General features: G+C 39.9%; 4 protein-coding genes across 7 annotated transcripts; 2 read left to right on the top strand and 2 right to left on the bottom strand.

The window, feature by feature from the left end:
* Positions 1 to 14,669: 14,669 nt before the first annotated feature.
* On the bottom strand, positions 14,670 to 58,483 carry LOC132157722 (zinc finger protein 665-like). Of its 3 annotated transcripts, XM_059567047.1 has the most exons (4): positions 58,363 to 58,483; positions 18,351 to 19,120; positions 16,548 to 16,717; positions 14,670 to 16,391 (listed from the first exon to the last, which is right to left on the bottom strand). In XM_059567047.1, exons 2-4 carry the CDS (start codon positions 19,095 to 19,097, stop codon positions 15,332 to 15,334), a joined length of 1,977 nt encoding a protein of 658 aa, XP_059423030.1. In that variant the 5' UTR covers positions 19,098 to 19,120; positions 58,363 to 58,483; the 3' UTR covers positions 14,670 to 15,331. The 3 variants fall into 3 exon arrangements, with proteins under 3 accessions (XP_059423030.1, XP_059423085.1, XP_059423146.1); XM_059567102.1 differs by lacking the exons at positions 14,670 to 16,391; positions 16,548 to 16,717; positions 18,351 to 19,120 and adding exons at positions 40,523 to 41,653; positions 42,123 to 42,320; XM_059567163.1 differs by lacking the exons at positions 14,670 to 16,391; positions 16,548 to 16,717; positions 18,351 to 19,120 and adding an exon at positions 40,523 to 41,653 and having other exon boundaries at positions 58,363 to 58,479.
* A 910-nt stretch (positions 58,484 to 59,393) lies between these two features.
* Positions 59,394 to 62,690, top strand: LOC132144624 (GTPase IMAP family member 8-like). The gene is made up of 3 exons (XM_059555214.1): positions 59,394 to 59,962; positions 60,906 to 61,505; positions 61,639 to 62,690. Exons 1-3 carry the CDS (start codon positions 59,746 to 59,748, stop codon positions 62,688 to 62,690), a joined length of 1,869 nt encoding a protein of 622 aa, XP_059411197.1. The 5' UTR covers positions 59,394 to 59,745.
* Positions 62,691 to 62,698: 8 nt separating this feature from the next.
* On the top strand, positions 62,699 to 65,489 carry LOC132144497 (interferon-induced very large GTPase 1-like). Its single transcript, XM_059555139.1, has 3 exons — positions 62,699 to 62,956; positions 63,077 to 64,233; positions 64,577 to 65,489. Exons 1-3 carry the CDS (start codon positions 62,699 to 62,701, stop codon positions 65,487 to 65,489), a joined length of 2,328 nt encoding a protein of 775 aa, XP_059411122.1.
* Positions 65,490 to 79,139: 13,650 nt separating this feature from the next.
* Positions 79,140 to 94,907, bottom strand: LOC132095457 (zinc finger protein 239-like). Of its 2 annotated transcripts, none has more exons than XM_059500510.1 (3): positions 94,742 to 94,907; positions 80,672 to 80,869; positions 79,140 to 80,203 (listed from the first exon to the last, which is right to left on the bottom strand). In XM_059500510.1, the coding sequence occupies exons 2-3, from the start codon at positions 80,748 to 80,750 to the stop codon at positions 79,338 to 79,340; spliced, it is 945 nt and encodes a 314-aa protein (XP_059356493.1). In that variant the 5' UTR covers positions 80,751 to 80,869; positions 94,742 to 94,907; the 3' UTR covers positions 79,140 to 79,337. The 2 variants fall into 2 exon arrangements, with proteins under 2 accessions (XP_059356493.1, XP_059356575.1); XM_059500592.1 differs by lacking the exon at positions 94,742 to 94,907 and adding an exon at positions 90,513 to 90,978 and having other exon boundaries at positions 80,672 to 80,917.
* Between the last annotated feature and the right edge of the window lie 25,093 nt (positions 94,908 to 120,000).

Below are 120,000 nucleotides of genomic sequence, written 5' to 3'. Positions count from 1 at the left end.
TGCGTGTGTGTGTGTGTGTGTGTCTGTGTGTGTGTGTGTGTGTGTGTCTGTGTGTGTGTGTGTGCGTGTGTGTGTGTGTGTGTGTGTGTGTGTGTGTGTGTGTGTGTGATGGAGTGGTCTGAGGACAGAAACACACTCTCACCTGTGAGTACCAGAGCGGTTCACAGTCAGACTGATGGAAGAGAGTGAATCTGTCAGCAGGAACTCTGAATTCAAACCCGTCTCTGATCTGAATCTCATCACACGTCACATTCACACTGCGATCCATCATCCAACACTGACACACACACACAGAGAGAGAGAGAGAGAGAGAGAGAGAGAGGGATTTCTGTGTCAAATAAACTTTCAATTATTGCCAACTTTCTTTTTTAGATGCACATTTACAATGATTGAAGAATGTGTTGATGCATGATGCAAAAATCTCCAAGAAAACAGTTATTCATGTGTGTTATGGCACTCAGTGTTTTTTACAATCTCTCACCTTCCACCAATGCAAAAGACCAGAAAATACATACAAAGATGGCTGCTTTTGTGTTCTACAGAAGAAAAGAAAGTGATGAGGGTGAGAACATGGGGAAAAAAAGACAACAAGAACCTTATGCAAACTCTTTCGTGTCAAGTTTCGTTTTTAACCATGGATCCCCATTCAGAAGCTGAATAGTAGCCTACTATCCGTTCATGTGAAACGGAAGCACACAGACACAAACACGTGGTGATAGTTTCATAGACATTCATACATTCAGTCTCTTTTCTCACGTCATGTCAGATGTGAAAGAACTCTGAAAACAATTCTTAGAGAGTTACACGACTCCAGCAGAAAGATGTGGTAAAATAAAGTCATGGAGTCTGTGTGAGGACGTGTCCTTCCGCTATCTTTACAGAGATCGCAAGTCCAAAATAAAGCACAAAACAAACACAAACCACAACATTAATAAACGTGTGACCACTACTCTTGATATAAAACACTTTGTGTTGTGTTTTAACAGGAAATGGTCAAGTGGTTTCCTGCCTCACTCATCTACTCACTCATGATCACACATTATCTAAAAATAAACTGATGCTTTAATTCTTGTAAATCCGGCTCACTGTCAAAAAGAAGACGGCGCAGAATCCAGATTTACATTGCATTCACAAACAGATTTTATCATAATCAAAAATCACGCACCAGTGCAGTGCATAGTCAAAACATTTCAACATCCTTTTCTCCTCTTATAGTTGTTTTAGAAACCTGTTAAGCAGATGTCGCTGCATATTGAAGAGTAAGATGTATTGGTACCTGCAGAAAGAAGCTCGTCAGATCATCAGTCTTTTACAGTACAATACATGAGTTTAACACAGCAGGGATTAGTATTCATTGTGCATGAATTAGTTTAATGCAGCATTTAGTGGAGAGATTAGAACAAAGCAAAGGCGGGAGCAGCTAAAAATGGCGTCCTGGTGTTGTGTGGGTGGTGTTTCTAGTAAACCCGCATGCATCACGTCCGAAGATGCACGACCCTAAGCAACTCTGGCTGAGCAGATCATGAACCGGAAGAAGCTTGATCAGATTAAAAAAAAATCCATTTGAGGGACAACAGTTATAGAATCTGCAGCATGGTATTTTAGGTAAAATAAGAATTTAAAGGATTTTAACACTGTTTGCTTAAAGTTGTGTTTGATGAGAAATAAAAGCAGTATCAGAAGGTCATGAGGAATCACTTGTGACATTAAAACTCATTCCGGTAACACTTTACAATGAGGTTCTGCTAGTTAATGATAGTTAATGTATTAACTAACATGAGCAAACAATGAATAATACATTACAGTATTTATTAATCTTTGTTAATGTCAGTTAATGAAAATACAGTTGTTCACTGTTAGTTCATGTTAATAATGCATGAGTAAATGTTGCAATTAACATTAGCCAAGATTAATAAATGTTGTTTTCATTCTTAGTTCATGTTAACTAAAGTAGTTAACTAATTAACATTATTGTAAAGTGTTACCCAAATTCCACAATAAAGCTCAAACACAGTTTGTGCTTAAATTACATTTACAAAATGAGCCTAAAGAAAGCCTTTTTAATTAAAGTTAAGGTACACATGTTTAATAAAGAAGGTAATGAAATAAAAATATTCAGTGAAATTAGAAAAAAAGTGATTGCTATTCAGTTAATTTGTTCGAATCAGTTAATTTTTTTTTTTTTAGTTTGTCTGAAATGAGTTTCGTTAGGGGCCTTTGTGCACAAACGCGGCCTGTAAAGTCAATGCTGGGTCACTGCAGCGGGGCAAATAATATATATAAGAATAAGAATACTTTAAGAAAGTTATTAAAATACAATAGAATAATATATTAAAAGAGATAATTGAATACAGGAAGAAGAAAGAATAATGCATAAGTGGTAGAAATCATATAAACCAATAAAAACCTACTGCGCTGCTTTGACACAATTTGCATTGTAAAAAGTGCTATTTTACTAAAAAAATAAAATACAATTGAGTCTTTCTGTGTTTGCTGTTTGCCTGACATTAGCACTCTGATCAGGCCTGGTGTTAGAAGTGTCCTTCATCCCTTTCTGGGCCTGCAACCTGACCCACCTGATGTACAGTAAGACTGAAATTAGTATTGATAAAGTTGATTAAAATAGTCATTTCTTGGTGAAATGCTTAACTGCATCTTGTTCATCTGCTTGAGGGTTAATGTTCGTGATATGCAGCAAAGAGTCTCAGTGTGGTGTTTTCTCACTCCCATATTTGGCACTCTTCCCAGATCTGATAACACAAACAGTTCAGAGTATGTTTACCTGTTGTTTTAGTATGGTTGAACTGGATCACTGAAGGTCAGAAGCAAAGACATCGGTTAATAGAATGGGATTAAATACATAAAGGATATTTGTGTGGTTTAACATTTAATTATTGCAGGTTTGCGTCATTTTCCAAGTTGCATTATTTTTCTTCATTTTGAGGAATACTGAATCTGTGTTGTTGTTTTATTTTAGTTTTTTTAGTGAGTGAGCTGAATTAATGCACATTCATATTTATTTTATAACTACAGTAACATCTGATTTCTCTCAACACGCGGACAGGACAGCTGTCAATCAATAAACGCCACTTTATAATCACTCGCGATCTCATGAAAGTTTGGTGATAATTAAATTCTCTACGCTGCACAATGACTCGCTTATTTACAACGCATCTAGTTATGATGAAATGATTCGTACTGAACTGAACACCTGAACAACAACAACAACAACAAAACAGCTTAAAAGCTCATTCTAACAATTCGTTTCGATTCTCATTCACAAGCTTGTGATTCGATTTGATTACCGATTCGAATCAATGTAGATTATTTTGGATATTTTTCGGGTACAGTACATGCCAAACTTTCTCAAGGAAAATAAATGCTGTAAAATATACATGAGAGTCATTTCTTACTACATTAATATAATATTGAAGGTTAATATTACACTTTATTAAGTTTTTAAAAAAATAAAGTTACAATTGCATAATAATTTCTACTTTAATTCATTTTTTTTATATATAAACCAAATGGTGGCTGTAATGAAAACGTGATGGGATTTTCTCAAACATAAATTAAACATTGAAGAAGAGTAAAATTTATAAGGAATATGTTATGTGTTATGTTATATATATATATATATATATATATATATATATATATATATATATACAGAGCTGGGTAGATTACTTCTGAATTGTAATCAGCTACTGATTACAGATTACATTCAAAAATTTGTAGTCAGTAATATAATCTCTTAGATTACAAGTTTTTGGTAACGTAATCTGATTACTTTTGGATTACATTTAGATTACATTTGTGCTAACCCTTATTTGATATCACATATATTCAGATAATCTTGTACTTTTTTGAAAATATATTAAAAATATATATACATCTAATTCACCAAAAAGAGCCACAATAACTTCTTTTTTAAGTGCAATGTATGGACAGTTAATGCTTACAAAATACTAACACTAATTTACCTTGCTGTTAGAGTTTGCTATAACACTGAAAAAAACTAAATCACATCTTGTGATTTTAAGGCATATTTACTTATAATAAAGTAAATTTAGAAAACAAATATTGAAAAACATGAAATTCACATCAATATCACTACTAGGTAGAATATTTAATAAAAAATAAATAAAAAAACACTAGAAGTGAATAAGACTGTGTCAATTAAAAACATCAAACAATTAAATTGCAAACATGAATTTTGAATACGACTAAACTCACACAGCAAACTATTTTAAGTGCAAAGTAACAATGAGGAAAAGACAAACAATAACAACATTACAAAAATTAATATTAAAGAGGATGAAACTCACAACAATAGCATTGCTAATACAGGGCTCGACATTAAGCTTTGACATGAGCTTGTCCTTCGGACAAGTAAATCAATCATTCACTTGTCCGAGTAAAAAAGTTACTTAAAAAAGTTTTTTTTGTTTGTTTGTTTTTTGGCACAAATGTAATTTATTCTGAAACCGTCTCATCAGTGCTCTATAAACTATTACTTTTATCAATATATTTCTGATATTTCCCTTAAATTGATTGCGGTACACTTTTCAACTTTAAAAAGGAAATTTTTCCTAAACTGATTAAATGTAGATGTGTACATTTACATTGAATTCTTACATGTGATCAATACATTAAGACATTATGGTAATAATTATGTTATTAAAATGAAATCCGTATCAACAAACTGTCCAAATGCATAAATCATGTTTTTAGATTAATGTTTTACTTTTTTGACATACAAAATATGAAATGTTGGAAAAATGCAATGATACTGTTAAATATGCCACCAGTACGTGGTGACAAGTCACTTTCTTAATGAGTGAATAATTGATTCAACCGATTCGTTCAAACGGCTGATTCATTCAATAAATGAAGCAAGTAACTGTTTTTATAGATGGCTCACTGAACCATTGACTCGTTCAAAAATGAATCTTTTAGTAACAAAAGACTGTTGTGTGTTGCTCAGAGATGCTCGACTGTGCTGCTGCGCCTTAGAACTATTTCAGGGCCTGGACATACTCGCTGTATTCACATGGGTTGTTGTGGTGGACCCGAAGATAAGGTCCACTGGGAGCCTGGGGTGTCTACCAAACATAAGGTAGTATGGGCTATATCCAGTGGAGTCATGTTGCTAGCAGTTATATGCATGTGTCATTGAATCTACGTACTCATGCCACCGGGGCTTTAGATGCAGATCCAGTTTTCCCAGCATGTTCATTAGGGTACGGTTGAACCTTTCGGTGGTCCCGTTGCCCTGGGGGTGGTAGGGTGTGGTGTGGGTTTTAGTGGTCCCAATACACTTGCATAGCTCCTTCACTATTGCACTTTCAAAGTTACGGCCTTGATCTGTGTGTAATTTAGCAGGGAAACCGAAATGGCAGAAGAAATTCCTCCACAAGACCCTGGCCACTGTGACTGCCTTTTGGTCCCTGGTGGGGTAGGCCTGTGCGTAACGAGAAAAGTGATCCGTAACAATGAGCACATTCTCCATACCACCCTTGGACTTCTCCAGCTTTAAGAAGTCAACACAAACCAGTTCCATGGGGGCACTGGTATGGATACTGACAAGGGGAGCACTGACATTGACCGTGGGAGTTTTCCTAAGACAGCATCTCTCACACTGTTCGCACCAAGCCTTGATCTCCTGAAACATTCTTGGCCAGTAAAATCTTTCCCTTATCATCTGTAGTGTCCTCTCAAATCCCAGATGCCCTGAGTCATTGTGAAGGGCTGTTTTGACAGTTTCACGCAGCCTCTCTGGCAGTATTAGTTGCTCCACCACCCCTTTATGGCTGCGGTACATGATCCCTTTTTTACCACTAACCTCCTCCCCTTTTTTAGGAGGAGGCCCCCAGTGGTGCCCACTTTCATCCTCTCGCTGTGGCTTGGTTTGTGGTTCTTGCTCTTAAAGTGGAGGATGGGACCGATAACTGTGTCTTCCTTCTGTCCCACTCGAAGCTCCTGTGTGGTCATAGCAGGTAGAGCCTCCATCCCCACATCCACATATGCCTCACTGGCCTCCAGTGACTGACCGCTTTCAGGCTCCTCTGTGACTGCTGCTATGTACTTTCCTGAGCCCTCCCCAGGCTCCTGGGTGGTATGTGCCTCCTCATGTCTCTGTTCACCTGCCCTCACCTGTTGCGGGCATGACTGCAGGGTCTCCGCCACTTCCTGATTGGACATATACGTGAGAGGGCGTCAGCATTAGAGTTGTCCTGTCCCCTCCGATACAGGATGTCAAAGTCAAATATGGAGAGATGAGAAACCCATCGCTGACCTGTGGCGTCGAGCTTGGCTGAGGTCATTACATATTTCAGAGGGTTATTGTCGGTCAGAACAGAGAACTTGCACCCGTAGAGGTGGTCATGGAACTTATCTGTCACGGCCCACTTGAGTGCGAGGAACTCAAGCTTGTGTGATGGATACCTCGTCTCAGGTGGGCTTAGGCCTCTGCTCGCATACACAATGACCCTTTCCACTCCATCTTGTACCTGGGCTAGCACAGCACCAAGCCCCATTCCTGAGGCATCAGTCTGCAGCAGAACGGGTTGACTGTAGTCTGGATAGCCAAGCACTGGTGCATTTATCAGCTTATCTTTTAAAGACTGAAAGGCCTCCTCACAGTTGACAGTCCACAGAAATGGCAGGTCAGGGCCTGGGCTTTTCTGGATCCCTCTTTTCTTCTTTCTAGGGTCACCGGAGGTAAGGCGGTATAATGGAGCAGCCAGGTTAGAGTACCCTTAACATACCTCCTTATAGTACCCCGCAAACCCCAAAAACCGGAGCACTTCCATACGATCACTAGGCCTCAAGGCCTCCTTGACCTTACTGATCTTCTCTGGGTCTGTCTTGATGCCCTCTGCTGACACCCAGTGACCCAAGTACTGCACTTCCTTCCTTACAAGCTGGCACTTGGAGGGTTTCAATTTTAAACCATGCTTCCTAAGTCTATCAAATGCCAGCTGGAGCCTCTCTAGATGCTCATTAAAGGACTTCGAGAAAATTATAATATCGTCAAGGTAGATAAGTAGATGGGTGAAATTTAAGTCCCCATAACAAAATGTCATCAGCCTTTGAAAGGTTGAGGGTGCGTTTTGCAGCCCAAAAGGCATTCTATTGGCCTCAAACAGTCCCATGGGAGTGCTGAATGCTGTCTTGTACTTATCATGTTCTGCGACCTCTACCTGCCAGTAGCCCGATGTAAGGTCTAGGGTGGAAAAGTACTTTGCTTGCCCCAAAGCCTCTAGAGCTTCCTCTATCCTTGGCAGAGGGAATGCGTCCCGGGTGCTGCAGGCGTTGAGCTTCCGGTACTCGATACATAATCGAAGTGATCCATCGTTCTTGGTCACCACCACCACAGGGGATGCATACGGACTTTTACTGGGGCGAACGACTCCTGCTGTCTCCATGTCCATCAATAACCGCCTCACATCTTGCCACTGGGAGGGGGGTATTTTGTGGTACGGCAGTCGGAAAGGCCTCGGGTCAACCAGCGGAATCTCATGCTGTACAGTTGTGGTGTGACCATAGTCCATGGGATGCTGGGAGAACACATCTGCGTTTTTGTCCAGCAGATCCTTGAGTAGAGCACGTTGGTCCTCACTTTCAACCGCTGCTTCACTTAGGTCAACCCTGCAGCTAGCCACCACTTGGTCCAGACTTAGACATGCCCCTCTGTTCCCAGCTTCGCCATGCTTTTTATCTGGGAACTCCACCACCTTGTCCACAAGAACTGCGCTGGCCATATTTGTGTGTCTTTTGATTGTAATGACTCGCTGGGAAAGATTCATCACTCTAACTGGAGCACAACCTCTTTTCACATTTGCAAGCACTTTGGCCACCAGGATGTCCTGGGGGAGCGGCAAGGAGGGATGGCCTTCTATCAGGGCTGTATAAATCTTCCTTTGGGGACCAGTTTTAATCCTACACATTAAATCCATCTCTTTTCCACCAGGGATGTTTATTGTATGGCCAGTGTAAACAGCAGGGCCTACAACGTCATGCATTTCACTTTGCTCGGCGCTTCCCACCCTCAGTAAGGCTGTGTACCACTCTGGATGCTTCTCTTTGACCTGGTACAGAAACTGCGGGCCATAAGCTGCTTGAAGATGGGTTCGGGAGGATCGAATGACATTGGTTCCCACCAACAGAGGGACTGACGATCGATAGTCGGAATCCGGAACGACGAAGGTAGGTATAGACTTGAGCTCTTTCCCCAGCACTTTAAGGTCGATGTGTAAGACGCCCTGATACGGCACGGTCTGACCTGCTGCACCCTCTATTTGTATTTTAGAAGGCTGTAGTTGCTTCATTTTTAGAGCTGGGTGGCTCTGCCAGTAGTTGTGTGTAATACTGGTGATCTGCGAGCCAGAGTCAATTAGAGCCCTGCATGCCTTTCCATTGACTTCTACTTCCCCTTCGTTCCTGGGTCCCACTAGTGGTGTTTCCCCTCCTTCAGTGCAAATCCTCTTGACAGGTGGGTGGGGCCCTTGCTGTGTACCCATGGATGCCCCCGCTGCCATGGGTACTAAGCGTTTAAATGTTGAACAGAGTGCATGTGTCCGTCAGCAGGAACCTTAGGCTGCTGGGCTTCAGCTGATCTGGAAGCACTGCTCGACACACTCTGGCTGTGTGGCCCGGCTCTCCACACCGGTAACAGACAAAACTTGTACTCTGGCTTACTTTTCCCTTTGCTGGTTGGACAGATAATGGGGAGGAAAGGGGAGAAGAGGTCATTCTCGACTCTAGTTGTGACAGCTTAGCCATTTGTTCTTCCTGAATGAGATCTAACTTCTTAACCATTTCTGTCAGCTCTGATAATTCAGATGTGTGTTTTGGCCTATCTATCTTGGTGTTTCCACCCCCTCCTGATGCTACATGCACCTGAGCATATGTTTTCTTTGCTGCACTACGCATCTGAAACTTCTTAGTTTCTCTAGTTAGACTTCGGAGCTCTGCCTGCAGCTCTCGGAAGCTGAAGAGCCTGGGTGCCATTGGTGCCATTCTGGTGTACACCTCCTCGTCGGAGAGGCCTCTCATGAACTGCCGTGTTAGTTTGCTATCTCGATCCAGGAAGGGCTTACCTCCTCGTTGCTTCTCCTCTACTGTTCTCAACTTTGCCTCCAGTGCTATAGCATAAGAACAGGCAGACTCCCCTGAATTCTGGCTCCGCTCGTAGAAGTCAGCCAGAGGATCTAGGGATCCTCGAGTGTCACTGTATTCGGCCCGCAGTTCCTCCAGCGCTTTCTCAGGGGTCTGATCATGTGGAGGTAAGTTAAGGATGAGATTTCGGGCTTCATCCCCCAGGTGTGGCACAACAGTGGAGAAGCGGAGGTGCATTGGGAGCTCTATTGCCTCCAAGAGATATTGCATGTCGCGAATCCAGTCTTCCACCAGTATCTTACAGTCTGGATTTCCTGTGAAGACTTGAACATTTTTCACCTGATGAGTTTGCTTGAAACCTCCATAGGCTGTCATAGGAAGGCACTGGTTGGCGACTGCTCGAGCAGGAGGCATGAATTGTGTCACGTGTGGATGGGCATACTGGCCGGCAGATGCAGGCACAGGGGGGGCTGGAGAAGGGTGGTATGGAGAATGAGCGTTAACATGCATGTTGAGGTGGGAAGCTGGAATCAGTGTCCGTTGAGGAGATAGCTCAGGAGGAGCATCAGTGGCTGCCTGGTCTAACGCTACCCGAGGGCTGTGTTGAGTTATGTATGGAGCCCATGCATTTGCAGATGGGGCTAGTGGGGTGACTCCACTATAGCCTGGAACTGGAGTTGTGAGAAATGTGGCCTCAGGGGAATGCACTTGAAAGGCCTGCTCAGCAGCTACGTGCTTAACCGTAGTATTCATCACTGGTGGGCTCGGAAGACAGATGGGGGATATGAATAACTTGGGTAAACCTGGGGGCCAGGCCTAATAGGCTGGGCTGGATGTGGCACAGCAACTGGGTAGGGTTGGAGCGACTGCTGCACAACTGGCCTCTCAACAATGACATGATGTAGGGAATCTTGCCAAGGCATAGCTTCTGAGGGCCCATGTCTACTGCGTTTGCGAACAGAGGCATCAATCATCATATCTATCTGGCCACCTGGTCTTGCATCTGGGCTGTTGTCGAAACAAAGTGGCGGTACCTGCCCTGAGGCCCCAGGGCCTGTCAACCTTCGTGCATGGGCTGGCGTCACATACTGGTCAGCACAGGGCGCGTTCATAGGGGCTGGTGGGCCAATGGTGACATGCCCCACTGGCGTCGGGAGACTAGATGCACTGGTGGAGGAGCACTGTATGTCTTGTGGGGAGTTTGCATAGGTCTGCGACATCTTAAAATTACAATGTGTTTACTATGTGCAAGCAGGTTATGTAATGTAATGCAATGTAATTAAGTTCTAAGAGATGTTGAATCTATGTAAAATAATGCAAACCCATATAAATAAATTTGTTCTAAAGTAAGCTATATGTTTCAGTGAGGTGAGCACAATGAAAAACGTAACCAGCTTATCCAAGAAAGTTAACTGCTCCTCAACTAAAATTAAAAGTTTAAACTTAAACGGTTTAAACTAAAGTCTGAGTATTAAGCAGATGCACAGTAACCTTTTTCAGTAGTTTCCCAAATCTCAAAAGAAAAAAGAAAAAACTCACTTTTCAATAAATTTTTCAAATAAGTTTTACATCACAGCAAATATTTAAAACAGTTAAATAACAGTTAAAGTACCCAGCAGACTTTAAAGGATATAGCTGTGAGGGCAGATATGTAACCCCAAAACCACCAGTCCTGTTATGAATTTCAGTTTGTTAATATAGTTCAGTATTCAAACCACTGGCTGTAGAATTCTCTTCCTCTTCGGTCTAGAAATGCCACAATCCGGGTCACGGCACCAAAGATGTAACCCTCTTTCTCTCTCTCCACACGCTCACTGGACTCTAGCACCTCCGTTGCTCTGCGTTGTGTTATATGTTCGTGGGTGGTGGTAGAAAGCGGAGACTCAGACACAGAGTGGTTCAGGATTGTGGCTTGACCATTTATTCCACAGCACGGCATCTATAGCGTTGACAACATGAACTCAACTTAAGTTTTAAACCAGCAAAGTATAACATATTTCAATGCATATGCAATTCAACAGTAAGCTTGTGCTGCTTGTTTTATCATACATTATCCACCATGCATTAATCACATTTAAAAGGAAAAAAACAAACCATTTCAACTCTCTATTAATATGCATTTAGGTCTTATACAGTTTAAAACACAAAATATCTTAATTAACTGATCTTTAGTGCGAAAACAACAACTATATTTTACATTGATTTTCCCCACTACCATTAACATGGCTTACCTATAGCGTTGACAACATGAACTGAGGAAAAGATGACGCAATACTCCTATATCAACGCTACGGTACATCACGAGGCCCAAACAACGCTAAAGGCACTTGAATCTGTTTTAATTCAATAGCGTTATGGGGACACCTTGTGGACAACCCAGATATATATACAGCCTTACACATATAACAAGGAAAATGCATAATAGAACATAAATATTGATAGATTAAAGGTTTGCAATAATTTTATAATTGTATCTTAGCAAATCGTAAGTGGTAGGCTAATGAAGCCAATTCGGTGGGGGACATACCCTTACAAAAAAGTGCTATAGGAATCTTATATTATATAGGAATCAAAATATTATAGTAATCTTATATGAATACTAGGCCTATAGTAATCTGGGACATACTACAGAAGTACGATAAGACTACTATAGAAATACTATAGCAGCTTTAAAATATTATAGAGGTATTACAGAACATCACAGAAGTATGTTATGTTCTGTAATACCTCTATAATATCCTATAGAGCCGCGATAGTATTTCTATAGTAGTCTTATAGTACTTCCATAGTAATATTTTGTCCCAAAATACTATTTTCCTAAGGGTAATTAGGCCATGCATAACCAACACATAGACGTATATTTTCCGTCATTTAACGTCGGTCATCATCATTGATGTATTTTAAATTGTTTTCGTACTTAGATATGACGGCCAGAAAAAATTAAGTTCTGTTAAGTTTTTGTTATGTTAAGTTTTTCAGTGCCATTGACTCCCATTATTTCTCTGCGTTTTTCTTCAGTTTTCAGTCCATAATGGTGGCCACGCCGTCACGTCATGGGGGCAACTGTTGCTATGGAGCGTTCTATTGAGTTTCGCCTCTTGGGCTTCTATACTCTTTGGTGTTGCTTTCTCCGCGAGTCTGACAGACTTCACTAGCCTCAACTGACACGACCTTGATACTGTCAATACTGTTATTAGTCACCCTTTACAATGAAAGTAATAAAATCTGAATCATTCTCGCCAAATTGTGCTGCCCTATTAATGGTTTTTTATTAAAATTTTGATCAGGTTACTTGTAAAATTCTTTCACTTGCCCCTTCACAAAATCCACTTGTCCCGTCGAGCCCTGGCTAATATATAAAGACCATGTCCAGGTCAAATGTTTCATCTCAAAACAATTGAAGTGCATAAGGTAGTAGCTAACAATGAAGAAAAATCAACATTACAAAAATATATTAAAGGACATGAAATTCCAAGAAATAACTTTGCTAGGTCAAAGATTTCCATTGACAGCAAATTAATCGGTGGTAGTCAGAGTTTACACTGAATAGTACACTTTAAAAATGAAATGTCTGACCCTGATTTCTTCTGAGCGTGTTTCTGACACCCCTCCCCCTCTCCACCGGAAAAACTCGAAGAATCACGAACGTATAAGTGGCAGGTTTATTAGGAAAACATGAACGTTAAAAAAAAGACATTTAGGAGAATCAATGAATTGTGAACGACTTATTACCATTTTGCTAATAATATGTAATCGTGTAATCCATAAAAAAGTAACTGTAGTCTGATTACGAGTATTTTAAAAAGTAGTTTACTCTAATTACAAGTACTTGAGTTTTGGAATCTGATTACGTAATCCAGATTACATGTAATCCGTTACTACCCAGCTCTGTGTATATATATATATATATATATATATATATATATATATACATACAGTATGCTCAATGCTTTACTTAACAGGCTATGATGGTTTATGATTAGGATTGCACTCAAAGTTAGATACTAAGTGGTGTGTGTTTGTCAGTATCAAATAAAAGTAGACTGAGAGAGTTCAAGAAGCCGAATTGTTTACAGTGAACCCACTCAACCATTCTTCCTGGAGACTTAGTATACAAGGCATTTCCTTGAACTAACATCCTGGTTTTATCTTCAGTGGTCTTCTATCACCCCACAGCTTGTGAATGCTCTGCTGTTTTCCTCTTCACTGAGTAATTAATGGTAACATTCACAGCCAGACTGCACTGTGTACATTTTCTGATCTGATGAGTCTTGGTCCTCAACACATTTAAGGGTGACTTTTGGTGATAATGGTAAACTTCAGTGATCGGAAATATATTTTTAGCAGTATTACTATACGTAGCAAAGCTATTTATTTGATTAACCTGTTAACCTGACAACCCATTATGGGACTCACAACTGACTAACTTATAATTGTAACAGTTTCCTACTTCAGTGTGTTACAAATCAATATTTTTCTTTGGAAAGAAGACACTTTGGGATTTACTTTTTATCAACCAGATTTGATAATGCTCAGAAATATTAAAAGTTATAGACACTGAAGTGCCTTGAATTGTTTTTTTTTACCACACTTAAATATTTTTTTTAGTTGATATAAAAATACATGAAATCAGCCCTGGAGCAATCTAGAAAAGTAATGGGTTGAAAGCCACATGTCACATGAGTTTCTATTTCAAATCTGAATAAGATATCATGGAAAATGAGAATCCTGCAAATATTTTTCTGAGACTATGTCTAGACCCCCCACCCCCCAAATATAAGAATATATTTCCAATAGTATTGAAGGCTTTTACAAACTATTTAGTCAGTAAACATACCACTGCATAGTTTGCATACTGCATAGACAGAAACTTAGACATCATATAGGTGATTTATTTGAGCACTAGAAAAATACAATAAGAATAATTTGAGTAAGAAAAATAAGAATAATAAGAAAAATAAAAATGATTTAACTTTGTTTGCCAATTACAGAAAATCATGAGATTGCTAGAAATGCAGTATTTACAATGAATTACGACGCAAATAAGTGCTGATGTGCTGATGGCCACTTATACAGATGGTAATAACACAAATGTGCCATACAGTAAATAATCCACTCTCTCTGTTCATATAGACGCGTTCACTTTGATAGCCGTGACCATTCAGTAATAGCGAGCTGATTTGGGCTGATTTGCACTCGAACAGATGGTAATCATGCAGATACATTCACATTCAACATAAAACACACTCTCACATATATTAAAAACTGTTTAAAATTAAAACAAAGGAAAAGGCGATCGCTATAAGTTCCGCCTTCATCAGCTGACAGGTGCGTCAGAGCGCGTCACGAGGGAGCGCCAAAATTCTTTTTTTTTTTTTCTGGTGGATCGTCTCATTCTGTTTGTGACACTGTACGCTGCAAAACCATGCCATTTTTTTTACTACCAAGTCGCAGTTTCCGACCGTGAGTTATTCCATAACGAACACAAACAGTTCTGTCGCTGAAGAACTGAAACATAAACAAAGGAATTATGATCCATATTACAACGTTATTGCTTCGTTGGACTAAACGTGCTTCATGGGATGTCTTTCAGTGGACCCTTACCTTTCTAACTAAACTGGGATTTACAGCTGTGGATGTGTTTATGACTTGTTATTACGACGGATCTGGTATGTACAGCGTTTTCATTGTTCATGTTTGTATGTGTACTGCTTACACAAATGTAGCAAATACAGTCTTTATCGGCTTTCGATTGAAAAACAGCGATATGTCATCGATGCTTGAGGCTTAGATCTTTATAATGATATATAGTTTGTCAAGATTAAATTTGTCCCGTTTCATTTAATCTATTCGTAAGCACTGACACGTGCGAGTTGAGAGGCGTTCAGGACCCCCGCTTTCTGGTGTGGGCTAACAGGTTAAAAGCATATCAAGCATTTAATTTTCTTCATTCAAAGGAGAATTAGTTTTCCTCATGTTGTTCCTCATTGTTGTGCCAGTTTTCAGACCATTTCCGACTATAATCCTGTCTTCTTCTTTCTCAATGACTTTTTATACTCAGTTAATTAATTGAAAGAAGTTAGACGCCACCTACATCTATAGGACAAAACAAGCTATCATATAGTAGCACAGCACACAGTGGAACTAAACGATGTTCCTCCAGGACCCTGGTGCTACATGACAACAACAGAAACTGTTGCGCAGCCTCTCATTGCTTTCTGGATTTGGTACAGTCATGTGTACACTTCTCATCTTTGGAAGGGTCACTTCCATCCGACTTCTTTTTAGGAATCAAATGAATGACATTGTGGTCTGACCGGCCAAGCGGGGGTCTGCATTCAGATCTATAAGCCCCTGGCACATTCCCATAGCACTGATCCAGGGTGTTACTGTATCTGGTTGGGCATGTGACATATTGCTCCAAGTCTAAGAGATGAGTGATGTCACAGTGGTTGAAATCACCCAACAAGAAAACAGGACCACCAGGATACTGCTCCAGAACATCATAGTAAACAGCAGCGATGTCTCTGGCAGCTTGAGTCATATTAGTTCCTGGAGGAATATACACATGGATGAAGGTAAGTGGAGGCGCATCCTCAGGGTGGTCATGTGGTATAATGGACACAACCATTAACTCATAATCTGGAGTAATCATGATGTTTTCCACCTCCACATCAGTCGCCCAGGCCTTATTCACAAGCATCATCAATCCCCCTCCTCTACGTTTCTGAGTTAGCCGTGCATCACGATCAACCCGGTAAGACCTATATCCCTCGAAGCTAATGCTGGGCGAGTTCCTCTTCAACCATGTCTCTGTGAAGAACATGAGATCGGAATTAACGTTTTCCACATCTTCCATCATTTCTTGGAGCTCCTCTATTTTGTTCGGAAGAGAACGCACATTAGACATCATTATTTTAGGAAGGCGGAACTGAAATTTCTTTACTTTTGTTTTAGACTTGTGTGGTGGTTTCCTCGGAAAAGCAGGTTTCCTCTCCTGGTTAAGGCTCCTGTCTACAGTTGAAGTAGCCGTCTTCTTCCGTCTTTTGTTCTTGTTGTCACCTGATTCGTCTTTGCCTGTGGAACAATTCTTAGTTACTCCTATGTCTTTTGTGCATAAGAGAATAAACTCCTGTGTCTTCGTGTCCTGATTTTGGCTCTGTTTATACTCCATACAGATGGTGCCTCGTGTGTATATTTGAGATCCAAACATCTCCTGAGCCAAATCAATGTGACATTCCATTTCAGGGATTTGATTGAGCATCTCTCTGAAAGATAAAAGTAGAGGTGATGAAATCCAGCAGTGAGTTGAAAAATACAAGATCTACAGTATTATTATTGTGTTAAAGTAAGCAGTCTTACTCATGTCACATACTCAACATACCATTTACATTAAAGGTTCAGAGAAACACCTATGTACTTACTGCAATTCATTCATTGGCATTTTTAATTTCTTCACAGTCTCAAGGATTTCTTTAGCTTTTGTCTTCAGATATGTGCTAGCTTCAGTCTGATGTTTGTTTTTAATCAGTTCTTCACAGTTATCAATCAGATCAGGAAATGTTAATATCAGCCCAAAGATTCCTCCTGCGGCCTGCAAAGATGTCAAAATGATATTTATATATATATATATATATAAATTCCCCAGAATTCCCAAGCAAACATTAAGAAACCATGTGGGGGGAAATATAACGTGTAGAACCACCTTTAGCAACAATTATTTGAAGGAAATTTTCTTTAAGAGTTTATCAGTCTCTCACATCATTTTGTGGCCCACTCTTCTTTACAACATTTCTTCAGTTAATTAATGTTTCAGCGCATTCATCTGTGCACAAAAATGTTTGTGCACAAATCTAAAGATTTCTTTGTAGCATCAACGGGGTTAAGGCTTAGTTTTAGACTTGGCTGTTAGATTATATCATGCTCTCTGCCAGATATCTCTGTAAGTTTACCCCTCTGTAATTATTCCTCCCTTCTTCTTCTTCTTCTGTCTCGCTCCCTCCTCCCTTCTGTGTTCTCTCTCTCTACCTCAATGTATACACACATATACACACATGTATATTTCCTCATGGGTTCAGATATTCAGAGAAGGACGGGGGCTATAGGCCCGAAGGTTATTGAGTTTAGACTGACTGAACTGTATAGTTCAGTTGAGATAAGTTATCTTTGTGCAAGTACTGCACAATCACTCCAAGTGCTCACTCCAACTCACCCCATCACTCAGCCAAGTGCTCCTAATATATCCAGAATTTCCTGGTCATACTTCCTTTCTATATAACATACAGATGTAATCTACATCCTATGGGCACTAGAGGCAGCAGGAAGGAAAACCCTTTGTTTGCTAGACACTCCTATATGATGTAGTGTATAATTATTATTGGATAAACTACTGCATCACCCCTTGCAATGCAACTATATAATGTGTGGATGTAATAATAAACCTTGAAGATGAAGTTTGTGAACAGATAAAATGGCTTCATGTTCATAATTCTTTCGATGAGCTCATGCAAGAACTGAGAATAGTTGGACGGCATCCAAAGATAAAGAGCTGAGAAATATATTATCTTAACATTGGCCATTCCACCACCTTTTCTTTTCTTCAATTATTCAGATGTTGATTTGCTGCTGTGCTTGGGCTCGTTGTCCTGTGGCATGACCAATTTCAACCCACCGTTACCTGAACAGATGGCCTCACATTTGTCTCTAGATTATTCCTGTATAAAGTGGAGGTCCTCGTAGTCTCAATGACTGCAAGTTTCTCAGGTCCTGTGTCTGCAGAACAAGCCCAAATCATCACCTCTAAACCACCCCTGGACTAAATCTGTTGGGACTGTCTTCAAGGCCGTTCATTTTTAAACAATTCTTCTTACTGTGGAATGGTGAATTTAAAATTGTTGGGTCAACTTCTCTGCAGTATTGTCTGTTGTCCTTTCTTCTTGGTGTGCCATAGATACACACCTGAGTGCTCCAGACCACCAGACTGCCAAATGCTGCTAATTACTCTTTTAAATACTGGAAGTAGGACGGATTCACTTATTTCCTACCCACCTGGTTTCTGATTGTTGGTTTATTTTTGACAAATAAACTCAGTTTTTGTTGTCAACTTAGGTTTTTATTGGTCTATAAAAGTTGGGGAGGACTTCACAATTGTTATTTGGACCCTGATGATGAAAAACATACCTATACATATATGTGTATGTGTGTGGATTATATCTATGAAAAAATACCTGGCCTGTTCCCTTTAACACCGCTTTCAGTGAAACATCAGCCATTTCTTTAGAAGCTTTCACAAGAAGTGGAGCATAATATTTTTGTCCTTTTGTTGCTGCTGTTTTCAGAAAGATGGCAGAATATCCAAGGTATGCTATGAAAGAACTGACGGTGCGGAAGAATGCAAAGTCTATATAAAACCCTAGATATATGTGATTTGTATACAGGCCATCACTTCTCAAGAGGTGTCTTAGGCGACTGAGGGGCAGATCTCTACCACTGCGTTTGGCCAAGGCTCTCAGGATCCTCGCTGTGATTTCACACTGCACGTCATCGGAGGATGACACTTCAAACCCTTCACTCTCACACTCCTTCTGGAGTTTCTTCTGGAGCCTTTCGATATTGTTCTGAATCTGCCTGATTTTGTCAGCAGTCTTCTCTGCATTTTTCATTTTTTCACTAGATTTCCATTTCTCCACAAGTGTAAGTATAAGACTAGTTGCAGTACCCGCTCCGACTGTGATTCCAGCTGCCAGTGCCAGTGAGGGTGCAGCCAAACCTCCAGTCAGAATTGTTGCAATGCCTGTCCCAACAAGAGCGACAGACCCAAGCACAGTAGCTGTGTTTCCCACCAACTGGCCTGCAGTCATCGCCTCCCTCATGTCCTCCAGCTCGGTGGCCAAAGCCTTGAGATGATCTGCACATTGCTCCTGATGATCAATCCAAAGGAAGAGCTCTTCACACAGTTCGTCTGCCACACCCATTGTACAAGAGGAAAATGGAGGAACTGGAATTAGAAAAAACGGTGTTGTTTTGATTCTGAAAAATACAACTCGAATTCTGGAAATGGTGGGACGTCTTTAAAATCGTAAAACAAAAGTGCTGTAAAAACAGCAGTGATGGCATAAGTTTCAATATATTTGATTTAATGGTTTTAACAAAATAAATGTAAATATAAAATAAGTCTGATGGTGATACAATGGAAAAGCTAGTTATTCAAGCAGAGTCTCCATCACAAGAAAGACTTGAGCAGGACATTTCTCATTGAGAGTTTTTACTCTATTTTAAACACTCAGCAGAACATAAATACATCAGTAATTAATCACACACTGTAGTTTAAAGAAAAGTATTATTTGGGAATTAGTAAGTTAAAAATTCAAAAAAATTAATTAAAATTCAAAAATGGCTTTTACAACACAGAAAACAGCATTGTCTTGACTTGATGCCGATAACACAAAACAACTACAACGTTTGAGAGTCAAAGTAGAAATGGCAAATTTGTAACATGCTGAAGACTCATTTTCGCATTTCAGAATTTAAAAGAGTTTAAAAAAATCTTATTTATTTATTTATTTTTTATCAGATATTTCTTTTGAGTCATGACCCATAACTTTCATTCCCTGCTGTCTTTACTGTTTTTGCAGTTTGCAGTTGCAGGTTTGAAGAATTACCCACATTGCTGTAAAAGTTAAACCAAGTTAAGATCACCTTGTTCATTTTAGGACATCCCTAATTCACCTATAACATTTGTGAGATATAAAACATAACACAAAACATGCATTCAGAATAAACCATGACTTTCTAAGCTTTATTCTGGAAACATCCCACGAATCAGAAATGATTTATTTAAATAAAAGTCAAATAAGAAATAAACGTAAATGTAAAAGAGTCAGACCTGAGGAAAACTGTGTTCCAAACAGCAAACTGAGTTTTCTGCAGGATGTTATATTAGAGATGTGTCTTGTGTTCTTGAATTCTCTTGCTGGACCCTTGCATGGGATTGATTTATTTAAGTGTACTCCTGTTACGCAAGACACATGTCAGCCAATCAGAAAGGATCTGAGTGCTACAGAGATATCCGGGCCGGGGTCTGCTCTCCTTCCAGAAAACCACATGACTTTCAGGACAAGGCCACAACGGAGGGGTGGGGAACAAATTACTTCCTCAATCTGTGTATATGACCTATGAATGTGCATGCATAACTTGTCTTATTTTAATGTGAGAAGGCTGGATATTATTGTCATTTGGGCATGTTTTACACACATGAACACTGAGCACTGTGATTCTAACTCAGAGGTGTATCTGAAGCTGTTTTTAAACCAGAATTATTAAGAATGTTTTCTGCAGACATTATAAGAACATTCCACAAATTCTAATGACAATATGCAGCGAGTTCATGAACATAATTTTAAAAGTGTTTGATTCTAACTCTTGCTTAAACTTTGTATAAAAGTTAAGTGCAAACACAAACACACACACACACACACACACACACATACATTATAACACAAACACATACATACATTCAAACACACCCACCTACACACACACACACACACACACACACTCTTTATGTATGTTTTATGATTGCTGAATGTTTTCCCCTAACATTATGAGGACATTCATAATAATATTTATGTGCTAACCATTTGAGAACATCATTGAAAAAAGAAAACATTAAACAAAAGCGTTCTATTACAGTTTTTCTCGACTGCTTAAACACTATAACCAAGCTTTGGAACTAAAATTTCAAGACCATAACACCATTTATTAAAAAGCACACCCGATTTATCTAAACTATAAACTCTATTCCCCTTTTTGACACATGAATCAGATTTGTTGAACTGTCACTGCAAAGCTCCCTTCACTTCTCATTGCCTACATCATGTTGTCATGTAGAAAGCACTAGCATTCAATACTGTTTCCTCAAGTCAGCAAAGCTTGAGCTCAATCAGCTCAGATACCCACGTGAAAACACTAAGAGTCAACATTTCTCACACACCAATCAGAACCTTCAATAGATAAATCATTTCACTAACGTTCACAGTTTATTGTTATTATTGAAAACCTTTTTATTAACTAAATTAGAATCCATACAAAATGTACATATAATAACGTTGTCTATTAAGAATATTGGAGGAATTAAACAACACTGACATATTTAATCATGGTGATGGTTTTCCTAAAAAGTAGCTATGCATAGTGCAATTGATTACAATAAGACAACACTTGCGGGCAGTTTCCTGGGGATAAATACAAAATGCATATTCAGTTTTCAAAATAAGACCAATCTGTGAAGTTGCCAGTATAAAGAAAACATATAACTCATTGCTATACTGTAATGCTTATTTAAACTTTAATTATGTGTTAAAAAGAGACTACAGCACATGTATGCAAAACATAGAGCTATATAGTGGATCCATCCAGGTTTCTGTGCTCTGCAGCAAGGATTGTCTCAAAAGAAACACAGAAAAAAACAGAAGCTCAAAAACCCAAGGGTCAAGAGCCCAACTAAAGCAAGCAACAAATGTTATTTCATCAACATCTAAACATCTGTTCATTCTTAATAAGAACTTATTACAGTAGATGCATCATAGAAATAAAGGCAAACAAGTTAGTAATGCGTGAAGCTGCAATGCAAAACAGTCACTTCCTGATAAATGGCACCAAATATCACCGAGAAAAGCCACTGTATACAATGATTTTCATATAAAATCAATGACTCGCTTCTTCTGAGCGCCGCATGCACCCGAAGCGCGCGCGCTAAAGCCTGTCAAACAGCGCCTGATTATTGAACTAAGTTATCTTTTGCGCTAATACTGTCAGAACACACAAGGTTTACATGCAGACTCACCTTCAATACCACCAGGCCCGGGTTTGACTAACAGCTGAATTTTGTTTCTGTGCTCGACTCGTCCTGCACACTCTGCTCTGTGCTAAAGCTCTGCGGATCTGCTCCACAGTCAGTGAAAATACACACATTGACTTTACAGCAAACCTATTGACTCCGCAGCCGATCCGCAGTCGGTGGAAATCCGGGGTCAGTCGGTTATGTCTAAAATGAAAGTAAACAGCTGAGAAAAAAAAAAACACACGTGCCTGTATAGCAGATGCAGGTCTTAAAGGTACAGTAGGCCTATTAAATATATAATATATTTCATTTATCATTATTTACTCACTACATTGTCCCAAAACTGTATTAATTTCTTTCTTGTGCTGAACACAAAAGAAGATATTTTGAAGAATGTGGGTACCCAAACAGTTGCTGGTCCACACTGAATTTGATAGTAGCAGAAAATACTCTGGAAGTCACTGTGGACCAGCAACTGTTCCTCAAAATAGCATTTATGTTCAGAAGAAGAAAGAAACTGATTCAGGTTTAAAACCACTTCTGAATGAGTAAATGATGGTATGAAAACAAAACACTATGACAGAACTGACAGACAGCTGACAGAATTTTTATTTTGGGTGGACTATTCCTTTAACGTTAATAAAACAACAAAACACAAAGAGAAAAATCACTCACTGCTCTTGACTGAAGAAATTTAACACAGTTGCTTTAGGAATCAGTTTATATAGAATGCTCTGCTAAATACACATATTGTACCTGAAAATAAACAGGTTTTTTTCACACACAAGCAGAGAGGGCCTGAGGCAGGAAGTGCTTCAGCAGATGTGGCATAAACGAGGGATAATGGTGCTCATTTGGCTCCCCCTGCTGGTGCCTCGGCAGTGATGTACTCGAAGTGCCTCTGAAACTTGCTGACAGTGTTGGGTAGCTCTTTGAAATATTTTTTTTGTTTAATATATATACAAAGACATCACAAACTTTAACATCCCGACTTGTTCTCATACTGTGCAGTTTATCATTATAACAACATAACACATGAACAGTCTTGCATTTCTCTTGTGCTGCAGTTACATGCCAAAGATAAAACTCTTTTTTAACTTTTCAAGTTTAAGCTTGGTTACTGGTTTAGTCATAACATCAGCTACCATTTCTTCCGTGGGGCAATACTCAAATGTCACTTTACCATCACTGAGTGCTGATCGAATTAAATGATACGTTATATCTACATGCTTACATCTTTGTCGACAAACTGGGGTTTTCGACAGAGCAATGGCACCTTGGTTATCTTCAAAGATTTGTACTGGCTCAAACAAATTATCATTTTCCATGCTGTTCAACAACTGTACAAGATACATGCTTTCCTGTGTTGTTGCGACCAGTGCCATGTACTCAGTTTCACATGTAGAGAAAGACCATTTTGAGTAAGACTAAAACAATATCCTGTCGTACTCCGCCTGTCATTTAGATCTGATGCCCAATCAGCATCACTGTATGCTACAAGTTTAAGATTTTCTTGTTGTTTCACTGTAGCCCAGTGTTGTTCATTTGGATCAGACAGATATTGAGAAAGTTTACTGACAATCCAGCTTAGATCAGGTCTAGTACATGTCATCAGATAGATCAAACTACCCACTGCCTCACGATGCTTCTCAGGATCAACAGGATCATCATCACTGTTCTAGTCAAGCTTTTGCTCACATGGTGTTGATCTGGGTTTACAGTCTGACATATTGAATCTCTCTAGTACCTTAAGAATGTACCTTTTCTGATTCATTTTTACGAATCCTTCATCCTGATGAAAATCAACTCCTAGGAAATATTTGAGTTTTCCCAGATCTTTCATTTTGAATCTAGCTGTCAGCGTCTTTTTCACACAAGTCACTTCACTTCACTTCAACACATCATTGTTACTGGCAGCAATTATCAGATCATCAACCCAGATAACTACAATCACGTTCTCTTTTTCAGTTTGTTTACTGTACACACAGTGATCAGCTGAATTCTGGACAAAATCATTCTCACTCAGGTTGTCATGTAACATTTTGTTCCAGTTCCTACCTGACTGTTATAAACCATACAGTGATTTGTTCAACTTACAGACTAGTTTCTTACCATGTCTGACTTCACTTCAAATCCTTCTGGCTGTTCCATGTAAATCTCACAGTCAATTGGAGCATGCAAATATTCAGTTTTTACATCCATCTGGTGGAGGTCAAGATGGAACTGAAGTGATATTTGCTGTTGGTGAGAAAGTCTCTTTGTAATCTACACCCATTACTTGACTATAGCCTTTTGCTCCATATCTGGCCTTGTACACGTCAATCTCATCTGCATTGTTTTTGACAGCATAGACCCATCTTTCCCCCACTGCATGTTTACCTTCAGGTAGCGTAGTTAGAGTAAATGTGTAATTTTCTTTAAGGGAATCCATTTCAGCTTTCACGGCCCTAGCCCACATCTATGACTCACTTGATCTCATATCATCCTTGAATGTGTGTGATACGTCACGCACTCTGTAAAAGAAGTCCACATTGGTCAGAATATGATCATCACATTCAACATCAGAAACGTAATCTGGCAAATATTGAGGAGCTGTTTCTCTTAGGGTAACACGTACTGTGATCATCTACTTCTGTCTGAGAACCACCCTGATCTTTAGTCTCATTCTGCGGTTTATGAGTCTCTTCTGGGGTCTGATCAGTCACATTTTCTTTTGACTGGGAGGATACTGTAATGACACGGAAGTCAGCACTGGCAGCCAGGTGCATTATGGGTATTTGTTTAGCATTCAATTATGGGTTAATTTAAGCAAGATGGTTGAGTTCTTGTGTTAGTAATGTTATGTGTGTTCATGTCCAAGTTAATTTGAGTTGATTTGGGTTCATTTACTGCCATGTTATATAAAAGGGTGACTGTCACCGTCATGGAGAGAGATGTGTAGAGGAGTGACTTGTGATATGGCCTTGCCTGTGTAAGTTTGAATATTGAATTCAGAATTAAAGAGTAACAGACAATACTGCCTCCTGTTGGCTGGTTTATTAATAACTTTGCTCACAGAGACACTCACGGTCGTGCGGTGTATGGGACGCGAGTGCTCGCTCTGCCCGCTAGCGAAAGTAAGTCGCGACGTATAGATGCTAGCACTCTGCTAGCCGTTAGATTAAAAAAACAGTCTAGCTTAGCTCTAGTCAGCCCACGTTAATAGAACAACTGCTAGTTGTTACATTGGTGTCAGAAGTGGGATTTAGGCCGTTCAGAAGACGCCGTTATGGAGCAAAGTATAAGCAAAATAGAGCATGCCCTCAGAGAGAACCGCATCAAGCTAGAGCACCTGACAAATGAGTCGACGCGGAGAAACAGGGCTCCGCACTGGCCTGATGGCGCCAGCGTTCCCCGGACTGTGTATCGCTCTCCTTGGCATGGGCAGAATGAACCTCTGACTATCACACCAACACACCAAATCAGTGTCCAGTTCGGCCTCTTCTCACGATCACCTGCAAGGCTGCCACGATACAGCAGGTTGACGCCCCTGGAGCCCTACCTGGCCCAGGTCGATCTGGCTGCTCTCATGACGGATGGACCCGCGAAGAGACCACGACTCACTTGGCCCTCGCCTTGGAGGGTCCTGCACTTCAGGTCCTCATCGATCTGTCCCCTGAAGAGCGGCGTGATCTCCAGGCCCTCACCGCTGCACTTAACAGCCGCTTCGAGCGAGCTGAGGAGGTGCTGCAGGCTGGGCCGACCACAGGTCGAACTCCGCTACAGCGCCAGCTGACGAGAACAGCAGAACGAGAGCTGGACGGGGTCTAGCCTCAGGAGGAGGAGGTCAGCTGTGCTCAACCAATGAACCCCCGACGGAGGTCGAGACTAGACCGCTGCTTACGCTGTGGAGAACCGGGGCACTTCGCCAGGGACTGCCCTGCCCCGAGTCCCCAGCCCCGGGCAACATCATCCCTGGGAAACGACCTTGGAGTGAGGCAGTGAGGGGACCCTCACCCCATTCTTTGACACCCCTCCACAATGACTGCCCTACTGTGGGGCGTTGTGGGCTTACCAGAGGATTGTACCTTGACTGTGTTATTGACAGACAGCCCTGCAGCGCCCTGGTGGATACGGGGTCCACCATTTGCTTGCTACGAAAAGGATTTGCCAGGGACGGCCAGTCCTCTTCCAGATCTGCAGGGACTCAAGGGGTGCTCCAGGGGAGTATTGCAGCTCAGACCAGTGCATCCCAGTCATTATCACCGCATGCTCCTTTCACCCATCCATCACCTGAGACTGTTGCTGCTGTTGAGGAGTTGGGGCGGCGAAGCAGTGAGCATCTGAGCGTGCTGTAGCAGGAGCAGCTGCAATGCCTATTGAAAGACTTTGTGGACATTTTTGCCGCCTGAGAGGAGGACTGTACTAGGACAGCTTTGGTGCAGCATCACATTGACACTGCTCCCATTCGCTTGCGGCCCCACAGACTGCCTCTCGCCAAGCGCCAGGCTGCTGAAGAAATGATCCGAGATATGGCAACTAACGGCCCTGGACTGCACCTATGATCATGGTGTGGAAGAAAACGCCCTTGCGTCTAAATTCGGTCACCCGCAAGGACTCATACCCACTTCCATGCATTGATGACTCATTGGATTATGTTGCTGGATCCTGTTGGTTCAGCTCTTTGGACTTGCGCAGTGGGTATTGGCAAGTGGAGCTGGCGGCGGAGGCCCGGCCCAAAACTGCATTTACCATAGGGCAAGGACTGTGGCATTTTAAGGTGATGCCCTTTGGGCTGTGTAATGCCCCAGCCACCTTTGAGAGGCTGATGGAGCGGGTCCTTAAAGACATTCCCCGTACCCGCTGTGTGGTCTATTTGGAAGATCTGTTAGTCCATGCCAGAGACTTTGACCACGCTGTCCACAATTTACAGCCATCCATAATGCCGGGCTGCGGTTGAACCCGGCCAAGTGTAACCTGCTCACCCGCCAAACGCAGTTCCTGGGGCAAATTGTTAGTGAGAGCGGGGTGGCCACTGACCCAACAAAGGTGGCCACAGTGAGGGACTGGCCCCCACCAACCAACATCACTGAGTTGCGGAGCTTCTTAGGCCTGGCCTCCTATTATAGAAGGTATGTCAGAGACTTTGCCACCATCGCCAGCCCCTTACATCAGCTGACAAATAAGGGTCGGCGATTCGGTTGGTCCGAGGACTGTGCGGCAGCCTTCCACCAGCCAAAAGCTGCTCTCATAGATGCTCCTGTTCTGGCCTACCCTGATCCCAACCAACCTTTCCTGGTGGACACTGATGCCAGCAACGTAGGGGTTGGCACCATACTCTCCCAGAAGTGGGAGACTGAAGAGCGAGTTGTGGCCTATTATAGCTGCAGCCTCAGTCGTCCTGAAAGAAACTACTGTGTCACCCAGCAGGGGTTGTTAGCTGTGGTCCTGGCAGTCCGTCACTTCAGGTCCCTACCCCCTGGGCACCAGGTTCACACTGAGGACCGACCACGCTAGCCTCACCTGGATGCTGAACTTCCGCCAACCAGAAGGTCAGGTGGCAAGGTGGCTGGAGATCCTCCAAGAGTACGACTTCGAGGTTCAGCACAGTCCAGGGCGGCAGCATGCCAACGCTTATGCCCTCTCCAGACATCCATGCCTTGCTGATGAATGTCAGTATTGTGCTCGCCAGGAAGAACGAGATCTGGGCCCATCGTCGGCAGCAACAGAGCCGGGTGGCAGTGGTGGAGATGGAGGGCCATTCACCATCGAGCAGCTGAGACAATAGCAGGCGAATGACCGAGTTCCGGTGAAGGTGAGGGGTTGGCTGGAGGCTCGAGCACGTCCGGACTGGCCAGCGGTGTCCTAACAGGGGCCTGAATTCAAGTCACTTCATTCTCAGTGGGGAAGCCTGGAGCTCCACGATGACGTGATCTACAGGCGGAGGCAGGCACCCAGGGGGGGGGGGGGATTGACCGTCTGCAACTCCTGGTTCCCCACGCTCTGCGGGCAGAAGTCCTCCATTGGGTTCATGGGGCAGCTGGAGCTGGCCATTTCGGGAACTCCAAAACAGTGCGGCGACTGTGGCAGCGGTTCTACTGGCCGGGGTGTCTGCAGGATGCAGAGCTACACGTTCACTACTGCGATGTCTGCACGGCACAGAAGGGACCCAGCCAACACTCTCACGCGCCGTTGCAGCAGTACCTAGTAGAGCCACCCATGGAGAGGATCGGGACCATTTCCCATCACAGAGGCCGGCAACCGCTTTGTCCTGGTAGCTATGGACTATTTTAAGAAGTGGCTTGAAGCATATGCGGTGCCGGATCAGAGTGCTTCCACATCGGCACAGCCACTAGTGGATGAGATGTTTGCCCGTTTCGGGGTGCCGGATGAACTTCACAGTGACCAGGGGCAGAACTTTGAAAGTCGGTTGTTCAGTGAGGTGTGCCAGCGGCTGGGGGTAAAGAAAACACGAACCACTCCCCTCCACCCTCAAAGCGATGGACTGGTTGAGCGGTTCAACCGCACCCTGGCCACCCAACTTGCCATCTTGACTAGTCAGCACCAGAGAGACTGGGACCAGCATCTGCCCCTGGTCCTGTGGGCATATAGGACAGCAGTGCAGGAGTCAAGTCAGTGCACAATGGCAGCGCTGATGTTTGGGAGGGAGCTCCGCACGCCGGTGGACTTGGGGTTCTGGTCGCCCCCCCGAGCCGGAGATTGCTGGTGGACCAGAACAGGACTACTTCCAGCGATTGAAGGAGCGTCTGGGCACAGTCCATCAACTGGCCAGGGAGGCTCTAGAGGATGCTGGAGCCCGCCAGAAGCGGGCATACAATACCCGGGCCCACGGGCCTACCCTTAAGCCAGGGGACAGAGTGTGGGTGTTCTGCCCCCAGAGAAAGCGCGGGTTGTCACCCAAACTGACTCATCAAGGATCGGTTGGCACCGTACCACCCACTGGCCCCAGAACAAGAGAATGGTGGAGGCCAGGGAGGCTCCCCACCATCCACTCCCAGTGCTGCAACGGACAATAACGGACTCAGGGTTGAGCCTGGCGCTGGGGGTAAAACGTCAGAGAGGCCGAAGCGTGTTCGACGTTGGCCAGGACATTTGTCGGATTTTGTTGTGGGAGAATAGGGTTGTGGGGGCACTAACCCTCTTGGGGGGGGGGGTTATGTAATGATCCGGAAGTCAGCACTGGCAGCCAGGTGCATTATGGGTATTTGTTTAGCGTTCAATTATGGGTTAATTTAAGCAAGATGGTTGAGTTCTTGTGTTTGTAATGTTATGTGTGTTCATGTCCAAGTTAATTTGAGTTGATTTGGGTTCATTTACTGCCATGTTATATAAAAGGGTGACCGTCACCGTCATGGAGAGAGATGTGTAGAGGAGTCACTTGGCTGTGTAAGTTTGAATATTGAGTTCAAAATTGAAGAGTAACAGACAATACTGCCTCCTGTTGGCTGGTTTGTTAATAACTCTGCTCACAGAGACACTCACGGTCGTTCGGTGTATGGGACGCGAGTGCTCGCTCTGCCCGCTAGCGAAAGTAAATCGCGACGTATAGATGCTAGCACCCTGCTAGCCATTAGATTAAAAAAACTGTCTAGTTTAGCTCTAGTCAGCCACGTTAATAGAACAACTGCTAGTTGTTACAATACATATCTCTCCCCATGGAAATCATCATCTGACATTGAAATGTCAGTCTGTGTCTGGTGTTCAGTAACACGCTTTGTCACAAATCTCACAAGCCTGTGCTTGGGAACTTCTCCTGTGTCTGGGTAATAGACCAGGTATACAGGGCTGTTTTTGTCATACCCTACAAAGATTCCCTTTTCACATTGTGCATCTAATTTCTTTTTGTCCTGCTTGTATGCATAACATACTGAACCAAAAACTCTCATTTTTGAAAGATCAGGTTTCCTCCCTGTCAGTGCATTGTATGGGGTTTGCCGTATTCTGTCAAGTCAAGTCACCTTTATTTATATAGCGCTTTAAACAAAATACATTGTGTCAAAGCAACTGAACAACATTCTGCCATTGTAGCACCTATTGCAAATAACTGCAGCAGTCATTACAGCATACATCCACAACATTTAGGTAGATTGCGCTCTAGGAGCATACATCTTGCCATTTCAAATAGCGTTCTCAAATTTCTCTCAGCGGTCTCATTATGATGGGGTGAATATGGTGGTGAAGTCTCATGTCGAATACAGTTCTTCCTTAATAGAGACTGAAACTCATTTGCCATAAATTCTGTGCCGTTGTCTGACCTAATACACTTTATAGTTCCATAAGGGGCTGTATCAGCGAGGAACTTTTCAGTAGCTTTTACATTGTCACTCTTAGCTTTTAGAAAATACACAAACACTGAACCCGAATAGTCATCAGTAAATGCCAACACATACTTGAAACCGTCTTTAGCTACCGGATCAATTGGACCAGCTAGATCTGTGTGTACTTTCCAGTATTTCCAGTGCAGCTTTAGCTCTTGTGACAGGTTCCCTGTTTCTACTTTGAACAAATTTACCTTGTGTGCAAACCTGAAAGTTTAGGTTAGATTTATCCATTTTTCCCTTTGATTTTCATTCATCTCAGCTACATCCTGCAATCTGGAAACATCATCATAATTGCAGTGGCTGAGGATCTCATGCCAGGTTTGAATGTCATAACATCCGTTACAACTATCATCGTCCTCGCTGACAGTGTTCAGATAGTACAGTCTGTTGTATTCTTGAATGTGAAATTTAGTACTGCTCTTGTGGATGAGTTCATCATGTGCCTGTTGGAAGTTGAAGGAAGTTGATCGCGTCTTCACCTGTTTTCCCTCGTTGTCAATCAGACACACCTCCGCGTCACCTCTTTTAAGCACCACTCCGCTCGCTCTGGTCCCATCACCCAACTCAAACTTTTTTCATTTTTCATTGTGCGATGTCGCACCAGTATCAACCATTAGGCCCTTTCGTTGTGTTGTCCTCTTTATGAGTGGCTTGTTTAACATTGTCTCTCTTTTTGCGTCTGCAATTTTCATCTTTGTGCGTCAAGCTTTTACAGTAATTACACCACAGTATTTTGTGATTTTGGGCCAGACAAGTACGGGCTTAGTGTCCCTTTTGACCGCAGTTATAGCACGTAAGGTCCGAGTCTGCTGATGTTAGTCATTCTCTCCCCCTCCGTCCAGGGACTGAGGCACTCGCTCTCATTACGTTATCATCACTCGCACTGGTGTGAAACTTTTCCATACTTTCAAAACTTCTCAACTTGGTTTTGAATGCTGCATACGTTATGCTTTAATCACTTTGTTTAATATGGATGCCGAACGGTTTAAAGGATACTGGCAAACCTTTCAAAATCATCGCAATTAACAGTCCATCACTGAGACTCTCTTCTGCTTTTCTCAGAGCTGTGATTGCGGTTTCTGCTCAAATAATATAATCTGTGATGCTGTCATTTGCCATTTTCTGCAGCGATGTAAACTCTGTGTACAGGCTGATTATTTGCCAGCATAATAACCTCTCAAAATCTTTGGAGCTTTCCTACCGTAGTCCGCTGCATCTCTCATTACAAGAGACAAACTTTTACCATCCAAATACTGAATCAGTACACGCGGGAGGCTTTGAAAAATCGTTTCCTTTAGGCCTAGCAAACGCATGTGGCCTAGAAATTTTGTCTCCCAAAGTTCATAGTTCTTTTAATCTCCGTCGAAATACAATCTTTTCCATCGGTTACCTACTTCTTTCCTGGGCCCATAACCTGTTGGCGCAGCAATTTTCGTGAATTATAACCGGTTATTTTACTAAACTATATGGAGGAAAAACACACAGACATCTCTCTGTATTCTGTTGGACCGGAAGCACTTGTTTTTATTAGGATAAATCCATTTATGGATAGCAGGTCACATACACGTGACATGAGCAGTATGAGGGCACACATCACAAACTTTAACAATGCTTCACTGCCTTCACCATCTTGATCACCTGCACCTGCAAATAAACCTGTTGTTATTCACTTACCTGAGTGTTCATGTGTGTTGCTGACAGTGCTGGGTAGCTCTTAGAAGTAAGTTTTTGTTTTATATATATATGTGTGTGTGTGTAGCACAAAATCAGTCCTAAGTCTCTGGGGTATATTTGTAGCAGAAGCCAAAAATGCATTGTATGGGTCAAAATTATAATTTTTTTTTGTAATGACAAAATGTTCCATTAAGACATTTTGTACATTTCCTACAAACTTCATTTGAACAACAAGATGATTTTCTCAATATTTAGATTTTTTGCTCCCTCAGATTCCAGATTTTCAAATAGTTGCATCTCGATCAAATATTGTCCTCCTAACAAACCAAACTTTTGGAAAGATTATTTATTCAATATTTATATGAAATATTTCTGTTTAATCAGTATTATACTACATCTCCCTTTGTGCTGATACTTTCACAGAAATAACATACGTCACATTTAAGAAGACAAAAAAATGACTTCTTCAATAATAATACATATTTAATATGTATGAATACATTTTCCATTAAAAAAAGGATATATACAGTACAGACCAAAGGTTTGGACACACCTTCTCATTCAAAGAGTTTTCTTTATTTTCATGACTATGAAAATTGTAGAGTCACACTGAAGGCATCAAGGGCTATTTGACCAAGAAGGAGAGTGATGGGGTGCTGCGCCAGATGACCTGGCCTCCACAGTCACCGGACCTGAACCCAATCGAGATGGTTTAGGGGTGAGCTGGACCGCAGACAGAAGGCAAAAGGGCCAACAAGTGCTAAGCATCTCTCGGGGAACTCCTTCAAGACTGTTGGAAGACCATTTCAGGTGACTACCTCTTGAAGCTCATCAAGAGAATGCCAAGAGTGTGCAAAGCAGTAATCAAAGCAAAAGGTGGCTACTTTGAAGAACCTACAATATGACATATTTTCAGTTGTTTCACACTTTTTTGTTATGTATATAATTCCATATATAATTCCACATGTGTTAATTCATAGTTTTGATGCCTTCAGTGTGAATCTACAATTTTCATAGTCATGAAAATAAAGAAAACTCTTTGAATAAGAAAGTGTGTCCAAACTTTTGGTCTGTACTGTATATATATATATATATATATATATATATATATATATATATAGAGAGAGAGAGAGAGAGAGAGAGAGAGAGAATGACTACGTGTTATCCCTATTCATTTAAAATGCAAAACGCAGTACTAAGAAAATACTAACAAAATCTGTAAAATTAACAATACAGCTCATTCTTGTTTTTATACGGATAAATACTACCTTATTCATAGAGTATTTTTTTTTTCTTATGATAAAAAAATAATGGCGATAATAATTAAGGAAATCCCCAACAGATGGGGCAACTGGCTCCATTACTCACATGGTAAAAATAAAAAAAACCCTGAAAGAAAGAAACATGTTTAAAAACAATGAGTTTAATGAGTGGAAGCAACAGCTGCCAAACAAAAAAAATGTAATATTGAAGTAAAAGATCCTCAATTAAATAAAGTACAAAAACTTCATTTAAACTTTAACTAACACTGTTATTTAACAGGTATTTGTGAATTATTATCAAACACCTTAATTCGCTAAATAACTATATAAATGAATAAAGTCAAATGACTTGCAGCAACTGAATTTTCATGGCCACAGAATATAAGTTTCTTACAGAACGAATGTTTTAGAGCATGTAGCTAAATCATTTCGTAAAAGGGACATTATTCACAAACAGTGACACAATCAGAAACTCATGTAATCTGTGCACAAGAGTTTTATTAACTAAACACTAACACAAACGTCTCGGTTACGTACGTGACCCTCGTTCCCTGATGGAGGGAACGGAGACGTTATGTCGAACGACATATGGGGTCTCACTTGGGAGGCCAATCATCTCTGAATTTAAGAGAAAACGCCAATGAAAATTGTCTAGTGGATTAACACACCTGAGCCACTCCCCGAGCCACGGGTATAAATAGGGCGACAGGTGCATCCACTCATTAGGTTTTACGCTGAGGAGCCGAGAACGTGTCCCGGCAACAGCGAACGGTTCAAGGTTGTGGCATGGGGACATAACGTCTCCGTTCCCTCCATCAGGGAACGAGGGTTACGTACGTAACCGAGACGTTCCCTATCTGTCGGTCACTACGAGTTATGTCGAACGACATATGGGGTCCTATGGAAAACGCCACAACCTGAACATCGTCACAACCCTGTGGCGCTGCAATTGTCGACAAGCCCTGGCGTGCCACAAAAGCTACGCTTAAGGTCGTAACCTTCCCAAAGCCCCAGCGCAAATTCACTGACCTTGGTACCGAAGGGGCCAAAGAGTGAGTACATCGCTGCTGGAGAAGGCCACGCTGCTGTTCCGCCCACATAAGTTAATGGAAGGGATTTCAACCTTCAGAGAAAGATTGCTTCAAATCTTCCCTATTTGTTCTTTCAGCTTTGGCAAGACAATGGGGAAGCGAGCCTAGGAAAAGGTCGCTACGGAGACCACATCCTACCCGTAGGGAGGTGACATGTGGATATACTGATATGGACTGACCCAGGAGGCAGTACTACATATGGAAGGGGTCTCTGAGGCAGGTCCTACCTTGGAGTAGGGATGGAACGGCTGCCAGAAGAGACTGACAGAAGGGGTCTGTCAAGGGAAGACACGGGTTTGCCAAGAGGGAAACCTTACCGTGGAAGAATACCCATATGGGATTACCCGTAGGGAACCAAGCCATATGAACACCTAGCCCAGTACAGGGGCTGACCGGAACTCCGGGCATGCTAACACCAGTACTGGGCCTGGCGACAGACTGCTCCGCCAAGTCTGACTGCCGAGGGTGCTGGAGGATGCTCGACCAGGGTACGCCAACCGGGGAACTCTACTGGGAGAAGAAAGGCGCTCACATCCCCGTGTTAGGGGGAATGGCGCAGCAAGCGTGACACCCAGCCAGCCCTTCCCGCCAATTACCTGTTACCCAACACACGGGAAAAAACTGGCTCCACACGGAGGTTGTAAAACCTCGCAAAGGTGTTAGGTGTCGCCCAGCCAGCAGCTTGACAGATGTCTGCCAGAGAGGCGCTGTGCGCCAGTGCATAGGAGGAGGCCACACTCCGTGTGGAGTGGGCCCTCACCCCCAGGGGGCACGGCTTGCCTTGGGAATGGTAAGCCAAGGCGATGGCATCCACTATCCAGTGGGCCAACCTCTGCTTAGAGACAGCCTTCCCCTTCTGCTGACCTCCAAAGCAGACCAGGAGCTGCTCAGAGCTTCTAAAGCTCTGGGTGCGGTCCACGTATATGCGAAGCGCTCTTACGGGACACAACGACGCCAAGGCTGGATCTGCCTCCTCCAGGGGCAGCGCTTGCAGGTTCACCACCTGGTCTCGGAAGGGAGTGGTGGGAACCTTGGACACGTATCCAGGCCGGGGTCTCAGGACAACGTGAGAGTAGGCCGGCCCGAACACAAGGCACTCTTCACTTACCGAAAATGCTTGGAGGTCCCCGACCCTCTTGATGGAAGTGAGCGCGATCAGGAGCGCTGTCTTGAGAGACAGGAACTTAAGCTCAACTGAATCCAGCGGCTCAAAGGGACCCCTCTGAAGTCCCGCCAGGACAATAGAGAGGTCCCAGGAGGGAATCAGGGGTGTCCTAGGAGGATGTAACCTTCTGGCACCCCTCAGGAACCTAACGATCAGGTCATGCCTCCCCAGGGACCGGCCGTTCACTGCATTGTGATGGGCTGCAATGGCAGCCACATACACTTTCAGGGTGGAGGGTGACAGCCCACGCTCTAACCTTTCTTGCAGGAAAGAAAGCACGACTCTGACCGGGCATCTCCGGTGGTCTTCTCGGTGAGAAGAACACCAATTCGTGAACAGACTCCACTTCAGAGCATAGGCCTGCCTCGTAGAAGGGGCTCTAGCCTGAGTGATAGTGTCTACCACCGCTGGGGGCAGATCACTTAGGTCTGCCGCGTCCCATCCAGAAGCCACACGTGGAGGTTCCAGAGATCTGGACGCGGGTGCCAAATGGTGCCAAGCCCCTGAGAGAGAAGGTCTCTCCTCAGGGGGATGCGCCAGGGAGGGGCTGTCACGAAGCAAAAATCTCGTGAGTGGATGAACCTGTCGCCCTATTTATACCCGTGGCTCGGGGAGTGGCTCAGGTGTGTTAATCCACTAGCCAATTTTCATTGGCGTTTTCTCTTAAATTCAGAGATGATTGGCCTCCCAAGTGAGACCCCATATGTCGTTCGACATAACTCGTAGTGACCGACAGATAGGGAACTAGTCTAACACATTTCTGAACCAATAGAGATCTACACTTTCGGAGTGAAAGTTTACGACTCTTTGTCTTCGCAGCATGGTATTTTGTATATTTAATGGCATTGGGTGTTGATGCAAAACTACTAAAGATTCTCAGAGCATTATCATGTAGTGTAGGTATCAACATATGATGTACACTCTCACTTAGATCATCAAAACACAAATTCAAAGAGACCACACAGATTATAGATGAGGTTATTTTAACTAGTGATCTATCATAATGCATGCATAAAACAGTATACAATACAAAAGACAATATACGAGAACAGTAATAATATACACAGTGACCTGGCGATATGAGTGTTCTTTCAGAGAAAGTGTTTTTTCCTATGAATTAACTAGAGAAGAGTCTTTTATGGGCATTATGGGTGTGTCCTATGGGGAAAGGTAGTGAGAGCGAGGACTCTCGACATGCCATTGGGTCGCAAAGTTCATCTGGTCTGGTAAAGGTGTCCAGGATGCCATGGTAACAGAAAGATCCTAACTTTAAAATATTATCTAATCTGTTTGATAACCATGATCGTTTCAGTTATGACAACATTCAGGACAAAAGCTACTTCAGAAAAGACTCTACCATTGACTAATGCCTTAGTTACTTTTATTTGCCAAATTGAAGTAGCTTCTGTTATTCTGTTTCCCTCATCAGCAGCTCGCACAGTGTTTCCTAACTAGAGATAAGATACAACTTTGTAAGATAGGATAAGAATCCTAAATCAAGTTAAGACTTGCTTCTGTAATACGAATTTGAAACAAATCCTAATTTAACATATATCTTAAGTTGAGACCTGAGATAAGAAGTTTTCTGTAACCCGCCCCATGGGATATCATTTATATCATGAAGCAAAATGATGTACAATAATAAACCTATGTGACATTGTTCTTTGGGGAGAAACTTTATCTTTGAGTTGATCTGAATCTTGTTGAATCTGCTGGTTTTGAAGATGAACTTTATTCACTGTGAAAACTTCAGATAATGTTTCTTTGTCTTGTCACTGGTAATGACAGATTTATCCAGATGATATTTCACTGCTTGATCCATTATTGTGTCACATTTGGTGAGGAAGCAGCATCAGGGGCCTGTTTCAATAAGGAGGTTCAACCAACTCTGAGTTTAAACTTGAACTCTGAGTTGACTTACTCTGAGATGGGAAACTCTGAGTTTTCGGTTTCAGAACAGCTGAAATGAGTTAGTTCAATAAACTCGAAGTTGACTGACTCTGAGTTAAGCGCGTGCACCGTGACTATAAAAAGCCATTATCAATGGAGCTCAGATATTATGATTCCCCATTGGCAACAGCATCAGAGAAAAGGAGGTCTGCATATTTCTCACCAGCAGAACTGGATGTGCTTATGCAAGCATATGGAGAACTTGAACACATCTTTAAAAAAAAAAAAGCAACACTGCTGCAGCAGCAAAGGAGAGAGAGTTAGTTTGGGAAAAAATAACTGCTCGAGTCAATGCTTAAGTTGACTTTTTTTTTAATATATACAATTTGGGTGTAGGCTAATTAATTAAGTAATCAGAATAGGCTACTGTAATTTCATGAAAGACTGTAAAACAATTGTATATATATAAAAAAGTTGATTTAAAATCTAATTTTAAAAAGGTAAATTTTTAATGTAACCTCCCTCTACACACACTTTAGGTCAATTCAAGGATAATTCATGTAATTGTAGCCTATATTGTTTATTTGAAAGCATTAGATGTAAAGTTTCTTGTCTGTCCTTATTGTTCAAGTGGTTGAGGTTGATTTGGGATGTAGAAATTAATAAGTACACTGCATTAGTAAGTAGAAATAGTAATTATTACATTAATCCAATTACACTGGTTGAAGATGTAATTTGTAGTTATTAATTAAGAGCTATTTTATATTAAATTCCCAACTGTTTTAATATCAGAGGTGAAACTGGAAGAACAGTATTTTATTAAACCTATTAATTTAATTTTCATGTATAGGTGCAATCCTGCAGGCATCAAAAGAAAGATAATTAAATCAGGTAAGCCTTGATATTTGCTATAGTGTACCTATTTGACATATTAAATAACTAAATAGCATTCAGTGTCTAGCAGTGCAGCAGCATTTTTGACATTGGTCTAAATGTTCATTCTCTTTTGACTACTCAGCCAACAGAAAGAAGGCAGATGCTCGCAAAACGGGGGGAGGACCTGCACCACCACCTCTGACTAATGCAGAGGAGATGGCCCTGAGCCAGAATGCTGGACGGCCAATAGCTGAGGGAATTCCTGGAGGGACTTCATCTGAGCCAGTCACTCCAGAAGATTCAAGTGCCTTCATAAAATGTAAGAGGTGTACCTACAGTATGTGTAAAAAAAAAAATGATATTTACTTTTGGTGATATTTCTTATTCCTATCCTATTTTGTGATAGTTTTTTTGTTGGTCCAAACAGATTCTGACGGTAATATCTGTCTTTTGGAGCCTTCTGTCCCAACAGAACTACAGGAAGTTGTAAGTAGCCTATAGTCAATGCACCATAAATAATTACAAAGTGCACAGATGAACACAGTTCAGTTACTTACAGTAAATGCCACAGTTTAATTCTGTAGAATTTTACAAATAGGCTACACTATGTAACTCTAATAATGTATTTTCAGTTGCCAGTTAAGGAGTTATATAGACTTCTTCTCATTAATGGGGTATTCCTCAGGATCTTGTACTTGTAGGGCAGGGTGTTGCTCCCCTCTAATCATGGCAATATTATGGAGAACAACACATGCCACAAAAATGTTACAGGCCCTTTCAGGGGTTACCCTGAGGTGATGTAGGCAATGGAAACATGCTTTCAACAGGAGTATGGTCATCTCCACCTGGGCTCTCGTCCTGCAGTGTGACACATTGAAGCGCTGCTGGGGTCCTGGTTCAGGTTCTGGGTAAGGGGTAATAAGATTTGGTCGGCATGGGTAACCCCTATCTCCCAGCAGAAGGCCATCAATCTCTCCTATAAGAAAATTCATATTGTTTTAGTGCTGCATAGAAATTCTTCTGTAAGTGTGTAGTGCATACATTGAAATATGTGTATAGGACATACATTTACTTACCCCTTTCCAGTCTGTTGCTCAGGGTTGACTCTCGATATATTCTTGAGTCATGAACAGACCCGGGCCACTTTGCCTCCACATTTGTGATTATATGTGCAGCATCACATATGATCTTGAAAGTGCAAAGAATGACACATTTACAGTACTGTGATGTAGTCTATTACCTTTTGAAACAGTAGGCTGTCAGTATATACCTGCACATTAATACTGTGGATTGACCTCCTATTAACATAATCTGCTTCATTTTCAGAAGGTGCAATGATCGGAATATGTGTGCCATCAATGCATCCAACCACATTTGGAAATCCTAAAGGGAATTCTGATTATTAGGTTACTTCCAGTTGTCACAGCAATATATTCTAATTGAATGTCTTTTATCAGTCTCATTTAAACCGATTTATACACCACTGACCTGCAATCCTGTAAAACTCCTCTTTGATGACTCTTTGTGCCCAGGAAACACCACAAAAATTTGCAGAAATCGTTTAAGAGCGAGGCACACTTTCCTGACCGCGCTGCAAACAGTAGCTTTACTAATATGTTCTGCATCTCTGATGTTATACAGAAAACTACCATTTGCAAAGAAACGTAAGGCAACGCAAAGAATCTGTTCTGATTTAAGAGCACGGCCGCGGTGTGTGATGTTTCTGATGTATGGATGGATGAGATTATGGATGTATTTTATTGACTGTAAAGAAAAACTGTACCGCTCAAATAAAAATGCATGGGGATATGACAAACAATCCACTATGGGCCTCAAAATCCTCTCCCGACGTAAATGTAACTCCCTACGAATTAATATAGCCTCTTCGTCAACCGGATGGTCCATAAAAGGACATGCCATTTCATTCCCTTTGATGCCTCTGCGTAACTGAAATGTGCGCAATGAATAAATGTACCGAAAGAATGAATGAGGTGTTTAAACACCGCTTCCTCTTTTAAAAAGGGGAGGACACCTTTAGAAACTCTGGGTTTAACGAAGTAAACCTGCTCCCGACCAGGTTAGGTTCACAGAGTAAGTTACCATAGTAACTGACTCTGAGTATAAGTTACCTCTCTTTCAAAAACGGGCTTGACTTACCCTGCTTTCTCAGGTTTGACATACCTCCCATTCTGAAACGGAAAACTCGGAGTTTGCCTCATTTCAGGGTTAACCAACTCAGAGTTTTCACTTAACCTCCTTTCTAAAACAGGCCCCAGATCTGAAGATGATCTACTAACTGTGTTTGTTTTTTGTATGATTGTGTAGAGAAGATGAATGTTTGAAACACTTCCCACATTCAGTGCAGAGATACGGTTTCTCTCCAGTGTGGATCATCTCATGTGTTTTCAGATTTGATGACACACTGAATCTCTTGTCACAGTGTGAACACTTGTAAGGTTTCTCTCCAGTGTGGATCCTCTCATGTGTTTTCAGGTGTCCTGATCGACTGAATCTCTTGTCACAGTGTGAACACTTGTAAGGTTTCTCTCCAGTGTGGATCATCTCATGTGTTTTCAGGTTTCCTAATCGACTGAATCTCTTGTCACAGTGTGAACACTTGTAAGGTGTCTCTCCAGTGTGGATCATCTCATGTCTTTTCAGATGTGATGACACACTGAATCTCTTGTCACAGTGTGAACACTTGTAAGGTTTCTCTCCAGTGTGAATCTTCTCATGCAGTTTTAAATGGTAAGATGTAATAAAAGTCTTTTCACACTCAAAGCACATGTACTCTCTCACACCAGTATGTATTTTCTGATGCACTTTCAAATATTGTATTAATCGAAAACTCTTTCCACACAAATTACATGAATGTGGTTTCTCCTTTGCATGAAGTTTCAGGTGTTTTGTCAGGTTTGAAGACCACAAAAATGTTTTCCCGCATTGATCACATGTGTGTGGTTTCTCTCCAGTGTGGATGTTCATGTGTTTCATAAGAGTTGATGACTGTGTGAAACTCTTCCCGCATTTATCACATGTGTGTGGTTTCTCTCCAGTGTGGATGTTCATGTGTTTCATAAGGTTTGATGAGTATGTGAAACTCTTCCCGCATTGATCACATGTGTGTGGTTTCTCTCCAGTGTGGATGTTCAGGTGTATCTTAAGGTTTGATGATTGTGAGAAACTCTTCCCGCATTGATCACATGTGAACGGTTTCTCTCCAGTATGAACTCTCATGTGTAGCTTGAGAAAAGTTTTGCGTGTGAAACTCTTTCCACACTGAATGCAGGGGAAAGATTTCTTCTTCATTTTCTTTAAATCTTTCTGTTGGGGTTTTTCTCCATATCTGACATGATTTTTCTTCTCAGATTCACTCAATTCTTCTCTCTCCTCATTATCTTCAATCAGCTCTGAAACAAAAGTAAAAATGGTACATTTTCATTAACTTGTTAAAAAAAAGTGAAAAAAAAAACAAATTGAAAGGATATAAATTTGAAAAGCATGAAGTAGACAACTGAATTACAAAATTTAGATAATTTTTATGCAGTTTTATCAATTATATGTCCCTGAAAATGTTCATGAATGGGGTAAACTGATCTTTAAATTACTATTTTAAAAATCGTGAGGTTCCATGAACTGTTTAGTCAATCTGAGTAAGAGATAAGAGGGAATGTTTATGGAAATCTGAGATGTTGCTGTGAATCAGTTTGGTAAAACACTACTTGTTTGATTTGTGCTGGTCGGAAAAAGTCATAGGACGTGTCCCTTATTATCTGATGCTTTAGCAAAATTATTGAACAGCTCTAAACACAATATAAAACTGCCTGAAGCTTTATAACCATCAGCATTATTAATGAAGATTGAAGATTAAGCACCAACCTGTTTGTTCTTCAGTATCTTCAGTGTGTCTCATCTCCTCTCTTTCCTCTTTAATAAACTCAGTCTTTACAGATTCCATCTCCTTTTGATGATTTGAGGCTCGTCTTCTCTTGTAAACTGATGGAAATATTCCTGCATTTATTGGTGAATTGATGAATGTGAGAATGTTGTCAGAGGAGTTTCACTGAACATGAATTTCTGTGTGTGGAAGAAAATAAAAATTAAATCAGAGGCATTAAGTGTTATCTCTTTCAGACCCTCCAGGATTTCGCGATGTTGTGATTTGCAACATCAATGCAAATTCAACCAATCCCGGCGAATTCGGGGCGGTGTTGCAATTTTAACCAATCACCGCAACTTTCCCTTAAATTTGACCAATCATTGGCGTCGTCATTGGAGCTGACGTCGACAAATTACCTGCCGCTTTACTTCAGTGTTAAGAAAAGCAGCATGTGCGAGTCAAACGTTTCACACTTGCCGAGCAAAATAACAGCAATAGATCGCCAAAAGCAGTACCATGGCATTCTGCATGAAAGCGGGGGGAAATTATTTTGCACTGCATTCAACATTGTGTTAGAACACAAAAGGAAATCATCAATTGACAAGCATTTTGCCACCGCAAAGCATAACATGAGATGTGCAGAAATACAGGAAGGACGTCAGACGACGAGACGGATCACAATGACGCAGGCTGTTGCATCAAGGTCAATTGCAAGCTCTGAAAAAATTAAGGTGAGTTATTTTAAATGTACATGCATCGCTAATGTTAAAGTTGGTATATATTATCATGTAATTGCGCTGATGTGCATATCAATAGCTCTCTCCCTGTCTCTCCCCCTCTCTTTGAAGAGAGAAAACAATTATAACATTATAAGCAGGACTAAACTAATGGAAATGATAGTCAGTATATTAATGGATATCTCTGTACGTGTATGATTTATTTATGAGAGATAGAGAGATGGATGTAGATACATACATACACCTACAATACCATCCCTGAATGTGGCTGATGTATTGTTGTTTTTATTATTTTCTGTTTAGATTTGTTTAAATTGGGTAGCCACATGTACAGCTGTAAATATTCCACTCTCAAAGAGTGACCACCCTGTTTTGAGGAAGTTCCTCAAAGAGAAGGTTGTCAATAGTGGAGCGATTCCTGGGAGCCACCAGCTCCAAGAAAAATACTTGGGTGATGTCTACCTGCAGGAGAAAGAATCTCTCAAGACTAATCTAACCAAAAGGTCTGTTGCAGTCATTTGTGACTAAACTCCAGATATAGAGGGGAGATGTGTACTGAACATTTGAATTGCACCACTAGAGAAGGATGAGTCTGGAAGAATTTTGGCGTACCTTGCAGACACAGTGTTCCTTGAGCAGTGTAACCACTCCACTGTGTCAATGGCTGTTAGAATACAGCATTGATAATGATGATGTCATTGTGTTTAACACTGATAATGCAGCCTATATGAAGAAGGCCTATACTGCTGCGCTGAAGTCCTTATTCCCAAATTCAGTGCATGTAACATGCATGGCTCATATTATGAAGCTTGTTGGGAGTGCTTTTCGGAGACCTTTTGATCAATTGAATTCATTCATGCGGAGTTTCTCGCAAATGTTCTTCCATGCTGGCTCACGCAAAAGAAGATATCTTCAATTCATGACAAAAAATCTACCACCAGGAAGGAAAGCAACCATGGCTCCAAATCCATGTGCAACTCGATGGAACTCATGGTTCACTGCTGTACAATACCATTCAGAGCACTTCGAACTATACAAGGAATTTATTGAGAAGGAAATTGATGTAAGTGGCATTCTCTTTGCTCATAATACAGTATTACAAATATATTCAATTCAATTCAGTTTTATTTATACAGCGCCATATTATATATATATAAAAAAAGTCTCAATGGCGCCTTACAGGCAAATATACATTTCAGTTCCACCAAAGACATACATACAACACATACACAGAGAAATAGACAAAATATCCAAAATGATGAATGAAATACTATGTGTTTTTGTGATTGATTGCCTGAACATAATTTTGACTCAATTGATTTTTTCTATTCAAAGACCTGTGGAAAAACCACACCCCAGTCAGTGGAGAGACTCCATGATATACTCCAGGATCCAAATATGGCTGAAAGTCTATAGGTCCAGATCAGCATCATGGCAGATAAGTGCAGTGTTAATTGGACTTCTGGACTTATAGTCACCAAAGCTTTTGACTACCTGGAGGATCTGCATATGAAGTTAGAGGCCAACAAAGAGCTCAGCTATGAAACATGCGCAGAATACTTTGAGGGACTTGATCTATATTTTGCTAAAAATGCAGATCCTGAACAGAGTGGAACAGGCATACATCAATGCAGAGGACAAACTGAGCAAGTACATTTCTGATGGGCAACCTGCCATTAGTTTCCTGAAAGAGGTCAGGGTCTTTGATCCTCGTCACATTGCATTTATGAGTGATAGTGTGTCCAGCTACGAATCCATCCCAGGCTTCAGTGATGTGCCTAAAGATGAACTGGATGCTAGTGTTGAGCGATATGGTCATTTTTCAAATCGTCATATCGTCAGCCCGTGAGATCGACGATACACAATATTATCGAGCATGGGTGGAGCAAGAGCGAGACTCTTTGTTCTTGTCATAGCATAACTATTGGGTGTTTTAAACTGCGCAGGTGCGCGAGAGAGAGCCTATGGAGTCACCAATAATAAAAAAAAAATACTTTCAAACATACGGACTGATTTAACTAACGTTAAATATAAAAATACTGTATTTAAAACAGCTAGTTCATACATAGTCGGACGCAACTGTCATATCGCACGTCCGCATCTGCGCAGGGAAGTTATCAGTCTAAATGTTCTGCAAAATCAGTCAACGGTGAAAATCAATAGCAGATTTCATTTAAAGTCCAACAGTTAAACACTAATATTGGGCATAAACGAACATTTAAATATAAAGTATTTAAAACAGGTAAGTTGATATATTTGTAGTAAAGTTGAATTGAACTGCTGCATCAGTCATACAGCGCTCCGGACCGCGCGCCTCATGACCAGCTCGACGCACCGCCACAGAAACAAGAGATGCATTCTAACAAAACTGTGGCATTAAACTCAGTTAGTGAGGGCTCGTTTAATATATTGCACATACAGTATATAGGCCGTTTAGACTACTTGTTAAAGTGCAATGAAATACCTTATATCTGCAGACGATGTACGTCTGTTAGTGGATGGAGACTTTGTAACAGCCAAAACTATGTATTTTGCATGCATCACATTATAGTGCGGTAGTGCGGTGTGCATGAAAATAATAACAAGGCGGCAGATTGAACTTATTATCCATAGTGGTTCTCACGTAGTCCTTCTACGTCATCACCACATAGTGTGTTTTATAAGTTAAGTGATCAGTCTTTAAGAAAAGGACTACGTGAGAACCATGCACTATGGATGATAAATTCGCTCTGCCACCTTGTTAATTATTTAACAAGGGAAGTCGTGGCCTAATGGTTAGAGAGTCGGTATCATAGTACTGAGACTGCTCTTCTTAGAGTTACAAATGATCTGCTCTTATCTGATCGTGGGTGTATCTCTCTATTAGTTTTATTGGATCTTAGTGCTGCGTTTGACACAATTGACCACAACATTCTTTTGCATAGACTTGAATACTTTGTTGGCATCAGTGGAAGTGCATTAGCATGGTTTAAATCGTACTTATATGACCGCCATCAGTTCGTAGCAGTGAATGAAGATGTATCCTATCGATCACAAGTGCAGTATGGAGTACCCCAAGGCTCAGTACTAGGGCCGCTACTCTTCACGCTTTATATGTTACCCTTGGGAGATATCATCAGGAAACATGGTGTTAGCTTTCACTGTTATGCTGATGATACTCAGCTCTATATTTCTTCGCAGCCCGGTGAAACACACCAATTTGAAAAACTAATGGATTGCATAGTCGATATAAAAAACTGGATGACGAGTAATTTCTTACTGCTAAATTCTGAAAAAAACAGAGGTGTTAATTATAGGACCTAAAAACTCTGCTTGTAATAACCTAGAACACAGTCTAAGACTTGATGGTTGCTCTGTCAATTCTTCGTCATCAGTTAGGAACCTAGGTGTGCTACTTGATCGCAATCTTTCCTTAGAAAGCCACATTTCTAGCATTTGTAAAACTGCATTTTTCCATCTCAAAAATATATCTAAATTACGGCCTATGCTCTCAATGTCAAATGCAGAAATGTTAATCCATGCATTTATGACCTCAAGGTTAGATTATTGTAATGCTTTATTGGGTGGTTGTTCTGCACGCTTAGTAAACAAACTACAGCTAGTCCAAAATGCAGCAGCAAGAGTTCTTACTAGAGCCAGAAAGTATGACCATATTAGCCCGGTCCTGTCAACACTGCACTGGCTCCCTATCAAGCATCGCATAGATTTTAAAATATTGCTTATTACTTATATAGCCCTGAGTGGTTTAGCACCTCAGTATTTGAATGAGCTCCTTTTACATTATAATCCTCTACGTCCACTATGTTCTCAAAACTCAGGCAATTTGATAATACCTAGAATATCAAAATCAACTGCAGGCGGCAGATCCTTTTCCTATTTGGCGCCCAAACTCTGGAATAACCTACCTAACATTGTTCGGGAGGCAGACACACTCTTGCAGTTTAAATCTAGATTAAAGACCCATCTCTTTAACCTGGCATACACATAACATACTAATATGCTTTTATTATCCAAATCCGTTAAAGGATTTTCAGGCTGCATTAATTAGGTAAACCGGAACCGGAAACACTTCCCATAACAACAACCTATGTACTTGCTACATCATTAGAAGAATGGCATCTACGCTAATATTTGTCTGTTTCTCTCTTGTTCCGAGGTCACCGTGGCCACCAGATCCAGTCTGTGTCCAGATCAGAGGGTCACTGCAGTCACCCGGATCCAGTATGTATCCAGACCAGATGCTGGATCAGCACCTAGAAAGGACCTCTACATCCCTGAAAGACAGCGGAGACCAGGACAACTAGAGCCCCAGATACAGATCCCCTGTAAAGACCTTGTCTCAGAGGAGCACCAGGACAAGACCACAGGAAACAGATGATTCTTCTGCACAATCTGACTTTGCTGCAGCCTGGAATTGAACTACTGGTTTCGTCTGGTCAGAGGAGAACTGGCCCCCCAACTGAGCCTGGTTTCTCCCAAGGTTTTTTTCTCCATTCTGTCACCGATGGAGTTTCGGTTCCTTGCCGCTGTCGCCTCTAGCTTGCTTAGTTGGGGACACTTCATCTACAGCGATATCGTTGACTTGATTGCAAATAAATGCACAGACACTATTTAACTGAACAGAGATGACATAACTGAATCCAATGATGAACTGCCTTTAACTATCATTTTTGCATTATTGACACTGTTTTCCTAATGAATGTTGTTCAGTTGCTTTGACGCAATGTATTTTGTTTAAAGCGCTATATAAATAAAGGTGACATTGACATTGACATTGACTCCCAATCGAAAGGTTGTGAGTCCGAGTCCCGGGCCGGCAGGAATTGTGGGTGGGGGGAGTGCATGTACAGTTCTCTCTCCACCTTCAATACCACGACTTAGGTGCCCTTGAGCAAGGCATTGAACCCCCAACTGCTCCCCGGGCGCCGCAGCATAAATGGCTGCCCACTGCTCTGGGTGTGTGCTCACAGTGTGTGTGTGTGTGTGTGTGTGTGTGCGCGCATTTCGGATGGGTTAAATGCAGAGCACAAATTCTGAGTATGGGTCACCATACTTGGCTGAATGTCACGTCACTTTTTTTTTTTTCGCGCTTTTTTTTTTTTCACTTATTTTGTCTTTACTTTATTTGTGACACCAAGAAAGAGTTAATCTCTCATGTATGAGAAGAGCGCGTTGCCGTATACCAGCCATTAAATGTGTGGGACACCAACTCGACGTTTTCTATCTCTTTCATTTCATGGATTTAACGAATTATCCGAGTCAAAGCGTTACAACTTCACCGACTAAATGCTCTAATCCTCCTGCACGTGAGAGGTGTGTGTGTGTGAAATGCGGGCAGTGAAATTAAGTGAAATAGCTGGACAGTTTAAAAGCCGAATTATAATAAGCAGCCTAATAAAAATAAAAATAATATTATTATTATAATCTAATACATTAATAGGAAAATGAGCCTAATATCGTCTTGATTATCGACAGAGTCGATTTTCGTTGATTATCGACAGAGTTGTGTTTGGAGTTTACGGCGGTTGACAAACTGTTTCTTGTGGAATCTAATCTGTGGGAGAGAATTTAAAAAAAAAAAAGTCATCTTGATCCACACTCCATACCAGTTGGTGGCGGAAATACACCATTGTGTTCTGTGTCAACCGCCAATAAAATCCAAGAAGAAGAAGTTTTTCACAAGTTCATCAAACAACCGCAGTAAGAATATTTCATCAAGCACGGTGAGTAATGGCTTCTCCCGTCATTGTTACTTGCACTTCTTGCCACATGTACAGTTTATCTATCTCTGTCACTGATGAGGGATTCACATGTGATAAATGCAGGGAAATAGTTAGGCTGACAAAGGAGATTTCAGAATTAGAGACACACATCCAAACTTTAATTGAGGACAGTAAGAATGTTAGGGCTCTAGATACGGCTTTGGATGCGTCTAGCTCAGGGATTCCTGTACATTGTTCGGTTCTGGAAACAGAGCCCCAGCAGCAGGGCAACTGGGTGACGGTGAGGCAGCGTAGTCGTGGGTCAAAACACCGCTCTTCTTTTCCGATCAAAACATTAAACAGGTTCTCCCCACTCAGTGATGCACCCACTGAGAAACCTGATGAAAGTGCTCTAGTTATTGGTGATTCTATTGTACGGAACGTGAATATAGAGACACCAGCCACCATAGTCAAATGTTTACCGGGAGCCAGAGCGCCTGACATCTTGGCAAATTTAAAAGTGCTGGCTAATGCTAAACGTAAATACAGTAAGATTGTTATTCATGCCGGCGCTAATGATGTTCGACTTCGCCAGTCGGAGATCACTAAAAATAACATTAAAGAGGTGTGTGAACTTGCAAGCACGATGTCGGACACTGTAATATGCTCTGGTCCCCTCCCTGCTTACCGTGGTGACGAGATGCATAGCAGATTGTCATCACTCAATGGCTGGATGTCTAAGTGGTGCCCACAGAATAACATAGGTTTCATAGACAATTGGACGAGCTTTTGGGGCAGACCTGACCTGTTTAAAAGAGATGGTCTTCATCCCTCCTGGGCTAGCGCCACTCTTCTCTCTAGAAATATGGCAAATAGTCTTAGTGTTTATACTTGACTAACTGGTGCCCAGGTCAGGAAGCAGACAGACTGGCTAAACCGACCGTCTGCTAGCTGCCTCCTGTCACAGAGGTCAGTTAATTCTCAGCACATAGAGACTCTTTCACCTAGATATCACACTATAGAGACTGTGTCTGTTCCCCGAACTAGAAAATACAAAAAACGTCCAAACCAAGTTAAGATTAACAATTTAATTGAGGTTCAACAAATAAAAAACAGAAGCAATATGGATAAACAAATGATAAAGCTTGGCTTATTGAATATCAGATCCATTTCTACGAAAACACTTTTTGTAAATAATATGATCACTGATCATAATATAGATGTACTCTGTTTGACAGAAACCTGGTTAAACCTGATGATTACATTATTTTAAATGAGTCCACCCCCCAAGATTACTGTTATAAACATGAGCCGCGTCTAAAAGGCAAAGGTGGAGGTGTTGCTTCAATTTATAACAACGTTTTCAGGATTTCTTAGAGGGCAGGCTACAAGTATAACTCGTTTGAAGTAATGGTACTTCATATAACATTATCCAAAGAAACAAATGTTAATGATAAATCCCCTGTTATGTTTGTACTGGCTACTGTATACAGGCCACCAGGGCACCATACAGACTTTATTAAAGAGTTTGCTGAATTTACATCCGAGTTAGTTCTGGCTGCAGATAAAGTTTTAATAGTTGGTGATTTTAATATCCATTTTGATAATGAAAACGATGCATTGGGATCAGCATTTATAGACATTCTGAACTCTATTGGTGTTAGACAACACGTTTCAGGACCTACTCATTGTCGAAATCATACTCTAGATTTAATACTGTCACATGGAATTGATGTTGATGGTGTTGAAATTATTCAGCCAAGTGATGATATTTCAGATCATTATTTAGTTCTTTGCAAAATTCATATAGCCAAAATTGTAAATTCTACTTCTTGTTACAAGTATGGAAGAATCATCACTTCTAACACAAAAGACTGCTTTTTAAGTTATCTTCCTGATGTATCCAAATTCCTTAGCATATCCAAAACCTCAGAACAACTTGATGATGTAACAGAAACTATGGACTCTCTCTTTTCTAGCACTTTAAATAAAGTTGCTCCTTTACGCTTAAGGAAGGTTAAGGAAAACAGTTTGACACCATGGTATAATGAGCATACTCGCACCCTAAAGAGAGCAGCCCGAAAAATGGAGCGCAGCTGGAGGAAAACAAAACTAGAGGTATTTCATATTGCTTGGCGGGAAAGTAACATATCCTACAGAAAAGCATTAAAAACTGCTAGATCCGATTACTTTTCTTCTCTTTTAGAAGAAAACAAACATAACCCCAGGTATTTATTCAATACAGTGGCTAAATTAACGAAAAATAAAGCCTCAACAAGTGTTGACATTTCCCAACACCACAGCAGTAATGACTTTATGAACTACTTTACTTCTAAAATCGATACTATTAGAGATAAAATTGCAACCATTCAGACGTCAGCTACAGTATCACATCAGACAGTGCACTATAGACCCCCTGAGGAACAGTTCCACTCATTCTCTACCATAGGAGAGGAAGAATTGTATAAACTTGTTAAATCATCTAAAACTAACAACATGTATGTTAGACCCTATACCATCTAAGCTCCTAAAAGAGGTGCTTCCAGAAGTCATAGATTCTCTTCTGACTATTATTAATTCCTCATTGTCATTAGGATATGTCCCCAAAACCTTCAAACTGGCTGTTATTAAGCCTCTCATCAAAAAACCACAACTTGACCCCAAAGAACTAGTTAATTATAGACCAATCTCGAATCTCCCTTTTCTGTCCAAGATACTAGAAAAGGTGGTATCCACACAATTATATTCCTTCTTAGAGAAAAATGGTATATGTGAGGATTTCCAGTGAGGATTTAGACCATATCATAGTACTGAGACTGCTCTCCTTAGAGTTACAAATGATCTGCTCTTATCATCTGATCGTGGGTGTATCTCTCTATTAGTTTTATTGGATCTTAGTGCTGCGTTTAACACAATTGACCACAACATTCTTTTGCATAGACTTGAACCCTTTGTTGGCATCAGTGGAAGTGCATTAGCATGGTTTAAATCATACTTATATGACCGCCATCAGTTCGTAGCAGTGAATGAAGATGTATCCTATCGATCACAAGTGCAGTATGGAGTACCTCAAGGCTCAGTAATAGGGCCGCTACTCTTCACGCTTTATATGTTACCCTTGGGAGATATCATCAGGAAACATGGTGTTAGCTTTCACTGTTATGCTGATGATACTCAGCTCTATATTTCTTCACAGCCCGGTGAAACACACCAATTTGAAAAACTAATGGATTGCATAGTCGATATAAAAAACTGGATGACGAGTAATTTCTTACTGCTAAATTCTGAAAAAACAGAGGTGTTAATTATAGGACCTAAAAAGTCTGCTTGTAATAAACTAGAACACTGTCTAAGACTTGATGGTTGCTCTGTCAATTCTTCGTCATAAGTTAGGAACCTAGGTGTGCTATTTGATCGCAATGCCACGTTTCTAGCATTTGTAAAACTGCATTTTTCCATCTCAAAAATATATCTAAATTACGGCCTATGCTCTCAATGTCAAATGCAGAAATGTTAATCCATGCATTTATGACCTCAAGGTTAGATTATTGTAATGCTTTATTGGGTGGTTGTTCTGCACGCTTAGTAAACAAACTAAAGCTAGTCCAAAATGCAGCAGCAAGAGTTCTTACTAGAACCAGGAAGTATGACCATATTAGCCCGGTCCTGTCAACACTGCACTGGCTCCCTATCAAGCATCGCATAGATTTTAAAATATTGCTTATTACTTATATAGCCCTGAATGGTTTAGCACCTCAGTATTTGAATGAGCTCCTTTTACATTATAATCCTCTACGTCCGCTACGTTCTCAAAACTCAGGCAATTTGATAATACCTAGAATATCAAAATCAACTGCAGGCGGCAGATCCTTTTCCTATTTGGCGCCCAAACTCTGGAATAACCTACCTAACATTGTTCGGGAGGCAGACACACTCTTGCAGTTTAAATCTAGATTAAAGACCCATCTCTTTAACCTGGCATACACATAACATACTAATATGCTTTTATTATCCAAATCCGTTAAAGGATTTTTAGGCTGCATTAATTAGGTAAACCGGAACCACTTCCCATAACACCCTATGTACTTGCTACATCATTAGAAGAATGGCATCTACGCTAATATTTGTCTGTTTCTCTCTTGTTCCGAGGTCAACGTGGCCACCAGATCCAGTCTGTGTCCAGATCAGAGGGTCACTGCAGTCACCCGGATCCAGTACGTATCCAGACCAGATGCTGGATCAGCACCTAGAAAGGACCTCTACATCCCTGAAAGACAGTGGAGACCAGGACAACTAGAGCCCCAGATACAGATCCCCTGTAAAGACCTTGTCTCAGAGGAGCACCAGGACAAGACCACAGGAAACAGATGATTCTTCTGCACAATCTGACTTTGCTGCAGCCTGGAATTGAACTACTTGTTTCGTCTGGTCAGAGGAGAACTGGCCCCCCAACTGAGCCTGGTTTCTCCCAAGGTTTTTTTCTCCATTCTGTCACCGATGGAGTTTCGGTTCCTTGCCGCTGTCGCCTCTGGCTTGCTTAATTGGGGACACTTCATCTACAGCGATATCGTTGACTTGATTGCAAATAAATGCACAGACACTATTTAACTGAACAGAGATGACATAACTGAATCCAATGATGAACTGCCTTTAACTATCATTTTTGCATTATTGACACTGTTTTCCTAATGAATGTTGTTCAGTTGCTTTGACGCAATGTATTTTGTTTAAAGCGCTATATAAATAAAGGTGACATTGACATTGACATTGACAACTGAATGGAGTAACAGCATCTACAAGCTGGTGTTGTCAAGCCGAAGGAGATCGGTCACAAATGACAACCTCAAAGCCTTGGTCTTTCTGTACCATAACCAGAGGCTTGCCAGTGGAGCATTTGAGGACAAAGACTTTGAGGAGGACTTTGATGAGTCTTTTGATGAGGCCTAGGTGTTTAACCTTGTCATCTTTGTATGTTGTGTTGTGCTGACACCAGGAATGTATCAACACCTTTTGAATTTGGAGTCAGTGTTTATATACCCTTAAGTTCTCCACAGTGTTACCGAAAGTGTGTTATGTTTACAGTGAAGGACTGTGTGCACTTTACATTTTTTTTTAGATAATTCAAGAAATTAATGGATGCCAAAATTGTATTTTATTTTCCATTGTTTAGGCATCTTCAGCATCAAGCTGTGAGGTTCTGTTCAAATTTTGAACCGACATTGTTTTTTATTTCTGATATGAGCCATTTATATTATTAGTTTATTATTATTTAATGTAGTCTTCAGGAGAGACTGCCTGCACACAGTACTAGTACTAATGTTTGTTTTGTTTTACTTACATGAAGGCTGAGACATTCATGTTTTACTTCATGTAGTGCTGTTTCGTGCACTTTAACTTTTGAAGCACATTTGGATAAGTAAAGCCTATTTTGCTGCATTTTTATAATCCTGGTAATCTTTTATTTGTCATATTGGTAAGATTGTTTATAGGATCATTTCTCAGTGTCTTTGTTCTTTTAATTAATGTTTTTTTCATAATTAATGTTTTTAATAATTTAATATTTAACATATTACTCATTATACTTACAAAAATGGAAAATCACAACTATTTCTCAACTTCCACAACCTAGGGTTCATTTTCTTCCGCAGTATAATCACAACAAAAACCTAAAAAGCACCGCAACTTTCATCGCAATTTTTTGGAAAAGCTCATGCAACATCAGGCATTTTAGGCGCAACAATCACAAAAAAGGCCCGCGAAATCCTGGAGGGACTGCTCTTTGGGAATCATAACATTAGTATATTATATTATATTTGACTTAAACACTTTTGACTACAGTGTCTGGACGAGTCCCAAAACACACTTGTAGCCAATCAGAAGTAAGGGGCGTGTCTTGTAAGGATAGCGAGAAGAGAGCGCTTAATTTAAGTGCACAGACTGATATTAGCAGATTGACTACAAATAGATGAATGGGGCGAGGTCCTTTCGGGGTATGGGCGTGTTTGTTTTGGTGCTTTTAAAATCAGCATCGTTTGGTAAAAAAGGCCGATTGTTGGTGGGAGGAGTTTGGCCCAAATCAGTCCAGTGATATCTGGCCCAAATCAGGCTAAGATCTGGCAGCATATTGTGTGACCCTCGATAAACAAGATAAATACAATATTGCATGATAATGATTAAAAGATCACAGACATTTTAATGAAGTGTACAATTGTTAAAAATGAGGTCTGTGAAATGGATTATCATTTCAAAATTAAGCAAATCAGTCAAGTGCATTAAACCGCACTTAATTATAATTTTATATTATTATTCTTGGTACAAATAATGTTAGAATCCTTACATGAAAAGAGAGAGAGAGATCATTTAACCATTATCATGTAATATTTATTTGGTTTACTATGGGACACACACTGATCTATAATAGAGAGTGGGGGCACATCATTTTTATTAGTATGCTGTCATGCACAAGCAATAAATAAAATGATCATAAAAGTATTTTTTATTTTATTTAAATCCTCTGTATCCATGTGATGCTTGGTGTGAGGAACATATCCAAATTCAAACAGCATTCATTGACGATATGTATCTCCTTCCTCTGTAGCTATAGTAACAATTTAAAAATGTGCCGTTAAGAAGTTTTACAACAAGTTTTATGGCAGCGATATCAAACGCTTATTGGCTCTCGCCGGTTTCGTCAGAGATTGCAACATGCCATGTTTCCGGTGATGCGTGTTTTGAATGAGAAACGTGTGCCTTGACGGAGTGGATTGGGATAGTATTTTCAGTGTTTAACAACTTAAATTATGCCCTGCTCCTCACACTAATATTATATTCTGCCAGAGAGGACTGCAATGCATCGTCATTTGGACTACTGTGATACTGCTCTGTGTCAGATCTGTAATAAATTCTAACGATTAAGTTGCATGTGTCTGTTGCGTTTCACTATGTTGCTGTCTGGGACCAAGGAATGTCACAAAAAGAATGATGGTGATTATAGCAATACACAATGTAATAATATGAAATATTAAGATTCTCTATTACCAGATAGCAACATAGTGTTGGCCGAGATGTGGGCTGGATATGGGCCGAAACTGCTTGCTGTCTGGGTTGGGTCTGGGCTATATAAGGCTCAAGTGTGGCTCAGATTTGGGGATTCTGGTTTACTTAAGGCTGAGAATTGGCACCAATGATGAAACCTGTTTTGGCCCAGATCAGGGCTAGTTAACTGTGATTAACTGTTTGAGATTTGGGCTGGTTACAGCCCATGTTTTGCCCTTGTCTTTAATCCAGTTCTGGGTCACTTCAGGGCCGTCATTCTTTGAGGCATTTGGGCAGAGAGAAAAGTGATTGTTTGGCCCGGATCTGGGCCACAAGACATTTGCTATGTGGGTAAAAGTTAATGCTCTATCATGTGCCCAATGTGCCCTTCACCAAACCCAACCCTAAACCTACTCGATATTGTAAAAAAAAAAAACTGATATAAAAACACATTTGGTAATGCAACTGTGTCATTTCAACTTACTTTATGCAGATTTGGATTTTTTTTTTTGAACCGTGGTTACACAGGATTCAAACCTAATCTCCTTGCCTCTTAAGTCTGTCTCCGTGAGCTAGCAAACAAACCTACCGTTGGTGAAACCCATAGATATGAAACTGAATATGTGCGAAGCGAACGTTCAAAAGTTTTCCAAAAATGACGTTTTATTAATCAAAACCCTGTATATTTGTGTGAAAAGGAATAAAAGGTGTCTGAGTTTTACTGTCTCTAGTGTTTGACCCAGGTACGTTTATGCCATGAGACCGGGAAGCAAATAACAGCAACATCATGCTCAACAGAACATCTGACATTGTCACCCATCCATCCATCCATCTATCCATCCATCTTCTTCCGCTTATCCGGGGCCGGGTCGCGGGGGCAGCAGTCTAAGCAGAGAACCCCAGACTTCCCTCTCCCTAGACACTTCCTCCAGCTCTTCTGGGGGGACACCGAGGCGTTCCCAGGCCAGCCGGGAGACATAGTCTCTCCAGCGTGTCCTAGGTCTTCCCCAGGGTCTCCTCCCAGTGGGACGCGCCCGGAACACCTTCCCGGGAAGGTGTCCAGGAGGCATCCGGAACAGTTGCCCGAGCCACCACAGTGTCACCAAGTGCATTTAAAGATTAAAGCTGTCTGTTACGAATTAAATTAAACCTTTACTCAAAGAGGAATGAATTGTCTGTAACAAGTAAAAGAGATTCTCTTAAAAAGATCCCTGGGGTTCTCGCTCTCACGCCTGAGGTTTCACAAGCACAAAACACTAGGAAGGTACAAGAGAAGAAAACAGAGGAAAGGATACTACTAAAGAAGTAGGAAAGACTAGCTCTAACTGCTCATCGTCTTCCTCTGTTAGAGGAATGCTCTACATATATACACAGAGAAAATACTGAAGGCCAACCCCTGTGCAAATACAACACTGGGAAAATACAAAAAAATCCAATATGAAAATTAGAAAATAAAAATATAGAACTGTCAATCACACTACAGCAGGCTACTTATGTATCGCTATAAATAATGTCAAAAGTGGAAAAAGTTGTATATCTCTCAAAATGAGAGATGTCACTCTTATAGAAATAAAATATAGAAGCAGCTTCTCTAATTCTCAGAGAAATATCTGTTCCTTTCTGGCTCACAGGATGTAGAAACACCATTCTCACTTACACACGGAGCTGAGGCCTTTCTGAGTTTAAGACCTCAACAGATTCTGATTCACAACGAAAATCACTAAATACAATCATCTCATTAATCTCTTCTTTATATAATTAATCTGATCTTTTGATTTGGAGACGATCTCTTCATAGTTTCTGTCCTGTTCTTCTTCTGTGTTTTCCCTTCTTCTTCTCTTTCTTAATGTCTTCGTCTTGTCTTTGCAGACCTTGCACAGTTAAAGCACATCATTTATTGGATCTATTGGATTCAACAGTTATAATATTTAATCCTGATTTCTTTTTTACTTTTTCCATTTATGTATTATTTTCTGTACTTATTTTTACATTTATTGTTATTCTTTAATTTGTATTCACTATATTTACTAATTAGTTTTTTATATATCTTATTGATTTATTTATTTACAGTGCCCTTCACTAATATTGGCACAATATGAGCAAAAGCAACTGGAAATAAATCTGCATCGTTTATCTTTTTGATCTTTCATCCAACAATTGTACCTTTGTAAAATAGCACACTTGTAAATAACATATCTGTACATTCATTTAAACAACTAGCACATGTTTCCCCCTTTACTTCTAAATTATTTATTAAGTTTTTCTTCTATTAGTGTTATATTCCATCTCTACTGTGTATTTCTATTTATGTCTAATGTTCACACGTAGGAGGATGGCTTGATCTTCACAGTTAAATGCTCAAATATTTTGAATACCTGTTTGTAACGTGATTCATGCACAACTGATGATGCTCCTTAAATTTGCACTAATCTAGAATTGTTTTACCAAACTATATTTACAGCGTGCAGTCTAACACAGGCAACCATTTTTTTCTTCACTTTTAGTAGTCTGAGGATGACAAACCAGAAACAGAGGAACAAATAACTTACAAGCCATACCAGCCTCTGAAAGTGAATTATCATATTCAAACCATGGATATTTGTGTAAAACATCTAATAAAACTGATCAACTATACAAAATACAAAACCAGAACGCAAGAGATTCCTAACCTAAACTCAGTAAAATACTTCAGATAGTTTTAGATTAACATGTACACGAGTTCACATATACAACATCTGTGTCTGAATATTATCAAGAGCACTCACGTGACTGTGTTCAAACTCCTCATATCGCGCGGGTCAATCACAAATGCTCCATCTCTGTGAATTAAACTGCAGACTAAATCCCCGCGAGGCTATGAATATTGACGAATTCAGTTCCGTTGATTTGAACTGTGTGTCCGTTACTCCGGAAGCGGAAGCGTCATCAGTGAGCGCTGGAGCAGATTTGGCGCCTTCTGCTGGACGCTCGCGCATTTATAACTTTAATTTCTCATTTACACTTTATTATTTCAGATACACTGTATTTACACGAAATACAAGAAACTAGTGAAACACGGTAAAGACCTGAATAGTTTACAATAGTACAAATAAATTATTTGTTATACACAGTGGAAGAGTAAGAGAATGAGACAGATTTCTTCAAGTCATGTATTTATTATTGTTTTTACATTGCTTACATTTCTAAGTGATCAGTCAGAAATTATGCTTTAGCAACTTTTTCTATTAAAGCTCAACATAGAGACCTAATGCATCTTGCTTCACTGTTTTCAACACAAGATAGAAATAATACAAAGGTTTTTATTATTATTATTATTATTATTATTATTATTTTATTACTGTTACCTTAATGTATTATTTATTTTAAAATATATTAATTATATTCTTGAATAAATACAGAAGATTAGAAGAGCTTCAGGAAAATCTTTTTCTCCCTGAGGCCATAGCCAACCTGAACAGTAAAAATATTCCCTATACATTGTCCTTCATAACTGACAGATTAATACATACTGTAGATAACTGAACATAGGGGAACTTCTGTTCCATACAGTGATTGTTTCCCACAATCCTCCTCGCAGGAGAAAAAAGAGCAAAAGCCCTCCTCCTGATAGTAAGTCTTTAAACAGATGAACAGATACTTGAAGTGATGAAGAATCTGTGGAAAATGGGGAAAGTTTATTAACCTTCAAAACTTGACTTAAACTCAACCTCAAATATGAGTCTTACTGGTGCATTCTATTTTATTTTTACTTCTGTGATGTTCTGTGATCATGAAGTGTTACGTGTGTTTCAGTGAGTGATCTGAGGATTGCTCTTCTGGGTTCGAGTGTGTCTGAAAACAGTCTGGTGGGGAACTTCATCTTAGGACGAGCAGCGTTTGACAGTAAAGCTCCTCCAGATGTTGTAGAGAGAGTCGGAGGAAGACTGAAGGACAGACACCTGATCATCATCAACAGTCCTCAGCTGCTTCAGAGGAACATCTCAGATCATCAGATCACACACACAGTGAGAGAGTGTGTGTTTCTGTCTGATCCAGGACCTCATGTGATCCTTCTGCTCCTCAAACATGAGCCGTGTTCAGCAGAAGATCAGGAGAAGCGTGTGGAGAAGGTGCTGCTCTCTTTCTCTGAGCAGGTTTATCAACACAGCATGGTCCTCACAACACAAGAGCCCACAGAAACCAGTGACGTCCTACAGAACATCATTCAGAAGTGTGCAAACAGACACTTCAGTCTTCAGAGGAGCAGCTCTCCTGAGGATCTGCTGCAGACGCTTGAGCACGTTGAGAAGATGAATGATGGACGATATCTGCACTGTGCTGAAGCTTCACAGCGTTTCACCATGAAGAAACAGAGCACAGCGAGAGGTGAGTGTGATGATGTGTGATAATTTATAGTAGTGCTGTCACAATACTAACATTTAGACTTCAATGCGATACTGGACTAAAATATCTCCAGACTACTAGTGAACATTTTTATAATCATAGGGCCCTATAAATAAACAGTGTTTTACTCAGGAATTATGGCTCTTATCAAAATGCATTCTTAAAGTACTGTTTCTAGTAAAATGTGCAATCGTACCGTTTTTAAAGGTCCCGTTTTTCGCACTTTTTTGAAGCTTTGATTGTGTTTACAGTGTGCAATATAACGTGTTCATGTTTCGCGTGTAAAAAAAACACAGTATTTTTCACACAATTTACTTATCTGTATACCACTGTTTTCACTGTCACAAAAACGGGCTGATGACTTCCTTGTTTTATAAAGTCCCTCCTTCAGAAATACGTAACGAGTTCTGATTGGGCCAGCGGTTCCTGTTTTGTGATTCGACACCAGCTTAGAGCAGGCTGACCTCACTCCAGCATGTGGTGGAGATGTACTTATAATACAGGAGCGTTTTTACTAACGAGATGCACATGAAAAACGCATTTGTTTTTTTGCACAGCCCTAACATCTAGTTAACAAAGCTAAACAGCGTTGTCCTTTGTGTAGTAAGTTACAGAAACTGTTAAACGCACCAACTTAAGTAATAAAATACACACTTGCCGGTTGTGGTCCATAAACAATGCCTTCTCCAGACAAAGAGGGAACTGCTCCATCTTTCAAGAATAATCTTTGTGCGAATCTGGCATTAAACTGATTGAGATTGAGGAAGCTGTCCTCAGCAAAATGTGCTGCACATAGTTTTACATGTGGATTATAATTTTCGGGAACCGAGTTAAACATAAATTGTAGGGTATCACAATATCTTCTTACTGCCAATATATATCATGCAACACTAGTTCTGGTGATAAATGAAGATGTTTCTGTCAGTTTCAGAGGCTGTGAAGCTGAATCTGGTTGTGTGTGGGAGTGACATGATGTTAAAATGCTCCGTATCAGAGCAGATCCTGCAGCAGACAGACAGAAGATCAGACGTGGATCTTCATGATCGTCAGATCAGTGTGATAGAGCTTCCAGCTCTGATTCGTCTCTCAGAAGAGGAAGTGATGCGTCAGACTCTCCGCTGTGTGTCTCTCTGTCATCCTGGAGTTCATGTTTTCATCATCATTATTCCTGATGCTCCTCTCAATAATGAAGACAGAGCAGAAACAGAGAAGATCCAGAAGATCTTCAGCTCCAGAATCAACAAACACATCCTGATCTTCATAAAGAAGAGATCAGAGCGTCAGACAGAAGAACTCAGTGAAGAAACACAGTCTGTCATTCAGAGGTTCGGAGGAAGACATCAGCTCTTTGGTCCAAAAACACAGGTGTCCACATTGATGGAGAACATCGAGCAGATGCTGGAAGAAAACAGAGGAGAGTGTTTCTCCACCGAGATGTTTCTGGATACACAGATGAAGAAACTGATGAAATATGAAGAGATGAGGAAAAAAAACAAGTCACTAGAGACACATTTACTCTCACAAGGTAATGAGCAGAAAACTAGTTTCGGACTTGAAATATGGAGCTGGAAACATGACATAAAAGATTTGAATTTTTAAATCTATTATTAAATCTTTTGTGACAATTAACAAACTCTGATGCATTTCCTCTCTTCCAGGTTCATCAGAGAAAGAAGATGAGCTGAGGATTGTTCTGCTGGGAAAAACTGGAGCTGGGAAAAGTGCAACAGGAAACACAATCTTAGGAAGAGAAGCGTTTACAGCAGAAGAATCGTTTGAATCAGTGACTAAAGAGAGTCAGAGAGAATCATGTGAAATCAACGGTCGACGTGTCACTGTGATCGACACTTCAGGACTGTTTGATACTGAACTCAGTAATGAGGAGATCCAGAGAGAAATCACTCACTGTGTCTCCATGATCCTGCCTGGACCACATGTGTTTCTCTTACTGGTTCCACTGGGACGATTCACTAAAGAAGAAGAAACATCAGGGAAGATCATCCAAGAGACCTTCGGTGAAAACTCATTAATGTTCACCATGGTGCTCTTCACCCGAGGAGACTCTCTGAAGAAGAAGACCATCGACCAGTGTTTGGGAAAACCTGGATCTCCTCTGATGAAGCTGATCGAAGCGTGTGGAAACAGATATCATGTGTTCAATAATAATCAGCCTGAAGACCGAACACAGGTGACTGATCTACTGCAGAAGATAGACGACATGCTGAAAGAGAACGGAGCGAGTTTCTACTCATGTAAGATGTTCAGAGAGATGGAGAGAGAGAAACAAGAACTACAGATCAAGATCCCGATGGACAGAGTCACAGAAAAAGAGGAAGAACTCAGAGAAAGAGAAGAACGATATAAAAGAGAAATGAAGGAACAGGAGAAGATTAGAGATGAGATGAAAAGAGAAAGAGAGATGCTTAAAGATGAAATGAAGCAAGAAAAAGAGACTGTGAAGAAAGAAAAAGAAAAACTACAGATAGAAATAGACAGACTGATGAACAGAATAGAGTATGAGAGAAAGAGAAGAAAAGAAGAGTTTAATGAGAGAGAAGAAAGATATAAAACACTTATGAAAGAGAGAGAGGATAAAGAGAGAGAGATGAAAGAGGAGATGAAGAGAGAACGAGAGGAATGGGTGAAACAGAAACTAGAGGAGAAGAGGATGATAGAAGAAGAGAGAAAGACAAACAGATTCAGAGACTGAAGATTAAAATGGAGGGAATAATCAGAGAGAAAGAGAGAATAGAAAGAGAGAGACAAGAACAACTCGATGATTCAGAGAAGAGACTGAAAGAAGAAAGAAAGATGAGAGAAGATCAACAGAAGAGTCTCGAAGAGAAACTGAGACTCAGTGAAGAACAGCATGAAGAAGAACTGAAGAGAAGACGAGTGCAGTGGAGAGATGAATATGAGAAAGATAGAGTGGAAAAGGTGAAGGAGAACAGCTCTCAAACTGATCCTTCAATGCAGGTGAGTCTACAAGACTTTCATGTCTTATCTTTCAGTAATCACACTTTTAATATTAATAATATCACACAAATACTCAACAATTAAAGTTATTTTTACTGAATGATGTGTTCTACTCAAAAGGTCTCAGCTAACAGGAAACTGGAGACTGAATACAGGAAGTGGTCCTGGAGTCTCCGCAGTGCCATGATGGAAACTGAGAACAAACTACACAACAGAATATTAAATGAAGCAATTCGTGAGATTGAAGAGACTGATCTTCACAGAGAACTGAAGACGACGAGTGAAAAAGTGGAGAAATCAATGTCTGAGTTATTTGAGAAAGACAGAGATAAAGATATACTGATTCAGTGGAAAACATCATTTGAAATCAAAATCAGAGATCTTCAGGAAAATATTGTGAGAGAAACAAAGAGGAAATTAAATGAGATTCTTCATCAGCGAGACCTGAAGAGAAAGATTGAATATCAGAGAACACAACGTGAAAACACTCTCTGTGAAAAGAGCAAAGAACTCGCCTTAAAACTCAGAGACAGAACAAATGATGAAGAAACACTGAAGAAAGAGTTTGATGTGTTCTGGGAACTAAATGTGAATATGATTATCAGAGATACTCCAACAATCAGAGACATTGATATAATGAGAGATGTTAGAGAGATACTCAGTGACAGCTATGAAAGTGTGTCTGTAGATCACCTTAGGAAGAGCAGGGATATTTTCACTGTGACAAGTTATTCAGATTATGTACAGTTAAAGAAATCCAATGTATTTAGAGGAGCTTTGAGAAAATCTATCAGAATATTTCCAGAGGATGAATCTCAGATCAGATCATTAGTCACAGATGTTGTTCATCAGACAGACAGAATGATTCAATCATTTATCATCTCAAAGATGGGCTACAGCATCAGCTGCATTCAACAAATCATAGATTACATCAGAGAAAGAGTAACAAAACATGAGAAAGAACAAGTGAATTATGTGTTCAAGAATGAATTCTTCAGGGATTTGGTTCTGTCCATCTGTGAGAGAGCAAACAAGATCACTGACCAACACACACTGTTCAAAGAAGACAATGATCCTGTAATATATGTAGAGAAGAAGAGAGAAGAATACTATAGTATTTTCCAGAAATACTGTCATGGAGCCGCATCAGCTGTTATGTTTGTAGAGATCATCTGTCAGAAACTGAAAGAGCCGATTGAACAGAGCGTCTATAAGGAGACTGCCAGAGATCTGACGGATGAAATGAGATCAAACTGTGAATCACTGAATGAAGTGAAGTGAAGTGACATTCGGCCAAGTATGGTGACCCATACTCAGAATTTGTGCTCTGCATTTAACCCATCCAAAGTGCACACACACAGAGCAGTGAACACACACACACTGTGAACACACACCCGGAGCAGTGGGCAGCCATTTATGCTGCGGCGCCCGGGGAGCAGTTGGGGGTTCGATGCCTTGCTCAAGGGCACCTCAGTCGTGGTATTGAAGGTGGAGAGAGAACTGTACATGCACTCCCCCCACCCACAATTCCTGCCGGCCCAGGACTCGAACCCACAACCCTTCGATTGGGAGTCCGATTCTCTAACCACCAGGCCATGACTTCCCCACGAATGGAAACAGATCACATCTGGACAAACACATTCTGAAGAGACTGTCAGAAGAGGAGGATTTCAACAAATACATGAACTACATTCATCATCCCAGAGATCACTTCAAGAGTTTCATCAGAGATGAAGTCAGTCGGTACATCACAGATCAGTTCAGTGTCAGTGTTTTACCCAGGATGAAGAACAACATTATACTCCTGGAGCAGAAGATCATGAGAGCAGCTCATCAATCTACTGAATGTGTTCGAGAGAACAGAGGAGATGTTGGTTTGTGGTTGAAGAGTTTCACACAGCAGATCTCAGATGATCTGATCTTCTCTGAGAAACACCTCAGTGGAGTCAAACATGATGATGTTGATGATTTCAGCTTCCTAGAAGATGTGATAAAGAGAGAACTTCCTGCTATAATGTCTGAGATCAGCAGGAGATCCAACACAGAGTCATTTCCAGTGAAACTGGACTATAAGTTCAGACCAGATGATCTTCTGATTGATCTCTTCTGTCAGTGCTGTTGGGTTCAGTGTCCGTTCTGTGGAGCTTTCTGTACAAACACCACAGAAAACCATCCTGGAGATCACATTGCTCCTTTCCACAGAGTGACTGGAGTTAATGGACATTTCTACAGAGGAACAACAAACTTGTGTATTAACATCTGCACATCAGCAGTAGCAGGTGATCAATGTTTTTATCCCCATGGATCAGGGAGGTCGGTCCTCTGGAGACATTACAGAAGCGCAGGAGGAGTTTATGAGAAGTGGAGCATCACACCTGATCTCTCTGAACAGATCTACTGGAAGTGGTTTGTGTGCAGATTCCAGAGAGATCTGGAGAAATATTACATGAAAACATTTGAGGGGAGTGGAAAAATACCATATGCATGGAGAAAATACTCAAAACAAGATGCTCTTGAGAGTTTACATTTTTAGAGTTTTACATACATAAATACATTAACCAATAGAGCTAACCCTCCCCCCAAAGACAATTACAAAACAATATAAATATGCTGTTCCAAGAGAAAAAAGATATGAATTAAAAATATAGTTCCTTCAATCTGTTTTATGTAAGAAAGTATAGCTAGGAATTTTTTTTTTTGTAGAGTCTGCGCTGTAGTAGATTTCACATACAAATATTAACAACAAATAAACAAAATTCTGAAAATTATAAATAACATCTTATTGGATTGTTTCATTTATAAGACAATTTATATTTGGCTCTAAAATTTCAATCAAATCAAAAGATCATTCTAATCATTTCTGTGTTTAAATACTGCATAAAAAGAGATGAATGTTGTATTTACTCCATCAGAATGACAGATTCACACAGTGAGACTGTCACGCTGTCTAGTCTCTGTTTCCCTGGGTGTGCACTAGTGGGCTCACTTCCCCTTAGGCACTAGAATTCCACTAGTCTTGTCCGTTCATCACAGTAATTGCACTCCTGCTAATTGCACCAGGTGCATTCACTTAATTGTCATTAGCCTCCCTATAATTACCTGTCTTTCCATGTTGTCTGTATGGAGTCCTTACCTTTCGTGTTTCCAGTCTTCTTGTCCTCCGAGATTCTTCATTGACCTCTCGTCCTTCGAGACCCCTCGTTTTCCGAGTTCCCTTTCCTGTCCCTTTCCTTGTTTGTTTGTTTTGGACTGCTTGTTTGGTTTTGACCTTGGATTGTTTTCGACCACGATTTGGATTACCCCAATAAATATACTAGCAATTGGATCTCTCTCTCTCCCTGTGTTTCACTGGTCGCGATCGTCACAGAAGGACTCCATCCTTAAGATCCAGCAGTATGTTTTTTGATACTTCCTCCCCAGCCACTGAGCGGGATAGTGGAAAGTGTTTTGAGGGTACCCACCTGGTCGTGTTTCATGGGACCAGGGGAGGTCGCCTAGGAGTGAGTGGTCGAGAGGAGGTCCGGCATCACTCTCCACTATGGCCCCCCGTCGGCCCTGGGTTTGGATGGGAGCAGCCGTCTCACCATTGTGGACGGAGAGGGGAGAGGAGGCGCAAGTCTGCCAAGCCAGCGCCGCTGCATAAGATGGCCGCCAGCCCAGTGCCGCTGCACAAGATGGCCGCCAACTCAGCGCCGCTGCGCAGAATGGCTGCCGACCCAGCACCAGCCACTGCAGAGGATGGCAGCTACAGTGGGCTTTCCTGAGTTGAGTCAGGTTCCCATTGACCCTCCAGAGTTGAGTCAGGTTCCCATTGACCCTCCAGAGTTGAGTCAGGTTCCTGTTGACCCTCCAGAGTTGAGTCAGGATTCCGTTGACCCTCCAGAGTTGAGTCAGATTCTGGTTGAACCTCCAGATTCGAGTCATATTCTCGTTGACCCTCCAGTGTCGAGTCAGGATCCAGTTGACCCTCCAGAGTCGAGTCAGGTTCCAGTTGACCCTCCAGACTCGAGTCAGGTTCCAGTGGACCCTCCAGAGTTGAGTCAGGTTTCCGTTGACCCTCCAGAGTTGAGTCAGATTCCGGTTGACACTCCAGATTCGAGTCATATTCTCGTTGACCCTCCAGAGTCGGGTCAGGTTCCAGTGGACCCTCCAGAGTCGAGTCAGGTTCCAGTGGACCCTCCAGAGTCGAGTCAGGTTCCACTTGACCCTCCAGAGTCTAGTCAGGTTCCAGTTGACCCTCCAGAGTCAAGTCAGGTGCTCGTGGACCCTCCAGAGTCAGGGTTAGTCACGTTGACCTTCCAGAGTCAGGGTTAGTCACCTTTGACCTTCCAGAGTCAGGGTTAGTCACCGTCGACGTTCCATAGTCAGGGTTAGTCACCGTCCCCATTCCAGAATCAGGGCTAGTCACCGTTGACCTTCCAGAGTCTGGACTAGTTACCGTTGACCTTCCAGAGTCAAGTCAGGTCACTGGTGATCTTCAAGGACAGAGTCAAGTCACTGGTGATCTTCAAGGACAGAGTCAAGTCACTGGTGATCTTCAAGGAAAGAGTCAAGTCACCAGTGATCTTTAAGGACAGAGTCAAATCACCGGGGGTTCTTCACAGGAGAATTCAAATCACCAGTGATCTTCATGAACAAAGGCATGTCACCATTGATCTTCATGAACAAATCCAAGTCACCAATGATCTTCATGAACTAATACAAGTCACCAATGATCTTCATGAACAAATGCAAGTCACTAATAATCTTCATGAGCAGAGTCAAGTCAGCACCGATCTTCTGGAATCCAGTATAAACACCATGGGATTACCAGAGTCTCGTCACTTCTCTCTGGAACTACCAGAGCCTCTCCATGTCTCTGATGAACTACCAGAGCCTCCCCACGTCTCTGCTGAACTATCAGAGCCTCTCCACGTCTCTGATGAACTACCAGAGTCTCTCCTCGCCTCTGCGGAACTTCCAGAGGCTCGTCACGTCTCAGTCGAACTCTCTGAGCACCCGACTGTTCCTGTTGTGGTCACAGAGGCTACCCTTAACATGTTCATGTTCTTTGTTTCAGACTTGCCCTACCAGACTTGCTCTTCTGCCAGTCTGATCCCACTGTGTTGGTCTTCGGCGCCGCCCTGGTGGGCTTCGGTTTTGACCACACGGACGTGGTGGTCTTCTGCTCCGCCCTGGGGGGCTTCTGTCCTGACCACATGGTTGTGGTGGTCTTCTGCTCCGCCCTGGGGGGCTCCGGCCTCGACCACACGGACGTGGTGGTCTTCTGCTCCGCCCTGGGGGGCTTCTATCCCGACCACACGGTTGTGGTGGTCTTCTGCTCCACCCTGGGGGGTTTCCGTCCCGACCACACGGTTGTGGTGGTCTTCTGATCCGCCCTGGGGGGCTGCTGTTCTGACCACATGGATGTGGTGGTCTTCTGGTCCGCCCTGGTGGGCGTCACGCTATGTCCTTCCTGGACTTGTGTTTTTTTTTTGTTCTTCTGCCTGTTTTCCACCTTTGGACCTGGCCCTCCGTCCCTCCCCCTGATCCTCCCCCTGAGTTTCGCTAGAAAACCCCCTCGTCCTCAGCTTGTATCCTGCAGAGCCAGTTGAAGCACGTCAAAGACTTTTGAAACTGCATAACGTTGAGAACCATTTAAACCCATTATGTGAAGATAAATCCAGAAATGTTTTCCTCAAAAAACTTAATTTCTTTTACACTGAAGAAAGACATGGATATATTGGATGGCATTGGGGTGAGTAAATTAAGAAATTTCCATTTTGAGGTGAACTAATCCTTTAAGTGGTTCTTTATTTTTTTTATTTCCACTGACTGTAGTTTTGAATCCATTTCATATCGGATTTAGAGTTGTCTAATATAGATACAAAATGTGCAGTGTTCCTGAGTAAATCTATCAGCTACTTTTGTAATATTTCCTTTTATGTATTGAATGCAATTTGTAGAGATGACGGAATCATTTCTACGTCCCGCCATCACGAAGGTCTCGCCTGACCTTCCAGAAGTATCGAAGGACATCTTGGTAGAAACTCTTTAATGCCTGGGGATAGAGACCCATGATGACTTTCAGTTTATTAAGGAAGAGGATTTGTTGTCAGCCTTGAGGCCCATACAAGCCCGGAAGCTGGTTGCTGCATGGAGTCTGAAATGTAAGTTCAGCATTGCTGTTCATGATGTGACCAGTTATCAACATGGCTATATAAGTTCAGTCAAAATATAAAAACATCCATATTATGTCTCTGTTTAGTGTATGTGTATTTTTAAAGGTAGACGTCCAAGTTTGAGGAAGGAGATTAGAATTGTGGTCCGTGAAATGATGAAAGTAACACCTTCTATAAGTAAAATGAATGCTACTGATGTGGCCAAAAAAAAATTGTGGCAAAATATCCAAAATCACTTCACGATGTCATAGAGGGTGACATAATAGGCACTGAGTACCAGTCCCTAGTGAAACAAATTCAAAACAGAGTTGAAAATGTGAAACGGCCTTCAACACCAAAAATAACAAAAAGCATCAATTGGCATGTGAAATTTTTGCCCCTTGGAGAAACAGCCGAAAGCCAGCAGCAGGAAAAAAAGAGAAGCTTAAAAGTCAGTGTAGACAAAGTGATCAAAGTCCAGTTCTTTTGAAATTGCTCATGAAGTCGACGTTCTATACCCAACGCCAAGATGCCAACAAAGGGGAAGATATAAAGTACCTCCTTGAAAACTGGCCATATTGGTTTAATGAGGTTGGCATGACAGTACACTGCAACAAGCTCACAGAAGTAGATCTAAAGGAGACCTTCCTGAAGAATGTGGAACAGAAGGGGGAAAGGCTCTTGCACTTCATGAAAATTGTTGCTGTAAACAAAACCAAAAGATTCTATCAAGCTGCGACGAAGCTACAACTGCTGAGGGGAGAACACACAGGTTCCTCTGAAGATGTCACAGAGATGGTGCTGCTTCTGCTGGCTTATTTTGATGAGAAAGATGTGATGTTCCATTATGTGGAGGACACTTGTCTGGCTGGCAAAGTGGACATGGACCGAGTTCCCTTGACTCCCACAATTGTTGTGTGTGGTAAGTTAACCTCACTCACTCACCTGCATTTAAGATGAACGGCAGAGACACAGATGGGTGTATGAACATGATGAATTCTGGGATAGAAATAATGTAAATCTGTCCCAGATTTCTTTATGTCTATCCCAGAATTCATAATGTTCATGCAGCAGCTGTCTGTCTCAGCCATTCACCTCAAACGCCCCCACTCACACACTCCTTTCTCTCTCCCTGTCTATCTCACACACCTGCCTTCCAAACACATGCTCTCTCATTCATACACTGACATGCACCTCAATCTCTCATTTTTTGTTTTTGTGTGGATTTGTCACTCACATGCACACACACACCTGTTTTTACACTTGACACTTGAGTTAGTGACAGACATGTTAAATGTTAACATTGTTGTTGGATTCTGTGTTTCCTTTTTTTTAGGACAGTCCTGTTATTCCTCCAGAAGGATGATGCTGAGTGTAGATAAAGTCATTGTGAACGAGAACATCTCTTCCTTCATCACGTCCTTCTGCATGATGTTTGCCAGCTACTATTGCTTTAACATCAATTATACACCTACGCTTGCTTCAACCCTGGAGGTACTACAGACTTCTACAGAGGTACGTTTTTGTTTTTGTTTTTTTTGTGCAAAAATAATAATTATTTAAGTGGTCATTTGGCTGAGGCTTTAATCCAAAATAACTTGCATATACAAATACCTTCAGGGCCTTGCCCTGTCTAATTACAAGCACAGACTGTGTTAAGAAGAATTTGACATGCAAGTACATAAAAGCGAATCAATGAAGAAACGTTTATTAATCCCCTTAGAAAATGGTGAGACGTGAGTGAAGATTTGGGAAAAGAAACGAGATTCCATGCTGGGATGAGCCATGATTTTTTAAATATTCAATAGTTTATTTAATTATAAAATATCAAATAGGTTGTGCGATTATTCTCTAAAATAAAATCTCCATGTTTTCGGTGCTGATGTGTTCATGTAACCGTAGGGTGACTGCCAATTACGCACATAACTATCACAAAGAACCAGCAAAAGTAGGCTAATTATGAATGTGTCAAATATCAATGAGACATTTTAATGGAATAACTAATGGAATAATATTGTTAAATTCGCTGATAATCGGGTGACCAGATCGCAAACCAGAATTCAAAGCTGGCAAAGCTCAAATTTATTGGCTCACACACGACACTCTAATTCTAACATTTCGTCTCGTTTTGGTCAACGAAAATGAAGAGGCATTTTAGCATAGTTTTTATTTTTGTAAACCACATTTAGTCTCGTTTTTATTTGTCAACAATAGGGGTGTCACGATTCTCCAAATCCTCGATTCGATTACATTTTCGTTTCTAAGGTCACAATTAGATTCTCGATTTTTATGTAACTATATATTTTTTAAAGCACCGGTTGCTATGCCATTTTAAGACTAGACTAGGGCTTGGCGGTATGACCAAAATTCTGTTTCACGGTTCTGTTTCACAATAACTATATATTTCACAATATAGTTATGTTATGGAGAAATTGACAGAAAAGGCTTTATGTATAATCTAATAATAAATTAGAAATGAAAAGTACTTCACCTTGTTTGATTTTATTTTTATTTTATTTGGTAATCTATTTTGATAGCTAAATATAGTAAACAAAACACATTCATCAACTTTTAGATGAACTGCCCCCAACTGATTGATAAATAAAACTCGTAGGTGCAATAAACTTTAAAGAAAGTATTGCTGAATAACTTTTTTAAATCTCATGTTATTGTTTCACTTCATCATTCAGTTTATAATATCTAAAAGGGGAAAATAAATAAATAATTGGGTCGGTACTAAATTGACAGGGTTGGTCGGGTTACGGCAAACAAGAATATTTTTTAAGGATGGCCTTACTGGGGTCATGAATAAAAGACAATCACTCACTGCTTTTGGCTGAATAGGCTAACTTTTGTAGCTTTAATAAGAATCAGTTTATTTAATTTATAAATCATGCAGCCCTCTGCTATTCTTAAACATTTGGCTGTTTATCTTATTTGATGTGATAAAAACACTAAATAATAGTTTTAACTACGTATTGGTCTGTAATTTATGGTAGTGTATGGTGCTGGAAAAAGCTTTAAAATAGACCTGGAAAGTGCAATAAATAATAGCTTATAGCTTACTGAAATTGGGTAATTTAAAGTGTAACTCCAGAGACCTGTTGTGTGAGCCACCACTACACAAAGGAGAGAGAAAATTTGGTACAATATAATGCAAATAGCAGCCCACCTTAATGGAAGTTTTGGTTTTAGTAAGGCACTCTTTTTGATTAGGTAAGAATTAGCCTCTGGGCTACAATTCATTGTTTGTTGTACCAAATTCTGTTGTTCGTTAACCTATCATGGCTCGTGGTAACTCCGAATAACAGGGCTATGGGCTGAATAATGCCAGTTACACTTTAAAGGACAACTGTAACCTGTATTTTAACTTGTTTGTCTTTTACTTTGGACTGATTTGACTTATGGAGATGGTTGTGTTTCATGTATAAAGTAGTGTTTATCTGTGTTTCTTCCCTCTTCTGCTTCCCTAGATGTTTCTTTTCGATTAATCCGGAGAGGGGGACAAAAGTGGAACGAACAAAAGCAACACGGTTGCATGTTGTTCAGGACCTCTCTGACCATGAATGGCGAGCCGTTTAAAAAGGTATGTGTGCTAGTGTTTAGTTGTCCTTGATTGTTGACTTACTTGACTAATGAAACTAATTGATATGATTTTGTGTTTCTTTCTCTCTTCTCTGTTCCTAGGTGTTTTTTCAATTGAGTGACTGCGAACCCCAATATCTACTTTGTTTGTGGGCCAATATTAACGGTCACATTTTTCACCCACCCTCTCTCTCTCCTCTTCCTTATTCACTAAATTTTTCAACAATAAATTGGAATTATTGTGAATTGTACATTGACTAATGAGTGGTTTGTTACAGCCTATCATTGCATTTAGAAGTAATTTGAAACGGCTGCTATATCTTCCTGCAGATATGTAGGGAGAAATAGGATAGGAGTAAAGGATATGTTTTCTTCTTTTTAGTGTGGAATGAAAATACAGTCAGAATCAAGCTTTTGCTATGATAAACTTTATTTTTCAAAAAAATGTAAATAAGCCCTGATGTAATGTTAAATAAACAGCCGGATGTAAATTTAACTGAGCAAACTCGTCAGTTTAGCATAGCAGTGACATAGATATCACAGAATCCCAATGTTGAATTCACATGTTTCAAATGTTACATTTACTCAACAAACTTGTTCACTTCAGTGTAACAATGATGTTAATATTACTGAAATCCAATGTTAAATATACATGTTTAAAATGTAAAATTCACATGTAACTCCGTAAGTATGTTTACGGTTGGATGTCATTTTTACAGTATTGTTCTGGTAACCACAGCTGCCGGTATTATTCCGTTGAAACAACGGGATTTTTTTTACAGTGCACTTATGCTTATGCAAAAAATGTGCAATATCCATATATTTATTTGTTACCCCTCCATCCTAGTACATCCCTGCATCTTACTCAATCCTATGCCATTATCATTTATATCACAATTGTTTATACACTTATTTATTAGCCAAATTTATTTTTTTTGTCTGTGTACTGGAAGCTTTTGTCACTATAACAAATTCCTTGTATGCGCAAGCATACTTGGCAATAAAGCTCTTTCTGATTCTTTCTGAGTTTAATGAGTGGAAGCAATAGCTGCCGAACAAAAAAAAACTGCAAAATATAAATAAAAAATCCTAATTTTAATAAAGTACAAAAACTATTTAAACTTTAACAAACACTGTTTTTTTTAGGTATTTGTGAATTATTATCAAACACCTTCATTCACTAAATAACTAAATAAATGAATAAAGCCAAATGACTTGCAACAACTGAACATGAAATACAAACAGATCTCAAGATCTCAGCATCTTCAATTATTACTACATCAAATCAGTGCAGTACAATTCTCTAGACTTTCTAGATCAATAATTATCAAAGAATGTTGAACATTTGCATTTGGACTGTTACGACAGGGCCATTTCATAATATGGTCTTTAACTAGTGAACCCAAATGTCTATGAATCTTAAAACAAAACCCAAAACGTCACAGAACTTTGTAAAGTTATGCATTACATGATTCTAAACAATCATCCAACATTTTACTGAGACTGGACATAAACTGACACTGTAATAGTTATGAAGGGTAAACATTTTTCAGACATTTCAGTCTTGTCAATTATGCAACATCACGATTAAATTTAAACCTGAAAAATATAAACAGGACACTTCCAGTAAGCATTTTATTACCTGCAAGTTATTAAAAAAATCAGTATCTACGACATAATGTGTATCTGTGTGTGTGAGCATGTTTAGTCTGTATTAAGTAATAGACTGTGTGTTAAGTAATAAAGTTTAACATTTTCATTACTATGTGATGAGTCTCCCTTCCCTCTTCAATGTATTATGAATTAATAACAATGTATTAATAAAAAAGGTTATATTTAATCAACAATAACTAATATCACTCTATCTACTGACTTACAAGTGGGAATGCGTATCGGTAAGGTTTTGTAGCAAATTAGCTCAATAAGGAAATGCATTTAAACAAATTACAATTAATTATGATTATTTATCATTAAGTAATGTCAGATGCCAGTAGTAAATGTAGCAGAATTAAATTCCCATCAACTAATCTGTTCGTCCAGCAAACATTCAGTGTGATTTCATAACTCTAAGAAATGATATTTTCATGGCCACAGAATATAAGTTTCTTACTTAATGTTTTAGAGCATGTAGCTACATCATTTCGTAAAAGGGACATTATTAACAAGCAGTGACACAATCAGAAACTCATGTAATCTGTGCACAAGAGTTTGCTTAACTAAACACTAACACAAACTAGTCTAACACATTTCTGAACCAATAGAGATCTACACTTTCGGAGGGAAAGTTTACGACTCTTTGTCGTCGCAGCATGGTATTTTGTATATTTAATGGCATTGGGTGTTGATGCAAAACTACTAAAGATTCTCAGAGCATTATCATGTAGTGTAGGTATCAACATATGTACACTCTCACTTAGATCATCAAAACACAAATTCAAAGAGACCACACAGATTATAGATGAGGTTATTTTAACTATTAATCTATCATAATGCATGCACAAAACAGTATACAATACAAAAGACAATATACAAGAACAGTAATAATATACACAGTGACCTGGCGATATGCGTGTTCATTCAAAGAAAGTCTTTTTTCCTATGAATTAACTAGAGAAGAGTCTTCTTAGGGGCATTATGGGTGTGTCCTATGGGGAAAGGTAGTGAGAGCGAGGACTCTCGACATGCCATTGGGTCGTAAAGTTCATCTGGTCTGGTAAAGGTGTCCAGGATGCCATGGTAACAGAAAGATCCTAACTTTAAAATATTATCTAATCTGTTTGATAACCATGATTGTTTCAGTTAGGACAACATTCAGGACAAAAGCTACTTCAGAAAAGCCTCTACCATTGACTAATTCCTTAGTTAAGTTTTTTTGCCAAATTGAATTAGCTTCTGTTATTCTGTTTCCCTCATCAGCAGCTCGCACAGTGTTTCCTAACTAGAGATAAGATACAACTTTGTAATATAGGATAAGAATCCTAAAACAAGTTAAGATTTCTTCTGTAATACGAATTTGAAACAAATCCTAATTTAACATATATCTTAAGTTGAGACCTGAGATAAGAAGTTTTCTGTAACCCGCCCCATGGGATATCATTTATATCATGAAGCAAAATGATGTACAATAAAAAACCTTTGTGACATTGTTCTTTGGGGAGAAACGTCTCTAGGTTACATATGTAACCCTAGTTTCTTCAAGGGAGCGAGACGCTGCGTCAAATGCGCTTTGGGGGAACGCGTCTAGCGTGTGCGACTCTGAATATGATATCTAATCTGTCTTATAGACGAGCGTGACGTCACAGGCGGGGTGACGTAAGCGACCAGGAAGCTATAAAAGCATGTGCCGCGCAGCTGGCGTCAGCTTCGAGTACCAGCAAGCGCCGGCAGGGGTGCCGGGGGTATGGCTCCGAGACGAAGCGTCTCATTCCCTCGAGGAACTAGGGTTACATACGTAACCTAGAGACGTTCCTCTTCAGGAACTCGAGCTGCGTCAAATGCGCTTTGGGGAACGAGTACCGCCAGACTACCAAACCCCTGCCTAGTGTGTATCTGAAGAGCACAGCTTAGGATGAGAGGACAGAAGCGCCTGGAGTGACTGGAATGTCTAGGCCATAGAATTTAAGAAACGTAGAAGGCGTGGACCACCCCGCAGCATTGCAGATGTCCAGCATGGATACACCTGCTAGGAAGGCCTTGGAGGCCGCCATACCCCGAATAGAGTGAGCCTTGGCTCCCGATAGCAGGGGACGACCAGAGGACTCATAGGTGGCGTTGATAGCCTCGACTATCCAACGACTAATAGTCTGCTTAGAAGCAGGAGAACCCCTCTTGGGGGGACCGTAGCATACAAACAATAGGTCAGTTTCTCTCCACAGTGCAGCTCTGTGGACGTATGTGTCCAGCGCTCGAACTGGACACATACAATTTAGCTTCGCTTGGTCGGGCTCCCGGAAGGGAGGAGGACAGAAGGCCTGCAGCACTACAGGTCGTGGTGTAGTAGAGGGAACCTTAGGAACATATCCCGCTCGAGGGTATATGAACGCTTTGGTCATGCCAGGTGCAAACTCAAGATAAGTGGGGGCCACAGAGAGGGCCTGAAGATCTTCTACTCTCCGCAGAAAGGTGATAGCCAACAGAAAGGAGGTTTTAAGTGTAAGATGTCTGTCTGAAATATCTTGAATAGGTTCAAACTAGAGAGAACCAAAGGGGACATTGTGATGTCTTTTGAGTCGCAAATAGGTCTACTTGAGCCCTGCCAAATACTCTCCATATCTGCTTCACCACCTCTGGGTGAAGTCTCCATTCCCCGGGCCTCGGCCCCTGCCTCGACAGTATGTCTGCTCCCACATTTAGTTTCCCAGGAATATATACTGCTCTTAATGAGAGGAGTTTACTCTGGGACCACACCAGGATCTGGTGTGCCAGCTTGTACAAAGGGCGCGAACGCAGACCTCCCTGGTGGTTGATGTAAGAGACCACCGATGTGTTGTCGGTTCGCACCAACACATGGTGACCCCTTAGGTCTGGGAGGAAGTGCTTCAGTGCACGATAAACTGCTAGCATTTCTAGACAATTGATATGCCATGTTAGATGGCGACCACTCCACAAACCACGGGCAGGGTGGCCACTCATGACTGCACCCCAGCTGGTGAGAGATGCGTCTGTCGCTAGTATTACACGGCGACAAGGAGCTCCCAACACCGGGCGGTGGTTCTCTGATAGGTGGTTCTCTGAACCGGAGAAAGCACACTCTTCCTGGCGTTCAGTCTCAAACCCAGCTCCCCCATATGTGCGAGAACGACATCTCGATGCCGAGCCGCAACCTGCTCTGACTGAGCTAAAATCAACCAATGGTCGATGTAGTTGAGAATGCGGATGCCCTGCATGCGCAGGGGGACCAGAGCCGCGTCTACACATTTTGTGAACCGAACCTCAGAAACTTCCTTTGTTGTGGAAGGATGGAAATGTGGAAGTGCATCTTTCAGATATATTGTGACAGACCAGTCCTCGGAACTGACCTCTGGTGTAAGAGGCCCCCGCAGGGGCAGGGAGCGTCTCAGCCCCGCTACGCGCACGGGCAGAAATACTGAGAACGATGCTCGCTGGGGACCGCTGCGCCCTGGAACACTGGCAGGGTTGGCAGACCAGCCCCCAGAGGGTGCTGAGGCGAGATGGGTACTGTGTAATGCGGTGTACGCCGCTCCACCCCAGTAGGGGCCGCCCTCTACAGTCGTGACCGAAACGTGTCAGGACTTCTTAACCGAGGGCCTCACAGCCTGAAGTACGGCCCTCAGATCCGCCTTAGGCTGGGAAAACCCTGGTTCAGAGCGTTGCTTCAGTCTCCGGTCCCGACGCAGGGGGAGCACGGGCGGCAACGCTCTGACTATAGACTGAGGGCTGCTTCCGCCCAGCAGCCCCTCCAGTATATATAATTTCTCAGAGTGATATATGTGTCATTATATTCCTCAGAATTTAATGCAAGCAAACAATCAGACGAGTAAACACGGTCTGCCTTGTTGGTATAATTCATATCTAACTTCTCATAGTCAGAAAGATACTGAATATAATTCCTCAGAATTAATGCAGTTAACCAATCATACGAGTAAAGATGGTCTGGTTTTGGTAAGATTTACATCAAAACTGAAAATGATGTAGTACACGCGTTACCTCGGCAACACGCAAGCCGCTTAGTCACACAAACAGTATTAATCTCCTCGGAGATAAGTAGCTGCAGCTGCGAGTTCACAGAGGGGGAAGGAACCGCTTCGCATGCTTCCGAACCTCGAGAATGAACTCTAAATCTAGGGAATACGGGTGGAGATAGGCAGAGCCGTCTTCGCCCCGTCCTTAGATATGCGAGAAGCACAGTCAGCCCCCATTATTTTATTTTTTCTTGAGAGCTGACTGCGTGAGCAGCGCTCCTCATTAATGCTGCTCGTTATACAGTTAGGCATAATATGTTTGTGAAACTGATGCTTGTGTAACTGTTTGTCTGTAATGCAACTGATGTTTATGCAGCTTATGTTTGTGCAACTGCGAGCTCATCGACGCCCTCCGTTTCAATCTCCTTGGAGAAAAAAAGGCAGTGCGTCACGGCTGTCAGTGTATTCCCTTACTCGTGATGAACACACAACACGATCTGGATTCGCCTTTCAGATGTCTCGTCTTAACTTTGCTCTTTGACTATTGCTTAGTCTTTGAGGAGCTAATAGTGACAAACAACAATAAATAAGACTGACAAGACAGAATGACATGCACACACAGAGCGCTTGCTGAAAAACACGAAGCTGACGCCAGCTGCGCGGCACGTGCTTTTATAGCTTCCTGGTCGCTTACGTCACCCCGTCTGTGACGTCACGCTCGTCTATAAGACAGATTGGATATCATATTCAGAGTCGCTCACGCTAGACGTGTTCCCCCAAAGCGCATTTGACGCAGCTCGAGTTCCTGAAGAGGAACTTTATCTTTGAGTTGATCTGAATCTCAGTTGAATCTGCTGGTTTTGAAGATGAACTTTATTCACTGTGAAAACTTCAGATAATGTTTATTTGTCTTGTCACTGGTAATGACAGATTTATCCAGATGATATTTCACTGCTTGATCCATTATTGTGTCACATTTGGTGAGGAAGCAGCATCAGATCTGAAGATGATCTACTAACTGTGTTTGTTTTTTGTATGACTGTGTAGAGAAGATGAATGTTTGAAACACTTCCCACATTCAGTGCAGAGATACGGTTTCTCTCCAGTGTGGATCCTCTCATGTGTTTTTAGATTTGATGACACACTGAATCTCTCGTCACAGTGTGAACACTTGTAAGGTTTCTCTCCAGTGTGGATCATCCCATGTCTTTTCAGATGTGATGACATACTGAATCTCCTGTCACACTGTGAACACTTGTAAGGTTTCTCTCCAGTGTGAATCCTCTCATGCAGTTTTAAATGGCTCGCTGAAATAAAAGTCTTTTCACACTCAAAGCACATGTACTCTCTCACACCAGTATGTATTTTCTGATGCACTTTCAAATATTGTATTAATCGAAAACTCTTTCCACACAAATTACATGAATGTGGTTTCTCCTTTGCATGAAGTTTCAGGTGTTTTGTTAGGTTTGAAGACCACAAAAATGTTTTCCCGCATTTATCACATGTGTACAGTTTCTTTCCAGTGTGGATGTTCATGTGTGTCATAAGATTTGATGAGTATGTGAAACACTTCCCGCATTGATCACATGTGAACGGTTTCTTTCCAGTGTGGATGTTCAGGTGTATCTTAAGGTTTGATGATTGTGAGAAACTCTTCCCGCATTGATCACATGTGAACGGTTTCTCTCCAGTATGAACTCTCATGTGTAGCTTGAGAAGAGTTTTGCTTGTGAAACTCTTTCCACACTGAATGCAGGGGAAAGATTTCTTCTTCCTTTTCTTTAAATCTTTCTGTTGGGGTTTTTCTCCATATCTGACATGATTTTTCTTCTCAGATTCACTCAATTCTTCTCTCTCCTCATTATCTTCAATCAGCTCTGAAACAAAAGTAAAAATGGTACATTTTCATTGACTTGTTAAAAAAAAGTGAAAAAAAAACAAATTGAAAGGATATAAATTTGAGAAGCATGAAGTAGACAACTGAATTACAAAATTTAGATAATTTTTATGCAGTTTTATCAATTATATGTCCCTGAAAATGTTCATGAATGGGGTAAACTGATCTTTAAATTACTATTTTAAAAATCGTGAGGTTCCATGAACTGTTTAGTCAATCTGAGTAAGAGATAAGAGGGAATGTTTATGGAAATCTGAGATGTTGCTGTGAATCAGTTTGGTAAAACACTACTTGTTTGATTTGTGCTGGTCGGAAAAAGTCATAGGACGTGTCCCTTATTATCTGATGCTTTAGCAAAATTATTGAACAGCTCTAAACACGATATAAAACTGCCTGAAGCTTTATAACCATCAGCATTATTAATGAAGATTGAAGATTAAGCACCAACCTGTTTGTTCTTCAGTATCTTCAGTGTGTCTCATCTCCTCTCTTTCCTCTTTAATAAACTCAGTCTTTACAGATTCCATCTCCTTTTGATGATTTGAGGCTCGTCTTCTCTTGTAAACTGATGGAAATATTCCTGCATTTATTGGTGAATTGATGAATGTGAGATTGTTGTCAGAGGAGTTTCACTGAACATGAATTTCTGTGTGTGGAAGAAAATAAAAATTAAATCAGAGGCATTAAGTGTTATCTCTTTCAGACCCTCCAGGATTTCGCGATATTGTGTGTAATGATATAAACTCTAATAATCATCGGGAAGAAGGAGGCGGGAACCGGCGGACAATCAAATAACATTTAATTTCAAAATAAACACCAAAACAGTGCACCAGCCCCTCACGGACGACTGGTGCGCACAAAATAAAACCAAAACCTAAAATAACGCCCAGGCCTGGTCCTCTCTCGTCCTTCACTGTCGTCGCTCCAGTTTTATATCCTTCCATCTCCTCCATGGGCCTCGAGACCGGCGGGTCGAACAGGTGTAGTTCATCTCCAATCACTCCACCGGCCTCGCTCCCATGTCCCTCGGCCCCGCCCCACTCGTCACATACCCCCATCGCCCCTCGCAGGCCGGGGGGTACTCCCGAGACTGCGCTCTACTTTATTACACTGAATCAAAGAACGGAAAACAAAGTCGCGCCACATGCGCATAAATCATAACATTGATACTTTCAGGCTCTCGCTTTCTGTCGGTCGTTTCCTCCCACGAGTCCTCAGGTCTCTCCTTTGTCTCTGGTTCCCAGCTGGCTTAAATACTGCTTCCCCACGCCAATCACTGCAATGAGAAGCAGGTGTCACTTGTCTCTCACTTAACTCACTTACCACCGCTGATCTCCTCACTCTCTCTCCCGTCGCAGACCTCGCTAAACCACACCTCCCCTGCCACATTGTGATTTGCAACATCAACGCAAATTCAACCAATCCCGGTGAATTCTGGGCGGTGTTGCAATTTTAACCAATCACCGCAACTTTCCCTTAAATTTGACCAATCATTGGCGTCGTCTGGAGCCGACGTCGACAAATTACCTTCCGCTTTACTTCCGTGTTAAGAAAAGCAGCATGTGTGAGTCAAACGTTTCACACTTGCCGAGCAAAATAACAGCAATAGATCGCCAAAAGCAGTACCCTGTAGGGCTGGGACAACGCAAAAAATACATCGACGCAAAATATGCGCATCGATTCGTCAACCTGTTTTTATTTCTCTAAAAAACGTTTGTAAAACGTTTACCTTATGTGCCCTGAATATACGCGATGGCCGGATCAACATTCTGTCCAACGTTATATAACCAATCCAGGGGTTTTTCTGCATTGATCTTTTTTTGGCGGCTGTCAAAGCCTTATTTTTATCGGTGAGTGATGTAGAATAGAATGACTGCGGCGCCTGACAGGGCGCGTACAAGAGAGAGCCCCGGCTGTGCGCGCGCACTCACAGTCTTCAAACTACACGAGCGCCGTCTTCCTCTCTCTCTCTCTCTCTCTCTCTCTCTCTCTCTCTCTCTCTCTCTCTCTCTCTCTCTCTCTCTCTCTCTCTCTCTCTCTCTCTCTCCCCCTCGTGCATATTAACCAAAATCATTAGACATGATAGAAAAAGGGCGGAACGCCAGTTTCACGTGGAGCATTCAGAGATTTTTTTTTCTACATGACAGGCTGCTGGCTCCCACTGTTAATTTTTATTTTTTATTTTTTATTTTTTGGAAAAGCACTCTCTGTATTAGCTTAAAGCCCTAAAGTTTACATTGGTTACTGTATTCTTTCAATTGCTCTAAACAAGTATTTTGGGTGAACTTTTTTATTGAATGCTAGACATCAAGTTGTTGTTATTTTCATCTGAAAGAAGAACTTTTTTTCAGTAAGCTAGGCCCTATGTGTTCAGTAAGCTTGTTTCAGTAAACTATGCATTTTCAAGGCTTCAAGGTTTTAGAATTCTATCTCTATACAAGTGCAAAGTAATGCATTCTTAGTCAGTCTTTTATTTTGTAATTTTAAGAGCAATAAACATATATTGCAATGTTAAGGAATTCATGTTTTTTTCATTCAGATATGTAAATCAACATGTATAAATTGTTAGTAGTCAATTAATGGGGAGATAATCTAAATCGAATCGGTCTGGAAAAATTAATCGTTGGATTAATCGATACATCGAAAAAAATAATCGCAAGATTAATCGTTTAAAAAATAATCGTTTATCCCAGCCCTAGTACCCTGGCATTCTGCATGAAAGCGGGGGGAAATTATTTTGCACTGCATGCAACATTGTGTTAGAACACAAAAGGAAATCATCGATTGACAAGCATTTTGCCACCGCAAAGCATAACATGAGATGTGCAGAAATGCAGGCAGGACGTCAGACGACGAGACAGATCACAATGACGCAGGCTGTTGCATCAAGGTCAATTGCAAGCTCTGAAAGAATTAAGGTGAGTTATTTTAAATGTGCATGCATCGTTAATGTTAAAGTTGGTATATATTATCATGCATGGGCGTAGGTTTAGGGGGGGACGCTAGGTACTAGACCCTATCAATATTTTGAGATTACAAATTTGTCCCCACCAATATTTAGCAAGCTCATTTGAACTGCTATTTGGATCTTTGCACTGCTATTTGGATCGATTCTAACAGCCAGGACGACGACAGTACAATAAACGCCATAATTTGATTGGCGGGGAGGTATCTGACAGGCTACACACGCGGGCCGGGACTACTTTTGTGCTTGCACTAGCAGCGAGAGGGTGGTGTGTGTGTGTGTGTGTGTGTGCACATGTTGACGACGCCGGAGGTAAATTACCAGGGCTGTCTCTCTGCCACATACAAAGGCCAGAGTAAAAACATTTTAATATTCCGGTTTTTTTGCCCCTTTTTGTAATTTGGAGATGCCACCCAAGAAGAAAAAAGGGGACATAAGAAGCTTTTACATAAAGCAGAGTCAGAGTGTAAGTAGGCAAAATAACTAGCTAGCCACATAAATAAACTAGCAGTATTGACTGACTCGGCTTTCAAATGAAGATTTTACTGTGGAAAATAGTATTAACTGGTGATAGTATGTGTTACCCAGGATGATAGAATGCTACGTTACCAAGTAACTGAATGTCAATTAGCCTGTAACGTTACCTTAACTTAGAATCTTGCAGTCAGCATAAACGTGAGTGTACTGGAGGGTAAATGGTGTTTATAATAGAAAAAGGTTATTATATTTATTTAGATTTGTTTCCTTGTTGCAGAGTATTTTTGTTAGTGTAAATACTAATGTACATAATAATTTATGTTAATAAAACGTTTGGTTGTTCAGCATTACAGTCTCAGGTGTTTTTTTTCTTTTGAGAGTGCATTTTTGAGATTATACTGTTATACTAGCTCTTTAGGGACAGTATACAGGATGGTATATCGGGGTCAGGATACAATATAATGAGTTGAAGTAGATTCACTTCTGTATTGTGATATTCTGTATTGCCAACAGTCTGAAATAAAAAAGGAAATCACCATTAAAGAATTCCGGGTGGGGGGTTGGGATATGGGGGTGTCCCCACCAAAGCTGTGACCAAACCTACGCCCATGTTATCATGTAATTGCGCTGATGTGCATATCAATAGCCCTCTCCCTGTCTCTCCTCCTCTCTTTGAAGAGAGAAAACAGACAACTTTGTTCGATTATAAGCAGGACTAAACTAATGGAAATGATAGTCAGTATATTAATGGATATCTCTGTATGTGTTTGATTTATATATGAGAGATAGAGAGATGGATGTAGATACATACATACACCTACAATACCATCCCTGAATGTGGCTGATGTATTGATGTTTTTATTATTTTCTGTTTAGATTTGTTTAAATTGGGTAGCCACATGTACAGCTGTAAATATTCCACTCTCAAAGAGTGACCACCCTGTTTTGAGGAAGTTCCTCAAAGAGAAGGTTGTCAATAGTGGAGCGATTCCTGGGAGCCACCAGCTCCAAGAAAAATACTTGGGTGATGTCTACCTGCAGGAGAAAGAATCTCTCAAGACTAATCTAACCAAAAGGTCTGTTGCAGTCATTTGTGACTAAACTCCAGATATAGAGGGGAGATGTGTACTGAACATTTGAATTGCACCACTAGAGAAGGATGAGTCTGGAAGAATTTTGGCGTACCTTGCAGACACAGTGTTCCTTGAGCAGTGTAACCACTCCACTGTGTCAATGGCTGTTAGAATACAGCATTGATAATGATGATGTCATTGTGTTTAACACTGATAATGCAGCCTATATGAAGAAGGCCTATACTGCTGCGCTGAAGTCCTTATTCCCAAATTCAGTGCATGTAACATGCATGGCTCATATTATGAAGCTTGTTGGAAGTGCTTTTCGGAGACCTTTTGATCAATTGAATTCATTCATGCGGAGTTTCTCGCAAATGTTCTTCCATGCTGGCTCACGCAAAAGAAGATATCTTCAATTCATGACAAAAAAAATCTACCACCAGGAAGGAAAGCAACCATGGCTCCAAATCCATGAGCAACTGGATGGAACTCATGGTTCACTGATGTACAGTACCATTCAGAGCACTTCGGAATATACAAGGAATTTATTGAGAAGGAAATTGATGTAAGTGGCATCCTCTTTGCTCATAATAAAGTATTACAAATATATTCAATTCAATTCAGTTTTATTTATACAGCGCCATATTATTCTTGACTTGGCGCCGGTACAGGATGGCTGCCTCCGTGACGTGCTCTGCATATGTTTTTGTCTTTTTGTTAGTTTGTCCTGTCTTTAGTTATATTCCTCCAATCAGTTTTACCAGGGATGAACTGTTGAACATTCGGCAGAACGCACCACAAGATGTTTTTCCGGATTTCAATTATTCAGACGTTTTACTGAATATTGTTATCGGAGGAGCAGCGGCGCTGATCAAACGCTTCAGGACGCACAGGCGGGGAAAGCGAGCTGGCGCGCTCGTCAGACTCAGGAAGCGTGGATTTCGAACGCCGTTGCCTAGCATCCATCTGGCAAATCTACGCTCTCTACCCAACAAAACGGACGAACTCCTTCTGCTTTCTCGGACAAATAAGGAATTCACACACTCTGCTGCTCTGTGTTTCACGGAAACCTGGCTGAATGACGCCATACCGGACAGCGCGCTCAATCTGCCGGGCTTTCAGCTGTTTAGAGCGCATCGCGACGCAGAATCAACGGGGAAATCACGCGGCGGCGGGACATGCTTTTACATCAATGAACGGTGGTGTACAGATGTATTTGTGTTAAAGAAGATGTGCTGTCCTGATCTAGAAATGCAGTTTGTCAACTGCAAGGCGTTCTATTCGCCGCGGGAGTTTCACTCGTTCATTCTGGTTAGTGTTTACATCCCTCCGCAAGCGCAAGTAAGTCTGGCTTTACAGAAACTCGCTGAGCACATCACAGAGATAGAACAACAACACCCGGACTCTGTTTTAATCATTCTCGGGGACTTTAATAAAGCCAATCTCTCCCGTGAACTGCCAAAATACAGACAGCATGTTACATGTCCCACCAGAGACAGTAATATATTGGATCACTGTTACACAACAATAAAGGATGCATATCACTCTGTTCCACGAGCAGCTTTGGGACGTTCTGATCACCTTCTGGTTCATCTTATACCGACCTACAGGCAGAAACTAAAATCAGCTAAACCTGTATTAAGGACCGTAAAAAGATGGACTAAGTAAGCAGAGCAGGATTTACAATCTTGTTTTGACCTCACTGATTGGAGTGTTTTTGAAGCTGCTGCCACCGATCTGGAAGAACTCACAGAGACCATAACATCATATATCAGTTTCTGTGAGGATGTGTATTCCTACCAAGACTCTAAATTCAAAAGGGAAAACTAAAATAAAAATAAATTACAACAATGACAAACCGTGGTTCACTGCAAAACTCAGACAGCTCCGTCAGGCCAAAGAAGATGCTTACAGGAAGGGGGACAATGTCTTGTATAAACAGGCTAAATACACACTGGAAAAGGAGATCAGAGTGGCAAAGAGGAATTATTCTGAAAAAATAAGGACTCCGTTCACTTCGAATGACTCAGCATCAGTGTGGAAAAGTCTAAAGAAGATCACCAATTACAAGACACCACCCCCCAGCACTGTGGAAAATCAACGACTGGCAGACGATCTGAACGAGTTTTACTGCAGGTTTGAAAGAACACCCATCACCTGCCCTGAACACCTCTCCAAACAACCGTTCACACCATTAACAGCTCCTGCAACCCATCCTGAACACCTCTCCAATCAAGCACTCTCACCATTCACACCTCCTGCATCCCCCCTCTCCCCCACACCTGCAATACAGATCAGCGAGGATGCGGTGCGCCAGGTCTTCAGGAAGCAGAAAAGGAAAAAAGCACCAGGCCCAGATTGTGTTACACCAGCCTGTCTGAAATCCTGTGCTGACCAGCTGGCCCCCATCTTCACAAAGATCTTCAACAGATCGCTGGAGCTGTGCGAAGTCCCTTCATGCTTCAAACGCTCCACCATCATCCCCATCCCAAAGAAATCCAAAATTACAGGACTAAATGACTACAGGCCTGTGGCTCTAACATCTGTAGTCATGAAGTCATTTGAAAAACTGGTGCTGGCCCACCTGAAGGACATCACTGGACCCTTGCTAGATCCTCTTCAGTTTGCCTACAGAGCAAACAGGTCTGTGGACGATGCAGTAAACATTGGACTGCATTATGTTCTGCAACACCTAGACAGACCGGGGACCTATGTGAGGATCCTGTTTGTGGACTTCAGCTCGGCTTTTAATACGATCATGCCAAACCTCCTCCTGCCCAAGCTAACTCAGCTCTCCGTGCCCACCTCCGTCTGTCAGTGGATCAACAGCTTCCTGACAGACAGGCAGCAGCTAGTGAGACTAGGAAAATACACATCCAGCACCCGTACAATCAGCACCGGAGCTCCCCAGGGCTATGTTCTCTCCCCACTGCTCTTCTCCCTGTACACTAATGACTGCACATCTAAGGACCCCTCTGTCAAGCTCCTGAAGTTTGCAGATGACACCCCACTCATCGGCCTCATTCAGGACGGTGACGAGTCTGCTTACAGACAGGAGGTTAAAGAGCTGGCTGTCTGGTGCACTCTCAACAACCTGGAGCTTAACACGCTCAAAACAGTGGAGATGACTGTGGACTTCAGGAGAAACCCCCCTGCACTCCCCGCACTCACCATCATGAACAGCACTGTGACTGCAGTGGAGTCATTCAGGTTCCTGGGCACCACTATCTCTCAGGACCTGAAGTGGGACATTCACATTGACTCCATTGTGAAAAAGGCCCAGCAGAGGTTGTACTTCCTTCGCCAGCTGAGGAAGTTTAACCTGCCACAGGATCTGCTGAAACAGTTCTACTCCACCATCATCGAATCTATCCTCTGCACTTCAGTAACTGTCTGGTTCAGCTCAGCTTCTAAATCGGACCTCAGAAGACTACAGAGGGTAGTCCGAACTGCTGAGCGAATCATCGGTTCAACTCTCCCATCTATTCAAGAACTGTACTTATCCAGAGTGAGCAAAAGGGCTGTTAAAATCACTCTGGACTCCTCACATCCAGCACACTCCCTCTTTGAACTGTTGCCATCTGGTCGACGCTACAGAGCACTGAGCGCCAGAACGACCAGACACAGGAACAGTTTCTTCCCTCAGGCAATCCATCTTATGAACAGCTGATACACACTGAACACACTACACTTTATATTTATATACACACACTTAATTTATCTAACACACATACTTAGTATACACTTAAATTTTGCACATAATATACATGTACATACATAACTGCATTTTTGTAATATACCTGCCTACAATTGTCAATTTGTATATTGTCATTCCTTGTCTACTTATTTGTATTTTTTGTATTTTTATATTCTTTTATTATGTGTTTTATGTTCTGTCGCTGTCATTCTGTTGTACTGCGGAGCTTCTGTCACGTAAACAAATTCTTCGTATGTGTAAACATACCTGGCAATAAAAGCTCATTCTGATTCTGATTCTGATTATATATATAAAAAAAGTCTCAATGGCGCCTTACAGGCAAATATACATTTCAGTTCCACCAAAGACATACATACAACACATACACAGAGAAATAGACAAAATGTCCAAAATGATGAATGAAATACTATGTGTTTTTGTGATTGATTGCCTGAACATAATTTTGACTCAATTGATTTTTTCTATTCAAAGACCTGTGGAAAAACCACACCCCAGTCAGTGGAGAGACTCCATGATATACTCCAGGATCCAAATATGGCTGAAAGTCTATAGGTCCAGATCAGCATCATGGCAGATAAGTGCAGTGTTAATTGGACTTCTGGACTTATAGTCACCAAAGCTTTTGACTACCTGGAGGATCTGCATATGAAGTTAGAGGCCAACAAAGAGCTCAGCTATGAAACATGCGCAGAATACTTTGAGGGACTTGATCTATATTTTGCTAAAAATGCAGATCCTGAACAGAGTGGAACAGGCATACATCAATGCAGAGGACAAACTGAGCAAGTACATTTCTGATGGGCAACCTGCCATTAGTTTCCTGAAAGAGGTCAGGGTCTTTGATCCTCGTCACATTGCATTTATGAGTGATAGTGTGTCCAGCTACGAATCCATCCCAGGCTTCAGTGATGTGCCTAAAGATGAACTGGATGCCTACTTCACACGCCTTGGTCCAGCTGCAGTCCATGCTGCAGCATGTGGAGTTGTAGATCTAGATATATTCTGGGATGGGCTTAAAGAGAGACTGCCTATACTCAGTGGCCTGGCCATAAGATACAAATCTGTCATTGTGAACTCAGCAGATGCTGAACGGAGTAACAGCATCTACAAGCTGGTGTTGTCAACCCGAAGGAGATCGGTCACAAATGACAACCTCAAAGCCTTGGTCTTTCTGTACCATAACCAGAGGCTTGCCAGTGGAGCGTTTGAGGACAAAGACTTTGAGGAGGACTTTGATGAGTCTTTTGATGAGGCCTAGGTGTTTAACCTTGTCATCTTTGTATGTTGTGTTGTGCTGACACCAGGAATGTATCAACACCTTTTGAATTTGGAGTTAGTGTTTATATACCCTTAAGTTCTCCACAGTGTTACCGAAAGTGTGTTATGTTTACAGTGAAGGACTGTGTGCACTTTATATTTTTTTTTAGATAATTCAAGAAGTTAATGGGTGCCAAAATTGTATTTTATTTTCCATTGTTTAGGCATCTTCAGCATCAAGCTGTGAGGTTCTGTTCAAATTTTGAACCGAGATTGTTTTTTATTTCTGATATGAGCCATTTATATTATTAGTTTATTATTATTTAATGTAGTCTTCAGGAGAGACTGCCTGCACACAGTACTAGTACTAATGTTTGTTTTGTTTTACTTACATGAAGGCTGAGACATTCATGTTTTACTTCATGTAGTGCTGTTTTGTGCACTTTAACTTTTGAAGCACATTTGGATAAGTAAAGCCTATTTTGCTGCATTTTTCTGGTAATCCTGGTAATCTTTTATTTGCCATATTGGTAAGATTGTTTATAGGATCATTTCTCAGTGTCTTTGTTCTTTTAACTAATGTTTTTTTCATAATGTTTTCAATAATTTAATATTTAACATATTACTCATTATAATTACAAAAATGGAAAATCTTCTTCTGTGTTTTCCGCAGTATAATCACAATAAAAACCTAAAAAGCACCGCAACTTTCATCGCAATTTTTTGGAAAAGCTCACGCAACATCAAGCATTTTAGGCCGCAACAATCACAAAAAAGGCCCGCGAAATCCTGGAGGGACTGCTCTTTGTGAATCATAACATTACTATATTAGATTATATTTGACTTAAACACTTTTGACTACAGTGTCAGGCCGAGTCCCAAAACACACTTGTAGCCAATCAGAAGTAAGGGGCATGTCTTCTAAGGATAGCGAGAAGAGAGCGCTTAATTTAAGTGCACAGACTGATATTAGCAGATGGACTACAAATAGATAAATAGGGGCAAAGTCCTTTCGGGGAATGGGCGTGTTTGTTTTGGTGCTTTCAAAAATCAGCATCGTTTGGTAAAAAAGGCTATTGTTGGTGGGAGGAGTTTGGCCCAAATCAGCCCAGTGATATGTGGCCCAAATCAGGCTAAGATCTGGCAGCATATTGTGTGACCCTCGATAAACAAGATAAATACAATATTGCATGATAATGGTTAAAAGATCACAGACATTTTAATGAAGTGTACTATTGTTAAAAATGAAGTCTGTGAAATGGCAAATCAAAACAGAATGAGACATTATCATTTCAAAATTAAGCAAATCAGTCAAGTGCATTAAACCACACTTAATTATAATTTTATATTATTATTCTTGGTACAAATAATGTTAGAATCCTTACATGAAAAGAGAGAGAGAGATCATTTAACCGTTATCATGTAATATTTATTTGGTTTACTATGGGACACACACTGATCTATAATAGAGAGTGGGGGCACATCATTTTTATTAGTATGCTGTCATGCACAAGCATTAAATAAAATGATCATAAAAGTTTAAATTCTTTGTATCCATGTGATGCTTGGTGTGAGGAACAGATCCAAATTCAAACCGCATTCATTGACGATATGTATCTCCTTCCTCTGTAGCTATAGTAACAATTTAAAAATGTGCCGTTAAGAAGTTTTACAACAAGTTTTACAGCAACGATATCAAACGCTCATTGGCTCTCGCCGGTTTCGTCAGAGATTGCGACATGCCGTGTTTCCGGTGATGCGGTCTGGGACCAAGGAATGTCACAAAAAGAATGATGGTGATTATAGTAATACACAATGTAATAATATGAAATATTAAGATTCTCTATTACCAGATAGCAACATAGTGTTGGCCGAGATGTGGGCTGGATCTGGGCCGAAACTGCTTGCTGTCTGGGTTGGGTCTGGGCTATATAAGGCTCAAGTGTGGCTCAGATTTGGGGATTCTGGTTTACTTAAGGCTGAGAATTGGCACCAATGATGAAACCTGTTTTGGCCCAGATCAGGGCTAGTTAACTGTGATTAACTGTTTGAGATTTGGGCCGGTTACAGCCCATGTTTTGCCCTTGTCTTTAATCCAGTTCTGGGTCACTTCAGGGCCATCATTCTTTGCAGCATTTGGGCAGAGAGAAAAGTGATTGTTTGGCCCGGATCTGGGCCACAAGACATTTGCTATGTGGGTAAAAGTTAATGCTCTATCATGTGCCCAATGTGCCCTTCACCAAACCCAACCCTAAACCTACTCGATATTGTTAAATGCAAAACTGATATAAAAACACATTTGGTAATGCAACTGTCATTTCAACTTAGTTTTATGCAGATTTTAATTGTTTTGTTGAACCGTGGTTACAAAAGATTAAAACCGGATCTCCTTGCCTCTTAAGTCTGTCTCCGTGAGCTAGCAAACAAACCTACCGTTGATGAAACCCATAGATATGAAACTGAATATGTGCGAAGCGAACATTCAAACGCATCGGTTTTTAAATCTCCCAGTCATAACATGATATTCTTCAAGTAATTGTCCAAAAATGACGCTTTTTTAATCAAAGCCCTGTATATTTGTGTGAAAAGGAATAAAAGGTGTCTGAGTTTTACTGTCTCTAGTGTTTGACCCAGGTACGTTTATGCCATGAGACCGGGAAGCAAATAACAGCAACATCATGCTCAACAGAACATCTGACAGTGTCACCAAGTGCATTTAAAGATTAAAGCTGTCTGTTACGAATTAAAATAAACCTTTACTCAAAGAGGAATGAATTGTCTGTAACAAGTAAAAGAGATTCTCTTAAAAAGATCCCTGGGGTTCTCGCTCTCACGCCTGAGGTTTCACAAGCACAAAACACTAGGAAGGTGCAAGAGAAGAAAACAGAGGAAAGGATACTACTAAAGAAGTAGGAAAGACTAGCTCTAACTGCTCATCGTCTTCCTCTGTTAGAGGAATGCTCTACATATATACACAGAGAAAATACTGAAGGCCAACCCCTGTGCAAATACAACACTGGGAAAATACAGAAAATCCAATATGAAAATTAGAAAATAAAAATATAGAACTGTCAATCACACTACAGCAGGCTACTTATGTATCGCTATAAATTATGTCAAAAGTGGAAAAAGTTGTATATCTCTCAAAATGAGAGATGTCACTCTTATAGAAATAAAATATAGAAGCAGCTTCTCTAATTCTCAGAGAAATATCTGTTCCTTTCTGGCTCACAGGATGTAGAAACACCATTCTCACTTACACACGGAGCTGAGGCCTTTCTGAGTTTAAGACCTCAACAAATTCTGATTCACAACGAAAATCACTAAATACAATCATCTCATTAATCTCTTCTTTATATAATTAATCTGATCTTTTGATTTGGAGACAATCTCTTCATAGTTTCTGTCCTGTTCTTCTTCTGTGTTTTCCCTTCTTCTTCTCTTTCTTAATGTCTTCGTCTTGTCTTTGCAGACCTTGCACAGTTAAAGCACATCATTTATTGGATCTATTGGATTCAACAGTTATAATATTTAATCCTGAATTTTTTTTTAAATACTTTTTCCATTTATGTATTATTTTCTGTACTTATTTTTACATTTATTGTTATTCTTTAATTTGTATTCACTAGATTTACTAATTAATTTTTTATACATCTTAATGATTCATTTATTTACAGTGCCCTTCACTAATATTGGCACAATATGAGCAAAAGCAACTGTGAAAATAAATCTGCATCGTTTATCTTTTTGATTTATCTTTCATCCAATAATTGTACCTTTGTTAAATTGCACACTTGTAAATAATATCTGTACATTCATTTAAACAACTAGCACATGTTTCCCCCTTTACTTCTAAATTATTTATTCATTATTTTTTAAGTTTTTCTTCTATTAGTGTTATATTCCATCTCTACTGTGTATTTCTATTTATGTCTAATGTTCACACGTAGGAGGATGGCTTGATCTTCACAGTTAAATGCTCAAATATTTTGAATACCTGTTTGTAACGTGATTCATGCACAACTGATGATGCTCCTTAAATTTGCACTAATTTAGAATTGTTTTACCAAACTATATTTACAGCGTGCAGGATGACAAACCAGAAACAGGAACAAATAACTTACAAGCCATACCAGCCTCTGAAAGTGAATTATCATATTCAAACCATGGATATTTGTGTAAAACATCTAATAAAACTGATCAACTATACAAAATACAAAACCAGAACGCAAGAGATTCCTAACCTAAACTCAGTAAAATACTTCAGATAGTTTTAGATTAACATGTAAACGAGTTCACATATAGACGGTTTCAACGGCAACAACATAAACAAACGTTACTGCGCATGCGCGCTTTTGCGGACCTAACTTAACTTCCGGTAGACTTCCAAATAGAATCAATAACAAGAGCCAAGTCCCATCTAGAGTAGATATTTTTTTTATAAAAAACAAAATTTTGTTGCGTGGATCAGGCGGACTTAATGAAAATGCAAATTAATTCGTTGCCAATAGGAGATGTTTTAAAGCACAGACATAAAGCGCGAGAAATGGAGGTTTCCCCAGTAACAGCTGTAAACAAAGTACGCTCACACGCTGCTTTATCAGGCATATAACATGCAAGTCTTCCTTCAGAAATACAGCGATATAAAAACACCTGTGCCTCGGTTTGATATTTAAACATATAAATGTAAGGAATCATTATTATTAAACGTGCAGTACATAACGTTACTCATGTTTATTTAACGAAGCCTTTTTGAAAATCGATCAGTTTTAAAATTGTGGTGAGTCTCCAAAAAATAAATAAATGTATGGGAAACACATCCCGCAGCACAACCACCTGAGCCCAACTTCAGTCTACTCATCACCTTGACTTTACCTGCGTTTGTAGAAGGCACTGCAGCCAGACCGATGTACATAACACAGACCGGAAGTTAACTTAGGTCCAGGCGCGTGCGCCCGATGAAACCGTCTATACAACACGAGTTCACATATACAACATCTGTGTCTGAATATTATCAAGAGCACTCACGTGACTGTGTTCAAACTCCTCATATCGCGCGGGTCAATCACAAATGCTCCATCTCTGTGAATTAAACTGCAGACTAAATCCCCGCGAGGCTATAAATTTTCACGAATTCAGTTCCGTTGATTTGAACTGTGTGTCCGTTACTCCGGAAGCGGAAGCGTCATCAGTGAGCGCTGGAGCAGATTTGGCGCCTTCTGCTGGACGCTCGCGCATTTATAACTTTAACTTCTCATTTGCGCTTTATTATTTCAGATACACTGTATTTACACGAAATACAAGAAACTAGTGAAACACGGTAAAGACCTGAATAGTTTCCCCAGAGACAGAGACAGATTTCTTCAAGTCATGTATTTATTATTGTTTTTACATTGCTTACATTTCTAAGTGATCAGTCAGAAATTATGCTTTAGCAACTTTTGCTATTAAAGCTCAACATAGAGACCTAATGCATCTTGCTTCACTGTTTTCAACACAAGATAGAAATAATACAAAGGTTATTATTATTATTATTATTTTATTACTGTTACCTTTATGTATTATTTATTTAAAAATATATTTATTATATTCTTGAATAAATACAGAAGATTAGAAGAGCTTCAGGAAAATCTTTTTCTCCCTGAGGCCATAGCCAACCTGAACAGTAAAAATATTCCCTATACATTGTCCTTCATAACTGACAGATTAATACATACTGTAGATAACTGAACATTTGTAAACTGCACTCTTATAAATAACATATCTGGACATTCATTCAAACAATTACATACTTTTTTCTCTCTAGCCTATATATTTCTACTTCTGTATATAGTGCATGAATTAATTTTCTACATTGTGTGTGATTTTAAACACACAACTGTAGTTTGAACACTTATTTGCTGTTAATCTGACAGAAGGAAGGTGTTTAGCTTCATGACGTCACTGACTCGCTCCACACACACACACACACACACACACACACAGATCGCTTCCTGCTCTCACGACTGCAACAAGGAAATAATCAGAAAGGCCTAAACATGATGAAACCTAAAGGTAGCAGATTTTCTTATAAACACTCTATATGTAATATGAAATCTAATCATCAGATACACTAAAACATGAGTTTATTTTAATCATCAGTGTTATTAATAAGTGTGTGAGCTGCAGGAACATCAGACAGTTTCAATTTCGTTTCAGTCACAGAAACGAACGAGAAACAAATCTGTGAGTAAAAGACTGTGTTCAGTGTTGAGATGCATTCGACTGTGTTGATGAGTTCAACACACTTCTCTTAAACTTCTCTCAGTTTAATCTGTGTTATAGATGGTTTAATCAGGTGCACGCGCCTGGTCCGAAATTAACTTCCGGTCTATGTGTGTTTATCGGTCTGCTATGGCGTCGTCTACAAACACAAAAGTTAGGCCCAATCCCAATTATATTTTATACCCGTTCCCTTTGTCCCTTCAAACAGAGTGTCAAGGGGTAGGGGAGAAAATATTCCCCTAAGGATTGGGACACCACTACTATGCCAACACACGTCATCATTCATCGTCTAGCTCTTACAATACACACATATACTGGTGTGCTGCTGGTGTGCTTTAGAGCCTTTAATTATCGTTCTGTATTAATGCGCTGCTTACTGACACACACACATATCAGAAATCGCGCAGCTCACACATCCAGGAGAAAATAAACTTGTCAACGCTGCCCCACGACTTTTATTAAATACAGTTTAAATACTGAATCGCTACATTATATTTTCCAGCGATGAGAGAATACAATCGATGTTTTTAAGTAAACTCACTCTAAAAAGAGAAACGCACAGACGTGAATACATGCAACCTCCATTTCTCCCTCTCTCTCTCTCTCTCTCTCTCTCGAATAGGCAATATTTGAGAAAATGGTTTAGCGATTTCTAATTATTGGGGGGATTAGCCCCCATCAATGTCTACGGCAGTTATCGCCCTGATCAGACATATGCTGTGGCACTATCATGCTGTCTGTAATGATATGACGTTAGCAAATATTAGCGATTTCTTGCAAACATTTCTTTGAGTAACATGACCGTTAATATGAACTCACAATTGAATGTAACATAAAACAAATGATTACTTTTCATTAACATCTTTATTTAGGCCTATAAAAAGCTTACATTTATGTGTCTTTTTGTTCGCTCAGGCAGCCATGTTGCCGAGATAATTCATACCCCTTGGTTTGAAGTGTGGTCCCGAAAAATCTTCGTTTGAAGGGCTATCTGGCCCTTCCCCTTACCCCTTCCCCTCCAACCAAAAGAGAATTGAGACAAAGAGGAAGGGCTAAGGGGTAGAATTGGGATTGGGCCTAAAACTTAAGGTGATGAGTAGACTGAAGTTGAGCTCAGGTGGTTGTGCTGTGGGATGTGTTTCTCATAAATTTATTTATTTGTGGCGCTCACAAAATCAAAACCGACAGATTTTCCTGAAATAAACATGAGCACGTACTGCACTTTTTATATCACTGTATTTGTGAAGGAAGACTATCTTTAATTAGTCTATTAGATTTTTGATGTGTTTTTCATTTCATCTTGTATGTTTTTTGCCTCAAAAAGAATTTTTTTTTGTAATTTAATTAAAAAATCCAACTTTCTTATATTGTAGATTCACTGCACACAAACTGAAATGTTTCTTTTTTTTCTGATGGTTATGACTTACAGCTTAGGAAAATTAAAAGGAGACGACCAGGAGACGATCATCAACATCCTCCACAAGGAGAGGAAGACACAGAAGGTCATTGCTGAAAGGGTTGGCTTTTCACAGAGTGCTGTATCAAAATATAGTAATAGAAAGTTGACTGGAAGGAAAAAGTGTGATAAGAAAAGGTGCACAAGCAACAGGGATGATCACATCCTTGGGAAGATTGTTAGGAAAAGCCGATTCAAGAACTTGGGAGAGCTTCACAAGGAGTGGACTGAAGCTGGAGTCAGCGCATCAAGAGTCACCACACTCAGACGTCTTCAGGAAAAGGGCTACAGCCTTCACATTACTAGAACCAAGCCACTCCTGAACCAGAGAAAAAACGTCAGAAACATTTCACCTGGGATAAGGAGAAAAATAACTGGACTGTTGCACTGTCCTATTTTCAGATGAAAGTAACTTTTGCATTTCATTTGGAAATCAATGTCTGGAGGAAGAATGGAGAGGCACAGAATCCAAAGACCAGTGTGAAGTTTCTGAAGTCAGAGATGATTTGGGTGACGTGACGTCTGCTGGTGTTGCTCCATTGTGTTTTATCAAGTCCAAAGTCAATGCAGTCATCTACCAGGAGATTTTGGAGCACTTTATGCTTCCATCTGCCGACAAGCTTTATGGAGATATTGATTTCATTTCCAGGAGGACTTCAGCACCTGCCCACAGAGCTAAAACACTTCCATAACCATCAGAATTAAAACAAAAAACTCTTGAAATATTTCAGTTTGTGTGAAATAAATCTAGAATATAAGAGGGACTACTTGGCTGTTCTTGTTGATTCTACCGGACGTAAAGTTAGGGCCACAAAAAGCGCATGTACAGTAACGCAATCACATCATGCACATGAGTGTGCATTATTTTTCTAATAATTCAACGGCCCATCATCAACTATTCCTTACTTATATAATTCAGAGAGTGTCTTATTTCTGTCATATATGAGAGTGTGTTCAGTGTGAATCAAACCTGTGACTCACAGCAGTTTTGCAGGACGATCTTCATGATCTATAGATTCCCAACAGAAAACTGAACAAACTACAGACAGAAGAGTGAAGGAGCTTCACATACTGTTGTCTGGATGAATTAACATTTCTTTAAATCACTACAATCTCTTAACTTCACAGCGTTTCACCATGAAGAGACAGAGCACAGAGAGACGTGAGTGTGATGATGTGTTATAGTAATTTATAGTAGTGCTGTCACAATACTAACATTTAGACTTCAATGCGATACTGGACTAAAATATCTCCAGACTACTAGTGAACATTTTTATAATCATAGGGCCCTATAAATAAACAGTGTTTTACTCAGGAATTATGGCTCTTATCAAAATGCATTCTTAAAGTACTGTTTCTAGTAAAATGTGCAATCGTACCGTTTTTAAAAGCAGGGTATCACAATATCTTCTTACTGCCAATATATATCATGCAACACTAGTTCTGGTGATAAATGAAGATGTTTCTGTCAGTTTCAGAGGCTGTGAAGCTGAATCTGGTTGTGTGTGGGAGTGACATGATGTTAAAATGCTCCGTATCAGAGCAGATCCTGCAGCAGACAGACAGAAGATCAGACGTGGATCTTCATGATCGTCAGATCAGTGTGATAGAGCTTCCAGCTCTGATTCGTCTCTCCGAAGAGGAAGTGATGCGTCAGACGTCTCTCTGTCATCCTGGAGTTCATGTTTTCATCATCATTATTCCTGATGCTCCTCTCAATAATGAAGACAGAGCAGAAACAGAGAAGATCCAGAAGATCTTCAGCTCCAGAATCAACAAACACTGTAATCTACACGGTGATGCAGGAGAACATGAGAAACAGCTGCAGATCCTCACTCACATGAGCTCAGTCGATGTTGTTCTTCTGCCACGACTGCACAGGAATGACAGACACACCGCAAAGATACAAAACCTGTACAGAGACAGAAAGCCACTCATTTGTGTTCTTACTGAGGATGAGTCAACCATCATTGAGACACGGAAAGGAAAATATAAAACTGTTCTCTCAAAAGCCTCCTTAATGATCTGTGGAACGCACTGCTGAATGAAAACTTTGTGTTCAGCTTCAGAAACATTCTTGAGATTGCAGTGTATAGAAGACTAGAAACCAAATACAGTGACTGGACTTGGAAACTGAGAAGATTCCATAACAGAATTGCCAATGGAATACATGAGGTAAATGAAAATGATCTGTTGTTTTGACATGAATGAGACAAAAAAAGCAGTACAAAAAGCGTTGGTGTCTTATTTTGACAGACAGAGAAATTCTTAGTCAATGGAGAAGAAGATTTGAGACCAAAATTACAGAACTCTATGATGACCTCATAAAAAGAGCGAAAAGAACACTGGATTGAAAAAAGAGAGATTATGAATATAAGCTTTTCAGAAACTTGCTTTGCAGTTAAAAAATATAAAAACAGATGAACATGTGCTGAAGAAAGCACAATGATTTCTGACCTGATCAAAGACACGCCTCCAGTGAAAGACATCGACTTTTGGAAAGATGTCACACAAATCTTGTCAGAAACATATGACTTGGCTCTTTTGCAAGACAGGCAACATGAGACATATTATAAACATATAGATTGCCTGGGTGATTAACTAGGCTACCACTACAGCTACATTCAAGAAATGACAGCATGTGTTCAAAACTGCATCAGAAAATATAACAATGAGAACAAGACATTTAGTTCACTGTGGATCTTTGTCTACATGTGTGTGACACATTTACTGAACTTCACAATGAATTCAGGAATACAAAAGATCCAAGAATTTATCTTGAGAGGCAGAAACCTCAATATTACAGCGTTTTCAAGAGCTACTGCAGAGGAGCAACAAAAACATTCATATTATGTGAATCCATTTGCAGCAAACTTGAACCTTTCATTTTGCAAGCTGTACAACAAAACCTCTTTTGATTCGGCAGACCTGATGAAGTCTGACATACCAGCGTTAAAAGGAACAGATCAAACCTGGAAAAACACATTCTGAAATCCCTTGCAGATGAGGAGATTTTTGAAGAGTACATGAAATTATTTTGTTTTTCATAAATTATTTTCAGCCATGAGCAGACTCGCATAACATTACAAACACATACAAGCGCGTACTTTGTCAGAATTCAATTCAAATAGTCTTTAACAGCTATTAGTTCGGTAAAATTGAGCATCAGAAATGACACATTTGTTTTTAAGGGAGAAAAAAAGTAATGTGGAGAATGCCAGCAACTGAACACATACAAAAAAGAATAGTCGCTTTATTCATATAGCGCTTTATACAATACTGATTGTGTCAAAGCAGCTTTATAGAGCCAAACAGTACATTTTGAATATGAATGTTTTGCATGTGAACATCATGGTTTATTTTACTCTGTTTGTGAAGCGTGTTTTGACCTGATTGTGAAGCAGAAGCGAGGGAACTAATGACCAAAAGTCAGACGTCATGTAATCAATCGTGTCAACAGACATTTCAGTAAAGCGTGCAGATCGTATTATAATTGTGTACGATTTCCATTTCATGTAAACTGTGCCAATGCAGAACAAGTTGAATATAAGGCTTCAATGATTTACTTCAGTGTGTATGAAACTTATTTATTTCCATCACTATATAAATGTCATTAATGTGGTCAGATGAGTTGTTTTTATACCGATGGCAGAAATAAGCAGTTAGAAACAATTTGTGTGAGTTAGACTATATTGCACATTTAGACATTAAGACTGAATCAAAACTAGACTGCACATCTTTTAAAATAGAAAAGATTTATTAACAGTATGAAATAAGGTTACATGTGATACATGGGACTGATGCAAATCATATCACTACATGACTTTTTGAAAAATAATCACTTTAGTGTAAGTACAAAGATCATCTAAATAAAAAAATATCAGCTTTAGCTATCTAAAAGAACACTATATATTACATACGTACATTTAAACAATCATGTTAACACGCTAAAGCTGAGAGATTTAATGTAACATCGTGAATGATTGTTCTTCTGTTACATTATGAACGACTCTTCATCTTCTGTGTTGCTAGTTTCTCCTCGGCCACAATAACATCTTTTACAGACCCAAGGTTTGTTGGTAATACATGTTTCAGAAAGAAAACTACAGCAGTTATGCATATACACAGAAAACAGCTGATCTACATGCGCATGAAGTAGATGGTAAGTTGACAGGCTGTATGGATATTTTATTCTTCGGGTCTCTGCGTCAGTCACTGAAAACTATAGAAGAGAAGCAACAATCTCCTCAAACCTCTCTTGTGTCGAGGCTAATCTGCTAAACTCTGCTTTCCAGGAGTGACCCGTTTGTGCGCCGCTAACTCATCCAAGTTCTCTTGAATGTGTTTCATGCCAGTCATCAGTAAATCCAGGTGTGTGGATCAGTGAGATCTCTTTACCCATCCTGACACTGGTTTCTGAGCTGCTCCGTTTCGTTTCAGAGATTGAAACAGCTGGAGATCCAGATCCAGTTTCTCCCAGCAGAACCGGCCTGATCTGGTCTTTCCTCTTAGGAATCACATCTGGATCCTCTGCTGGAGACTCTCCTGAAACTACAACAGAAAGATCAAATCAATGTTTCATCAGATATCGCTCATTGTTCATTCATTCTGCGCAGGAGTTCAGTTATGTGCTATATCAGCAACCAAATAAAGCGAGGAACTCGGACATATTTCACTGTGTCTGTAACAATTAATTCATTCTGTTCCAGGGGATTTCATTTTGAAATGGTGGTTTCTGTTTGCTGTTTTCCCCTGTAAATATATAGTTCTCTTTTTTTTGGTTCCTTGTGAAGTTGGCTGATATCCCTATCATTTTGCTTTCTGTTTTTGTTCTGTTTTATTATTAAATGAGATTTTGTTGTGTTTGGATCCAGTCCCTCCATTGATTCACCTTCATCACTGTGCATCAGAGAACTGGAACAGAAATAATAAGATTTGTTTTTTTAAACGTCACATTATAATTCTACACAGCTGTGCCAGCTGTTCATGTTTTCTACTGATGTTATAGATTAAATATTATGTTATGTTATGCATTAAATATTAATTTAGTTTTCTGTTTATCTTAATGACTAAAAACTGCCAACAAAACAAATAACATATCAATTATTTATTATGCTTAGTATCTAGAATGTTCCAATTCAAGATTTTTGCACCCAAGACAAGAGATGAGTAAAGATGGTTAGCATTATTACTCAACTGTTATAGTGAGCTGAGTTCATTAAATAATGTGTAACCCTCTCTAAGTTTATTCTGAAATAATACTTGCCCAAACCTGGTTCTTGTGACTTTTATCTCTGTAAAACAGTGATGTAATGTCACAACAACAAAACAACTCACAATTGACAATGCTGGTCATGCTGTGCCTCTTTGTCATTTGTTTAAATTCCCCTCCGTTTCCCTCCATCGTTCCGTTAACCTTCTGCAGTAGTTCTTGGAAATGACCTTTAAATTTCTTCTTGTTAATTGAAACAGTGAAACTTTCCTCCACATGCCGTTACCAGCTGCTGGAAATCTGCATGGTTTTGTAGATGTTCATCAATTATAAGACAAAATGTTATCTTCATTAAATATGCATAGACACGTGGTTCTGTAAATGCAAAATATTAAGCATATAGAAAATACAAAATTTCAGTACTTGTATAAGGCGGAATGTATGTCTAATAGAAAACATAAACACACAAAGAATGTGTGCACGAGGCTGCATGAACTGTCCGCGTGAGCACTGCCTACACGCAGAACTGTAAACAACTTCGAGCGCATGCGCAGTCTTGTCAAAGAGAGAACGTAAACAAACTTATCAAGTTTCATAACTCATGCAAACAAGCTGTTCACATTTATGCAGAATGGCTTTCTCACAGTTAAACGTTCAACAATTAGCAATGTGATTAATGCACAATCGATGATGCTTCTTATTTGCACTATTTATTTTTAACTAACTATTTGCAGTGTACAGCCTGCCAGCTCATCTGCCGAAGTGTACAGAGATTGATCCAAACATAAGTACAAACCATAAAAAAAAAAAAAAAAACATGCACCCGAACAAACCAACAACAACTCGGTAATGTGAAACATTCCATACCTTAAGCGGATCCTTGGCCAGAAATAAACGATGCAAGCTGAAGGATTCTCTTTCCGAGTTCTAGCGTGCGCGCCTGTCTCAACACGAGAACGAAGTGCGCTTTGTTTACTGACAACGAGCCAGAAGAGGAGGAGTTATACACTACTGAAGACACTCTGTCCCAGCATTTCGATTCAGAGGAACAGATAACTTACAGAGAAAATATTACAAACCACATCAGCTATCATATTCAACCTGCGGGATATTCGTGGAAACCATCTAAACTGAGGTAAAGTTTGGTTTCACACATTCGGACTTCCGCGTACAATAACTTTCCAATTTATTGTGCACTAAAGTAATATTTTGCTAATTCTATTCAGCGACATGATTCTCAACCTACTACTTTTTCACAATCGATAAAAATGGCCAAGTATTGTTTTAATGGCATATTTATTGGCACACGTTGAATGTCCAACTTAGTGTGGCAAACAAGATAGGGACCGTCTAAAAAGTTATACGTTTTTTTTTCATTGTGTGCAAACGGCCAACTACATTTTAGCCAACTACAGATGTGCCAGCAAATATCACTCACATCATATCTTCTTATGCTATAGATTTTCCCTTAGCAACAATAAAAATTGCATTATAATTATTGTTTGAAAAAATGAACATGTAGCCTACATGAAATGTAATTTGGTAACATTCCAGATAAGTGGAAAATGATTGTAATCCCCTGCACTTCACTGTACAACTGTTTTTATTTATTTATTTTCCTCAAAATGAACAAGAACGGTGTTGGTTTGTTGGTTTATCAATGACATATGTTTGATTTCAATAGGTTTCGAAAGCATGGGCCGACTGCTCCAAAGCAAGTTGGAACATCTTGTCTGGACCCTACAGAACATGCTACAGCCCATGTCTTGCTGTTTTATTCACCTCAGTTTTTCTGGTTTTAAGTGTGATTCTGACTTAACAGTGTAACAGTGTTCTCCAGGTGATCAATGCAAAAAATGGCTAAACTTTTATTTTTGCCTGTTCTATGACTTAGTTTATTAGTTAAGTTTAATATTAAACTTTCACAATATTACAATTCAAGTGCATCAAATGATGTTTACAGTCCTACAGAAATATCACTTTTCCATGGTACTGAATCCATCAGATTACTGACAAGTACTCAGAAAGCATGACAGCAAACAGAATATTTATTTTAGGTTAACAGTTAAAAAATTAGTAGCAAAACATTTTTCAAGATGGTTATTTAAACATTTGCACCTCACATATTTATTCAATTTGTACCATCAGCGTGTTTCATTGTTTTCTTCAATGACACATTATCCAATTCAAAAACTTTCCAAAGAAGGGTCACACTGCTCCAAAACAAGTTGCTAAATATTTATTTGATCCTAAAGAACACACTACAAGTCTGTAATGTGCAATTAGTTGCTCTATATGTTCAGTTTCTACAATCATTGTTTTCTATGTTTTTTTTTTTTTTTAGATGCCTCACAGTTCAATGGCTTTTTTTTTTTAGATAAATTAAAAGAACAAATTACAACTCTTTAATGTATGAGTTTTTCATAAAACAGATTTCCTAAAAATTTCCAGTGCTATGTTTAGGTAGAGAGTAATATTTTTCCTTATTCTTTATTAATAATTTACTTTATTAAACACACGTTTTTCCATTATTAAACACGAAAAGGACACTTTTCAACATTGCTCAGTTTGAATCTTTTTTTATTTTGTGTATTCGCAGTTGGATGTACTTTGACAATTGAAAGAAAAAATACATCAACCAATGTGTAAAGTGTCAGGACCATTGTGACACCATCACTTGTACAGATTTTATTTAATTTTTTCAAAAAAATTTGCCCAATAAAGTTAAAAGTATATTATTATTAGTATTATTAGTAAAGAGAAAGGAAGACAGAGGAGCTAATGTCTCACATTAATACAAACACATATGTTCACATTTAAACAAAGCATACAGTTAAAAAAATTGTGCTAGCATGATTTTGTGGCCCAAATCAATCAGCTGCGTATCCACATTATCATGGCCTGCTTAAAACAGTGCAAGTAAAAAAAAAATGATGTGACTGAATAAATGTGACTGAATGTGTATTGTTATCCCCAAGCTTCCATTTAAAACTAATTTTGGGTTGAAAAGGTTCTGAAGGTCTTTAGAAACAATATCTTCAGACAATTCAGGCCTATTTAAAGGTCTTTGTCTGGTAAAATCCCTTTTGAAACTTATGTTCAATGAAACTTTAACATAATTTAAAAAGCTAACCAGCAATTTATATAAAATGTCAGCCATATATGATACAAACTGTCATGAATGGTCTCAACTTTAAGTTGGTTCAGAACGAGTCTCTACCAAAAGCTCTTGATGTATTTATCCCAATATACATCCTGTTAAATGTCATGTTCTATCCTGTATGATGTAAAGTCTCTTTAATAATATGATGGGTTCAGTAAAATGGACAGTTCTTCAAGAATGAAAACATCAATCAATGCAAATAGATTATGACATTTCGAAACTTCAATGCTAAATCAAAAGAAAATGCATTAAAGGATGTGAAAGATAATATCCAGTTTGTTCATTCAACACATAGAGAGCAATGTTGTTGAATTGATCCCAAGTTTTATATATATATATGTGTGTGTGTGTGTGTGTGTGTATTAAACGAGAAATCATGTTCTGTGAAGTCTTATTTGTTTAGAGCACTTCAGCAAAACTATACTTTAAAAAGCTATTGAACTGGATGATATGCACTGAAAAAAATCTACACAGCACATAGTAGAAATTGAGCATCTGAATAAAATATTTCTTCATTGAAGAATTCTAAAAGCTGTTGAACTGGTTAATGTGTCACTGAAGAAACCAATCCAAAATGTCACTAGAAACTTCTGAGCAAAAAATTATTTTATCCCTGCTAGGCCTATTATTTGTATGTTCTACACCCTAAAGATATAAAGAATTTTGGGTTTCATTAGTGTTTAGTGTTTGATATAAATACACTGTTATGTTACTTATGCATGTATTGCATTAAGAAAACAACAACTCTGGACAAATATCTAAGCTTAGCCAATGCAGCCATATATAGCTAATTGGAGATACATGTAAAAACAGATCGATTCTGAAATAGCTGCTATCCCTAGAATGTACTACAGCACAAATGCTTGAACATAATTACATTTGATTATGGTAATTTTATGAAGAACTATCTGTACTGTTGATGCTCTCTGTCTGCATGGTGCTGCTTTTACAAAGTGTCTCTAAATGGTCTGATAAGATACTATTTAGGAATTTTTAGTGTAGCCATTTTTTACAGTGGCCCAGTAGTGGACACCACGACGAAATCGCCACAACACACAGGACTAATTTTGTTGGGGTATGGCTTCTTTTCATTGTGTTGTGTTATGTTGTGGCATGAAAGCTGAAAGTCCATGCATGGTCACCAGGCCTTAGAATGAAAGTAAAAGGGGGGTTTGGGGGAAAAGGTGAATCTTTTGGACCAATGAAAATGCCCTCTCCTGGGTGCTGGGATACCCTATTTTGGCCAAGCAGGATGTCTGGTAGTTGTCTTAGCCTCCTTATCTGGTAGCACTGGACTTTTTAGTATTAGTTCATTGGTATCCAATAAAATTGTTGCAAACCATCCTCCACTATGGTAATTAGAGAGGGCTCATTTCATAAACTGGACCTCCTGAAAAGTCTCCTTGTCTGCTGGTGCACTACACACATAAGTTCACATTTCAGCAAAGCATGCAGATTTGCATCTAAAAACTAAAAAAATCCCAGAAATCATAATCCATGAACCTTAAATTATAAATGGGACATAACTGTATCTGCACGGGATGATGATGTTCTGAATAGGTAAACATGTTCGATACGTTTCCTCATTTTGCAGCCGCTTTCCGACCACAGTTTTTGCAAACTGTGTCTTCCTTCAAGGACAAATAAGCATTCGTCTTTTCTATACAAAAAGTATTTGCATACTAGTGCCAATTTTAACTCATATTTTGACATGGGATAGAGATTAGAGAAGTGAAGTGAAGTGACATTCAGCCAAGTATGGTGACCCATACTCAGAATTTGTGCTCTGCATTTAACCCATCCAAAGTGCACACACACAGAGCAGTGAACACACACACACACTGTGAACACACACCCAGAGCAGTGGGCAGCCATTTATGCTGCGGCGCCCGGGGAGCAGTTGGGGGTTCAATGCCTTGCTCAAGGGCACCTAAGTCGTGGTATTGAAGGTGGAGAGAGAACTGTACATGCACTCCCCCCACCCACAATTCCTGCCGGCCCGGGACTCGAACTCACAACCTTTCGATTGGGAGTCCAACTCTCTAACCATTAGGCCACGACTTCCCCCCGGCTCTGTCTCTGACAGAATGTCTCTGTCTCTGCTGTATGTGTGGGTCAAATTCAAGGTACTGATGCTTGCCTACAAGACAACCACTGGCACGGCACCAACTTACCTAAACTCACTGGTTAAATCTTATGTGTCCTCCAGAAGTTTGCACTCTGCAAGTGAACGACTCCTTGTGGTACCATCCCAAAGAAGTTCAAAACCACTCTCACGGACCTTTTCCTGGACTGTGCCCAGCTGGTGGAATGACTTACCAATCTCAATTTGTACAGCTGAGTCTTTACTCATTTTCAAGAAACATCTAAAGACTCATCTTTTTCGCCTGCACTTAACCAACTAATACTAGCACTTTTCCTTCTTTTCTTGTCTTTCATTAAAAAACCTGGCTATATGTTCTGTACTAGACTGAGACTTGTCATGGCACTTGTATACTGTTGTTGTTCTCTTGTTGACCTGACTGCTTCTATTGTTCTCATTTGTAAGTAGCTTTGGATAAAAGCGTCTGCTAAATGATTAAATGTGAACTGAACTAATAGAGTCTCATGAACACACAGTCTTGCACAGAGACCAACAATCAATAATATGCAACATTTCAGTATGTTTCTGATTCTACGATTCCTGAATTCCATGCTGATTAGAGGTCTTCACGGGTCAAAAAATGTGTGCCCAAAACCAAAAGAGACCCGTAATGTAATACATCGAACCGACCCGGACCCGTCTGTTATTTGAAAGCTGGACCCGAACCCGCCGGGAAGACACAGACCCGACTGGATCCGATTGTCACATATTCCACCTTAAATTGATATTACAAGTCAGTTGCTTACCTAATTTAAGGAGCCGTAGTCTCTCTTCCTTGTACCTGACCGCTTGTGAAGCATTTACAATCCTCCGACAAGAAAGTTATCTATGTTATTCCTCTCGTTATTCCAAGTCCAAGCTTAATCCACTCATTATTTCAGCTTCAAAGTTCCACTTGATGTCATGGTGACGGCTGACAAATGCAATTGTGCACATGTACATTCTGACTCGAGTTAACTTGCTTAATAAACTTAATAACTGTTTGCCCTTTTGAACTATAATAATGATCGCTCGTTTACTACCATGGCCGCTGACCTTATTTATTTGCTATCATCTCTGTGCTCTCTGCTCTGTGTTGAGTCTGAATCTGACCACTAAAACTTTAAGATTTAAGGGTTCATTTATATTATTATAAAAATGGGAGAAAATATAAAGTGCGGTTTGTCCCTCACTGGTTGCCATAGACACATGAAACGCGCTCGAGACTGCACATGCGTGGCTAGCTGGATCAACCTAAAATATGTTTTAACGCAATTTGAGCGTCATTCATGTGAAAACATTAGAAAACATTCATGTGACAGTTCACCTCAGATTGTGTTGCTGATTTGAAATATATTAATTATGAGTGTATCACGTCTGCAAGCATTAATACCGTGCATGCACTTGCACTTGAGTCTGCGCGCTTTATTTCTAATGGCAGAGAGAGAGAGAGAGAGAGAGAGAGAGAGAGAGAGAGAGAGAGAGAGAAAGATCGCTTTTTTTTTGGCTCACACTTTTCTTTTCCTAATTTTTCAAATGCATGTGGCCCCTCATGGTGATGTATCTCATCTAACCTGTCATTAAAAGATTTGATTAGTGCATTGATTAGTGCATAATCTTTACATGGAAAACTCATTCTGCTCTGTTCATGTCAACCAGGGTTTGTGCATTTATCGCAGGCGTGGTAGGCATTATTACTTTTGGTGTGTGTCACAAATTACTGTATCAAGTTTAAGCGTCAAAGTCTTTCCCTCGAAACAGAAACCCTTTTCCAGATGAACTAATTATTTGGTGAAGCCTTCGAGGAATTATTTTGCTGATGAAGGTTTTTTTTTTCCAGAGTATAATGCGATCACTACAGGCTCTTTCATAGGGACACTGAGCAGGAGACCCAGGACGGGCCACAGCTGAACACTTGAGCTTTTAAATAATTGTAGCCCATCTATGTTTATTTGTAGCCTCAAAGTTAAGCCATCAGTTAGCGTGTGTGCATACCCACTGAGTGTACTACTAAGTGAATGGATGATGCCAAAATAGTAGTATTTTCCCCCTGTCTTCTCTTGAATGGAATATTTAGTTGTTGTCCTAAGGAGGGTCCTTCCATCCTTTGGAAGGTCAGGATGGGAGAGGCGAAGGATGCCTAGTAGGGCACTCAGAGCAACCAATGGAATTCCAATGTGTCTGGCCCAGTCCGCAATCTTGTCAGATAAGGACATCTCACAGATCTCATCTTCAGGTTCGGAACTATCGCTGCCACTAGCTAAGAGACCCTCAGTATAGTCTGACTCTTCATGAAAGACCGCTCCTGCTGCAATACCTGAGGTATCATTTGCACAACTGAGACAGTCTTCTAACAATCCTACACTGTCATTGTCATTTTCATGCCTGTCATTTAGCCCTGTCTCTGTGTCCATATCTTTCAGACTGAGATAGTCATCCTCATCCCTAATTTGTTCAAGTCGTTTTCCCACATCTACACGGGTCCTCTGTCTTATGGTGGAGCTAGAAGCTGGCACAGTCACAGTATTTCCTCTAAAGAAACATTTCAGAAAGCAACCAGAGAGGGGTTAATCAACCAGATTTTTAAATGCTGCTTCAAGTAATTTGGAGTCAATCAGCCCATATCCCTGTTCTTTGAAGCTATCGAGTGCTGCCGGTAGATAGAAGAATGACAGCATTTGGTATAACGTAAACCAAATTTTGCAAACTGCCAGCTAACGCTAACAGATGGGGGCATAAGAAAACTTAATTTTCTTGCCTTACATTACTAATTAGAGCATCATCAAACTGGTGTGTCATTAACTAGACAAGACATGAGGATTCTGTAAAAAAATCAGCACATTACTATAGACCATTTTAAGAGAGTTCCATTATCAGCATCATAGTTGTTCCCACAAGGCTTTCGTTTTAACATTCCATATGTTATCTTAATGCAGAGGAAGTAGATTGGGAACAAAATAGAAGGTTCAAGCATTGTTTTTGTTTATCTTGTTAAAAGAGTCTATATCAACACCTTTTACATAGCATTTAACAGTGACGTCACTTACTGTATGCTCCAACAATGAAACAATGGTGCAATTGGTGATATATCCTAAATGTTGATATTACTTCACACAGGTGGAACAGTCCTCAGCCCAAGATCCAATAACAAGCTGCAAAGAAAACAGAATTATGTTAAATTGTGATTAGGATTATGGATATGCAGCTGAAGTGGCATTATAGCTCAGTCTGTTCTGTCGGGATGAGCTACGTAGCGCGAATCAATAAATTTTTTTGATGAATATGCCGCTGTTCTGCAAAACTAAAATGATTCTACCATCAACACACTATTAACTGTTTGATAGATTAATTCCAGGTGGTACATATATGGAACACACATTTCAAAATGGGGAGGTGAAATAAACAAACCTGAATATGTCTGTTTACTTTTGTAATATATTTTTTAGTTCTTAGCTATTGACAGATGTGAACTATTAAATATTGCACGTTGAGGTAGCAAAAAATTAGAGTAAATTTACTTCTAACATTGGATTGTGAGTTTTATTTTCCACTGCGCTTGCGTGGTACGGCTAGCAGTTTGACAGAAACACTGCATGTCGTTCGCTGTCGGGAAAAAAAAAAACGTTGGAATTTTCCCAGACCATTTAAGCGCACGATGACTGCTAGATAAACCCGACATTAGAAGAAATGCTAAATGCCATTTACATCGAGTTTAGAATATCGTCACCTTCCTAAAATAATTGCCCAAATAATTTTTTTTTCAGGTTTCTCAGAAAACACAAAAAACTGAACCTAACTTCAGAGGCCGAGTAGATTTTCGTTCTTCTTGATGCAACTGCCATGAAGTCTTCTGCAGCTCAAGACGCAGTAGTCCAGCGCGTCGGCTACACATTTCCATGTTGTAAAATTTAAATAAGACAACATATCTATCGCAAATGTAAACACTCCCATCAACACAACGTCATTCCCGTATTGCCAAAGAACTGCATGGACACACAAATCAGAACTGAACATTTGCGATATACAGTGTGGACATCATTATTTTAGATCAGATTCTAATAAGATACAAAGATAATCGGATTTGGACTAACAGTGTGAATGTAGCCATAGTTAACTATGTCAACATTTAAGCCATAGTCAACCCTTCATTTACACATGTGCATGTGGTTATTGAGCTGATGCTGTAACTGTACCTCGCTCAACCACAAACGCCTTCTTTAACCCCTATTTTATCTCTTTTTAACTTTTGACAGTCTATAGAACTCGAAATGTTTTCTTCAGATGTGACTGATTAGTACAGACCAAAACTCTACCATATTTCAGCAGCAATAATCAGCCAAATGTGCAAGTCCGTTCAGTGGCGTTAGGCATTTCTCAGTGTCAAGGAAGGATACTCGGAAGCCAGAATTTCGAAGATGCTACGTCATCGACATCCATCGCAGGACTGTTCCAATGTAGAGGATCCTCTGAATTTCAACCAAGGACTGAATCCTTCATTCGAAAAATATCCAATATACAGGAAAGCATGCATATGTGTAGCCTTTGCACTCTTCACGCTCTCAATTCACCTACAATCCTATGCTTGTAGCTTTGTTATCTTGTTCAAAAAATTCAAAAAAATGTCGGACGTTAGCGGAGTCGGAGCGTTAATGGTGCAATATGCTTTCAAATGTAAGTTTATTTACGTTACTAAACATTTGTTATAACTGTAGTAAATATAAGTAAAGTTTAACGTTTAAATGCCAGTACAAATTACTACCATATTGATATTATAAATTATACAAATACAAATTACGTTATTGATGGCTAATTGAACCGGACTGTCATAAACCAAGTTGTTAGCTTGGTTGCCGTCACCGGCATTTCTGTTATAAATAACTAGTTAAGTTGTCCAAAGTAATTTAATGTTAATATTATACAATTATACATATACTGTAATGACGCAATGACCTGCACTTGCTAGCCTGTTCCATTTACGTGTTCTCCGAATGCTAAAGAGGAGCCTCGCCTAGCCTCTGAAGGAAGTGTAAAGCAAGGAAGTGGAAGCAGTTTTTGTAAAAATAGGCTAACGATTGCGTCATAACCTGCGACTCTCTGTCGTACAGTAGAGAAACTACCGTATGGACAGGAAGAGAAGCTTGCAGGCAATCTTTTACTGTCTATGAGGCAATCGGGGGGACGTGGAGGCATGAAGTCAAGGGAGAAGCGCATAGAGAGTCCATAAAAGCAACGGGACAAAATTATTCAACAATGTCTGCAAGATTCGGTGGGTGATTCAGAATTCTCTTGGCACAGCAGTTAGAAGACTACGTCATCAAGCTCAGTTTGAGTCTGTGCAGTACGCTCGACCCCCAGGAAGTGCATGCTTCTAATTGACTTCATTTCTCTCCGTTGAATCCAAATAGGGTCACTGTTTCCCTTTTCTTTTACTGTCTATGGGAAGGACCTGTCCTGCCAATGAAGTATCCTTGACATTGACAAACGCCTATTGTTTACGTTCAGTGCCTCCAAAATGTTAGCACCAAGTTACTGTGATGAATTTAGGCTACATGATACTTTCCCAAATTAAAACAACTTAACATAGGATGTCCGGGATAAACCTGGAATATGGGGAATGGGAATTCAAATCAGGCACTGGTCTACTTTATGCTACACAGGCTATTCTGAAGCCTACTGCAACGCCTTATGCCAACCAAAATCCACGAACAAACCTTCGACAAAGCAGGTTACACTGATAGATTATATTTCAATGACAGATATAATATTAATAAAATATATCTTAATGTTACACTTACCTGGCAGCCAAACTTCACGCGCAGGAGATCCTGACTAATTCCCACACGGCGTACGTTATCTAAAGTGAGTCCGAAGTGTGGATCCGTATGTGATCGGTTCTGGGTCCACCGTTTAAAAGTGCAGGCGGGGCCCATCCTGTTAGCGCAGCGAAAATGAATCTGACAGTCAGGTGGATCTGGGGGTCGAGCGGCTTGAGGGTGGGTCCACCACGGACTCCTTTGCTGTGTGGGTAAGGATTTAAACCTTTTTTTATGTGAAGGCTATACAGAAAAAAGGGTTGTCCATGTTTCAGAATATCTTGTGGGTGTATGAGTGTGAGATTTCCCGGCCAATTTTAAAAAAAAAAATTTCCCAGTCCACCCTTTGTAGAAATGAATGGTGCAGACATGCGGTTTCATTCACTACACATAGGGCTACTGAAGCTCGCAGTGTTTTCAGTCTCTGCTGCCTCAATATATGAGTACATGAACACATAAACATAATTTCTACAACTGCTCTTCATGAGTCCCTTCATGAGAATTTCACTTATTTTGAGAAAACTATTTTCATATCGTATACATAGAGACAGGAATGTTTAAAAAACACAGCAATGTTTCTGGAGTTTAGTACACAGAATTGGACATGCTTATTAGATAACGATATTTGAGTTGATGTATATGCTTTGATTTATTATTATTTTCAAAATTAACTTTTTTGTTCCCCAAATGAGTGTTAGATGCAGTGTTTCCTGTAGTTATGCAAAGATTTGGTTTCAAAAACAGTAAACAATTTCTTATGATTTTAAATCTGCATTGAACTTCAGATCGATCTCAAAGTAAAAGGCAGAACTAAAGTCTGATTTCGTGGTGGATGTGTTCAAAAGTGTTCATCCTAATTCAAGTGATGAAGGATGGTGAAAGTCTGACAGTATTGAGCACTACTGTAAGGTTAACCCTGCATGGTGTAAATGTTTGAAAATTATTAACAGTTCAAAATAAACATTTATTAGAAATTTAGAAAAAGTAATCAAAAGTAATCAGTTACATTACTTTAATAAAGTAACTGAAAAAGTTACACTACTATTACATTTTAAATAAGGTAACTAGCAATCTGTAACTTATTACATTTTCCAAAGTAACCTTCGCAACACTGCTTACAGTCAACAGTATGTGTTAAGGGAACCATCAAAATAAAGTGAAACTAGAATTTTTATTAGAAGTCAGTAACATTTTTTTGAGTGAACTGAACAAAAAACTCTATAAACTAGGGGTGTAACGATACGCGTATTCGTATTGAACCGTTCGGTACGAGGCTTTCGGTTCGATACACGGTACGCATTATGGACCGAACGGTTCGTTGGACTAATTAATTATATTTGGAAAATAAAATAAATTGTGAAATATAATGATATGCGTTCAAGAAGGTAGCCCAATAACCCAAACGACGTAACAGGCAATGCCCCTGACACCCCCGAAGAAGAAAAAAACACCAACTTATATGTTTATGTTAGGCTACTCAGTCAGGCGCTCGCTCACTCAGTACGCGGCTACGCGCTGAAGGCTCGTTGCAAAAGGGCCAATGCGTTAAACAGACCAGAAATAGAAGATCCTCCAATAACCAACAGGTCTGGTGTTTGGGTGCACTTTGGATTCCCTGTAAGCTATAATGGTGATGGCAAGAGAGTGGTGGATAAAAAAAACAACGATATGTTGCATCTAGGGTACACCAGCGGGAATACAAAAAAAAAAAAAAACACCAGCGGGAATACTTGAAACATGTCAACTTATTTACGCCGACATCACCTTAGTGTGTCAGTATCTGGGAAAAGACGGAAAAAAGGAGAAACATACACGCAACAAACTATCCCCGCAGCATTTAGACAGACATTTCCAACGGATTCAAACAGGGCAAAAGACATCACCACGGCGATTGGTAGGCTACATTTACGTTATAGCTGCGGATATGAGACCTCACTATTTACCATTGATTCTATCATCACCATTATAGCTTACAGGGAATCCAACGTGCACCCAAACACCAGACCTGTTGGTTATTGGAGGATCTTCTATTTCTGGTCTGTTAAACGCATTAGCCATTTAGCAACGAGCCTTCAGCGCGTACTGAGTGAGCGAGCGCCTTACTCTGTAGTGGAAAACGTAGGTTTTAAGAACATGCTTAATGTAATTGAGCCCCGTTACAATATTCCTTCACGAGCCCATTTCAGACAGACCGTAACTTCTTCTTTGTTCCAAAAAACATAAGCCCTATAGAGAACCAATTGAGTAAAAACACACTCAATATAAAGAGTTATAGAGTTCCATATAAAAAGTTACATCTTTGTATTTGTTCATAACTACTACAATAATATAACATTTTCATTTTTTTTTTATAAGGAGCTGTTTTTGTTTTATACAGTATGCTGCTAAGAAAACACCATAGAAGATGGGTAAAGAATAGCTCCATCATTGTTCAATGCAAAAAAAAAAAAACATACTTTGTTAAAGTTTTAATAAAACATTTTTTAAAAATCAAGGAAATTTATCTGCCAACTTTTTCTTTTTGCTGTATCTAAAACGTACCAAACCGTACCGAACCGAACCGTGAAACCAGTGTATCGTATCGAACCGAACCGTGAAACCAGTGTATCGTATCGAACCGAACCGTGAAACCAGTGTATCGTATCGAACCGAACCGTGAATTTTGTGAACCGTTACACCCCTACTATAAACATGTTGCTAGCAAACATGTTTTGTTTACCTTTCTTAGATACTCAAGTATCTGTTCACAAAATATCCAAATGTTCTCCCAGCTTTTAAATTGGGTCATCTGAACAAACTATTTCACACTGAACAATATAGCAAAAATTCCCAGTGTGCATTGCCTTGAAAACACTTTCCGTTATCTTTTATTAAAACATTATGATTGTTTTAAATTTTAGTGGCTTAATTTATGCTGCTGCTCCTGCTGTCGTCCCTGTTGAAAAAAAAAAAAAAAACCTTGGTTTGAGCTGGTTTAGCTGCTCAAGACCAGCTTAGGACCAGCACGTGATCAGCATCAAATCTTCAAAGCATAACCTAACCAGCATATGCTGTTTCTTTTATATATATACATATATATATATCAGGAGTTACTGTCAGTTAGCTGCCATGTGAATCAGAGTACATATTTTACTCATTTAAAATGTGTTGACTCTCACACCATGGTTGATGAACTGTATGTGTTTCTGGATTTAGTGCATATAAATGTTTGCCTTTTGCTTTAAGAGGCATATACTACCCATATTATGTAGAAAGCTTTGAAAATAAACCTAAATCTACAGGAAAGAGGATTGTTAAAAAAAGATTAGTATGGCTAAATGCAAAAAAAATGTTTAGATGATCTGACAGATCTTTTATCACTCAGTAGACTGACTTTTATTTATTAGATGAACTAAAGCTTTTAAGTTATCGGTTGCTTTTAAGTGTGATAGGAAGCCTAATTTTTTGTTACATCAACTTTTTCTGTTTTTTTCTCCCCTTATGGAACAAAAATATATTGCAGTATATTGGAAAATATCGTGTAATATATTAGGCATATATTCTTATATATATTTAATTTTTCCAATATATTGCAATATACTGAAAGCAGCAATCATTTGTATACTTTGCAATATATAATATAATATATGTATCATCAATATATTATTCAATGTATTCAAATATATAATATATTAGAAAATAAAAATGGAAAATAATATATTACAATATATCACAATGTATTTTAAGAAATATATTGGTAAATATATTTTCCTTTCGTAAGGGTCTTTTGTTTTTTCAAAATGACCATGCAACGGTTAACATTCTTTGGACATGTCATGCGACATATTCACTAGATCAAGGATGTTGAGCAAGGTCTGCGAGAATAACAGGATGCATCTGGAAAGAAGATATTCTTCTCCCAGAACTTTCTGCTAATATCTCATTCTATCTGACATGTCCTAATGTTAACCCTATGCACCACCCCCTTACAATCTATCTAGGCATTTATTATTATTTTTTTTTAATTGCTGTCATGCAAGATGTGTCCATAAATGTTTTAGGCCAACCTTAACATTAGACACTAAAATATTACTGATATGTAAGCATTAGCCAAAGAACTGCCAAAGAGCTTGTCAGTATGACCAAACCTTTATTTAATGATAATGATGTACAGTAGTTTTTATTTTATTTTATTTTGTTTTTATTTTATGTGTGTTAAAATAAGAACAAATATGAAAATAACGAACACTAGGTCAAATAAAGTATATATATATTTTACATATATTTCAAAATATGTATTAAAATGACCAAATATATATATTTACATACATATATTTTATAATAATTTATTTGTTGACCTTTTCTGTATACAGTTAAATGATTGCCACCAAACAAAAACTTAAAGTAAAATATCCTAATTTTAAAAAAACCTTTCACAGAAATGTGCATTAAATATTTTCCAAAACAGGTTTCTAACGATCTAACAGGTATAGAATCAAATACCTTAACTTTAAACTTAAATGTATTGTATTTTTACATACACTTCTATGTAATTTAATTAATAATAATAATAATAATAATAATTAAAATATATGAATAAAACAGGATTTATCTGTAAAAAAATAAAATTATTGTGATGCATTGATTATGATATAATACTTAAAATAACAGCTACACATAAAAAAAAATGTTTCCGGATTTTTTTACTGTGTATTCAAAAACAACTATATATATATATATATATATTACATTTAAATATATTGTAAAAAATATACAAAAAAGGGCAAGAAATATATTTGTCAAATATTTATTTACATAAATATTTGATATTACATATTACAATATTACATACAACCAATATATTTTTGTCATTTTCTTTAAATTAAAAAAAATATACAAAAAAAAAATGGCCAAAATATATTACTAGAAAATATATTTGTATTTAATATGAAAAAGAGAAAATATTACTTTTGAAAATATATATTTAAATATATAAATATATATTTTAAAAGCATTTAAACAATATATGTTGACCTCTATATATTTCATTCCAAGAAAATGCTTTTTATTGCCATTGAAATTCATTGAGAAATATATTTTGGTATATGAAAGTTGAAACTAAATATATTTAAGACTTCAAAAATATATTTCATTGACCTTCACTGTTTGCAACATATATTTAGTATATATTTTAAATATATTTTGGCAAAAATAAAAGCCATATGGGTTAAAAGTTGCATCCAAGAAATAATACAGAAATTAAATATTTGAATGTAAAATAAGCATAATTTTTAAATGCATGACATAAATATGGAGTGGTGCTTATCGAAGCTTCTAGTCAAGAGCAGTGAGTGATTATTAAGGAAAATGAAGGAAAATCCAAAACTGTGACTGAACTGATTCACCGACATCAGAATCAGAATCAGCTTTATTCACCAGGTCTGTGCAAACACAAGCTCTTAAAAAATCACAACAAATTCATTGATGCACTCAGAAGAGATCCAGACAGACAACGTTTTTCCGTAAAAGTGTAGTTTATTATAAATCAATTAACATAAGTATCAGTGATAAAGATTACAGATATGATTAACATCATTCATTAACATAAGATGTCCCTGTTATATGTTTAATGAAGGAAAAATATATCAAGTAGACCATTGTTTTGTCAAATAAAGGAAAACCAAATGTAAACTTCAAGGAGTATTCTAGAAGACATAAATGAGTATAACTGAACACTCCTATAAAAATGTCATATAATATTCAGAGATTGTAAATCATAGCCAAAATCATAAGATAATTGTAAGATGAATATACTTGAACTGAAAAAAAAAAAAACTCATCAAATATGAATGAATATATGTAAAGGTAATAAAACATACATAGAACATTTGTATATTCCCACTCTCCATGCATCATGTCTTAAAAATCACAATCAAAAATTTGTTTTCTTTGGATTTTCCTGCCAATATATGAGCAAAATACAATCTCTCAAAATACATAATTATAAATGACGTCTGATAACGTTCTGTATATTAAATCACATTTTAAGCAGAATTTTAGAATAAAGGAAATGTCCTCATAAATGTTATAATGTTTCCACATGAGATGACTTTTAAAGCATCTTGAAGTTTCTGAATCTGCTGGACACTATGATGATAATAATAATATAATAATAATAATACATTTAGTTTTGTAAAGAAAGAAAGACACGTCAGTGCTATCATGGAGTGTGAGATACTGCGACTTGTATAACAGCAGTTCGTGCCACTGTGTTTCCA

This window comes from Carassius carassius, chromosome 1, assembly GCF_963082965.1.
Source record: "Carassius carassius chromosome 1, fCarCar2.1, whole genome shotgun sequence".
Taxonomy (NCBI): Eukaryota; Metazoa; Chordata; class Actinopteri; order Cypriniformes; family Cyprinidae; genus Carassius; species Carassius carassius.
This window is presented reverse-complemented; position numbering and strand designations above follow the sequence as displayed.

Coding starts and splice junctions, on each gene's coding strand:
- LOC132144624 (XM_059555214.1), top strand. CDS start 59,746: ATGGTCCTCACAACACAAGAGCCCACAGAAACCAGTGACGTCCTACAG. Junction 59,963..60,905: donor GAAACAGAGCACAGCGAGAG/GTGAGTGTGATG, acceptor TGTTTCTGTCAG/TTTCAGAGGCTGTGAAGCTG. Junction 61,506..61,638: donor GACACATTTACTCTCACAAG/GTAATGAGCAGA, acceptor CCTCTCTTCCAG/GTTCATCAGAGAAAGAAGAT.
- LOC132095457 (XM_059500510.1), bottom strand. CDS start 80,750: ATGGAATCTGTAAAGACTGAGTTTATTAAAGAGGAAAGAGAGGAGATG. Junction 80,204..80,671: donor AGATACTGAAGAACAAACAG/GTTGGTGCTTAA, acceptor CTTTTGTTTCAG/AGCTGATTGAAGATAATGAG.
- LOC132157722 (XM_059567047.1), bottom strand. CDS start 19,097: ATGGGTGTGGCAGACGAACTGTGTGAAGAGCTCTTCCTTTGGATTGAT. Junction 16,718..18,350: donor TGTTAAAGGGAACAGGCCAG/GTATTTTTTCAT, acceptor ACATCTTTGCAG/GCCGCAGGAGGAATCTTTGG. Junction 16,392..16,547: donor ATGCCAATGAATGAATTGCA/GTAAGTACATAG, acceptor TTTATCTTTCAG/AGAGATGCTCAATCAAATCC.
- LOC132144497 (XM_059555139.1), top strand. CDS start 62,699: ATGGAGGGAATAATCAGAGAGAAAGAGAGAATAGAAAGAGAGAGACAA. Junction 62,957..63,076: donor AAACTGATCCTTCAATGCAG/GTGAGTCTACAA, acceptor TCTACTCAAAAG/GTCTCAGCTAACAGGAAACT. Junction 64,234..64,576: donor GAATCACTGAATGAAGTGAA/GTGAAGTGACAT, acceptor GAATGGAAACAG/ATCACATCTGGACAAACACA.